At 45.6% G+C, this 123806-nt stretch overlaps 3 protein-coding genes across 21 annotated transcripts; 2 read left to right on the forward strand and 1 right to left on the reverse strand.

Annotated features, from left to right (window-relative positions):
- The first annotated feature begins 5076 nt into the window (after window positions 1-5076).
- On the forward strand, window positions 5077-38067 carry ARCN1 (archain 1). 2 transcript variants are annotated; one of them, XM_037147216.2, is made up of 10 exons: window positions 5077-5238; window positions 14557-14820; window positions 17712-17891; window positions 18028-18233; window positions 18371-18535; window positions 23991-24156; window positions 27820-27967; window positions 28256-28364; window positions 31945-32149; window positions 36093-38067. In XM_037147216.2, the coding sequence occupies exons 1-10, from the start codon at window positions 5236-5238 to the stop codon at window positions 36180-36182; spliced, it is 1536 nt and encodes a 511-aa protein (XP_037003111.2). In that variant the 5' UTR covers window positions 5077-5235; the 3' UTR covers window positions 36183-38067. The 2 variants fall into 2 exon arrangements, with proteins under 2 accessions (XP_037003111.2, XP_053528702.1); XM_053672727.1 differs by lacking the exon at window positions 31945-32149 and having other exon boundaries at window positions 36093-36239.
- Window positions 38068-42856: 4789 nt separating this feature from the next.
- PHLDB1 (pleckstrin homology like domain family B member 1) lies at window positions 42857-94174 on the forward strand. Of its 18 annotated transcripts, none has more exons than XM_053672771.1 (24): window positions 42857-42963; window positions 48357-48437; window positions 49077-49200; window positions 50175-50345; window positions 57764-57889; window positions 59807-61152; window positions 63510-63791; window positions 64460-64600; window positions 64697-64834; window positions 67308-67436; window positions 67796-67951; window positions 71473-71583; window positions 71711-71800; window positions 74706-74846; window positions 76069-76197; window positions 76325-76465; window positions 76617-76719; window positions 78087-78381; window positions 78507-78597; window positions 82037-82183; window positions 83745-83861; window positions 84154-84256; window positions 91603-91688; window positions 92615-94174. In XM_053672771.1, exons 2-24 carry the CDS (start codon window positions 48378-48380, stop codon window positions 92753-92755), a joined length of 4368 nt encoding a protein of 1455 aa, XP_053528746.1. In that variant the 5' UTR covers window positions 42857-42963; window positions 48357-48377; the 3' UTR covers window positions 92756-94174. The 18 variants fall into 18 exon arrangements, with proteins under 18 accessions (XP_053528746.1, XP_053528754.1, XP_053528752.1 ...); XM_053672779.1 differs by having other exon boundaries at window positions 82043-82183; XM_053672777.1 differs by having other exon boundaries at window positions 59810-61152.
- Window positions 94175-94490: 316 nt separating this feature from the next.
- TREH (trehalase) lies at window positions 94491-97740 on the reverse strand. The gene is given in 8 exon segments (XM_053672594.1): window positions 94491-94601; window positions 94862-94916; window positions 95159-95279; window positions 95632-95659; window positions 95661-95743; window positions 96003-96141; window positions 96143-96252; window positions 97527-97740. Coding segments are annotated over 8 exon segments (861 nt in total).
- Between the last annotated feature and the right edge of the window lie 26066 nt (window positions 97741-123806).

Raw genomic sequence — 123806 nt, forward strand, 5'->3', positions numbered from 1 at the left:
CTTTAGGGAAGAGTCTGTGTCTCATCAATTTTTAAGATTTTCAGGCCCTGGCTGGTGTAGGTCAGTGGATTGAGCTCAGGCTACAAACCAAAGGGTTGCCATTTTGATTCCCAGTTAGGACACATGCCTGGGTTGTGGTCCAGGTCTCCAGTATTGAGGGAGTACGCGAGGCAATCACACATTGGTATTTCTCTTCCTTTCTTTCTCTTTCTCTTCCCCTGTCTCTAAAAATGAATAAATAAAATATTTTTAACATAAAATAAATCTTATGTACATTAAAAAAAGATCATAGTGTCAATGCGTTGCATAAATTAGGTGCTTTAAAAATACTCATTGGATAGTTGAATAACTGAAGAAGTGAATAAAGATGTAAGGAACAAATATATTTTTAAAACATACAGATATAGTTGCTTTTGGAAGTCAGAGAGAGGGAGAGAAACAAAGACAAGAATATTGGGGATTTGACCCTGAAAACCTGCCAGAGGAAAGCGGCAAAGTGTCTTTAAAAAGGAAGATGAGAAACACATCTTGTGAGACACTTCTGGTTGAAAATGGAACTGCAAACATACAAATTTTTTGTCACCCCTACTGGTGTGGCTCAGTGGATTGAGCTTGTGACCCAAGGGGTCCCCAGTTAGATTCCCAGTCAGGTTACATGCCTGGGTTGTGGGCCAGGTCCCCAGTAGGGGGTGTGCAAGAGGCAACCAAACATTGATGTTTCTCTCCTTTCTCCCTCCCTTCCCCTCTGTCTAAAAATAAATTAATAAAATCTTTAAAAATTTTTAATTTTTGCCCTCTATTATTTCTTATAATAATGACTATGTATTACCCTGACTGGTATAGTTCTGTTGGGTGGGTGTCTTTCCACAAAGGGAAAGGTTGGTTGGAATCCTGGTAAGGATGTATGCCTGAGTTGTGGGTTCTGTCCCTGATTGTAGGAGAGGCAACAGATCACATCAACATTTCTCTCCCTTTCTTTCTCCCTCCCTCCCCTATCTCTAAAAATAAATAAAGTTAACAAAAATAATGAATATGTATTATTGAGCACTTTCTATGTAGGAGCACTTATATTACATAAATCTTATCTATTAATATATTACTTATTTCACAACTTGATGAGACTGATGTTGCTGCCAATTTACAGATTAGTTAATTGAGGCTTAGGAGAATTAAAGGAACTTGCCTAAAGTCACTCAGAGAGTAAGTGCTAAAAGTGGGAGTCAAACACAGATCAGCCTAATTCCCAACTATATGCTTTTAATAATTATGATATACTGCCTCTAAGGTACTTACAAAGCAGGCCTGCAGGGGTGCCTTTCTTATACAATTTAATTCAGTTAATGTCATATTTCCAATGAATCCGTATCAACTGGACTTTGAAATCTTTTGGTCCACATTGAAGGCCCTGGAAGCCTTCAAAATAAAACAATAATTTCAGGCATAATTTTTACTTTTAAAAAAAATTAAGAACTTGTTTGTCCTTTTAAAAAATGTGTATTTTTATAACAAAAGTAAATAATGCAGTTTGACATATGAGTGTACCCTTTCAGACATGCAGCCTTTTACAATATGGAAGCTTTGTAATGATTCTACTAGAAAGCCACTGGAGATTCGAAATGAGTAGGAGTGAGAATTCTATACTGCAGTGCTTAAGAGTATAGATTCTGAAGTTGAACCGCCTTTGTTTCAATCCTAGCTTTGTTGCTCTCTTGCCCTGAGACCTGTGGTAGACTAGTTTTCCTCTTTATACCTTATAAAATAAAAATATTAATGTTTCCTTTTTATCTCAGAGAATTCTTGTGAGGATTAAATGAGATAATCTGTATGAAGTAATTAGAGTAATGCCGGGTATATTGTTCTTTTTTTAAAAAAAGATTTTCTCTATTTAGTTTTGGAGGGGAAAGGAGGGAGAAAGAGAGGGAGAAACATCAGTGTGTGGTTGCCTCTCATGCACCCCATACTGAGGACCTGGCCCAGAACCCAGGCATGTGCCCTGACTGAGAATTGATCCAGTGACCCCTTGCTTTGCAGGTGGGCACTCAGTCCACTGAGCCACAGCAGCCAGGGCTTTTTCTTTTTAAAAATTTATTTATTTATTTATTTATTTGTTTTAAGAGAGGGGAAGGTAGATGGAAGTGGGGAGAGGGGGGAGGGAAACATCAATGTGTGGTTGCCTCTCATGCACCTTCATCTGGAGACCTTGCCCAGAACCCAGGCTTGTACCCTAACTGGGAATCCAACCAGTGACCCTTTAATTTGCAGGCTGGCACTCAATTCATGGAACCACACCAGCCAGAGCATTTTCTTTTCTTTTTTTTTCAAATTTTTATTTATTTATTTTTAGAGAGCGGGGAGGGAGGGAGAAAGAGAATGAGAGTAGAATAAGGCCTGGTATACTGTAAATGCTCAGTAAACATTATGGAACACACAGGAGATATAGAGAAGCAGGTGTGTCAAAATGAGAAAAGCTGGGTTTGAATCCTGGTTCTCTATCCCTTACTAGTTTTGTTGAGTCTGGGCAAGTGCTTAACTTTCTTGATCCTCAGTATTTTGATCGAGATTATTGTAAAGGATAAGAGATAATATGTATAAAGTACCTTACACAAAATAAGCACTCAATAAAAGTTTGCTGTTTACCCACTATTGTAGCAGGGGGCAAATGGTATAGAGTTAGCCATGATAAAATTATATAGGGAAGTAATATAGCGAAGAACTGCTGAATCATGTATGCTCTAAACCTGATATTTTCCATGGGAGAATTACTGTTACCAACAAAGTCAGAAGACTGGATTTGACACTTGTCTCCTTCATATACTGGTCTAGAACTTTGGGCAAATTTTTTAAAATATTTTATTTATTTATTTATTTTTAGAGAGAGGGGAAGGGAAGGAGAAAGAGTGGGAGAGAAACATCAATGTGTGATTGCCTCTTGTGAGTCCCCTGCTGGGAACTGGCCTGCAACCCAGGCATGTGCCCTGACTGGGAATCGAACCGCGATACTCTGGTTCACAGGCCCGCGCTCAATCCACTGAGCTACGCCAGCCAGGGCTTGGGCAAATTTTTTAAACTCGTCATCACTTTAAAAAAATTTTTACCTGCGGACATGTTAATTTATTTGAGAAAGAGGGGAATGTAGAGTGAGAGAAAAATATCAGCACTGGCTGGCGTAGCTCAGTGGAATGAGCATGGGCTGCAAATTAAAGGGTTGCCAGTTCTATTCCCAGTCAGGGCACATGCCTGGGTTGTGTGCCAGGTTCCCGGTAGGGAGTGCAAGAGAGGCAACCACACACTGATATTTCTGTCCCTTTCTTTCTTCTTTTCCTTCCCTTCTCTCTAAAATTAAATAAATAAAATCTTAAAAAGAAAAGAAACACCGATAGGCTGCCGTCGAAGCCACTGGTTCAGACACTGACTGGGGATGGAACCCACAATCTAGGTATGTTCCATGACCAGTATTGAACTTCCAAACTTTTGGTGTATGGGATGATACTCCAACCAACGGAGCCACCTGGCCAGGGTTTGTCATCATTTTCTTCACCTACAAAATGAACTGTAGCACAGTAACTGCCCTGATTCCTGCACACTTAAAAAAAAAAAAAAAAAGATGTAACCAACTCCAGAACGCTTCTATCACTCCAAAAACAAACTACATTCCCCATTCCTCTCCTCTCCCACTTTCTTACAGCCTTCTAGCTCCATGAATTCACCTATTCTGGACATTTCATGTAATGGAATCATACAAGATGTGGTTATTTTTGTGACTGACTTATTTCGCTTAACATAATATTTTCAAGGTTTATCTATGTGTATAATGAATCAGTATGTTATATCTTTTTATGATTCATCATTTAAAAAATTTTTTTCCTTCCCACACACCAGAGAGCTTGTCCAATGCTGAATTACAACACCAGGAGCCACAGACAGATTGAAGAATGATCCAGGGCCTGCAAAATGACCCAGCCTCCAACCTCCTGGGACCCTGCCATTAAGATCGAGGATCCCACTGTTAACATTCACTGGATCCTTGTGGTGGCTGAGGTTAAACTGCTTTGTAACTGCTTGGGCCTCCACACATATTTCTGAAATGTGCCTTGCATTTATAGCTTACCTCCCATTATCATTGTGGGAAACCTCATGTCCTCAGTATAATTTTGTTTTCTATTCACTTATTATGGGCATCTGGATTGTTTCTACTTTTTGGCTATTATGAATAATACTTGTATAAACAATTGTGCACACTGTTTTGTATAGACATTTTTTAAATAATTTTATTTATTTTTTAGAGAGAGGAAGAGATGGAGGACAAGAGGAAGAGAAACATCAGTGTGTGGTTGCTGATAGTGCGCCCCCTACTGGGGACATGGCCTGCAACCTAAGCATGTGCCCTAGACTTGGAATCCAACTAGCCACCCTTTGATTTGCAGGCAGGTACTCAATCCACTGAGCCACATCAGCCTGGGCTGGTCATGTTTTTAATATTCTTGGGTATATACATACCAAGGAGTGGAATTGCTGGGTCATATGTTTTAACTTTTTGAGGAGCTACCAGATTATTTCTGAAGTAGCTGAATTATTTTACATTTGCCCCAGCTGTGTATGAGGGTTATATTTTCTCTATATTCTCACCAATATTATTATTGTATCCATCTTACTGGGGATAAAGTGGTATTTCATTGTGGTTTTGATTTGCACTTTTCTTTGGATGTTGATCATATTTTCTGAGCTTACTGGCTACACGTATAAACTGTGGAGAAATGTCTACTTTGCCCATTTTAAACTTGGAGTGTCTTCATTGTTGAGTTGTAAGGGGTCTTTACATACTCTGATACTAGTCCTTTAAGCACAGTGGGTTATTTCGTATATTAAATTATATAGTGGCTGAGAGCATTATAAACTGTAACAGGTGTCACAAATTAAAAAATAGCGCTGCCAAAAGCGAAGAGCCCTCAGCCTGAGCTTCTTGTGCTACTAAAGTTCCCTGGCCTCCTAGGCCAGGTCTCCACCCAACTACGCACAATTTCCCCTACCCATATCGCCCCGCCCCCCGCCCTTTGACCCACGCCGTTTCCGGTTGCAGACGTGGCTCAGGGCCGCCATTTTGGCAAGAGGTGAAGCGGCAGCGGTTTCTGTCAAGGGGGACAGCAGGTCGAGAGTGGCTGTTGCTCCCTTTCCCCTGGTCCCAGCCCTAGCCCCACTGGAACGCGAGCACGAGTGCGCCCCACCACCGTCCTCACCATGGTAAGATTTGAGCCAAGCCGAATTCCGGGTCGGGTCTCGCTCGCCAGCTTTGCCTTCCTGACGGCCCTGTGCTCAGGCCAGAGGAGCCCTTCCCGGAGGGCCAGGTATCGGCACTTCCCTCGCAGCTCCGGGAGCAGCCCTGTGCCCGACCTCCCGGGAGATCCGAGGGACCTGACTCCTGTTCCTCTGTCGTAGTACCCACATCCCTCACCCCCACAGTTGGGCACCCTCCTCTGCTGAGGTCCGGGTTCTGCTCTGAGACCGGAGTTTGGGCTCTGCGAAAATCTCATAATGGTGTTGCCTGGACCCGACGCTGCGGTCCTCGGCGCAAAAGTCCAGCTTGTTCTATGGGCGCCTAGGCTCAGCAGGCTGGACCTCTCTCCAGGCATTCCCTTACTTCTGTAATCAGCTTGCCTCCCATCATCGGTGTTCGGCAGGCCATTAATGTTCGAAATCCATACCCATAGGTGCAAAAAATTGGCGTACCCAATTTTTTTTGTTTGTTCGAGAGGGGGAGATACAGGAAAGTTAGAAAGGAGGCATGGAACAGAAAGAAGTAACTCCTAACACTACTTTGTAGATCCAGGTGTCCCTGCGACCTTCCACTACTTCCGCAGAACTTAAGTGTGTCCATTTGTCATTGAGATTGAGAAAATGTAGTGTATAGAGTATTGAAAAAATGTGAACGAGTTGTAAAGAACTCAGGCTTTTGGTTTTCGAGAAAATGATTGTTTAGGTGAAGTAAATGTGTATGTGGCATATCTCAGTAAGAAGGGGTTATACTTTAGGACCTGTTCCCCAGATAACGTTATCTTTGTGTTCTCAATTATTGTAGAGATGGGAAAAATTAATATGGGTGAGGATGGGACAAAACAGTGCTTACTCCACTAAATCTTACTTTATCACTACAGTAAGTTTTTTCTTTTTCTTTTATTGTTAGTAGATTAATAATTTGATTTAAAGCATCTTCCTACACACTGGAGAGATGATAATATAATCTGGTGCCAATCATACTAAGTTCTGTTGATAATCTTTTTTTTTAATAAAGATTTTATTTATTTATCTTTAGAGGGGAAGGGAAGGAGAGAGGGAGGAAAACATCAATGTATGGTTGCCTTTCCTGCGTCTCCTGCTGGGAGCTGGCCTGCAGGGAACCGGCCTGCAACCCAGGCATGTGCCCTGACTGGGAATCAAACCCCAATTGTCTGGTTCGAAGGCCCGCGCTCAATCCACTGAGCTCAATCCACTGAGCTACACCAGCCAGGGAGGGCTATTGACAACCTTTTAGATGAGAACTGGGATTCATGTTTGGGCTCTCAGAACACTAAAAAGGGTTTTTTCAGCTTCAGACATGTAAATTACATCAAGCAGGTTGGCCTCAAAACTTCAGGGTTGGACATAAAATTTCCAGGATCCCTTTTTTTTTTTTGTTTCCACCATAATGCTTGGTATTTGGCTAGTGATTTTAAACTTATTTTCCTTTTACATCCTGGATGTATTCGTAGTGCATTTTAGAGCATATTATAAGTTTAATAGCAAAATTAAAGCCTTGTTTTATGTAAATCAAATATAGATAATCTTTACAAAAAGATGTTGGAAAGTTCTTGGAACTTAGTACAGCAACTCCTCACTTAATATCTTCAGTAGGTTCTGGGACTTTAATTGAAATGACATAACAAAACCAGTTTTACCATAGGCTGATTGATTTAAACAAGAGTTCTCATGTCATCAACATTTTAATTAAATAATCTTGAAAGAACGTTATATGGGGACCTGGTATATATATATATTTTAAAGATTTTTATATTATTGATCAAGAGGGTGGAAGGAAGAGAAAAAGAGGAGGGAAACATCAGTGTAAGAGAGAGACATCAGTCAGTTGCCTATCATAAGCACTCTGAGCCCCCCTGACTGGCAGCTCAATCTGCAACCCAGGCATGTGCCCTAACTGGGAATGGAACAGGTGACCCCTTGCTTTGCTGGACAATGCCCAACCAACTCAGCCACACCAGTCAGGGCTTGGGGACCTGCATTGACTGATAACCAAGGGATGGTAGAGTTCTAGGTGTTGAGTGATAAAATATAGAATCTGCAAGTTATTTGGACATGTACAGTTGTATCGTGTAACTATGCATCTATTTCTGAATTATTTTAGGATTTGGTATGATCTAGAAACCCACAGATTTTTGTATTCTGAAGAACAACACCTCAGTACACTGCTCTGTTGGCTCCTAAGATGTTAAGTGTTATTTCTGTGTAATGTTTTTGGGTCCCATAGATATCCCCACACAGTAAAAATGTCCAAATAAAGTGACATTTTAGAAGATTTTTGTGGATCTAAAATTTGTTTCAAAACTTCTGAAAGTAGATTTCTTTATCTTAACATTTTATTTATAATCTGGTAAGGATCATTGGATTGAGTGGAGCACCAGCCTGTGAACCAAAGGTCACAGATTTGATGGCCAGTCAGGGCCCGAGTTGTGGGCCAGGTCCCCTGGTTTGGGGTGTGCAATAGGCAACTGGTTAATGTTTCTCAAGCATATTGATGTTTCTTTCCTTCTCTTTTTTTCCCTCACTTTCTCTCTCTTTAAAAAATAAATGAAATCTTAAAAAAGATTTTTTTAAGCATCTAGAAAAGTTGCACTTTGTAGTGAATACCCGTATAACCACCAGCTAGGTTCTGTAACATTTCACTGTACTTAATCATTCATCCATTGTTCTATACATCTTTTTATGAGAAATAGGTTTCCTTTGGCATTAGTCACTGAAATCAGTACAAAATATCCTACGCTGTGAATAATCCTAGTAGAGAAATAAGTGAACAAATGTAAAACAGATGGCTCATGATGAACTTCTTGTAAAATGAAGTATATTAAAAGGAAAAAAAAGAAATATAAAGAGGGCATCTTTTTAATTTTTTTTTTTTTTAGTTTTCTACAAATCAGAACATGTTCTTATTTTCTTAACATTCTTAACATTTATCAAGTATCATTGTTACTTTTTCTTAATTAACCTGGTCCTAAGTCTCATGGTAATATCAATTTGTAAAATCTTTGCTTTTCTACAGTGCTGTTCTTTTCTTAATAAGTATAGGCAATGAGTAAACTTAATATAGTGTCCACATTAAATATAAATGATCACATTAAGTTCAGTTCCCAAAAGTTGTTGGTTATTAGAAAGCTAGATTTGGGTTTGTATCGCTGACCTACACATGATGGAGGAGAAACAAATCCTGCACAGTAATAACTTCCCAATTAGGGTATTATTGCTTTCCCCCCTCTTTTTCATACACAATACAACAGTTGCACAGCTATTGTATTTTTTGTTTTTTAAGAGGGAGCAAGAAGGAGAAACATAGGTTTGTTGTTCTGCTTATTTATGTATTCATTGGTTGATTCCTGTATGTGCCCTGATTGGGGATTGAACTTGTACTTGGCGTATTGGGATGATGGTCTAAACTGGCCTTGTTTGTTTGTTTGTTTGTTTGTTTAAAGATTTTATGTATTGCTATGGCTGATGTGGCTCAGTGGATTGAGCACTGGCCTGTGAACCAAAGGGTTGCTGGTTTGATTCCCAATCAGGGCACATACCTAGGTTGCAGGCTAGGTCTCTAGTAGGGGTCACAGGAGAGGCAACCACACATTAATGTTTCCCCGTCTTTCTTCCTCCCTTCACCTCTCTCTAAAAATAAATACATAAAATCTTTTGTATGGAAGGGAAACATCCATGTGAGAGATATCAAAAACTGAAAATGGTTGTCTTGAGTTTCCACTGATTTGCCATTTATTTATTCTTCAAATAGGATGTTCACTGCAGAAGCTGAAAATGATGCCCTTTTATTTTTATTGTCTATAAGCTTTTGTTTTAGAAGAGAAACTTGTGATCAGCTTAAAACTCACACTGAGTAGCTTTCTAGGTTTTAGATTTTATATATGGTCTGGATTTTAATCTTCCCTCTGATTTTATCTGTAATTACGTTATGCAAACAGGAAAACATTATAGAAACTATCCTTAACATGATCATGAATATGAAGGAGAAAGTGACTGCATAATTCTGGAAGTGATTAATACTGAAGTATTTAGGGGTTGGAGGATGTCCTTGACTTTTCTTTGGGGAACTGTGCACATATTTATGCTGACCTGTTATTCTTGGAGCTCTATCAAACACTAGTAGGGATGAAGGATGTTAGGCAGCTATCTCTATCTCTCACACATGCACTATACAAACATAATTTGTTTTGGTTAGGCAGTTTGCCTTCCAGAAGCTTGATGTTCATGTAAAATATGTTTCCAACATAGTTTCTACTAGAGCAGTGGGTGTGAAATGAAGGTATTGTACATTTTCTGTTGCTGTGAAGTTTTTAAATACTTAGATTTACAGAATGTTAGGGGTGAAAAGATACTATAGATTTCATATAAGCTAACCTCTAATTTAGGGACATTTCAAGAAGTAGTTAAGTGACTTATTCAAGGTCATATAATTAGTGGTAGAAGCAAAACAGAAACCTAATTTTCCAGGTTTCTTGACTCAAGAAACCTTCTTACCCATGTAGTTAAATCTGGATAGGAAAGAGTTGTCATTTAATTCAAAAACAAAAAACAATATACACAAACAATTGTAAATATTATTAAGAGAAAAGTTGTTTAACAAAGCTTAACTTAATGGGTGATTTATTTTTTTAAACAGTCCTGAAGAAATCATTTAACTTCTGGACCCTAGTGTTCTACATCTGTAAAACAACCAAGGGTTCTTGAAAGTTCCTTTTAAATGTAAATGTTCTTTTCCAAAAATATAAATAATAAATAAAACAATTCTATGAGAATCATACTTAGTCTTCCTAAAAGAAAATCAGATCAAATTACAATAGGAAAAATCAGTTTGCCTTTTAGTATGGGCTGTATATTTTTATACTGTATACTATATATTTAATCATTGCTTTTTAAAATATATTTTATTGGCTATGCTATTGCAATTGTCCCATTTTCTCCCCTTCACTCCTGTCCACCCTGCACATCCCCTCCTACCCACATCCCCCCCCCTTTAGTTCATGTCCATGTGTCATACATACAAGTTCTTTGGCTTCTACATTTCCCATACTATTCTTACCCTCCCCCTGTCTGTTTTCTACTTACCATCTATGCTATTTATTCTCTGTACCTTTTCCCCCTCTCTCTTCCTCCCACTCCCCTGTTGATAACCCTCCATGTGATCTCCATTTCTATGGTTCTGTTCCTGTTCTAGTTGTTTGCTTAGTTTGTTTTTGTGTTTGTTTTAGGTGTGGTTGTGAATAATTGTGAATTTGCTGTCATTTTCCTGCACATATTTTTTATCTTCTTTTTCTTAGATAAGACCCTTTAACATTTCACTTAATTAGGGCTTGGTGATGATGAAATCCTTTAACTTGACCTTATCTGAGAAGCAGTTTATCTGCCCTTCCATTCTTAATGAAAGCTTTACCAGGTAGAACAATCTTGGGTATAGGTCCTTGCCTTTCATGACTTGGAATACCTCTTTGCAGCCCCTTCTTGCCTGTAAGGTCTCTTTTGAGAAATCAGCTGAAAGTCTGATGGGAGCTCCTTTGTAGGTTACTGTCTCCTTATCTCTTGCTGTTTCTAGAATTCTCTCCTTAATTTTAATCTTGGCTAATGTAATTATGATGTGCCTTGGTGTGTTCCTCCTGGGGTCCAACTTCTTTGGGACTCTGTAAGCTTCCTGGACTTCCTGGAAGTTTGTTGTCTTTGCAAGATTGGGGAAGTTCTCCTTTATTATTTGTTCACATGACTTTTCCACTTGTTGCTCTTTCTCTTCTCCTTCTGGTACCCCTATAATCCAGATGTTGGTACGTTTAAAGATGTCCTGGAGGTTCCTAAGCCTCTCCTCATTTTTTTGAATTCTTATTTCTTCATTTTTTTCTGATTGGCTATTTCTTCCTTCTGGCCCACTCCATTGATTTGAGTCCCAGTTTCCTTCCCATCAGTGTTGGTTCCCTGTGCATTTTGCTTCATTTCACTTAGTGTAGCCTTCATTTTTTCATCTAATTTGTGACCAAATTCAACCAATTCTGTGAGCATCCTGATTACCAGTGTTTTGAATTGTGCGTAGGTTGGCTACCTCTTTGTTGCTTAGTTGTATTGTTTCTGGGGCTATGACCTGTTCTTTCCTTTGAGCCTTTTTTTTTTTTTTTGTCTTGACTCTCATGTTACGTAGGGAGGGGCAGAGCCTTTGGTGTTGACCCGGGTGGGGTAACCCAAGTGGCTAGGTTTTGATGCTGTATGTGGGGAAGGGGTCCGAGAGGTAACAGTGACGCTTGCACCACTCTCTGCCAGATTTCAGTCACTTCCCCCAGTTCCCACAAGCAAATTGGGATCTTCTGGTGCTGATTCCTGTGTGGGTGGGTTTGTGTATGTTCTAGGACCCTGTGGGTCTCCCCACAGGTGTTTTCAATCAGTGGTTTGAGGCTTTATTTCCCAGTGCTGGGACCCTGGGTTGTGAGGTCCATCCCACTCCCCCTTTGTTTTGCCTGCTTTATCTGCACGAGAATGTGGGACCGCCTGTCTGCCAGCCACTGCCTTGTGCACCCAGTTCTACAATCTGCTGCCTTGCCAGGTCTGCCAGCTGCCACCCTGCTGAAAGTCCTCTCTTTCCTGGCTGCCTGTTTCTGCTCCTCCTACTGGTCTGGATGAATGTGTCTTGCATAACTCCTTGGTTGTCAGGCTTCCATACAGTTTGATTTTCTGTCAGTTGTGGTTGTTTTTTGTTTTTAAATTGTTGTCCTTCTTTTAGGTTGTGTGAGGAGGCACAGCGCGTCTGTCTATGCCTCCATCTTCACCAGAAGTCTCTATTTAATCATTGTTAAATATCAGTAAACATTTATGCGAAGAGGGCCTCTATTACTTCAAAGCATTTAAGAAGATGAATATTATTTTCAGATAGTTTAAATTTATCATGTTTAGAGGTAACCATACCTTCCAACTATACCTTCCAGCCTTGTTAACATGTGTGTCCATTAATGTGTATAACACAGTGAATAGAAAACTGTGTCAGCTTTGTGGAACCTGTAATTGTGGTGTGTGGTGTCTTAGGTGTTTAAATCCACGCTTAGTGTGAGGCACTTTGGTTCTACTTTGGGAACCTTACTTTGCATGTATAGTTAACATTTGTCACCATACATAATTATAAAAATGACATTTATTTTAGAGAGGGGAAGGGAGGGAGGGAGAAAGAGAGAAACATCAATGTGTGCTTGCCTCTCATGTGCCCCCACTGGGGACCTGGCCCACAACTCATGCATGTTCCCTGACTAGGAATCAAACCAGCAATGCTTTGGTTCTCAGGCCCATGCTCAATTCACTGAGCTGCACCAGCCAGGAAAAGACACATTTCTTAAGTACAAAACTGTGTAGTTTATACAACTATAAGTATTTGGGGAAAATAACTGTTTTTGGACTTTAAGCTAGCCTTTTGCCATTTCTAGTCAACTGGTAACTCTGATGCTGTATTTCTCTGTGTATGTCTGGAATATTTTCTAGCTTTCTAATATACAAAACAAGATTCTTCCTAAAAATATTTCATGTGATTTAGGACTACTTTTTTTACTTTTTAATTTGATACAACATAAAATGAACTTTAAGATGGGAAATTAAGTTTCAAGGTAGCATTGATAGAATTGGAAACATAAACAAAATTGCATATTACTTCCTTAAATCTACTTCTTTCTAAACTTTACAGTTGTTATTTGGGAAATAGAGCATTTGATAGCAGTATCTCTTTTTCACCTGAGAAAATCTGCCCCTTGTTTTTTGGAGGTAAGCCAACAAAAATAAAAATTTGCCCTGGCTCGTGTGGATTGAGCTTAGGCCTGTGAACCAGAGGATCACAGTTTGATTTCCAGTCAGGGCACATGCCTGAGTTGTGGGCCAGTTCCCAGGAAGGGATGCCCGAGAGGCAACCATACATTGATATTTCTCTCCCTCTCTCCTTCCCCTTCTCTCTAAAGATAAATAAATTTTTTTATTTAAAGCTCTTTAAAAAATCTGTGCAGTAGAGGGAAATTATTTGTACAAGATATAAATAACACTTTTCCAGTGTAAATTGTTTTTACCTAGTTGCTTGGAAATACGCATGATGGTAATTATTTCCCAGATACCCTAATTGATGGATAAGTACATTGTGTTCTCCTTTGATTATTATAAAACTATATTGATGTGTTGAAATTATAAGAATATTTATTTGAGTAACTAACTTGTTTTTTCTTCAGGCTCCTCACCTGTGTGAGGCAGGTTTCTGTAAAGCCGAAAGGCCTCACCAGTAGTATGTTAATATTTCAGTGGGTATATCCTAGCCTTGAGGCTTCTTATAAAATGTGTTAATTCTTGAGGATTCTTGAGTTCCCTCACTGAAAAGACTGTTAAGGTCGTATTTCATTTTCTCACTCCACTATAATGGCATTAGAAGTCTCCTCATCTTCCTTTGGTGCTTTGTCTCTTTTATTGAAATGCCAGGCTCAAAAAAGGCTATTGACCATTGCCCGGTGTCAAAACCTGTGTTGACACTGAGTCATTTAGTTTTTCATTTTACAGATTATTTGCATATGTGGAGGGTAAGCTACAGTGGGATGGGAAAGTTAATCAAAGAGGAGAGGATAAATTTAACCTCTCAAATTGGTTCCATGTTCTAGGTAAAAATGAAAGCGAAGGTCAGTGTTTTACACACATTTAATCTGTGTGATCAGACTTCAGTTTTGGCTGTAGAAATCTCTGTTCTTAGGAAAAGTTAGAACTCGTCTTTATGAGCCCACCAAAGCACAGAGCAACCCAGTTCTAAGTCACAGGAGGCCCATTAGTAATGCATTTAGAAATTTGGAAACAATTATTTCTTTACTAAGTTTTCTTTAGGTATGTTATTGAAACAGGAATAGTAGCTTCATTTTCCGCTACTTTAGCTTTGTCTTATGAATTATATAGTATATAATTAACAGAAGCATGAAATAGAGTTTGCAAGTCATTTTCACTTGGTCGGAGTGTCCTGTGCACCAAAAAGGTAACCAGTTCAATTCCCAGTCTGGGCACATACTTAGGTTGCAGGTTTGGTCCTGGGTGAATTGTGTACGGGAGGCAACTGTTTGCTTTTTTCTCTCACAACAGTGTCTCTGTCTCTTCCTCTCTCTCTCTTTCAAGTCATTAAATGGATCCTCACACAAGGATTTCTTTTTTGATTCTAAAAAATATATATGTCATTCTATGGTAGATCTGAGAATGTTGAGAAAACGTATGATGAAATAATTAATTTGTACTTATTTACATATATGTTCCTGGCAGGTGCTGTTGGCAGCAGCAGTCTGCACGAAAGCAGGAAAGGCTATTGTTTCTCGACAGTTTGTGGAGATGACCCGAACTCGAATTGAGGGCTTGTTAGCAGCTTTTCCAAAGCTCATGAACACTGGAAAACAACATACATTTGTTGAAACAGAGAGTGTAAGATATGTCTACCAGCCTATGGAGAAATTGTACATGGTACTGATCACTACCAAAAACAGCAACATCTTAGAAGATCTGGAGACCCTAAGGCTTTTCTCAAGAGTGGTAAGAGTCCTTCTGTAATAGTAGGTTACCGTCTTTTGCTTTAAATTTTGTGTGAAACTATTTTTACCCAAAATAGCTAATGCTTACCAGTTTGTGTGCTCCATGCTTCCTCACCCCCATAGCAGCAAATTGCTGCTACAGCTCTTTATTAATTTTTTAAAGTTTTTAAAAAGGGTTTAAAATTTATTTTTAGAGAGAGGGGGAGGGAGGGAGAAAGAGGGGGAGAAAAATTGATGTGAGAGAGAAACATCGATTGATCCGTTGATTGGTTGCCTCTCACATGCCCCTTCACAGGTGACCTGGCCTGTAACCCAGGCATGTGCCCTGATTGGGAATTGAATCGGCGACCTTTCTGTTTACAGGCTGGTACTCATCTATTGAGCCACACTAGCCAGGGCATTCTTTTTTAATTAAAAAAAAATGTTTGCTGGGTGTCCTCTTAGGCTATGAGTTTCCCAAAAGGGAATATGGGAACTGCCCTTTTCTTTCCTAGTTCTTAAGTGGTTACTTTAATCTGCCTTTGTGGTTCTGACACTTGTTTAGCTGCATTCTTGGATCATGTACTTTAGACCCAAAGATTTAAGGTCTAAAGATTTAAGGCAGCAGCCAGGCAGCCCAGATTCAGCTAAGGAGCTCCACTTAGGGGTTGGTGAAGGAAGAACCTGAGATGATCAGCGAGGTTGTCAGCTAAACTTGATCCTGCAAAACTGGAAGTGAGCCAAAAAGGCAGCAGGGTAGGATAAATCTGCAGACAAAAAAAGTGCAAACATCCCTGGCCGATGTGACTCAGTGGAGTGAGCGCCAGCCTGGGGAATCAAAGGGTCACTGGTTCGATTCCCAGTCAGGCACATGCTTGGGTTGTGGATCCAGGTCCCCAGTAGGGGGCACATGAGAGGCAATCATACATTGAAGTTTCCCTCTCTTTCTCCCTCCCTTCCCCCCTCTAAAAATAAATAAAATCTTTAGGAAAAAATGCAGGTGAAAAGGGAAGGGAGAGCAAAGGGAAAATAGGCTGAAGCAGCTAAATCTAAAGAAGATCTACTTGCAGAAAACAGAAACTGAGAATGAAGAGAGCTCAGCCTCCAATGAAGTGGCAAAGAAAGAAGCCAAGTCTGATTAATGTCACATATTATGTCTTATCAGTGGTCCCTATCTCCCTTGTTATACAAAACGGAGGAATAGTTACAATGTATCGACTGTTTGTAGTCCTGGCTGGTGTAGCTCAGTGGTTTGAGCGCAGGCTGCAAGCCAAAGGTTGCCAGTTCGATTCCCAGTCAGGGTACGTTGCCTGGGTTGCAGGCCAGGTCCCCAAAGGGGAGCTTGTGAGAAGCAACCACACGTTGATGTTTCTCTCCCTTTCTTTCTTCCCTTCTCCCTTCTCTAAAAATAAATAAATAAAATATTTTTTAAAAATGTTTTGTAAATGCAAGTTTTTTAGTGGCTGTAGAAGCCTTTTTTAAAAGATTTTAATTATTTACTTTTAGAGAGTGGGGAAGGGAAGAAGAAAGGGAGAGAAACATCAGTGTGTGGTTGCCTTGAATATGCCCCCTACTGGGGACCTGGCCTGCAACCCAGGCATGTGCCCTGACTGGGAATCAAACTGGTGACTGTTTGGTTGACAGGCTGGTACTCAATCCACTGAGCCACACCAGCCAGGGCTGCCTTTTCTTTTTTTTAAGAGGTGAAATTATTTGCTGGTTGTTTATTTTTTGAGATAACCAGAGGATAGTGGGATGTTGAATATGGGAGACTGTCTTGGATCTTAGCCTAACATTCCATAGATAGAAGGTAGTTTTTATAATATTGAGTATACTAAATGACAGTTTGGAGTTAGTCATACATTTAATATATCTTGAACATTTTAAGTTCTAATTTTTTTAAAGATTATATTTATTTTTCAGAGAGGAGAAGGGAGAGAGAAAGAGAGGGAGGAAAACATCAATGTGTGGTTGCCTCTCACATGCCCCTCACTGGGGGCCTGGCCTGCAACCCAGGCATGTGCCCTACTGAGAGTTCAACCAGCAACATTTTGATTCTCAGACTAACACTCAACCACTGAGCCATACCACCAGCCAATGCTGCTCTCATGTTTTTGGTAGAATTGTTTCCTAAAGAAAACCACTCCTTGATCTTGGCTCTCTCTGTGAGAATTTTGTGCACTCTGTAAGTCTTTGGTGTGGTAGTCTAGTTTTTCTAGTAAATTTGTTAATGTGCTGTGAAATACTGGAAATTTGATTATGGAAGTATGTATGATATTGAATTACAAATTAGTAGGACTTTGATGTTACAATATATCAATATTCGAAGATACATGTACTTGCTACTCTCTTAAGAAAAATTAGCCTCCAAATTTTAAGCTGGAAAGTCACTGGAATAACTAGAAAAAATCATAACCACATGACTTTTCAGTTTTTTGGTATGTATGGTAAGAATTATGTACAAATTGACATGTCTGTATTCTAAAAAATCAATAAAACCTCAATTATAAAAGAATTTTAAAAAACATTTATATTTAGAGGGGAAGGGAAGGAGAGAGGGAGAGAAACATCAATGTGTGGTTGCCTCTCACACACCCCCTACTGGGGACCTGGCCCGCAACCCAGGCATGTGTCCTGACTGGGAATTGAACTGGCGACCCTTTGGTTGACAGGCTGGCACTCAATCCACTGAGCCACACCAGCCAGGGCTGAAAGAACTTTTTGAAGCACAAAAGAAAAGGTTTATTGATATAGACATACAACAAAGATTTTACACCAGAGTCTTGCTTAACATAGAGTAAAAGGAGCTAATAAAGGGATTCAGGTTTGTTGAAATTTGTGTACTTTAAAGGATAAGATTTGAAAAACATAACTGCTGATGAATCTTCCTTTTCCATTGCTGTCCATGATTAGATCCCTGAATATTGCCGAGCCTTAGAAGAGAATGAAATATCTGATCACTGTTTTGATTTGATTTTTGCTTTTGATGAAATTGTTGCCCTGGGATACCGGGAGAATGTTAATCTGGCACAGATCAGAACCTTCACAGAAATGGACTCTCATGAGGAGAAGGTGTTCAGAGCAGTCAGAGAGGTAAATAGTTTCTTCTCTGGGACTACTGGTTTGTACATCTTTCTTTTAGGTGTCACTTATCTGATTATCCTGTTTTTATTTGCTAGTGTAGACTGTACTCAAAGCCACATTTATAAATGTATGTCTCCTTTCATAGACTCAAGAACGTGAAGCCAAGGCCGAAATGCGGCGTAAAGCAAAGGAATTACAACAGGCCCGAAGAGATGCAGAGAGACAGGGCAAAAAAGCACCAGGATTTGGAGGATTTGGAAGTTCCGCAGTCTCCGGAGGCAGCACAGCTGCCATGATTACAGAGACCATCATTGAAACTGATAAACCAAAAGTGGCACCTGCGCCAGCCAGGTATAACCCAGTGTATTACCAGCAACCCTAGAATGGCAGATGAAGGCTATACGTGTCTTTTTGGAGTGATGTATGTGTGTTTAGGTTTTATTTTTAAATCATGTGTTTTTTTTCCTGTTTTGTATTCTTCCACTTAGACCTTCAGGCCCCAGCAAGGCTTTGAAACTTGGAGCCAAAGGAAAGGAAGTAGATAATTTTGTAGACAAATTGAAATCTGAAGGTGAAACTATTATGTCCTCCAATATGGGTAAGCGTATGTCTGAAGCAACCAAAGTGCATGTTCCACCCATTAACATGGAAAGGTAAGTGGTAACCTTTTCTGTAAGGACAGACCACATAATGCTTAAAAATTTTATTTCATTCTACTATAAATTCTTTTTGTGTATTTTAATTTTTACAGATTTAAAAGACTTAGGATATATTCTAGGTCATTAACATGAGGTCTTTTTTACTTTAAAAATAATTAGGGGCTCTTAGCCATGTATTTTCAGTGAAGTTTAGGACTTACCTTTTATCAACTCTGTTTTAATAAATTAAAAAAATAACCTTATCTGCAGGCCTAGTGTGTGCCTTGTCTCTTAAAATGGACTTGAATTAAGAGGGCTAATGCCGTGATGACCTTATACTGTATTTTGGCATGTCTTTTTCTGATTACAGTTTTTGGAGAACCTATCTTTAATGCAAAATTTATAAATATCTTTAACAGCAAATTTACATATTATCTTTTGCCTTTTAAGTAGTTGAACCCATTGTAGAATATTTTGATTTCTTAAGACTATAGTACTTGTTGATAACATTTTTAAGTGATAGGTATCAAGTTCACATAGATGACTCAGATTTCTTGTCTTGAAACCCAGACTTAACTTTTGCTGATGGTTTTGAGGGCAAATGAAAAATGAGTCTTGGAGGATACCTCTATCAGGTGTACATAAAAGTATTTTGTATGTTCTGTTCTATATGAAATGGGCATGGTTACGTAGGGATAAATCTTCTCAATCACTAAAGCTCCTAATGTTTGCTTTGAGTGAAACAGAGGCTTGACACTATTTTAAAAAGATGTCAGAGCCCTGGCTGGTGTGCTCAGTGGATTGAGCACGGGACTGTGAAGCAAAGAGTTGCCTGTTCAATTCCCAGTCAGGGAACATGCCTGGGTTGCAGGCCAGGTCCCCAGTAGGGGGTGTGTGAGAGGCCACCACACACTGATGTTTCTCTCCCTCTCTCTCTCTCTCTCTCATTTCTCTTCTCTCTAAAAATAATAAGATTTAAAAAAAAAAAGATGTTAGAGACCATCACATTTTAGGGAGAAAGACTTGAGACTCTTTCTAAATCATGAAATACTTCTTTGGCATGGAGCAAACACTTGTGAAGGTAAATAAGACTCTGTTGTATTTTTTTTTTTAAGATTTTATTTATTTATCTTTAGAGGGGAAGGGAAGGAGAAAGGGAGAGAAACATCAATGTATGGTTGCCTCTCATGTGTCCCCTGCTGGGAACTGGCCTGCAACCCAGGCATGTGCCCTAACTGGGAATGTGTTGTCTTAAGATACGCTCTTTTTTAAAAAAAAAAAAAAAAGATACGCTCTTTTGTGGTCTTGAGTCTCTTGCTTCTTTTTCTGGGAACAGAGGTGAGAACAGAACAAAGCTGGATACCAGAATATTCTTTTTAGCCTTGGCAGTTCACCCACCTAAAAATAGTTTTAAAGATTATACTTATTTATTTTTAGAGAGAGGGGAAGGGAGGGAGAAAGAAAGGGAGAGAAACGTCAGTGTGAGTGAGAAACATCAATTGGTTGCCTCTCAAAGTCCCCAAGTGGAGACCTGGTCTGCAACCAGGTGTGTGTCCTGACCGGGAATCAAATGGGCAACCCTTTGCTTTGCAGGATGATACTCAACCAACTGAGCCACGCCAGACAGGGCTAAAAATAGTTTTAGTAAAAAATTTGAAAAAGAAGAATATGGATAAACTGTACTTAATAATTGCCCATAGCAGCACTTTTTATTTTACTTAATTTTTTTCTATTAGGTTATACGTTTATACAGTTTAAAATTCAAAAGGTATTACAGTAAGTTTTCCTTCCACCTAGCCAGGCCAATTTCTCTTTTTGGAGGCAACTAGTGTTAACTAGTTTCTTTCTCTTTTTTTTTTTTTTTTTTCTTTTCTGGGGGTAGATATATCTTTCTGAGGGGGATAGTCTGTATATAGATGAATAAAAATGTTATATGTAGTCTGTTTTTCCCCTTTTTATACATAAATGGTAACATACTAGACACATTTTTTAGTTCCTTTTTTCACTTGATTATTTTGGAGACAAGAATTTCCTTAATTTGAAGCTATAGATACATGACATCTAAATGCAATGCCTTACCCTAGACTGAATCTTGCATTACTACTCAAAAGACAGGTCACCTGTCAAGATTGGCATATGGATGGTTGATTAGATAACAGTATTGTACCAATATAAATTTCTGAAGTTAATAACAGTAGTATGGTTATGTAAGAGAATATCCATATTCTTACAAAATGTACTCTGCCATATTTTAGGGGGAAAGGCCATGATGTACATTTTCTGCTTCTAAATGGTTCGTGGCAAAAAAAATCAAATATATACTATTGATAGAGAGTATGCAAATGATAAACAAATGGGATAAAATGATAAAAAGGTTAGACATGACCTGGCTGGGTGCTCAGTTGGTTGGATCATCTTCCTGTACACCAAAAAAAGGGTCGCAGGTTTGGTCTCCAATCAGGACATGTAAGGAAGGCAACTGATCAATATTTCTTTTTCACGTTGATGTTCTCTCTGTCCCTCTTTCTCTTCCTCTACCCTTTCCCTCACCCCCTCTCCCTCCCTTCCCCCCTACCCCCCCCCTCTCAAATCAGTAAGAAACCCTGACTTCTGTGGGTCAGTGGGTTGGGCGCAGTGCTGCAAACCAAAAGATCTCTTTGATTCCCTTTTTGGCCACATGCCTGGGTTGCAGGCCTGGCCGTTGTTTGGGGGCATGCAAGAGGCAATCAATTGCCATAGCTGGTATGCTGAGTGGATTGACTGCCAGCCTGTGAACTGAAGGGTCATAGGTTCCATTCCCTGTCAGGGCGCACATGCCTGGGTTGGGGAGTGCGAGAGGTAGCCCACTGATGTTTCTCTCACACTTTGATGCTTTCTCTCCTACTCTTTCTCCCTCCCCTCCCTCTAAATAAATAAAACATTTTATTAAAAATCAGTAGGCATGTCCTTGGTTGAGAATTTTTTTAAAAGCCCTCTACATGTATTATAAGTATAATTTTAATTTTTTAAAATATATTTTGTTGATTATGCCATTACAGTTGTCCTATTCGCCTCCCTTCATTCCCTTCCACCCTGCACACCCCCTCCCACCCACATTCCCCCTCTGTAGTTCATGTCTATGTGTCACAAGTTCTTTAGGTTCTACATTACACACACTATTCTTGCCCTCCCTGTCTATTTCCTCCCCACCATCTATGCTACTTATTCTCTGTACCTTCTCCCCCCTTCTCCTCCTCCCACTCCCCTGTTGATAACCCTCCATGTGATCTCCATTTCTGTGGCTCCACTCCTATTTTAGATGTCCACTTAGTTTGCTTTTGTTTTAGGTGCAGTTGTTAATAACTGTGAGTTTGCTGTCCTTTCACTGTTCATATTTTTTATCTTCTTTTTTTTTTTGGATAAGTCCCTTTAACATTATATACAATAAGGGCTTGGTGATGATGAACTCCTTCAACTTGACCTTATCTGAGAAGCACTTTATCTGCCCTTCCATTCTAAATGAAAGCTTTGCTGGATAGAGTAATCTTGGATGTAGGTCCTTGCATTCCATGACTTGGAATACTTCTTTCCAGTCCTTTCTTGCCTATAAGGTCTCTTTTGAGAAATCAGCTGACAGTCTGATGGGAAGTCCTTTGTAGGTGACTGTCCCCTTATCTGTTGCTGCTTCTAGAATTCTCTCCTTCATTTTAATCTTGGCTAATGTAATTATGATGTGCCTTGGTGTAATTATGATGTGCCTTGGTGTGTTCCTTCTTGGGTCCACCTTCTTTGGGACTCTTGAGCTTCCTGGATTTCCTGGAAGTCTATTTCCTTTGCCAGATTGGGGAAATTCTCCTTTATTATTTGTTCAAATAATAAGTTTTCCAGTCATGGCTGTTCTTCTTCCCCTTCTGGGACCCCTATAATTTGGGATGTTGGAACGTTTAAAGATCTCCTGGAGATTCCTAAGCCTCTCCTCATTTTTTTTGAATTCTTGTTTCTTCATTCTTTTCTGTTTGGTCATTTTTTTATTCCTTCTGGTCCACTCCTTTGATTTGAGTCCCAGTTTCCTTTCCATCACTATTGGTTTCCTGTGCATTTCCCTTCATTTCAGTTAGTTTAGCCTTCACATGTTCCTCTAATTTGTGACTAAAATCAACCAATTCCATGAGCATCCTGATCACTAGTGTTTTGAACTGTGCATCTGAAAGGTTGGCTATCTCTTGGTCGCTTAGAATTATTGGCTCTGGGGCTTTGAGCTGTTCTTGAGCCATAATGTTTTAGTCTGTTCGCACCTGTTGTGTATGAGGGGTGGAGCCTTAGGTGTTCACCAGGGTGGGGTGACCCAGGTTGCTGGGTTGTGATGCTGTATGTGGGGGCGGGGTCAGAGAGGGGCAGTGGCATTTGTTCTGCTCTCTCTCAGATTTCTGTCCCCTCTGCTGCTTCCCACAAGCAAATTGGGCCTTTCTGGTGCTGGTTCCTGGGTGTGTGGGCTTGTGTACCCTCCAGGACCCTGTGGGTCTCTCCAACGAACTCTCTGGGCACCTCAACTCTGAAAGTCCTTCCAATTGGTGCTGTCGGGCTCTAATTCCTGTCCTGGGGCCCTAGCCTGAGCAGTCTGTCTCACTGCTCATTCCTTTGCTTGGTTTATCTGCGGGCGAATGTGTGACTGTGGTCAGCCAGCCTTCCTGTGCCCCCACTGGGTCTGCCTGTTGCTACCCCACTCCTGGGATCCGCCAACTGCTGCTTGCGCTCCTGCGTCAGTTGGGCAGATCTTTCCTGCCTGACCCTGCTCCACCGCTGACTCCACCCCTCTTACCAGTCTGGCTGAATGGTTCATTGTTGTTGTCGGACTTCCGTACAGTTCAATTTTTTACATTTTGGCTGCGTTTTTGTTACTAAAACTTTGTTATCTTTAAACTTGGTTGTGCGAGGAGGTACAGTGTTTCCACCTATGCCTCCATCTTCGCCAGAAGTTAATTTTAATTTTTTAATACTTGAAGTTATTTTTAAATAAAAGTTTTTAAACTTGTCATTCACTTTTTTCACAACTGCCTGATATTCATTTTTGTGGATATAGTACCTTTATCATTTAATTGCTGCTCTATTGATGAACATTTAAATTGTTTCCAAACTTTTGCTATTATAAACAGTGTTTTAGTGATTAACTTACTACATTCTTTGCATGAGTAAGAATTTATATATAGGATGAAATTTGCTGAATTAAAGGGTATAATGCTTTAAATTTTGTTACAGAGTGGGACAAAAGTAAGTTCATAGTTTATATGCAAAATAATATAGTAATTAATAAATGATAATACAAGAATAAACTTTCACACTCTCAGAACTATAAACATACTTTTGCCAACCCTGTATAACAGCAGCATCTTAAAGTTAGTTGTAGATGGGTAATCACCTCCACTTCTCACCTAGAGAAGTAGAGTTCTGGTTTCTATCTTTCTAAACAAATGTATTATCTTTTTCTTTACAGCGTGCATATGAAGGTTGAGGAGAAAATTACACTGACCTGTGGCCGAGATGGGGGTCTACAGAATATGGAGTTGCATGGTATGATCATGCTGAGGATCTCAGATGAAAAATTTGGTCGCATTCGTCTTCACGTGGAAAACGAAGATAAGAAAGGGGTGCAGCTGCAGGTGTGTAAAGACTTTTGTTTGTGCTCTCTCCCTCCTGGGAGCACACCCATGTCTTTCTTTCCCCTCAGGTGTGAATCTCCTAAGCTCTAAGGATCTCCACAAGACTTGTGACCAGGGGAGCAGTGGGCAAAGGCAACTCATCCTGGGCTTACCCCCTGATCCTGTCCCCAAGGCCCCCTTTTTCTCAGACTTTTTTTTTTTTTTAGATTTAATTATTTTTAGAGGGGAAGAGAGGGAGAGAAACATTGATGTGTGAGGGAAACATTGATCAGTTGCCTCTCACACACTCCCAAATGGGGACCTGGCCTGAATCAGGCATGTACCCTGACTAGGAATAGAACCCGTGATCTTTTGATTCGTGCTCAGTCCACTGAACCACACTAGCCAGGGCTTCTCTGACTTTTCAGTGAGCCAAAGCAGCCCCGCCTAGGCTCTCTTCTGTTGCTTCTTCTATCCTGAGCTCTTGTTTCACTGTCCCCAGCTTTAATAAATGTACTCTTACAATGAAAGAGAGGGAGGGAGGAAAAAACTTTTTGTTTGTCTACCTAACAGTCCTCCCAACTGGAGTTCCTCATATAAACCACAGAACACAGAAAATTATTAAAGTTTTATAACAAGTGCTATTCTAGATGCATAGAAAATAAGTCAATTTATTGCATGTAGTGGATGTCTTGAGGCATTAAATCTCTCCTCAAGCCATGTGAGAGGGTTTGATAGCAGCTGTGTAAAATAGCCCTTTTTTTTTTCCCCAGAGAAAGAGAGGGAGAGACATACCAGTGTGTGGTTGCCTCTTGTGCAGCCCCCACTGGCGACCTGGCCTACAACCCACACATATGCTCTGACTGGGAATTGAACTGGTGACCTTTTGGTTCACAGGCCAGGGGCTCAGTCCACTGAGCCATACCAGCCAGGGCTAAAATATGGGAATTGAATGAAAAGTCATTTAAAAATCTAATAAATGATTTTGTACTCATAAAGGTGCAGAGAGAACCTATCTGTTGTTATGTAAAGATTAAAAAGAATTTATTTAGGAATCCATTGCTGGAAATACAGTTTTTAAAAAAACAAAGATTGTAAGGTTAATAAGGAAGTATTTTATTTTTGTTTTTAGTTTTTTAAATTATTTTATTTATTTATTTTTAGATAGAGGGGAAAGGAAGGAGAGAGGAAGGGAGAGAAAACATTGATGTGCCAGAAAAACATCAATTGGTTGCCTCTCACACAACCCCAAGTAGAGACCTGGACTGGAACCCCGACTGTGCCCTAACTGGGTGTTGAACTGGCGACTCTTTGGTTTCTGGTATGACACCCCATCTCATTAAGCCACACCAGCCAGGGCAGAAAGTATTTTATTTTATTAAAACAGATTATGGCCCTGGCTGGTATGGCTCAGCTGGTAGGGCATCATCCTGTGGAACTGAAAGGTCACTGGTTCAGTTCCTAGTCACCTACCTGGGTTGCATTTGAGGTCCCCGGGGGCATGTACAGAAGGCAGCCAAGCAGTGTTTGTCACCCTCTCTTTTTCCCTCCTCTCCCTCTCTAAAAATCATAAGATAGTTTTTAAAAGCTGATTACAAAACCAAATTTACTCTTACTGCCAATGTATAAACTACCAGTGCTTGTTTTGTTATCTGAAGGGCAGTATCTAATGGTATATTTGGAAAGCACATAAAATCCTTACAAAATATAAGTGTGTGTGTGTTTTACCTCCCTGAGTATGTATGAGATGTACTTTATTTATTATAGTTCTTATCACATATTCAGACAATTGATTTCATATCTCTTATAAGAATGAAGCCTTTTCAGGGAAGAATGTGCTTTTGTCTACTTTGTTTTCCTCCCATAATCAGTGCAAATTGTCTTTTAGAAGTAGTGCTTCTATTATTTGACACCAGCTTTGCTGACTGTTAAAGTATATGATGTCTGTCCAGAAGATATCCAGCCATGTAATATGAAAAATTGAGACATTTATTGAACAAGATATAAGATACAAGAAACGTTGTACATAGGAAAATGACACCTCAATCCCCTTCAAAGTAGGCACCTTGGGACCTCACACTGATCTCCCAATGGCTATCAGCTTACCCCATTCTGTTTTCCTGAATTTTATTGATGGTCTGAAATTTCTTTCCTTTCAAAGATGATTTTAGTTTTAGGAAAAGCCGGAGGTTGCAGGGCGCCAAATCAGGGTTGTTAGGGGGGCTGGGTTACCTGGATAAGTTGATGTTTTGCCATAAAAAAAACTCTACACAAGACATGATACATGAGCATGTGCTTGTGATATAGCTGCCACCAGTTCACCATAGCTGTGGCCTTCTGAATCATCTAAATAGCTTCCACGTAGGAATGTTCAGATTTAATGCAAAATTTGATGCATATTCGTTGCTTACTCACTCAATCATTTTGAATGCAATGGTCACACAATACGCGTGCTCATTCAAGGGTGTCTACCACCCCCACTGACTAGTACAGTGAAGTCGTCATTGTTCACATGTGCACATTCTAATCCATTCTCCATGGCTGCCAGATGACATTGATGTCATGCAACTTGTTCTCATTATGTTAACAATGGCTAGACTTTTTCCAGGCAGGCCTTATATGTAGGTTGTTATCCAAAAGCTAGTTCTTTTTCTTCTTTTCTCCCAATATAACTTTTTAAAAGATTAGGGCCTTAAACAACAATAAGGGGGGGGGGGAGGTGATCAGTAGGAAAACTTGTATTCATATTTGAGATGAAATATTAATTCATCTTTTCATAGAATTAGTATATAATAATAAAACATTTTAACCCATTTAAAAAAATAAATAAAAGATTAGGGCCCTGACTTGGTAGCTCAGTTGGCTAGAGAATTATCTGGAAACTCCAAGGTCATGGGTTCAATCCCTAGTCGGAGCACACATAATAATCAACCATCCCTGGCTGGTGTGGTTCAGTGGATTGAGTGCTGCCTTGTGAACCAAAGGGTTACTGGTTTGATTCCCAGTAAGGTCACATGCCTAGGTCGTTGGCCAATTCGGGTCCCTAGTAAGGGGCGCATGAGAGGCAAGCACACATTGATGTCTCTCTCCCTCTTCTTTCCTCCTCCCTTCCCCTCTGTCTAAAATAAATAAATAAAATCTTTTAAAAAATCAACCAAAGAATGCATAAGTGGATGAAACAACAAATCACTGTTTCTGTCTGTCTCTGTCTCTAGAAATCAATTTAAAAAAAAAAAGATTAGCTCATCTTACTTGGCCTAAGTTTGAACAACTTTAGAACTGCCATCTGACCTAGATAGCTGATCAGTGTGTGACCCTAGTCCTTTAGTTGTCGAGCTTGACTTCACCATGAGGCTGTTCCCTGTGAAGTATTTTTGGAAAGGACTTGGTTAAGGTCTTTTAAAACTTTCTTAATTACAAAATTAACTTGTTCAATTACACATAAAATGACTTAGAGTTGAAATCACTTTTTTAACTTATTTTTAAATAGTTTAAAATTTAAAAGTCTTCTAAAGAAGTAAAATCTTTCCTCAAAATAAAGAATTGGATTTTTTTAGGTACCCTACTTGAGATGTTTTGATTATGGGCCATGGAAGTCCAGAGGGAATTTATTTCCTGTCTTATACTAAGCCTCAGAAGCTTTCTTTCTTTTTTTTTTTTTTTGTTTGTTTGTTTGTTTTTCAGACCCATCCAAATGTAGATAAAAAACTTTTTACTGCAGAATCTCTGATTGGCTTGAAGAATCCAGAGAAGTCATTTCCAGTCAACAGTGACGTAGGGGTGCTAAAGTGGAGACTACAGACTACAGAGGAATCTTTTATTCCACTGACAAGTAAGTGCTTCTGGTCAGTCCCACTAAGGTAGTCTGCTGAGAACTAGAAATAGCCCTGGCTTATACACTCTTGTCTTCATTGCCATAACAGAATTCTTTTTGAGAAAATGACCTGCATTTTTGTATTTTAATCATTAGCTTTATTTTTTAGTAGTTTTAATGTTGAAATTGTTATTTATGATAGTTTACATTAGGATGTTTAAGGTGCACAGCTGTCAGCTTTGATTTGCCATCTTAACTTTACTCTTTTTCTAATGTTCTAGTATGCTTGCTTTGCTTTCTCCTCAGTTAATTGCTGGCCCTCAGAAAGTGGAAATGGCTGTGATGTCAACATAGAATACGAACTACAAGAAGATAATTTAGAACTGAATGATGTGGTTATTACCATCCCACTCCCGTAAGTAGTGTTCCCCATGTAATCATTTTTATATATTGGGTTTAGAGACCTAGCTTTTTGGAACTTGTTTTGGAGGCAGCAGTTAACTGGCTATTCATTCTAAGATACTTCTTAAAAAGACCAGTTGTGAAAGAAGCCAGTTACAAAAGGCTACATGCTATGTGATTTCACTTATATAACATTCAGGAACAGTAATACTCTTAATACTCTTGGGATAGAAATCAGGAGGCTTTTGTTTTGTTTTAGAAGAAGGCATTTGGGGGGTGGGCTGAGATTGGGAGTAAAAGACAGAAAACTGTACTTGAACAACAATTATATAAAAAAGAAAGAAAGAAAGTCACAGAGCTAGAAGTGAGCTGTGAAAGAACTAGGCTCAGGAAACAAGTTTCAGAGGCAAAAGAAGGGCTCTTAGAGCTCAGGAGAGAAAGATGAAGGTACCATGCCTGGGTTAGCGAGGGGTACAGGGGACAACTCAGAGGTGCTCCTGGGAGAACAAGGAGGTCTTCTGTCCTAAGGGCTTTTAAGGTGGAAATTTTAGAAGAGGTTTCAGGGCAGGCTCTTAAAGAAGAAAAAGAAGGCATTTGACTGCAAAGTGCAAAGGGGCACAAGGGAACTTTTGGGGATGATAGAAATGTTCTATGACTTGATTGTGATGGTGCTTATAAGATTACATACATTTTTCAAAATGCATTGAGCTTTACTTCAAAAGGAGTATGGAGTTTACTGACTTAAAAACCAAACAGGTTCTAGAGCTATTTTCAGATGTTGGTCCTCAGTTTCTTCATGTAGTAGTGAAGGTTTCCAGAAGGAGGAACCAGTGCTCACTTTCTGTTTTGTTTTGAACTCTTTTAAGAAATTGAGTCTGTTGGAATGAATTTTTCATTTCGCTCTCTAAACTTTCAGCTAAAGATGAGAATGTTTTCAAGGGAATTACTGATTCTTTCTGACAAAGGATATCTGTATTAGTTTCAATAAATTTTCTAACAGCTTTATTGAGGTATGATTAACATGCAGTACAGTACACATTTAAGTTTACAATTTTTTCCCTGACTGATGTGACTCAGTTGGTTGGGCGATGTCCTGGTTTGATTCTGGTGAGGGCACATGCCTGGGTTGCAGGTTTGGTCCCCAGTAGGAGCACCTGTGAGAGGCAACTGATTGGTGTTTCTCACACATCAATGTTTCTCTCCCTTTCTTTCTCCCTCCCTTCCCCTCTCTCTAAAAATAAATAAGCAAAATCTTTTAAATTGTACATTTTGTAGAGTTTTGATATGTATACATATGTGAAACCATCACCACAATTAAGCTAACAAAAGTGTCTGTTGCCCACAAAAAGTATTCTCGAGTGTTTAGATTTTATTTATTTATTTTTAGAGAGAGGGGAAGGAGGAGAGAAAGAGAGGGAGAGAAACATCGATGTGTGAGAGATACATCTACTGGTTGCTTCCCACACACCCCTAACCAGGGACCAGGGACCTGGCCCACAACCTAGGTATGGTTGGGGATCCAATGTGTACTGTACTGCATGTTAATCATACCTCAATAAAGCTGTTAGAAAATTTATTGAAACTAATACAGATATCCTTTGTCAGAAAGAATCAGTAATTCCCTTGAAAACATTCTCATCTTTAGCTGAAAGTTTAGAGAGCGAAATGAAAAATTCATTCCAACAGACTCAATTTCTTAAAAGAGTTCAAAACAAAACAGAAAGTGAGCACTGGTTCCTCCTTCTGGAAACCTTCATTACTACATGAAGAAACTGAGGACCAACATCTGAAAATAGCCCTGACTTTGCCCTGACTGGGAATCCAACTGGCAACCCTTTGGTTCATAGGCTGGTGCTGAAGCCACTGGGCCACATCAGCCGGGCCTTGTGTGTTTAAATGGTCTGCTTTCTAGGTTCATCTGGAAATACTCTCTACCTTAAGTTTATCTCCTCACTGTCATTTCCAGTGAGTATACACTATTATTGCTTTACCAAGGAATCGCATCTCCTCTCCTTTACCTCTTAGCCTCCCATACCCCATGAACACCCAGTAAGTGTATTTATGGTGTACCTTTACTGTTAATAATTGCTTTGTTATTGTTGCAGAGAAAATGTAACTAATTTAATTTTAAATGTGTTTTCTTTTTGATAATTTAGGCCTTTACATGACGAAGTCTGGTTTTAATCATTCTTATTTCCATTTTTTAAAATAGGCTTTATTACCAATATCCTCTTTAACTGGGAACCATCTTATTCTTCACAACTGGTTCTTCTTTCAGAACAGTAGGCCTTGAACCATTGTAGGTCTTGGGCACTGGTAGCAGGTGTGGGTTTGTCAGGACTTATTTTATTAGACTATGTTTAGGCCTGTCTATCTACCCTATAATTGTGGCAGTGGTGGTTTCCTGTGTCTTAGTTTAATTTTTCAATAGTCTCCAGACTGTTGAATATTTAGACAGCATTTTATCCTACTGTCTAAAACTGATAGAATCAGATTTTGAAGAAGGCAAAAAGAACATATATACAACTGGGACCATAAAATTGATAGGGAAGAGTTCATTGTGTTCTATCACCCTTAAAGTTTTCTTTGACTCCATTATTTACCCTATCCCTGTTATAAGCATTGCATGTCACTGGTGAGTTAAAAGGTGGTAAGAGATGGTAAGTTTAGAATGATTAGGAGTAGGTCACACTGCCTGTCAGTGTGCAAAGTACATTCTAACTAGTCCTTTTGCAGATTACAGATAACTGTGTGTCCCTTTCTTCCATCATGTTTACATTTTGTCAAGGTGTAATTGTGCTTTCACTTTTCAACCCAAGTTCACTTATGGGTTGTAAATCAAATAAATCCACTGGCTTCAGCTATAGTAAGTGCCAAAACATTCGCTGAAAGGCCTAAATTCATTCCATTCTAAATAACTATATAATGTTGTTTAAAGTTTCCCCCTGGTATTAATTTGTTTTATTACCTACTGTCACCTATAAAGAGAGCTACATTATATTAAAATTCCTTCTTGACACAGCAACAAACTATTAGTGCAGATTTTTAGAAATATATCCCATTTCAAGCCCTGGCTGGTGTAGCTCAGTGGATTGAGCGTGGGCCTGCGAACCAGTGTACCGTGGTTCGGTTCCCAGTCAGGGCACATGCCTGGGTTGCAGGCCAGTTCCCAGCAGGGGACACATGAGAGGCAACCATACATTGATGTTTCTCTCCCTCTCTCCTTCCCTTCCCCTCTAAAGATAAATAAAATCTTAAAAAAAATTTTTTTTGAAAAAAAAAAAGAAATATATTCCATTTTACACATTTGTCAGTCTCAGTCCCCAGCTAGCTCCACATGTTAGAACAGCTCACAGACATATTTGCCAATTCTTTATGGTTGTGTATATCTGCATCTACAAAGGGAATGAGTGAGACCCTTAGCCAAGGTGCTGGGACTGTGATCCTTGAAATTAATAGGGAGCCTAATTTTTTCTTGGACTATATAAAAGTGGGCAGAATTTGAGGAACATAATCAAATTGTAGGCTGGTTTTTTTTGGCAGAGTTTTCCAGCTCTGGACAACTAACTTGACATGGGTGTTTCTTATAACAGATCTGGTGTTGGTGCACCAGTGATTGGTGAGATTGATGGTGAATATCGACATGACAGTCGACGAAATACGTTGGAGTGGTGCCTGCCAGTGATTGATGCCAAAAATAAGAGTGGCAGCCTCGAGTTCAGCATTGCCGGGCAGCCCAATGATTTCTTTCCTGTTCAAGTTTCCTTCATCTCCAAAAAAAATTACTGTAACATACAGGTACACCATTTTAATATAGAGCCTAAATGGGGAAAGTGGTGGGACAGATAGGTAGCATGGCTTCATGGTCAGAGCAAATGACCGGAAAAGCTGGCGTCCCCTGCCCGTTCCATTGCTGGCTCATTGTTTGATCTTGGTCACATTTTTTACCTGCTTTACCTCAGTTTTCCTCTCTAGATCAGACACAGTAAAGATATTGAATATAAATACATACTAAGACTTAGGTATTGTGCAAGATGTATGTATATCTCTTACTAGTTGCCTGTTTTGGGGTTTTTTTTTAAATAATCTCATATATTTTGAAATCCATTTGCCAAAACACCCAACACATAGTTTTATAATGCCTTTTGTAATGTCACTTGGTTTAACCCAAGGAATGAAAAAAAAAAGTTTTGTTTAGAAGATAAAATTACTGCCCCCCAAAAGTTATTTTAGTACAAATGGATACATTCTTTTAGATTGTTTATGTCACAGATATAAATATAATCAGCCCTGGCTGCTGTGGCTCAGTGGGTTGTATGCCAGCCTGAGAACCTAAAGTTCACTAGTTTTCTGCTTAGGGCACAGGCCTGCGTTGCAGGCCAGGTCCCTACCTGGGGGCATGTGAAAGTCAGGCAGCCAATTGATGATGTTCCTCTGTGACACTGATGTTTCTTTCTCTTCCCCTCTCTCTAAAAAATAAATTTTAAAAATCTGTTTTAAAAAAAGATATAAGCACAGATAATCATGAGCCAGTTCTGTTGCAAATCTTGTTCTTTAGGTAGGCAATACAATAGAAATTTGTGAACTCTTCCTTGGTTTTAACTCCTTGTTCCTCCGCTTTTTAATTTGCTTTACAAGGACCCAGTTTATATAGTCTTGTTCCCCTCTGACTCATTGATTTGCTTATTATTCTGGCACTATCTTACCTTCCTAGATGATCTCTGCCCTCCTGTAAGAGCTTGGAAAATTATAATTTCCTCTGTTGGATGCTTCCAAAGAGCAATTCTCTTTCTTACCTTTGGGTTATTGGCATAACCCCATCAGTATTGGAGCACACATTGTTGAACCCAAGACATAAGATAGAAATGGGTACATTTGAAGAGTGTTTCAAATGGTAGTATAATTTGAAACACTCTTCAATTTGAAGAAGTAGTATAATTGCTGTCTCAAAACTTCATTAGAGCCCTGTCTAGTGTGGCTCAGTGGATTCAGTGTTAACCTATGAACCAAAAGGTCACTGGGTCTATTTCCAGTCAGGGCACATGCCTGAGTTGTGGGCCAGGTCCCCAGTGGGTCTTTCAAAAAAGAGAGAGAAAGAGAAAACTCATTAGAAAATGCGAATCAGGAGACTTCTGGCCAAGATGGAGGCATAGGTAGACACATACTGTGCCTCCTCACACAACAAAAAGGACAACAACAAATTTAAAAACAAAAAAGAACCAGAACTGACAGAAAATCTAACTATATGGAAGTCCGACAACCAAGGAGTTAAAGAAGACACATTCATCCAGACCAGTAAGAGGAGTGGAGACAGGTAGCCCGGGAGAGAAGACTTTCAGAAACGCAGAGTCTGGAGGACCAGGGTAGGCAAGGTGGTGGCTGGCAGACGGGCGGTCCCATATTTGCGTGCAGATAAACCGGAGGAACAGCTGGGGAGCAAGGCAGACCTTGCAACCCAGAGTTCCAGCACAGGGAAATAAAACCTCAAGGCCTCTCACTGAAAACACCTGTGGAAGTTGAGGCAGCATTGGGAGACAGTTTCACCCTGGCAGGAAAGTCTGTTTGGAGATACCCACAGGGTCCTATAACATACACAAACCCACCCACCAGGGAATCGGTGTCACAAGGGCCCAATTTTATTGTGGGTAGCAGGGAAAGTGACTGAAAACCAGCAGAGAGTAGAGCAAGCAGCACTGTTCCCTTTCAGACCCCTCCCCCACATACAGTCACAATGCAGTGAAGTGGGTTGCCCTGCCCTGGTGAACACCTAAGGCTCCACCCCTTACTGTGTAACAGGTGTGCTAAGACCAAAAAAAAAAAAAAAAAAGCCCAAATGAAAGAAGAGATCAAAGCTCCAGAAAAAATACAACTAAGCAATGAAGAGACAGCCAACCTATCAGATACACAGTTCAAAACACTGGTAGTCAGGATGCTCACAGAATTGGTTGAATATGGTCACAAATTAGAGGGAAAAAATGAAGGCTATGCTAAGGAAAACAGTGACAGGAAGGAAACTGGGACTCAAATAAACGGTGTGTGGACCAGAAGGAAGAAAAACATTCAACAAGAACAGAATGAAGAAACAAGAATTCAAAAAAATGAGAGGCTTAGAAATCTCCAGGACATCTTTAAACATTCCAGCATCTGAATCATAGGGGTGCCAGAAGGAAAAGAGGAAGAGCAAGAAATTGAAAACATAATGAAGGAGAACTTACCCAATTTGGCAAAGGAAATCCAGGAAGCTCAGAGAGTCCCATTGAAGCTAGACTCAAGAAGGAACACAGCAAGGCACATCATAATTACATTACTTAAGAGTAAAGATAAGGAGAGAATCTTAGAAGCAGCAGGAGAAAAGGAGACCATTACCTCCAAAGGAGCGCCCATCAGACTTGTCAGCTGATTTCTCAAAAGAAACCTTGCAGGCAAGAAGGTCCTGGAAAGAAGTATTCCAAGTCATGAAAGGCAAGGACCTAAATCCAAAATTACTCTGTCCAGCAAAGCTATCATTTAGAATGGAAGGGCAGATAAAGTGCTTCCCAGATAGGGTCAAGTTAAAAGGAGTTCATTATCACCAAGCCCTTATTACATGAAATGTTAAAGGGTCTTATCTAAGAAAAAGAAGATAAAAAATATGAATTGTAAAATGACAACAAATTCACAGTTATTAACAACTGAACCTAAAACACAAACAAACTAGAACAGGAACAGAATCACAGGTCACATGGTGGGGTCACATGAAAGGTTATCAGTGGGAGAGTGAGAGGGGAAAAGGTACAGAGAATAATAAGCAGCACAAATAGTAGGTAGAAAATAGACGGGGAGGTTAAGAATATAGGAAATGTAGAAGCAAAAGAATTTACACATATGACCCATGGACATGAACTAAAGTCGGGGAATGTGAGTGGGAGGGTATGCTGGGTGGAGAGGAATGGGTGGGGACAACTGTAATAGCATAACCAATAAAATATTTTAAAAAGAAAAATTAAAAATGAATCAATGGTTTAAGTATTGTGTTGGTGCCATTATAGTCGTCATTGTTATAGGAAATTCATTGAACTATACGTTTTTATTATTAAAAAGAAGAGACGAGATATCTTTAGAAGGACCCAGGTAGATCTAAAAAATAAATATGCTAGAGAAGCTTAGTAAGACTTTGAAAACAAATCAGACAAATAATTTTGAAGTGTTAGAATACTGCATTTTAGGTCAAAATGTTAATTTATCATCCTGGTAGAATGTCTATGAACTTCATAGGTTTTATATGGTAAGGCCTGGGCAGGGGCCACTCATTCTGGATCTTGTACTTAATACCACTCTGTATGTCATTTCAACAGTTGTCTTTTCTATCTAGAAAGCTGATTGATTATGTTGATGGGAAAGAGTGATACTATTAGCTGCATTTGTTGTGAATTGACCTTCTTTTTTAAAAGATTCTATTTATTTTTTGAGAGATGACAAGGGAGGAAGAGAGGGAAACATCGAAGTGAGGGAAATATCAATTGGTTGCTTCTTGTGTGCTCCCCGACCAGGGGAATCTGAACTAGTGACCTTTTGCTTTGTGAAATGACACCCAACCAACTGAGCACACTGGTCAGGGCGTGAATTGAACTGTTTCAGCATTTCTGACTTACTTTTAATACTGCTTTTAGGAAATCTGATCTGCTTTTTACTGAGAATGTAGTCAGCACCTTGCAGGCTCACTCTCCTTTTGCTTTAACTTACTCTTTGTTTGTTTTTCTAGGTAACCAAAGTGACCCAAGTAGATGGGAATAGCCCAGTAAGGTTTTCCACAGAGACCACTTTCCTAGTGGATAAGTATGAAATCCTGTAATACGAAGAGGAAAAACCGAAAAGGAAAACTTTCAAATTAATAAAGAGGAAGCCAGCAGTGGCTGAAGAATTGTTTTTTTTTTTTTCCCCCAAATCTACAAGCCATTGGAGACCCTTTTTTTTCCCTAGTGTAATGCACGATTCTCAGCGCGCAAGGACCCTCAACTCATTCTCAGCGTTTCAAGTCACAGGAACACTCTTTGGTAAAGAAATGACACAAACATAAAGGGAAAGGCTGCTGATTTCTTTGGCATTTTGTACTGGCCAGCAGGAAAGTGAGCTCTCCAGAGAATGCCCCAGTTAAACACATTCTCAGCCTTTGCCTAAGTTGCTCCTTTATTTTGATCCCTAAATATAGTTATATTTCATACTTAACTTTGTGTTTTAAAAGTTTTCTCTGCAGAAGAGTTTAATGTTTCATACTCCTTTACCTTCCTTTTTTTTCTTTCTATATATCCAAGCACTGGGGTTATCTGTATATAGGTGTTGTATTTATTTGGTACTCCTAGAACAAGTTGATCTAATCCGAGTTGATTTTCAGATTATACAAGTGAATTGCTTGAGGTATTTGGAGTTCTAGAAGTTAAAAGATAAGGGTGTCTCATATCCTTTTCCAATATCCATTCATTCCTCCACTCCTGTGCCAGGTCGTTTTCCTTTTAGGCTGGTCTCTAGTTTAAAACAGTATAGTGAATATTAGACAGCCAAGTAACAGCTTTCAGTGGCACAGCCCCCACTTCACTATCTAGGAGGAGAATGATTATGTCCAGTTATGGATTTCACATCCACAGGTAATTGTGTCTACCCATGGTGCTACCTAGGCTTCCATTGCTCCACATTTTGAGTACTTTAGTGAAAATAATAGTTCATGGTCTTTGTAATCCATTCACATTCCTCAGATTCACCACCTCTCCCTCTTTCTGGCTGTGGTCTATGTCATCAGTCCTTTTCTAGCAAGAGATGAGGTTATGATTTCGGAGGCTATGGGTTCAGTGAATCCCTGTGCCAATCCCGTTGGCTCTAAACTATCAAGGAGACTTTATTTCCACCACCAGGTTTGTAGGATTTCAAGAGGCAGCTGATTATATTGGTATGTATTAGACTGCTGGTGTGTACTCCCATTTCCTTGTAGTCTGCCCAGCATTTTTTTCACCAGGTTAACTTTCCCTGTTTCTGAAATCCTTCCCTTTTCATCTTACAAGACTTTTCTATTGAGTGTTATCATGTAGTAGTTATTTCTTAGCCCCACCCCATTCATTTTTTTAATTGAAAAAACTGCATCAGCCATCGCATCGCTGGCTTTTAACCCAGTATTGCACTCAAAGGTTGGGGGAGTTGTCAGGCTGCAACCACAGGCAGAGGAAGAGGCAGATAACCATAAATGTCTTATGCACTGTCAGCTGGTTGGAGAGTACCACTCCCATTCTGAACAGCATTGGTCTTCTCTGTGAAAAGTATACTTTACTTGAAGCAAAACAGTCACATAAATGGTCATGGATGGAATTGTTTGGCAAAGAAATTTTTGGCCTTTTCCTTAATTGCATCAGGGAAGAATCCTTATTTCTAGCTTGGTTTCCAAGTGAGGGTTTTGTGTGTGTGTGTGTAGGAGTGTGTGTTTTTTAGGAGGGGGACTGGGACAAGAAATCTGTCATGTAGTCACATAGACAAGAAATCTTATTAATCCAGTTTTGTTTGCGGGTTGCTTGTCTGTATCATTTTTTTAAAGTTTAGTTTTACAAAAAAACTTTTTTTCTGAAATTACTTTTGGGGTAATATTTAAAATGAGAGATGTTTTATAGCCCTGTAAAATATATAGGGGATATAACATTCCAGTGTATACAAAGAAGGCAAATTCTTTAATTGAATAAAGAATATTATAAAATGAATGTTAAGTGGATTGTTGTCTCACTTTGGTGTCTGCTTGCTGATTTAGGATAATGGGATCTAAGTTTAAAATTAATGATATTTTTAAGAGAAAATCTCTATCTTACAGTATTCATTGCCTTTACAGGTAGTGTGGCCTTGTCTATTTTTCATTTGAGCATATACATATGCTTTGACAGTAGCTTTTGAATTTAATGCTACTCATATGAACTTTGGGTCTTAATTTTGTCAGGGGCAGTTGTAAAGTCAGAAAACTAAGGCTTCGTTTTTAAAGAATAATGAAGGTTTGTAATATGTTGAAGCATTCTCTTCCCCATTAAACAAACAGTGGTAAAAAGTAAGTTACTCATGCATGCCTTGGGAATTGTTAATTCCCTCAGAAAAACTTTTTTAATTAAAAAAACTATTAAACAAGTTGGGAGGCAAATTATTCTCTCATGAACAGTAAAGTAAGTAGGGATGAAAAGTTTTTATTTTACTGGTAAAAGCCAAAATTTTGAATTTTTCTCCCTTAGAAAGTGGTCTGATGTTGCTGAAATGTGGCTTAGCTTACTTTAATCCAGTGAAATGAATTGGACAAAAGCCACGCCATTCCCTGATTGGCAGCTAATTCCTCCACAGCATATGTCGATTTTCTGTTGGCCTCCTATAAGGGATAGTAACAAAATAATTGGATCTGACCGAGCAGTCTGTTAATGTAATAGGCTGGTGATTCCTCCTCTGGTTTAATTAATTCCATATAGAGGAGATAGGGAGCACACCTCTTCTGTGATCAGGAGTTCCTTTTTTTCTTTTTTTTTTTTTATTAAGATTTTATTTATTTTTAGAGAAGGGAAGGGAGGGAGAACGAAACATCAATGTGTGGTTGCTTCTCCAGTGGCCCCCACCGGGGACTTGGCCAGCAACTCAGGCATGTGCCCTGAGTGGGAATCGAACCTGCGACCCTGTGGTTGGCAGTCTGTGCTCAGTCGACTGAGCTACACCAGCCAGGAGAGTTTCCTTTTTTTAAAGATCTGTCCATTCAACTACTCACAATAGTTTGAAACCCAGAATCTATTGACCTGTGCATCTCGTGGGAAACTGTCCTCTAATAATTTTCACATTGGATAGGACCTCAGAGATTTCCAGAGTTGAAATAGAGTAGTCTTTTTTAAAGGTTCACATCTTGCAGAGCTCATTGCAGGAAGATAGGAGAAAAATAGGAAAAGCCCCCATCCTGAAGGAAATTCAGAAGTCTTAACTAGAAGCAATGGCTGTAGCTATTTACAAAGCCTTTTTTTTCTAAACAGACAAATGTTAATTATAACTAGTGATACTCAACATGGGTCTCAATGAGGATGAGGAATAGGGCTTATGTCTTGGAGGGGTATCCAACATTTGGCCCATGGGCCTCATGCAATCCAGGATGGCTATGAGTGCAGCCTAACAAAATTCTAAAAACATGACCTTTTTTTTTTGTGATGATTGTATTTAATGTGTGGCCCAAGACAACTTCCCGTGTGGTACAGAGACACCAAAAGTTTGGGGGAAAAGGTGGGCTTTAAAGGAAAGCAAAAACTCAGCATTGATTTCCCTTTTTTATGCACATCAATTATTGCAACCATTCTCTCCATTTCCTGTTGCCCATTCTGTAAATATATTTGCAGCTGTAGAGCTTTTAATGTCCTAGAAGATGCATGAGTACATCGATTGCTATGTGTTGCACTCACCCAAGGGCAAACAACATCTCTATAAGTGTTAATTTCATTTTACGTGGGGAGTTGGTGATTTATGTGGAAGCAAGCCTTTAGGAAGACTACATTTCAAAGCTGTTGCCCCTCTCTCAAACAGATAAAGCATCCAGGCAGTTTTAGAAGCTTTGGGTTACTTCTCACCCCACCCCTCACCAAAAAGGAAAAGTTTTTTGCCTTGTTCTTCATAGACAGGGGCTAAGTGGTTATTCAGGTCTTAGTCTAATTCTGGAAAGCTTCCATAGGTACACTCAGTACGATAAAGTTAATTACCAAAGAGGGCTATTTGAAAAAGGCATTACAAATTCAAGGCAACGAGAGAAATGGAAATAGGTCTTGTTTCACATTCTTTTACCCAAATGAATGCTTGTTCTTTTCAGCTTATAGGAAGGTCCTGAGCTGGAAATAGAAGACCAGTCTTCTGTCATACCCAGATTTCCCACTTGGTTTGGATATTTCTTCTTTGGATGGAAGTGTGGGTTGTATAGTTTTGAAGACAAACTGAGAGCTTCTGCTCCTTTGCAGCTACTAATGGTTTGAATTTTTTTCCCCAAGTTGGATGCAACAAGGAGTTTACTGGTATTATTGCTGCCACCACACCTATGCTAATGATGCCTTAGTTCAGAATTCAAGTAGGCCAGAAAAAAAGTTTTCTGGATCAGGTGTATCTATAGGATTATTTGCTGTAATGAGGAATCATCACCTTTCTGGAGCTGGAAGGAGTATAATTTTGAGAAGGACAGAGGTGGGAAATGTGCCTAGGCAAAGGCAGGAGCAGTGTAGAAATCCACTGCTGACGTTCATAGCCAAGTCCAGAAGGCCTAAAAAAAATTCCTTCTTCCTTCCACACCCAGCCTTTGCCCTCTCCCCCTGTTTCCTCTTTGGAAAATCTGAAGCATACTGGAAAGCTTTTCTTCTTCCCCCTTTCCTGAACTCCCAACTGCTGGATCTCTTGCATAACCGAGAGCACTGAGTTTTTTATGTACTCCAGATGTGGAGCAGGGTGGGGGCACACTGAGGGTGGTAGAGCTATAATCCCCTGAGTGCTCTAACTGGGAACACAGGGCCTTGACACAGCAGAAGCTAGGACACACTGCAAAAAACCTTTAGCATGGGGTCAGTCATCTGGTACCTGGGCTGGGAGGACAGAGAAAAGCTGAGTACTATTTCAGTTCCTTGCCCCAGCATTCATTACCTCTGTGACAGGCTTAATTCCTGGAAATTCCTCCTGACCAAGACTGTTAAAAAAAAACAAAAACAAAAAAAACCCTGAGAGTTGTGAGTTAAAGTGAAAAGTCTCTGAGGTACCCCAATCTGAGCTCCCTTAAATGCTGGGTCTTGGCATATAGGATACAAGAGTTTTGTTTTTCCTTTTTCTTTCACCAGAATAGCTTGAAAATTGCAGATGTGATCTGCCTCATGCAGGGTGTCCAGAGTCAAAATACATTCACGAAGCTCAAATAGTATGAAGACAGGAAGAATAAGAGGCTCTCCACCACCCCCTCATAGCCTAGGGCTTTCTGGTACATCAAGTGCTGGAGCCAGTTCTGTTGGCCACAGCAGGTAGCTTGGAAGATCATCCTTCCCTGCCCCCTTTGTGACCATTGCCTGGCTCTGGTGAGCTCCAGCCTGTAGTGAGGGAGTGACCCTGCTAATGCTGTCAATAAGTGACCAAAGTTTCCTGCAGTTCAGCCTCCTTCTGCTCCTGGATTAGGGAGAGAGGGCTCAAACTAAAGGTACGGATTCCGAACAAGATTTGTCCATCCCAAAGAGGAGGAGTTATTTTCTGCCATCTGCGCCAGCTTGGGGTTTTTCTGCTCCTTGCAGTGTGGTAGAATCTCTGGAATCCCTCTAGTGTGCGTTAAAGAGGTTTTCAGTCTAGCTGAATTCAGCTCCCTAGGGCCTTTCAGCCAGTCTCCTGGGGCAAGAGCTGGCTTTGCAAGGTAGGGGTCTACTGTCAGTGTAGGATTTTGGGATGCGTGTTGAGATGAAGAATGACTTCAACCAGGTTATTTTTAGGCTCCTTTTAGTCCCCTCCCCCTTTTCTTTCTTATTAACTCCCTACTCCTACAGAAGCCTCAACTGGTATAGGATAGTGTGCTCAACTGTTTATACTGCTTGCTCCCAGACTATACTGCTTATACTCCCAGATTACAACTGGGTTGTCTCCCAGTTGTAATCTGGCAGATTAGGGTTGGGGTGGAGCTACATGGAGCTTTCTTGTGCTTTACAATTTGCATGGCACGTTAATGTCTTTTTACACCTATCCTTAGAAAAATTCGTGAAGCCTGATGTGCAGGGCTTTCAACCCCATTTGCAGCTCTTTGTGGTGGGGTTTGGAAGAGGGTGAGAAGGGGCGACGGGCCGACCTGGGTACCCGCAGCTAATATTCTGGAAGGAATATTGCGTATGTTGGAGGGCTGTGACTATGAGTTTCACTGGGGACCAACGGAGGATTCAGGAGTCTAAGATTAAAAGGTGGGGGTGGGGGGCGCTGGGAGAGAGACACAAAAAAATGGCAAAACCACCTCAAAAGAGCCTGACCGGTGTTACTCTGTTGGTTGGGCGGGGTCGGGCAAAGTGAAGTGTTGCTTGTTGGATTCCGGGTTAGGGCACATGCCTGAGTTGCAGGTTCGGTACCTGGACTGGCGCGCACAAGAGGCAACAAATAGGTGTTTCTTTCTCCCTCCTTTCCCCTTTCTAAAAATAAAATAAAAGGAGGAGGGGTAGGAGGAGGACAGCCTTAAAGTCTAGGAGTAGAGGGTGGTTTAAGACTCCGAAGGGGAGCAGGAGGGGGAGGGGAGGAAGAGGGGGAGGGGGGAGGGTGTGTGTGTGGTGGCGGCAGTGAAGAGTCCAGCTACAGAAACAAAGCCGTCACTGTGCTGGCTGGGTGTGTATGTGTGTGGGGTGGGGTGGAATGGGGGGGTGCTGCTATGGAAAAGCTGGGGTGGGGAGTGGACCTTGGGCTCCAGCCCCACAACGGCGTCTTCTCTGGCTGGTCCGGAAGACCCAATGCGGGGCAGGAGACCAGGGCGGGGACTGACCTGGGCGGGACCCACTCTCTCTCCACCTACTCAGCAGACTCCCAGGGAAAAACAACAGTATCCTGAATCTGAGGCTGCGGCAGCCAAGCCAGACTAAGGGACCGGTGTCCCCTGCTTCCCCAAGGTAATAATTCTTCCCTCTACGCCTTAGGGTCCTGTTTGCTGCGCAGCTAGGACTGGATAAGGGGAAGTTCTAGGCTTGACGAGAGCCCTCAGTTAAGCTCTGGGTTAGAGACCCCGGAAGAAACCCTTGGGGGAGGAGGAGGTGCCCTAGGTGAGGGCACGGGGACGAAAGGGACTTGTGGAGAGTGGGCTCAGCCACTCTCCTGAAAGTTGCATGCTTTTGCCGTCCAGCGCTACCGCTAGAGGGAGCCCTCTCACTCTCCCCCGGGGGTGGGGGTCGACGCTGATACTACCCCATCAAGACTCTCCCGAGGGCACACAAATGAACTGCTGGACATTCGCGGGGTCCCTTCTGTCTGAACCCCGAGCTCCCCATCTCTTGCAGACCGCAGGGCTGAGAACTGTGCACCCGGTGTGCCGGTGGCGGGGTAGAGGTTGGGAAGCCCTGGGACATCCTGCTTCCGCCTGGGCCCGGCAGCCTTCAGGGACCGGGAAGGGATGAGGAGCTGGGCTCGGAGGCATGGATGTCCGGGAGTGGCTCTTGGGCGTATCTGGCACCTCCAAGGCCCTCCGAAGCCCCCTGTCTTTCCGCTTTCGGGAAGCCGGAGGGGTTGCGGGAATAGTGAGTCCCAGCCCCTTTCTCTGCGTGCTTGGTCCGTATTGGAATCCCTTGAGTTGTTCCCTGGAGCACGGCCTGAGCCAGGTCTTCCGGGCTTCTCCCGCAGGGGGTATTGCGGGCGGTTGGTAGAACACGGAGACTGGGTGCTGGGAGGGGCCTCCAGGTCCCGGGTCGCCTGGCACCGGCCGGTGTTTCGGCCTTGGTGGTCATGAGCTGGGGCTTGGCGAGCAGACCGCAGGGATAGCGGATACCCGGGGCGCCGGGGCGGGGCTGCATTCTGGACCCGTTAGCTCAGCCATCCCGGAGACTGACTCATGGCAATGGTCACAAACAGCTCCCCACCACGTCAGATGTCCCACACGGCAGAGAGGCACAGCGCCAGGCCTGCATCACCCACGCACATGCCACCGGCCCCCAGTCTCATCGCCCTGACTTGTGAGGAACCCTTCCTCACACACACCCAGAACTCAGCACACGTTCCACACACCCTGTACCCAGCACAGCCCACAGCACCTGCTGCTCTTTGTGCCCACGCACTTCCCGCGCACACGCAGCCCCTACGCCACTTAGTCACACCAGCAGCACCCTTTCACACGCCGTTCCTCATACACGCACACCTCCCTCACACCCCCTTCGAGACACACACACACACACACACACACACACACACACACACTGCCGCTACTCCCACAGGCTTCTGCCCACAGCTGCTCCACAGGGAGCGGGCGGTGTCTGTGGGGCCACCCGTTTATCCCGCGGCACAAACAAGCGGCTCCTTCTCCTTGCTCCGCCAAAGAAAGGCCGCTTGTCCCGCGGCAGCGGCGGGCGGGGCGGCCCAACACTGCGGCCTTGTCCCACCTGGCAAATAAATACCCCGCTGGGTCTGCGACTGCCAGACAGGCACTTTCCCCGCCCCGCCTCCACTCCCACCCCCACCAGAATAAAAATCGGAGTCCTAACTACGCTCACGTCTCCGTCTCCGGTTCCGCGTTCTCTCAGCTGCGCTCGCTCGCCCACTGCGGGGACGCGGGCTGCCCTCAGCCTCCTCAGCCTTCAGCACCCTGGGCCCCGCCCCAGGTCCCCGCCACTGCCTTCGGTGCGCTCCGGTAGTTCCCAGATCCTTTATGACCCCTGACCTCAGTCGCCCCTTTTCTTTCCCCTCCCCAGCTTTCTTCTTACCTCATCCTTCAGTCTCCCGCTTCCATTTTCCCTCCAGATATCTTCTCTCCTCCCGGTCCCGTCTTTCCCGCAGACCTCTCACTTTCCTCACTCATCAGGTCTCTCCGCCCCAGCCTTTCCTCACCCACTCTGGGCCCCCGCCCTGCTCGGAGGACCTGTCCCCTGAACTTCTAGCCTGTTTCCTTCCATTCCCTACTCCTTCTGTTGACCGCCCTTCCCTGAGGGTGAATGTGTGCTTGGAGGGTGGAGAAGGCAGCAGGCCACAGTCTTTTGACGCCCAGGGCGATACTTCGGCGGTCCTGTGAGCCACAGGCGAGGGCGGAATGGTTCCGCGGTGGCCCGGGACGTGCCCTGGCTGGGGCGCCTGGGAGGACCTCACGACTGCCGCCTGGTTTGGAGCCTGAACCTTCTCCAGTGCCTGTTTGTTCCTGACCTTTTCGGTCTTTTCCTGGGCCTCCTTCCACCCTCATTCGGGTGCGGAGACCCTCGAGCGGTGACTCTGGACGCCCCAGTCGGCGGAGACGGCTGGGGACCCGGTAGGGCTATTCTTTACGCGGGACGAGGAGGCAGGAGTGGCCAGGCAGGAGCGGGTTCCCCTGCGGGCGCCCCGGCGTCGCCCCGCGCGTCAGTCATTTCCAGACACCCAGGCCTCTGCCACGCTACCCGGAGACTGGCGGTGCTTCTCTCCCGCCTGTCTTCTGAAGAGGTGGACTCAAACCGCGAGGGCCTTTTTTGGGCAGGGGTGGGGCAAGGTTTCCCAGAAAGGCCGTGGAGATCGCGGGGGTGTGCAGGGTGAGTAAATCCAGCGGGATGATGGGTAGCGACCTCCGACAGAGGCTAGGCAACCACAGGGGAACGCCCCGGGGGCAACAAGGCTTCGTCCTGCAGGCGAAGGGTGGGGTCCGGGGACAGAGCGCCCCCAGGTGGTGGCTCTCTAACCGCTTTGTCGAGGCACCGCGTAAGTAGGTTCTGGTGTATCTTTTCCACCCTACCTAGATTAGGTTTCCGAGCTGGGGCCACAGCCTTGCACCTTCCAATCTGTACATCTTTTCTTATCTTCTCTGTACATCTTTTCTTATCTTCTCTGTCTCTCCCTACACCTCTCCCCATATCTGTCCCTTTCATCTCTATTACCTTCTCTACTCTTCTCTAATCACTCTGGTTCCCCTCAGCATTATCTCTTTAAAGTCTCTATCTTCTCTTGAAAATTTTTTGGTGTAAATGAATGAACACACCCACAGATGCCTCGCAGGGTGATAGTGACCTTTGACAGATGAAGAAACTCGGGCTCTCGAAGGTGAAGTGACTCGTTCAAGGTCACAAAGCTCATAGTAATAACTGGCAGTTTCATTGAGGTATAATGTATATACCATAAGATTCACTTAATTTAAGTGTACATTCAGTTATTTTCAGTATATTTACAGAGTTGTACAGCCATCATCACAATCTAGTTTTAGAACATTCCTGTCAGGCAAGAAAAAAGAAAGGAAGAAAGAAATTTTGTGCCCATTTATTTGTCACTTTTCATTCCAGGTAAGTTCTAAATCCACACAATCTTATTTTAAATCATTATTCCAGTTTTATAGAGAATGACATGGCAGAGATAGGTTAAGTAACTTGTCCAAGATCTCAAAACTAATAAATAATAAAGAACAGGGTTAGACACTAAATGATGATGGCTTTCCTTCACCATTTTTGTTTTGTTTTTCTTACCCCTTCTGGTATATACACTCCTAATTTTCAACCTATTGTCTCTTGCTTCTCCTCCATCACAGAATGCTGAGGGATTTCCCTGAGTGGAAGGAAGCAATACATCAGTCTTGGTCCCTGGAAAATTTTTCCTGTTGCCTCCTCCTAAGGAGGTACCAGGGCAGCTTGGTTCTTGGTATAGGTTAATGGCCTTTGCCTTCTATCTTCCCAAGCAGACTTGGGATGGGCCCCAGGCCCTGTTCTTGCCTGGCCTCTCTTCTGCCAGCTTGGGTGGTGATGGTGATGGAGGTGATGTACATCACCAGGTCTGTAGACCTGGAAAGGTGGAAGCTGGGTGGGTAAAATTATTAATTCTATGGCTAAGTCCCTTGGGCCCCACTGCTAGGGTCAGACACTCCCTGGAATGCTGGCTCTTGCCTCGACTTCCTCTCAAAGTCAGCTGGTAGCTGGCTGGAAGAGAGAGTAGAGGGAAATCTTGCCTTCAGCCATATTTTTCTCAACTTTCTCCAGTAACATTTCAGCAGCAAATTAGAAGTTCTCACATTAGGAAGTTGATCAAGAGATGGAAATGTAGGCACACATTAGTACACAGAGGTCCTTCTTCTTGTTTCTCAGGGACTAAAAATGTGAGCCAGGGAGAAAGAGATGGGTGTGAAAGAGTTCAAGTTCTGGGTCTGGAATCTATTTTACCCTTTGTTCTAAGGACCCGCGTGCTTCCTATAGCACCAAATCAGGTTAGGATCCAAAAGTCCTATATTTCCAGTATTAGTCACCCCAGTAGTTTGTCTGTCCATCCGTCCTTGCCTCCTTCCTTTCTTTCTTGTTCCTGATTGTGTGGGGACAAGACTGCTTTCTGAAGAAGAGACAGTGCAGAAGTTGAGCCCTGTAGAGATAGCAGAAATGGCTGCATTTCTCTTTTATTTTTCCCCAGCAAATGTTTTTTAATGTTCTGGTTGAGTTTTTCTTTGGTCTCTTTTAAGAAAAGACTGTGGCCCTGGCCAGGAAGCTCAGCTGATTAGATGATTGTCCTGATACACCAAGGTTGGATTCTCTGGTCAAGGCACATTACAAGAATCAACCAATGAATGCATAAATAAATGGAATAAAATAAATCGATGTTTTCTCTTTCTCTCTAAAATCAATAAATAGCCCTAGGTAGTGTGGCTCAGTGGATTGAGTGCTGGCCTGAGAATTGGGCTGGTTTGATTCCCAGTCAGGGCACATGCCTGGGTTGCCGGCTCTGTCTCCAGCTGTGGGCATGTGAGAGGCAACTGATCGATGTGTCTTTCACACATTGATGTTTCTGTCTGTCTCTTTCTCCCTCCCTCCCCCTCCTCTCTAAAAATAAAACCTTTAAAAATAAAATCAATAAATAAAAATTTAAAAAAAGAAGAAAAGATCCTACTGAGACCCCCTGGGAAAAGAGACAAAGGGAGAAGAGGAAGAAAGGGAAAGGTTGGGGGCTTCTATCTCCGCCCTGCTACCCACCTGGCAGCCCTCTGGCTACTCATGTCCTTGGAGAGAGGTGCCCTGGATTCATCTCTCCCCACTAAGGTAAATTTTTCCCACCCTGCTTACAGCTCCAGATGTCTGAGGGTCCTCACTAGGTTTTGGGTATCAGAGGCAAGAAAGCACAGGTGTATAGGTTGGGCCTTATAGGGCTTTTTGTGGTTACAGTGGCAAGGGCCATGACAGGTAATGTGTGGTGTCCACGCTGTGCCTGAAGATGTGTTAGCACCTTCCCCCAGAAAACTCCTGAGCCTAAGCATGCTGGAAATGATGATGACTGGTGCTGTCCCTGCCATGACAGCCCTACCACAGAGCCTACTCCCTTCCCTTTTTTGCCCTGGCCTCCCCACCTCACCTGCTTTCCACTATGTCCCCAGGAGCTCTAGAGACACCTGACCATGGACACTCTGAATAGGAACCAGATAGGCCTTGGATGCAAGACCCAAGCAATGTTGCAAGTGAGTTGGGTTGGGGCCATGAGGCAAGAGGGCTGTTGGTGATGTTGAATTCGGTTCCTCTATCCACCTGTGATCCTGGTTGGAGAATGAGAGCAGCAGTTCTTCTCTGCCCTTCCCTAGGTCCCAAGCCTATTAACCGCTAAGTCTTTATCTGAATTAGGTGAATTGGTTTACTCAGAAAATACCCTTTGAAAGTCAGAAAGGGTTTATAGATTAACCCTGCACTGTATTTCTGTCCTCAATCCATGCCTCTGCCCTCCCTTGTGATTTAGTTTAACAGGACATAGACAAGTCTACAGGACAAGTCTTGATTGGCCCTCCTCTACAGTACCCCCTTCTCTTACCCAGTGCTTCCCCACTTTACTTACTTTCTCCTTGTTCTGTCTTAATAGACAAAAGGGGTAGTTAAGCCAGGAGTTGAGATAAATCTAGTGGGATGAGTTAGTGGCCTAGTTTCAGATCTAATTACACTTTAGTGGAATAATGCTCTGTGCAAGATTTGTGCTAAGCCTTTCAACATCCTAAGAGCCCTTTGGAGAGGGCAAGTGCTGGAGAGAGTGCTGGTGTGACTGGGACTAGAGTGTAAAGTGCTGGTCTGGAGTCTCTAACTCTCTCATCTCCTACCCCCACTGACTGCAGAAAGGACCCTTGGACCTGATTGAGACGGGCAAAGGACTTAAAGTGCAAACAGACAAACCCCACCTAGTGAGCCTGGGAAGTGGACGACTCAGTACAGCTATCACCCTTCTGCCACTGGAGGAAGGTAGGTTGAGGAGCGGTCCACCTGCCACCCCTCCATCCGTATAGACTTTCCTGCCCTGGAGTCCAGGTATGTGTTGGAGCCCTTCTACTATCTGCTGGCAATGTTCACCTCCCCCAACTGAGAGGTGATGCCACCACCAGTTTGCTTCCCTTGTCTATGCCTCTCCAGACTGCCTGCCCTCTTTGGTAGATAATTTGGCTCCATGACTAGGATTAAAGGTCAGTGTAGAAACAAGGAGGAGAGCACTGAAACAGGAGAGCATATTGCTCATAACAACCAGTATGGCCAAGAAGAGAGGAGGCCCAAGTCCAGGGCAAAGCCTGGCATGGGAGAATGTACCAGTGAAAAATGGACAGATGGAAATAGGGGACAGACCTCCCAAGCAAGATAAGTCCCTGGCACAGCCCCTTCACTTTGCAGCTTCTGCCCTTCCTTTCTTCTGTCCTGGTTGCACTTGTCTCGTTCATACTACATTCTTCACATTCTCCAAATACCAGTCCTAGGGGCTCTGCCAGGGGAGGGTCAGAAGCAGTGAGGGAAGAGGCTGCACTGAAGGGAGAGGGAGTGAGGTAAAGCAAGGGTTATAAGTGGCAAAAGGGAAAGAAAGAAGAGAGAGGGCAGAGTACTGTGAAGGAGACAAAGGACTTAGGGAGGGAGAGTTAGAGGGAATCAGGGAAGGTTCGCAGAAAAGAAGTCCCCATTCTTTACTCTGTGGAGCCTTCTGTGCCCTCTGGGCCTTTCCATCTTAGGTCCAGAGTTTTCTCTGCCTGAGAAGAGCTTCCTCTGCCAGAGAAGAGCTTCTACCACCTACTGTTTCCATCAGGCTCAGGGTCCCAAAAGGGGTGGCCGGTGGTGGGAAATGATTCTCCCTGGAGCTGGAGGCAGAAGTATATGTCCATTGTGGCTCTCCTTGCCCTGTTCCTGCCTCCTCAGGCTGGACAAACCCTCTAACTCAGTCTGCCTCCTGTCTTTAGGGAGAACAATGATTGGCTCTGCGGCCAAGGACATCACACTGCAGGGTCCAGGCCTGGCTCCTGAGCACTGCTACATTGAGAATCTGCGGGGCAACCTTACCCTCTACCCTTGTGGCAATGCCTGTGCTATTGATGGGCTCCCTGTCCAGCATCCCACTCGGCTCATTCAGGGTAAGGTTTGATACCTCCAAACAGAGGGGGCCTCTGTTTAAAAGTTTGTGCATGATAGGTGCAGGGTAAGACTGCTTTGGTGGTTGCTGTGGTAACTACCTCAGTGGCCATATTGGAGGTGGGGTGTTTAAGTGCATCTGATGTACCTAAACATCCCCAAACCCTCTGGCATCTAGACTTGTCTTCATCCTAATTTTCTTCTCTGATCACTTCCATCCGTCTTTTCTACACCATAGGGGAAAAAAGAGATTCCAGTTCCTGGTATCAAAGGGCATGGAGGGTGGTGTAGTGGTCATTAGTAGTTGCTAGGGGAGAGGAATTAGAGCACTGGTGAGGGGAACAATGGCATCGTACTGTGATGCCAAGAGGGAGTTGTGATCTGAAAAGCTGTAGAGATGGGGAGATGAGGACAATACCTTCTGGTGGGGATAGGGAAAGGCAAAACCTGATGGCAAAATCTCAGGATATACCCACTCCTACTAAAAAACTGTTAACAGTAGTTTTGGGGTCATGAATATGGTTATTACCCTGTTTCCCAAAGCAGTTGGTCATTTCGTTGTAAGGGAGCTTTAAAAACTGGGCCCCTTGTTATTATGGTGACCAGGCAGGTAAGGGGTTGGCCCAACTGGTACTTTGACAGAGCAAGTGTGTTTGCCCTGGGCATCAATTTGTATGGTGGGAAATGAGAAAAGCAGATTTGGGTGGGGGGGGTGTAGAGGTGGGATTAACATGAGGATGGAAGCTTTGGGCTAAGCCTGACTCTGAGCAGGAGGACTGGTATTCTGGAATTATTTTCTGGGACTCTTATCTCTTACTAGCTGGGAGCTCCTGTGCATTGGAAATCCCACTCACTGCACTGTTTCCCGCTCCTTCTGTTCACACCCCTTGGAGTTTCTTTATTTTTATTTTTCTTAATCCTCAGTTGAGGATAAGTTTATTGATTTTAGAGGGAGAGGAAGACAGAAGAGAAACATCTATGTGAGAAAGAAACATCGATCAGTTGCCCCCCATACACACTCTGACTGGGAATTAAAGCCACAAACTTTTGGTGTATGGAATGATGCTCCAACCAACTGAGCTACCCAACCAGGGCCCCTTGGAGTCTCTATATACCACTCCCTTCACACATAACTCAGGAGACCCAGCCTTTTTTCCTGCCCTTGGGAGTGTCCTGGGGGTGGGAGGGACAACTGATTTCAGGGAGTCAGGCCCACCAGCAGCAGCAGGCAAGCCCTTGTTTCCTTCAGGGTTTCAAGGTCTCTGACTCTGAATGAGAGGAGGAACCCTCATATGTCCCCTTGGGACATTGGCTGTGATGCCGCCTGGTTGCTGATAGTCTTCTTCAATCTCAAAGAAAGCATCTTCTCCAAGATTTGGGTGCGAGGAAGTGAGACAGAGCATCAATGAGAGGTAGGGGCAGAGTTCAAAGAAAGCTAGAGAAAGCTCAGCCCTTACTCGCCCAGCCCCAAATCCCTCACATTCATGGGCAAGAACATTCTTCCCCTATATTGTGAGCAGAGTGGAGGAACCAATGTTCTGTGACTTCTCTTGACCAGTCTTCCCAGTGCATCATTTAGCTTCCTGAGAAGAGGAACAGCCTGGGCCAAGATGGAATCCTTAGACATTTCCTGTGATACCCCCTGCCCTGACTCCCAATTCTTCCACAGCCAAAAGCCCACCCTGCCAAGTATGTACCCTCCTACTCTCTTCTGACCCTAACCCTTTTTCCCTTCCTCACCTTCCCATCCCTGTAGCCTTCTTGTCTAGGTTAACCTGTCCTAGAGCCTTGGCAGCATGGGGAGGGATAGGCAGAAGTACAAAGGAATGGGTGTTTTTCTCCCCAGCATTCCTCCTCCCCTGGGCTCCAGGAGCTGAGGGTGTCCTTGTCTCATCTCTGGAGCAAGGCATCAAGCCCAGCCCTGCCTGGCCCCACTCTGGACATTCCTGGGAGTGCGTTTCCCTGGAAACTGAATGACTCTGGGGTGTATATGCTATCTCTGCATCTGTGTAACTGGAGTGTGTTTATGTATCTCCGGATGTGTTTGTGACTTTGCACTTGTGTATCTTTGTGTCTTTCCTTGTGTTCAGAGTGTTCCTATAGATCAGAGTGTTCAAGTAGGGGCAGGAATGAATCAGGACTGATGGTACCAAAGTCTCCGTGTGTGTATTCTTATGTGTATATGAGTACTTGGCCACATGCCTGTCTTTGGGCATATGTACAAGAGAATCATTTTCCCTGTCTTGTTCCCCTAATCCAGCCTTGTAGAGGGGACCCTCATCTTGGAAAAACATAGAAATAATAATGAGCCTACTCTGGCTGGGCCAGGTCCGGCTAACCTAGAAATAATAATGAGCCTACTGTGGCTGGGCCAGGTCTTAGATAGATCGTTCTGGGCACTGTGCTCAGCCCTTGGCAACTTAGTGAGGCACAGAACATGACTGGCAGACAGTGACAGCCTCTTCCAGCATGGGTCATGGGTGGGGGGAGATAGGCAGAAAGCAGATGCCAGCCTTTAGCTAGAGCTATGGACGTGGGAGCCTGAAGTGAGAGAGCCAGGAAGCTCTTGATTCCGCTCCTGTACCTGGGTATTTTGGCACATCCTGTGCTGCCTTCTCTACAGAGCAAGAGGTGGAGCTGGGAATAGGACCAAGGAAGTGAGGAGGAACTTCAGTCTGCCCTAGGCTGCCCTACCCTGGGACCACAGGGCCAGGCCACATGAAAGATCTGGGAGGGGACCAAGTAGGGGAGGGCCCAGAAAGCCACACATTCAGGGCCCAGGCTCTATAGACAGTAGGTCCTGATCTACCACCAGCATTTGATGCCAGCCCTTGTTTCCATGTTTCCTCCACTCCCTAAGCCTCTCATTGGCGGGTAGAGGCTTGTGTGAGGGCCATCATGGGAAGCTCCCTGGAACATGGCTGGGGAGCCAGAATTCCTGGGTTATCTAGCTGCCTCCCTCTGGGATCCAGGACCCTGAACCTTTTCCCCTCCCACCCACAGTTATTTCTTCTGTAAAATGGGAGCGAAGTCTCCAACTGTTCTCTAACACTGATAAAGATCTTGACTAAAAAGCTCAAAGGAAGGAGAAAAAAAAAGCAAAAGCTCTTAGCTTCCTACTTCTTGTACCCGCCCTCCTGCCCTGTACCTCACTGGTGGGCATCCTCTGTGTCTGTCTGGGCCATCACAGTTTGTAGACTGATGAATCACCCTTCCTGAGGAGATTTTCTTTTTAAAGGGTTCACCTGTTTTGCATTTGACCATATATGGTCCTTCTTTTTTCCTTCGAAAGGGGAATAAGATGCACATGCACATGTGAGTGTGTGAGCACATGTATAGCAGTGTGGGTAGGTGTTCAGTAAGGGTGGAAATACCACTTGATCATTCCTCTAAGGAGGCTGACTTTTTATTTCAACCTGAAGTCTCTTCAGGGACTGAGTGAAAAGGATATCTGTGCCTGAGTGAGTGTGTAATAAGAGGGGTCTTGGTGCCCGTGGGGTTGTTGGTGTGAGAATAAATGTGTGTGAGAGAGCATGTATAACTGGAATGTTTGTGTGACTCAGAGTGTGTGTAGCTTAAGTGGTGCCTGTGTGAGCAATTGTTGATGTATATCTAAGAGCAAGAATGTGGGGCTGTGTGAGCTCTGAGCATATCAAGTGTGTCTGAGATGTCTGAGAAAGCATAGTGTGTCCCTTAAGGTTCTGTTGTCCAGAGGCCAGGTCCCTGGAACAAGAGGTACTCTGGGCCCAGGCTGGGTGGTAGGTGCTTGCCTGGCCCAGAGCCTCAGCCTGCCCCCAGGGGTTCCAGAGGCAGGTGGCACTGTATTTCCTAGATGGAAAGGGCGGGCTATGGACATGGGAGCCTGAAGTGAGAGAGCCAGGGAGAACTCTGCTGGGGCTAGCATAACTGGTGGCTGTGGTTGGGAGGACCCAGGGAAGGCTGGCTTAGAAGGGGCAGTGTCTTGATATCACTTGGGTTGTGGAGATTGGTGAGCTGCTGGGAATATGGGGAGCTGGGATGGCAGAAGCGTTTAGGATGGACAGGAGCTGGACTCAGTGCTGTCACATTGCCCAGAGCACTGCCTTGGCCTGAACTCCCAGCCCAGGAAGGACCTTGTCACACGGCAGACAGGGCCAGAGCTAGACCTTGTGACTTAACTGATCCCTAGGAGTTCCCTTCTTCTTCTCTCTGATATATGGAGCCATGGAATGTCAGAGCTTATAAATTATGCAGTTATGGCAGCCAATCTCCTCATTCTGTAGATGAGGTCAGAGGGTGTGACTGGCTCAAGGTGACCAGCCAGGCAGGGGCTGATCTGGCCCCATCCCAGGCCTCTGGGGACTTCTTATCACAGAGGGCTCTCAGTGAAACCCCGTTTATTCTCACTCTTGCCTCCTGGCTCTTTACCCTCTGGTTTCTGTACCTACCTCTCACCCTTTCTTCTGTCGCCTCCCTGGAACCTTTCCACCCTGCCCCACTTCTGCTCTTGCCCCTGGCGCCAGAATCTGGAGCCCACACCCTCCCTGCATCCTCCCACCCCGCCCTCTCCATCCTACTCCCCTCTCTTCTCCTCCATCACTTCCTCTTCCCTCCTCCGCTTCTTTGTCCCTCCCCCTAGCTCCCTTCCCCCAACACTGGTGGCCGGTCCACTCCTCGGGCATTGTTGGCGGCTCGCTGCCTGGCTGCTAACTGCTTTGATCCTGGAGCTGCTGGCGTGGGAGGTCCGCACCCCCTCTCAAAGGCCCCGATCGGGCTGGGACTTGGAGGATTCCAACTAGTGGGAGCCAGCGGTCCGGAGGGCCTGCTTCGGCGGTGAGTCCTCAGCCTGGGGCCGGCGGCAGACAGGCTTGGAATAGCTCGGGCTGGGAGGGGTCGAGCAGGGGGAGTGGGCCCTTAGGGCCCCCTCTTTGGGAGCTTGATTGAGCCCTGGCATTTCTCAGTGGGAGGTCTGGGTGTGGGGCCACTCCTCAGTGGGGCAGACTTTATCTTCCCTAGCACTGGGTATATGGGACCTGCCTCTGGATGGGGTTGAAGGGGTCCGATGGGGTTAGGATGAGGGTAACCTGTGTTATAGGCTAAGAGGGGTCTCTGATGGAAAGGGCTAAGACCCTTCCTGCCATATTCTCTTTATCCCAGTCTCCCTTTGGCCAGTCCATTTCTATTTATGCAGCCAGCAGGGCAGTGATTGTGGCTCTGTGAGTGTGTGAGCATGTCTGCCTGTGCCTGTGTGAGTCTATTTCTGTGAGTGTGTGTGAGCCTGTGTGAGAGTGTGTTTGTGTGTGGTGTTTCCCCTCTGCATCTCAAGAGAGAGGATACACCCTCTCCTTTGCCCTGTCCCCTCCCCCCAGATGTGCAGCCATACCACCCATCAGCACAACATTGGGCCCTGAGACCTTTCGGGGATGGGAGGCACTGACCAAACTTTGCCTGGATGAGAAGGGATTCTTGGGTTTCCTGAATGGGCTGACTTTTGGAGATGTAGGGCAGGAGAGAGTTGAAAGGAGGGTTTTTCCCAGAAGTAGGCTGGCCAAGCTCCTGAGGGCATAGGACTAGAGTTGGGGCAGTTACCAGGGCCCCTGAGTGCAAATAGAAAGTTAATTTGGGAAGGAGCTGGGCTGCTCTCAGTCCTGCTGCCCTCCTGCCCCCTCTATTAATACAGATCCAGTTTTGCTGCCTGGCATCACCTATTTATAGTCTAGAGGCAGCATAGCCACACCCCCTGTATGGAGGAGGGTGAGGGGCAGAGAAAGAAGCAGGGAACTCACAGCTGTAGGAGCCACAGCTGAGGGTCCCTAGGTGCCCACAGCTTCTTTGAGTGGGCCTGGCACTGATGGGCTGGAATCTGCTCAGACTTGCCACCTTCTTCCCAGGTTGGACTGTGTGGTCAGGCTCCTGATTCCCCTCCTTGGGTCTCCCCCTCAACCTCCTGATTCCCCAATCAATCTAGGATTGAGTAGGTATATGTAGACCCTGCAAACTGGTCGAAAGGAGGGGGAAGGGCCTGGCAGGGCTCTTTTTGAAACAGCTGTGGTTGTAATTAGGTGGATGGATGGTTGGCTATTATTTATTCTGGTTATGATTACTCTGGGGTCAGCTCCTCTGATTGGTGGCTTGTCAAGGAAGGCTCTCCCTCTCCTAACCAGCCATTAGCCCTTAGAATTGCTGTTGGTGCCCGCCTGCCTGGGAGGGCCTGTGGGTGTGCCAAAGAAGTAGGTGGCTTTGTCCACTGTGGTTATCTGCTATGGGCTTCTCAGTCTGCTAGGTTTCCTCACCCCCATGGTAATGCCTTGGATTCCAGCAACAGGCTTCTCAGTAGAGGCCCTGCTAGGGTACCCAAGTGGCCTGGGATGCCCCTTGTGGCCTGAACTGTCTCAGCGTCCAGGAATGTAGATTTCCCTGCCAATCTTAGCTTAGACTGACATGAAGCTTGGGGTGCCAGGTGGCACCAGACTGGGCAGATAGGAGGAGGCTGGGGCCAGGGGATGGAGGTGTGAACAAATTGGAAGGGTGGGTTGTAGGGGTGTCTGTCTTCTCCAAACCTAGTGTCTTTCGAAGGAGTCCCCTAGCACCTGTGTGGCCAGGAGGAGGAGCTCTGCTAGCTATGCTTAGGTGTCTGTGGGCACACTTGCTGCTGTGCACGCTCCTGGTGCCCCTGGCTACATTTTCTGGCTCCCGCATACCCTCCCCCTTCCATGCGCTCCCACTTGCTGGGCAGGACTGGACTTGTGTCTATTGCCTGGGAATGTGCTTGGCTGAGGCTGGGCCTACATTCCAGGGGAGAACGTAGGAGCAGGAGGATGTCAAGCCAGAGGGTACATTGTCAGAGTGAAAGGGTGGTAGCCGTTCCCACTGTTGGAGTCAGGAAGCAAATTTCGTACCCTGAGGGGCACCATGGTTTTTCTCTGTGGTCTCAGAGTCTTGTCCTGTCTCAGAGTCTTTTTGTGATCCTAGAAATTACTGCCTCTCAAGCTTACCCTTCCATCCAAGAGTCATGAGTACATGTTGGGTTGGGGGACAAGAGTGTCTGTGTTCTCTGAAGAATTTTCTCCACTTGTAGAAGAGCACTTTCACAGGCACTGTCTTAGTTGCAATGTCAGTGGTATTGTCCTCATTTCTCTAAAGAGAAAACTAGACTTAGGGAGTGCAGTGACTTCACCTGAAGGCACCTTCTCACAGTTAGTAAGAAGAGTTAGGACTGGTACTTAGATCTTGGGACTCCTGGACCAGTGCCCTTTCCACTCTGGTCTGTGTTCTTGAGCCCTGCCAGTTCCTTTCTTAACCACAGGTATGGTCAGGTGTGGATGGTGTGGACACTGAGTACAGGTGGGGATGGCTCTTTGGAACCTGGGGTGAACCTGCTGGTGGAATGAGGGTTGCTTTAGCCCTGCCTGTCCTTCCAAGTGTTTTTCTTTCTCTGAAGGCTGCATGTTGTGCCTGGGTCAGTCCACCTTCCTCCGCTTTAATCACCCGGCCGAAGCCAAGTGGATGAAAAGCATGATTCCAGCAGGGGGCCAGGCTCCCAGGCCCCCCTACAGTTTTGGCCCAGGTAGGTACCCAATTTGGGCAGGAGGCTGGGTTGTTGGTACCCCCTCAATAGTCTTCCTCCTTGCCCACTTCAGCCATACTTGTAGTGTCAGGGCAGGACAACACTCATGATCTAGGCTTTCTGCCACCTGCCATGGGCCACTGGTGGAGAATGCCAGGCACTTTGGCCACTGAGAGAGATCTAAGAAGTGCTGCTCAGCTAGATTTGGGGAATCACGATTCTTGAGAGATGGAGAACTCTGCCAGCTTGTGTCCCACTGCTCTGGAAGATGCCGCCTCAGTGTCTGGGACCTTGGTCCTCATGTGTCACCACAATGGAGCTTTGCTCTTGCATGTGGCCTGAGGTGGGCAGAAGGAAGAATTAGGTTGAATCTGGGTAAGCTCTGGTGGTTTCTACTTGTTGGTGATCATGTCCTTGGGCCCTGACCCACCCGCTGCCCTGCTATGCCAGTTGATGACTCAGTGGAGCAGCCTCAGTTCAGGTTTGAATTATGGACCCCCGGAGGAGAGTTGGTGATTATTCCAAGGAACCAGCACAGTTCCCCTCAGCCCAGCTGCATAGAATTTGGGATGCAGACCAGGAGGCTGCCAGTAGGTCTACCATCTCAGACTTTGCATGGGCATTCAGATGGCTGTGGGATGACAGGTGTCAACATGGTATTGGAATAGGTGGACATGTGTGGCAGTACACCTAGCAGGATGATGTCAGTGGCTTAATTGGATGGTCTGGGGATCAGAGGAAAGATGGGTAGTCATTGGGATCACCAGTGTCCATGGTAACCCCTCTGACTATGATCCTACGTAGTCCTCATAATTTTGGACGCAAACTCAGTCTTGTAAAGGTTTTTCTGTCTCTTTCTCTACCTCCCAGTTATCTCCCCTGGGGGCTCTGATGCCTGAGTTCCCAGTCCATTCCCTGGTTAGCTTTACCCTGCCCCACCTTATCCTTGTCATGCCAACCCCTCATCTGTTTGGGCAGTGGTTCTAGCTACTCTGTTGGTTGACCAGGGCTGGGGCAGGGCACAGGGAGGCTCTTGCTGGTGTGGCTGAATAGATTAGTTGGAGGCACTGAGCTGCACCTAGCTGCTGGTCATCAGCCTGGCTTTTAGGAACTAGCCATCAGTGCCAGTCCCCTCACTTTGCCTCTGATTAAACAAAGTGGTGCAACACACACCCCTCATTCATTTGTTCAGCCTTGGAGGCTTTGTGTGTGTTTTTTCATGGGTCTTGGCTACTGTGTTGGTAGCCCCTAATGTCCTATTAGACTAGGACCCCTCCTGGGACTTAAAAAAAAAAAGATTTTATATATTTATTTTTAGAGAGGGGAAAGAAGGGAGAAAGAGAGGGAGAGAAAAAACATCAATGTGTGGTTTCCTCTTGCACACCTCCTACTGGGGACCTAGCCCACAACCCAGGTATGTGCCCTGACTGGGAATTGAACCAGTGACCCTTTGGTTCACAGGCCAGCACTCAATCCACTGAGCTACACCATCCAGGGTCCCTCCTGGAACTTGACAGCTCCATAGCATGCCCCCCTCCCTTTTGTAAAAGGTTCACCTGCTCTTCCTGAAGGAGAGAATAGGATGTTGGGGAAACCAAGGCAGGGAAGAACCTAGTCTTGGGGTGAGTACCTGGCATTATTGCTAATTTTGTCTTAAGTGATAAAATGTTAGAGCCAGAAGATTCCTACCCATCCTTTTCCTTTACATAAGGGAAAATTGAGGGCAAGTGACTTGGATAAATTTGCACAGCAGGTCAGTGGCAGAGTTGGCACTGGAACCCAGGTCTCCTGGCTTCTCTAGAGCCTTTGCTACCCAACTCTGCTAAGAAAAGGTGGGGTAGGGCCTTTGCTCTTATGTATATGGACCTCCCCAAAGTCAAAGACCAGGACTCGAGGCATCTTTGCATTTTCTTTTAGCAGAATCAGAAAGTCTGGTGAATGGGAACCACACCCCACAGCCTGCAAACCAGGGGCCCTTGGCCTGTGCCAGCCACAGTTCCCTGGTGAGCTCTATTGAGAAGGACCTGCAGGAAATCATGGATTCACTGGTGCTAGAGGAACCTGGAGCTACTAGCAAGAAGCCTGCTGTAACTTCCCCACTCTTGCCAGTGGCTAATGGTGGTCGTTACCTGCTGTCCCCTGCAACCAGCCCTGGTGCCATGTCTGTGGGCTCCAGCTACGAGAACACCTCTCCAGCCTTCTCTCCACTCTCCTCACCAGCCAGCAGTGGAAGCTGTGCCAGCCACTCACCCAGTGGCCATGAGCCAGTACCTTCCATACCTCCGCTGGTACCTGCTCGTTCCTCGAGCTACCATCTGGTTCTGCAGCCCCTACAGTCCCGACCTAGTGGTGGCCACTCCTCTGAGAGCCCTCGGCTGGGCAGAAAGGCAGGTAATGAGAGGCCTCTGAGCCCTGGCCTCCGGGGTCTGCTGACAGATAGCCCTGCAGCTACTATCTTGGCAGAGGCCCGCAGAACCACTGAGAAGCCCTGGCTCGGTGGGCAGCTGCCTGCGGTCGCTATCAGCCTGAGTGAATACCTAGCTTCCAGTGCCCACAGCCAATCCCCAAGCATTCCTGGCAGCTCTAAGTTCCAGCCTCCAGCCCTTGTTCCTCAAAACAAAATTGGCACACTTCAAGACTGCCCTCCCAGCCCTCTACATGAGCTGCCAGGCACTGAGCGGGTGTTGACAACTAGCCCCTCACACCATTTGGTGGGCCGAACATTTTCAGATGGGTCAGCCACCCGCACCTTACAGCCTCCTGAGAGTCCCCGTCTGAGCCGGCGGGGCCTGGACAGTATGCGAGAACTCCCTCCCTTGAGCCCATCTCTGTCCAGGCGGGCTGTCTCTCCCATGCCCTCTCGTACCACCCCAGATCCCAAACGAACCCAAGTGGCAGAGAGTCCCCGGCCCCGGCGCTGGGCAGCCCATGGGGCTTCACCAGAGGACTTCTCACTGACACTGGGGACATGGGGCCATAGGACACGGAGCCCCTCGCCCACACTCGGGGAGTCCCTGGCACCTCGCAAGGGCAGCTTCAGTGGCAGGCTGAGCCCAGCCTACAGTCTGGGCTCTTTGACTGGGGCTTTGCCCCAGCAGAGCCCCCGTGCCCGGAGGAAGCTCTCCAGTGGAGACTTACAGGTGCCTGTCACTCGAGAGCGGAAAAATAGCATCACGGAGATCAGCGACAATGAGGATGACCTTCTGGAGTACCACCGGCGGCAGCGCCAAGAGCGGCTTCGGGAGCAGGAGATGGAGAGGCTGGTGAGTGGGTGCCAAGGGAGGTCGTTGACCTCTAGTGCAAGGTCTCTACCGGCATGTGGGCAGCCAGCTGGCAGAATGGGAGGGGCCCAGGGACAGGCCTGGGCTTCTCAAGCTTCCCCCAGGATACACCGTAGTGACTGGTATCTCAATGTTCTGATGCCCTGAAGAGCTTTCTTTGAAGTTTCTAAGGCTTTAATTTTAAGTTCATACTAATTATGCATTTAGTCTATAACACAGCTTTTGTTTTCATGTGTATACTTTCATGTTATTTACCTGAATACATTGAAGCTGTAGGGTGAAGCATTCACACCACATATATGGTTGAGGCCTTGCACTTTCAGTTTGAGAAGCAGGTCTGAGGCCCAGAGAGCAGAATGGGTTTTTCCTAGGCCACACAGCAAATTGCACTGCTGGGATTGGAACCCGAGTCTCCTATCTTTCCAAGTTTTGTTCTTTGGAAAATCCCCTGGTCCTTTCTTGCTTCACTTTGGCATCTATAAATGGATAGAAGCTGCTTACCTTGGCCTGTGCAGGATCATCTGGGAATGTAGGTGGCAGGAAAGAGGAAGAGAACAGGATGGGCAGCCCCTTGCCTGATCTGGGCAGCCTGTGATTGTATGTGTTGGGCAGCCTGTGTGATTGTATGTGTTGTGGCATTTGCGGGGCAGGTGTGGCTCTGTCCTAGAGATAGCATCTGAGCTGGGTGGGGGTTAGATTCCCAGAGAGCACAGGGAACTCAAGGGGCTCTGCTGGTGTGTCCACACTTGAGTACATATACAACAGAATGAATTCTGCCCATTCTCTCTTGTGAGCAGAAGAATGGGGTTCCTGGGCAGGGCTCAGGGGCCCTGAGATTGGTTAGAGGAGGAGAATGAGAATTGAGGAGGTTTGTCTGGAGACCCTTTTTGAAGAGGTTGGGACAGCTTCTAGTGAGGTAAAAATGTCAGGCAGTGTGTTTGTTTTGGGTGGGGAGAGATGAGGCAGGATCCCCAGTTTTCTCTTACTACATCTTCTCTTCACTGCCCAGATGATAAGGCTTGGCCCACTGTGGGGGCTCATTCTGGAGAGGGGCCAGTGAGCCTGGCACAGGCAGAGTGGTGGTTCAGCCTCTTCCAACTCCTCCATTCAGTTTCCCTACCCCTCACATGAGCACATACCTCATCACTAGCCCTGACCTGCCCCACCTGCCACTTTAAACCTTGGAGGCTGCCTGCCTTGCCCCTCCCACCTCAACCAGGCTGCTTATCTGGGTACTGAGTTAGGGATGGAGGCACTGGCCCAGACTCCTGGGTGCTGAGGGTGTTCCTGCTTTTAATTTTTATTTTTGCCATGGAATTGGGCAAGCAACAGCAGGGAAGCTGGGTAAGTGTCTAGGGGGTCATGGCCAAACTGTACATGGTGGGATACAGCTGAGGTTGAGGGACCCTGGAGAGCCATGGGGGAGGCTGGGGTGTTATGAATGGGAAAGGGGGACACAGACCCGGAATATGATTTTACCTTCCTTCCTTTACCTGAGAGATACCTCGGGTGGGCTGTGTGTGGGGAGGGGCCAGACTAAGTGCCAGGGCCATGGAGCACTCACATGGGCCAGAACATTTAAGCAGTTCACCCTGCTGGGAAGGAGCCAAGAGTTGAGGGCTGCCTGAGTGACTTGGAGTGAAGGTGGAGATGAGGAGGACCATGTCCCAGATCTGTCTGGCAGGTGTATGCATGCTGAGTATTTCTTTGTATGAACTGTGTGAGGTCCCTGTGGGCTCAGGGGTCTGTTTTCCAGCTCTGTGTCAGTGCCCACCTGTCTTTATGCTGGGCTGTGTTTATCTGTGTAAGTGTGAATTGGTGTGCATTTGTGCATGTCAGGGCTGATGTTTTTGTGTTTACCTGCCTGTTAACGCAGGCCCTGGACACGTTTTGTCCTCTGTCAGTGGTGTGTTGGAGTGTCTCTGTATCTCCTTATGTCATGGATCGTCATGTATTTGTGTCAGCATGAATGCTTGAGTGTTTATCTTTGTCTCCTTGTGGTCTTAAATCTGCTTTGCTTAGTGTGTGTTCCCAGGTGTGTCTGGGTGTGTCCCACCCTGGGATGAGAAGGGAAAGGAAAAAGGAAGACAGGAAGGGCTAGCCATATGAGCTGGTGACACAATAGCCTGGTATCTCCTGCTCATTTCTGGGCAGTCTCATTCCCTCTGCCTCCTTAGACCTTGTGTGGAGTGGGGGGTAACTTTCATGGCCTGATTCTGAGCCTCATGCCCCTAGTATCCTAGTTCTCTCTCCTGGCAGGACACTGTGCTTGGCTCTAGCACCACCAGGACCCTGCCTCCTCCCCTTCATGCCCTGCTCTGTCTGTCTACAATTCCCAGGAACGGCAGCGCCTAGAGACCATCCTCAACCTGTGTGCAGAGTACACCCGGGCTGATGGGGGACCTGAGGCTGGGGAGCTGCCCAGCATCGGGGAGGCCACTGTAGCATTGGCATTGGCAGACCAGAGGCCCTCACAAGGCCTTTCGGGGGCCATTGGAACCTGTGGGCGGAGCAATGAGGAGCCTGGAGGTGCCACCCAACGCCTGTGGGAGAGTATGGAACGCTCAGATGAGGAAAATCTCAAGGAAGAGTGCAGTAGCACTGAGAGCACTCAGCAGGAGGTAGGATGTTAGGGGCTGGGCTGGGTGAGGGCTGTGGTTGGACCTTTCCAGGAGGCAGAGCAGGCAGGCATCTGTGGTGGTGTTAAGCCCAGTGATGGAAAGTGATCGAAGGATTCAGTTTGGAATGGGATCGGGTATAAGAAGTGTAGAAATGCAGCAAGGAAGTGAGGGAGGTATTGATGAGTTTGCCAAGCTATAAGTATGATTTATGACTTGCCTTTCCTTGGACCGCACCCAGGTCTGGCACTCAGTGGTAAATGTTTTTTTAATCCTCACTTGGAGGATATATTTATCTATATGAGAGAGAGAGGAAGGGGGCAGGGGCTGGGGGAGAGAGAAACATGGATGTGAGAAACATTGATCAGTTGCCTCTCGTTTGTGCACCGACCAGGGATTGAACCCCCAACCTAGGTATGTGCCCTGACCCAGAATCGAACCTGTGACCTTTTGGTATAAGGGATGGTGCTCCAACCAACGGAGCCACTTGGCTTAGTGGTAAATCTTTATGCCATTTAAATGAGTATTGCTCTCCATGCAGGGAGGGGAATTTGCTTTCTATCTCAGTCCAGCTGACCCTTCCAAGTGCCCTGAGTAATGGGGATCCATTCTCTTAGTCTCATCCTGGAAGGCTCTAGACTTCTCCAATTGATGGCTTTCCTCCCTTCCAGCATGAAGATGCGCCTAGCACCAAGCTCCAAGGAGAGGTGCTGGCCCTGGAGGAGGAGCGGGCTCAGGTGCTGGGGCGAGTGGAGCAGCTCAAGGTCCGTGTGAAGGAGCTGGAGCAGCAACTACAGGAGTCAGCCCGAGAGGTAAGCCTCAGGACTTTGACAGAGTGAAGGCCTCGGGAGTGGTGTGAGTCCAGCTGCCTTGACTGGCCTTGATGTGGACCCTGGTATTGCTCCCAGGCAGAAATGGAGCGGGCGCTGCTGCAGGGGGAGAGGGAGGCAGAATGGGCCCTGCTGCAGAAGGAACAGAAGGCAGTGGACCAGCTGCAGGAGAAGCTGGTGACCTTGGAGACGGGCGTCCAAAAGGAGAGGGATAAGGTAACCAACACATGGCCTCATTCATGCTGGGGACCAGTGGCCTAGGAGAGAAGGAGAAGTGTCTTCTCTGGGGCCCCTTACCTCTCCCCTCATCATCCAGCCTACACACCAGGTGGTCTCTGTGCCACTTCAGGGGTAGGGACTTTGTCCTCTGTGGAAGGTACCAGCTTGGACATCACTGTGGGCTGGGTTGGTGTCTGGGGTCTCCTCTGTCTGGGTCTCTGCTACCTCTGTGTTCCTGGGTGCCTGCCATTCTGGATCCTTCATGGCCCTTCTAGAAAGTACCAAAACCTCTTTTTGGGCAGTAATCACAGAGCTGAGGGACTGGTGTTGGGAAGTGATTGAGGTTTGGGTCTCTCCATCTGGAGAATCTCTCTAAGCATGCTTTATGTGCTCAGGAAGTGGTATTTGGAAGGTGGCCCTTGGGACAGTGCTTCCTCTGAGCCTTCATAATCTGCAGTCTCCTATTCCAGATGGTCCTAGCTCCTGCGCCTGCCCCTTTCAGATTTCATGCCAGCCTGCAGGGGCTACTCCATCCCACAGGGGCTGTGCCAGCCATGCCCGCAATGCCCTACAATGTGCCAAAAAACTCTGAAGTGGAGAGGGGCCATCTATTTTTGGACTTGACAGTATTTTTCTAAGAATAATTTTCCTCCTGCATTTTTTGAGAGTATCTTTCTCCTTCCCTCAGTTTTGAGGCTCTTCAAAATTCTTTGACAGTCCTGTTTTTTTGAGTTTTGGCTTTGGCCCCCCAAAACCACACTCCCAAATTCTGTGCCAAATTAACTCCGTGCTTACCAAACTGGCCTGCACTAACGTCCCCCACTTTCCCCCAGTCACTGCCCTGGGCTCTCCGCATGCCCCTAACTGCCAGTGCCACCCAAGCGGGGCTGAGCCATGCCTGCTTTTGCACTAACTCCATGGGCTCTTGGCCTCTCCCCTCTAATGGTGCCTTCTTCCTTGGTGTGGGGCCCCAAGGTTTTGATCAGAGAGGAATAGGCAAGGGGCACAACTCAACTTTACTCAGTGGGGAATTAGCAGGGTGTGTACAAGGTTGGGGAAATGCTTGGCTGAGGAGCTTCTCAATCTGAAGAGCTCCTCCAGGTGTTGCCTCCACAGACTGTTGTCCTCCAGCCATCTACTCACCTTCCTTCCAGAGCAGGAGGGTAAGGAGGTATAGTTGTGTCATGACTTGTAGAGTGCTGGGACAGGGACTCTCTGCCATGCCATACTCTCTTCCCCTTGGGGCTTCCCAAATTCAGATACATCAAGAAGAGGTGGAAATGGGTAGCCTCTCCTCCTGTCCTGCCCCTAAGGCATCTAGAACATAGGTTATTATAAAGGCTGAGTCCAAGGATGGGGAAGTACTTAGATTCCAGGACTGAACTGATCAGGTCCTCTTCTCCAGGGATGGGGTGGAATGTAGGGGTGGGTGGGGGCAGGGTTCGGCACAGGGTCTTACTTCCAGGTGAAGCCTGTGGTTTCAGAAGGAACCTCATTTCTCATTTACCTGGCATTTCAGAGTCCTGGACTTTATCTCTTCTCTGGGCCCAGTTATTCGAAGTGGTGGTGGTAGTGGTCTCAGTCAGCTTTCCTCTCCAGCCCCTATCCCATAGCCCCACTCTGGCTTTGGAATCAGTAGTCATAATTTCTCCTCTGCCTGTCCTTAAGAGGGGTGACTCATCAGCTCCTCCCCTCCCTGCCCTGCCCTCAGAGGTGTCATCTTGGCCCAGACAGAGCCATCCACCTCCACTCTGTACCCATCCCTAGGCACCTGTTACCATGGTAACGCCTGAACTAATTGCAGCCCTCATCTGCTGAAGTTCAGCCTGCTGTGCCAGCACCCTACCCCCACCCTGGGCAGAGGGAGGGAGGCCAAGGGTGTTGGGCTTGGGTCCCCTCACTGCACTGCTGTAGCTTTATATTCTCAGCTCCTGATTCACACACATCCCCTGGATTTAACCCTCACCATCTCCATCCTTTTTTCCCCAGGGTGAAATTTTGGTCTCTGGGCAGTGGAAGAGGGGGAGGAACAGGAGCTAGAAGCTCCATATTTGTGATGTGGAACCACCTTTATAGCCCTGAAGAGAGAAAACAGAAGGCCTTTTCTTACGACCTACCCAAATGTTTCTAGTTTAAGGGACTCCAAGAGACCAAAGTTTCTGCCTGTGGTACACCATCCTCTGTATTTCCAAGGCCTTATATATACTTCAGCTCCTTGCTTCTCCCACTCTTTACCTCTTCCCCCTTATTTCCCCTTTCTCTTCTTTTCTTTCTCCTTTCCTGGTTATTATTCTCTTCTATTCCTCGTCTTTTTTTCTCTTCTCTCCCACCCCATTTCCCGCTCTCTGTTTTTCTCTCCTACCCTCCCTGCCCCCTCCCCATGGCCCCTGCTGCCTGCCAGGACCGGAGTTGAGGAGTGTGTGTTCTGTTTCTCCCCCTGTGCCCGCCCTCTCCCCCTCCCGCCAACCAGGAGAGGGCAGAGCTGGCCACAGGACGGAGGCACCTGGAGGCCCACCAGGCTCTCTACGCCAAGCTCCAGATGCAACTCGATAACTGCCCCGAGTCAGTGCGGGAACAGTTACAGGAGCAGCTGAGAAGGGTCAGTTTCACCAGCCCCCTTTCCCTGGCCCTGAGGGCCACCTGCCTGGATGAGAGGAGAGCAGTGGGACAGGACCACCTGGGCCCTGAAGTACCTGCCAGGACACCAGGGTCGGTGCTTTGGTTTGGAGGGGACAGGGAAGGATTGGGAGGATCTGTTTTCTCCTTTCTCCTGCTCCAGGCAGTGATGCCTGTGGAAGGGGCAAAGCCAAGCAGAGGAAAGGGGGTTGGATGGGCACAGGTCATTCCCGGTTTTCCCAGGTCTAGCCCCCCAAACTAACACTTCTGTGGCCTGGCCTTCCAGGCTCAGAGTGGTATTTTGAGCACAACCCAACTCCCTCTTTGTCATTATCTTTCAAGGAGGCAGAGGCCCTGGAGACAGAGACAAAGCTGTTTGAGGACTTGGAGTTCCAGCAGCTGGAGCGGGAGAGCCATGTGGAGGAGGAGCGGGAGTTGGCCAGCCAGGGCCTTCTCCTGAGCAAGGCTGAGCTGCTCCGCAGCATCACCAAAAGGAAGGTGTGTCCCACCCCATTCCTTGGGTGGGGTTGAAGGCCAGTGACCTGGGTTTGAATCCCAGTTGATGATCTCATGAATATTAACTTCCTGTCTCTGAGCCTCGGTTTCCTCATCATAAAATGAGAACAATAACAGGCTGTTGTGAGAATTATACCAGGATAATGTTAAGACAGTAGAGGATATAATCATAGTAAGCACTCAGCAAACTGTGGCTATTGTTATTAAGCCCTGACTCCTTGAGTCTTTGGTGGAAAGTGATTTGGGCTCACATTCTGAACTGGGCACTAGCTGGGAAGTGAAAGATGGAGATGGAGGAGGAGGAGGCTGAACAGTAGGCTTGTTCCTGACATTGCAGGGCTCTCTGTCTGGGATGTGTCCAGAGACCTAAGATCTGGATATTAGAGTCAGCCAGGGGTCTGAGGGAGGGCATCATCTGGTTTTCAGCCTTGGCTCTGCCCTGGGTCAGCTGAGCCATAAATCAAGGGGACTGGCTTTTGTGTCCTGGCCAGCTCCAGATGCTATGATTGCTTCTGATTTCAGCCAGAGCAGGACAGGGTGATGGGGGCAGAAACATGTGTGCCTGAGTGTGGGGAGTAAAGTTGGGAGGAGGCATATGTCAAGCAAGGGTTAGGAAGGTGTTGAGAAGGAGACTGGAGGAGCTACCAGGCAGCTCACATGCTTGTGGCTGAGATGTGTGTATACATGCACACATGCATGCCTGTGCAGTTTGCCTGGCTGGAGTGAGTGGTGGGAGGTGAGGGCAGTGAGATCAGGGAGGGATGTCAAAAAGTAGTGAGTCGGGGGCTTGAAGACTAGCCTGGGTTTGGCGGGAAGTAGGGAGCCACTGGACCACCCCATGAATTCAGATCACTTGCTTCTCTTTCTGAGTTGCCCTGCCTTACAAATGCATCTACTTCTGATGTGATAAGAGGAAGAAAACTAGCATTTCCCAAGCACATGGGTATGTGGTCTTCCTTGTATTATCTCATGCTGACTTTAGGATGGTTTCCTAAGCCCAGTACTCATACCTTATTTTAAAGAAATACCAGTTTGTCATTCCACTTATTTATTCATTCATTGGTTGATTCTTGTATGTGCCCTAACTGGGGGTCAAACCTGCAACCTTGGTGTATGGAGATGATGCTCTAACCAACTGAGCTACCTGGGCAGGGCTCTTTCCTCATTTTATATACAGGATTGGGCAAAAGTAGGTTTACAGTTGTTCATATGGAAAATATTACAATAATAATAATGCAAAAATAAGCTGTGTTTTGCATCACAACTGTAAACCTACTTTTGTCCCCCCCCCTTACAATGAATGCAGAGATTCTCTAGAATTGCCCAAAACTTCCCAATTTATAAGCTTCAGACCCAGAATGGGAACCCAGGACTACCTGGTCTCAAAGCCCTTGTTCCTTCTATATTATACTATACTGGGGTTGGGAGTTGGCACTTCTCCGGCCTCTTTCTCTTTCCTTCTAGAGAGATTGCATCAGGGAGCCTTAGATCATCTAATGCCGTCACTTCCAGGTCTCAGTGGGTATAAGCTCCAGGGAATTTGGGAGGGGTCAGCAGTATGAGACTCCTGATCTCTTGTCTTCCATGCCCACCCAGGCCCCTAGAAAACTGATGTTCAGTTACTGGGACTCAGGGGTCATATTCTTCCCTGTGCTTCTCCTCATGAGCCTTGCTCCTCTTTAATTCTTGGCTTGCAGCATCCCACCCACCCCAGTTTCTATCTGCCCTGGTGCCCTGTGCGTCCCTGTCCTCTCCAGTCTGGTTCAGAGTAGTTTGGAGTATGTCTTTGGTGTCCAGCAGATCTGGTTCTACTCCTAGCTCTGCCACTTACCAGCTAAGATATCTTACCTCCTAAATATGTCAGTGTTCTGATTAGTAAAATGGACATAAAGGCACCTGCCTCATAATAGGGTAAAAGGAGGTAACAAATACAAAGCATTTAGCAGAGTTCTTGGGTCCTAATAGGTTCTCACTAAACTGTAAAGAGCAGATCTTGCTGTGAGGCTTACTGCCTCCTCTGCTTCAGTCTTTTCTTGGGCTGACCCCAGATTTGGGTCAACTTCCTCCTTTCTTCCCTCTTTACCATGTCTTGCTCTTAACAGTGGTAATTTAAGGCCATCTCTTTCAGAAAATTCTCTTGGAACTAACCCAGCCCATTTTTCCCAGCCTTCATCCTTTTCTCTCACTTATTAACTCTTTTTTTTTTTTTTTAAGAACATGAATTTTGAGCCAGGCATTGGCTAAAGCCCTATTGGGGATGTGGAGATAGAAAAGACACTGGCCCTGCTCTTGGATCTGACAACCTGGGTGGGGTGGTGTTGATGGAGACATATATTCACAAGTAAGAGTAATATAAGGCAAATGGTGATACAAAATAATCTGAGCACAGAAGGAGGAACAAAGAAATAGTGGTGATCAAGGAAGATGTTAGAGAAAAGATAGCATTTCATCTGGTCTTGGAGGATAAGTAAGCTCTTGATGGGTGAAGAAGACAGGGATAGCTCTTCTGGGGTAAGGGAGCAGTTTAAGAAAGGCCTGAGAGTACACATCTTCGCAGCTGAGTGTACAACATGGCAGGACTCAGAACACAGAGGGCTCAGGGCAGGAGGGAGCTGAAAGGTATAGAGCCAGTTCTGGGAGCCTTGAATTCTGGTTTAGGAGTTTGTACTTTATCCCAGGAGTAATGAGGAATCATTGGAGGATTTTTAGGAGTAATCTAACTTTACTTGTGGGTTTTTTTAAAAATATTTTATTTATTTATCTTCAGAGGGGAGGGGAAGGAGAGAGGGAGAGAAATGTCAATGTATGGTTGCCTCTCATGTATCCCCTGCCGGAAACTGGCCTGCAACCCAGGCATGTGCCCTGACTGGGAATCGAACCACGATAGTCTGGTTTGCAGGCCCGCGCTCAATCCACTGAGCTACACCAGCCAGGGCTACTTGTGGATTTTTAAAAAATTATTTAAGTAATGTATATTGTCCTTAGAGAGATTAGAAAATTCAGATAAGCAAACAAACAAAAACAAACCTCAAAGACCATTTCAGAAAGGTGTTTGTGGCAGTGTGGACTGGATCACAAAGCTGAGACAGTTGGAAGCAGGAGGCTGGTGACAAAGTTCAGGCTGGGAAACCTAGGGGCCTGGATTTGGGTGGTGGCAGTGGAGGTGGGATGGGGGCAAAGACAAAGTTGGAGACTGTTCAGTATCTGCAGGATTCTGGATTTGTTGACTGTGGGGTTAGAGGGGAGGGAGGTTTAGGGACTTGGGTTCTGGGTGGTATGCCTGGTGAAACAGGGGTCACTGGTCAAGGCAGGGATAGGGGATGGGGCTGACCATAGCAGCAACCTGGCTTTTCCTGGGATAAGTTGAGGCCAAGCAGAAGAGCTGGTTGATTGCCTTCACCCAAGGCTAGGGTCTCTCAAAGTGACAGGAGAGACAGTCAAGCCTCACCTTGTGCTCAGCCCTGTCTCCCCAGGGTCTGACTGACCAACCCCTTGTCCTCCAGGAGCACCTGGCAATCCTGGACAGTCAGGCTGGGCAGATCCGGGCTCAGGCCGTGCAGGAGTCGGAGCGGTTGGCCCGGGACAAGAATGCCTCCCTGCAGCTGCTGCAGAAGGTAGCTCAGCTGGGTAGGGCGGGCGGGTGGGGGAGGAGGAGGGTAGTACAGGATTCCCCCCTTGCTTGGGCTTCTTCCTTGCTGTCACTCTACTCCTTTTTTATTCTCTGACATTTTGGACTTGTAGGAGAAGGAGAAAGTGACTATGTTGGAAAGAAGATACCACTCACTCACAGGAGGCAGGCCTTTCCCAAAGACCACATCGACCCTCAAAGAGGTAATATGGTTGGGTCAGCCCAGCTTCAGGCCCAAGGGTTCTCCTGGGAGGCTGTGGAGCAACATGTGGTACTTGCACCCTAATGGCTGAGATTGAGTATGGGGACATTTTCCTGAATCAGAGAGATGCAATTGGGAATGGTCCTGAGGTCTGGGATGCTCTATGGCTACCAGCTACTTCTGTTTAGTTTTCTTTCTGGCTTCCAGGAGCCCACTGATCTTACTCTTTTTGGTGACTGAATACATTGTGAAGAAGATGGGGTATTCAGAGGTTTGGAAAAGGCCAGGGCTGGGCAGACTTACCTTCATGGGGAGCATAGGCTCCTGATCTTGTAGTCCCTGGGCCTTGGTCTAGAACTAGGCTCTTAGTTCAGAAGTGGGCATTTAGGCCCCTTAAGCCATTCTTTCCTGAGTCTTTTCATCCTTGGTGTGTAAGGTCCAAAGAGGGCATGCCTAGTTTTCTGTACCCTTTCCCGTCCTCCCTGCCTCACTGCATGAGCAATTTAGGCCTGGGATGGGGTGGCTGGGCTGAGTATGAGAGCTAAGAGCCCTTACCACATACCCTTTCTGTAGGCTGAACTGCTCATCTCCGAGTCCTCGGAGAAGGAGCTGGGGACTGCAGCTCTGGGCCCATTCCCAGGGTCATCTAAGGCTGGTGCCTCCTCTGTCCCCTTAACCCCACCTGCTTTCAGTCAGCTCTGCCCCAAAGCACAAGAGGTAATCACAGCTAACTGCTTGCTCTGCTGTGTTCAGACTGCCTGTCTGCCTGCTTGCTGAGATCTTGTCTACAGCTTCTCCCAAGGACCCAGCTGAAGGGTGTGTAGCAATAATCCTTTGGCCAGAGTTTTGTAAGTTTCAATGAATGCCCATGTGTCTGCACAGCCAATAAAAAAATCAGAGTATCAGTTTGCATATTAATTTGTGTGTATTGTGCATGCCATTTCTCAGTTTTCACAAACACTGGACCCTCTAGCTTGTTTTCATTTTCTGTGACCTCAGAGGACAATTAACCTCTGGAGCTAGTCCAGAATGGGCTCCCCCTGGATAGGGCCATTGTGCTTTGATTCAGCATGCATTTTGGACAAGATTGGGTACGTTCAGGGTGGTATGGCCACAGACTTAGCATGTATCTTGGATGCCTGCTGTGCTCCCAACACCTAGTTAAGCTCAGGGTTCTAAGGATATGCTCCGGAAATATGACAGTTCCTGGCCTTCCAGCCCCCAGTGTAATGTGCTAGCATCTTTCCAAGTCCTAACCCTTGCTTGGGCAGTGGCCCATTTTGCTTTTCGCTGCTTCCTGCCAAGGCCTCTTTCTCAGAGCCCATCTTGCTCAAGCCCTAGAGGTGTTTCTACCCCCACTTCTTAGAGCCATCCACTGCTCCAGCAGATGGAGTGCAAGGGGACCCTCTGGAATGGTGTGACTGGTATTTGATGCTATGTGTGTGTGCCCCACTGGGGGTGCTCAAGGTGTTGTGTCCTGGTGGGTTCTTGGAAGGCCCTTCCTAGGCTTCTTCGCCTGCTCCTAGCCCAGGCCAAACCCAGGGATGGGCCTTCAGGGTCTGCTTGGAGCAGGCCCTAGGTGCCAAGGCAGCCTCAGAAGTGAATGTCGAGAAGAGCCTACACACACTAGCTCTGCCTGCCCTTTTTTGGTCCCTTGCTGCCCCCACAGCCATCTATGGTTACAGTGGATAGTTGAGTTCCCCACCCCTGCTCTAGATTTTGTATGAAATGAATGATGGCTCTAAGATGTGAATTTTGGGTGTCTGGTACCTGGTTGAACCTGTTAACTTATCCTCTGCCTCCCCTCCCTACCCACTGGGCACCCTGGGAGTATGAGTCTGGCAGAGGTTCTCTAGCTGTTCTCTGCTTGGACCCCCTAGGCTTCTGCCCCTCCACACCCACCCCAGTCTCTCCCCTGCCCCCAACCTCCCCCATGCTCACCCAGCCCCTGCCTAACAGGGAGGTATCAGCTTGTGCCCAGGGACCTCTTCATGGATGCCCTCAATTGCTCCTCAGGTCTGGGTTGGGGGACAGTGAAGGAGAAGGGCAGCTGGCATAAAGGAGGCTGGGAATGGTTCTCTCTCTTCCCTAGGGCTCAGGGGTTTCCTCCCACTCCTGATGGCTCACATAGGAGCAGACCTTCTGCTGTACCATGAGGGCATCATGTTTAGAGGCCTCTGGCTTCCCTGGGTTATGCAAGCCTCCTCTGCTCTGTGCTTCCTACACTTGCTTTTCCCTTGCCCATGGACAGGACCATCTCTTGTGTTCCAGTCCCATGAACCTCTCGTATTCTCTCCTGTGTTCTGGCCTTCCTCCAAGTATGGGATGCTTGAGTATCCAAAGGCGTTGTGGGGCACCTCACCTGTGCCCACAGCCCCTGGGCCAGTCCCGTCTCTCTGAGCCTCTGCCTCCCAGGACCTGGCTCCCACCACCTGCCTTCCTCCCATTCTGCTATCTTCTTCCTCCTTTGCTTCTCTCACACCTTCACCCAAGGTTGGTGGTCTGTGTGTTTCGGCCACCCCCAGCCCATTACTGGTGTGGGTCTGTTTGTGTGTTTTGCCCCTGCTCTCCTATCTTCCCAGCTCTAGGCCAGCCCCAGGGGATTGGTCAGTGCCTGTGGGCTCTGATTGGCATAGCACTTGTCTGTGTTTTGGGAGTTATGCCCTGACTCTTTCTCTTTGGCCTTAGCACATTCACAACTGTTTTCTCTTCCTTCTCTTTCTGTTCTTTCTCCCTTCCTTGCCTGCTTCCCTCACCTTCCTGTCATTTTTTCTGATAATTGCTTTCCTTTAACCTTCCTCCAATCTTTTGCTTTCTTCTCCCTTTTTCTTTCCCCTCATTTCCTGATTTTTCCTCTCCATCCTTCCCCTCTTGTATCCTGTTGCTCTCCCCATGCTCTCCTCTAGATGGAGAAGCTGCTGTTCCCTGCTGTAGACTTAGAGCAGTGGTACCAGGAGCTGATGGCCGGGCTGGGGACTGGCCCTGCTGCAGCCTCCCCTCGCTCCTCTCCCCTGCCTCTGCCCACCAAAGCTTTTCGTCAACTGCAGGTAACCCCCTTCTTTACTGCCCACCCCTCCCCCATCCCTGCTCCTTGCCTCTCTGGGTACCTTCTGCCAATCCATTAGTCACACAGACCACCTTAGATTGTGGGGGTTAAGTCCAGCCAGGGCAACGTGGGGTCTCTGGACCCTGAGATGGCAGTGAGAGTTTCCTCATGGGCAACCATCCTGGCATTTTGGGTAGCTGGAGAGCCAGCTTCACAAGTCCCAAGGTGACATGGTTGACTGTCCAGTAGGGAGGGTTTGGGAGCACTGGTCAGGTTGAGATCTGTTTGGTGCCCTGTGTGGGTTAGACTACAGCTGCCCTGTCCTTGGCAGCCCTCAACCTCAGAGCTTCTTACTCAGTCTGGGGACCTAACACACTCTTAAGCCTGTTGCAGCCTGTGAGAACTGCCAGCATCCTGCTCTCCTGGTATTTCCAGGGATGACACTTGAAGGCAGGACAGAAAGACTATGAAGTGATAGCCCTGAGGACATGCCTAACCCTGAGTCTGAGAGTCTGAGACTCTCAGACCTAATGCCTGAGTCTGAGAGTTGGTATGGAGGCCCTGGGTCTACCTGAGCCTGCAGAAAGCTGCTGACCAGAGGGTTCGGAAGGAGTATTTGGATAGTCTTTTCCCCCAGGTTTCACTCCACTGACCTGCTGTAGTACCTAAGACTGTATCATTCAAGATTCATTCCTTGAGTGAAGGCATTGTGCCTCTAAGACTGATCTGAGCTGAAATTCCATATTCCCTTTGGGAGGAGTTCAGTTTATGTAATGTGGGGCACCTCTCCTTGTGCCCAGCTGGTTGTAGATTTTTATGTTTTGATTCATTTAATCACCATAGGACTTTGAACTAGATATTGTTAACATTTTACAGATCAAACACTTTGGCTCAGAGAAGATAAGTAATCTACCCAAGGCCACACAACTAGGCAGTAGCAGAGCCTATGCTGAGAATTAGGGTTCTTAACTCCAAAGAGCATATTCACCAAATAGTAATGCCGTGAGTGAGCTTGGCAGTTACTCAGTCTAGACATTCCCACTCCTTTTCCAAGGAAGGAATCCAAGGCCCAGACTGGGGAGATGCATTGCCCAGGGTCACACAGCACGTTAGTGGTAGAGCTGGGACCAGAGGGAACCCTGGCCTCCAGTTGGTCTTCTGTGCAACTCTGCCCAGGCAATGTTAACTCCTTGCATGGGTTCATTTACAAAGTTCTCTCTAAGATGCAGGGTTGGACCAGGGATTGTCCCAAGAAAGAACAGTCTGAAAAGGAGGCTCGGCAGCTGCCAATGTCTGCCTATTGGGCTGGCCCAGGAGGCTCAGTGTTGTTGTCAACTGGAGACAGAAGCCTGGTACCTGAACAGTAACTTGGATCCCAGCCTAGGAGACCGGGGGCAAGGGGTGGGGCACGGGGAGGGGGGGTCACTGTGGTAACGGTGGGAGAGCTGGGGTTCACCAGGCAGTATTTTTTCCCTCTAGGTTTACCGCTCCAAGACGGATGGGGAAGCAACCAGCCCTCTGCTCCGTAACCGTAGTGGCCCCCTTTCCTCTTCCTCTGGCTCTTCCTCCTCCTCCTCCCAGCTCAGTGTGGCTACCCTGGGTCGTAGCTCCTCCCCAAAGGTCTGAGGACAGTGGGTGGGCTGTGTGCATAGGAGGATGGTGGTGGTAGGGTAATGGAGACTCCTACAATGGGGAGAGGCCAAAGTCACCCACAAAAGCCTTGGTGGGGGTTCTTTTGAGCCTCATGTTCCATCGTTCCACCTCCCTCCAGGGTGCTCTACTTGCCCAGAATGGCACAGGAAGCCTTCCTCGAAACCTGGCAGCCACCCTGCAGGACATTGAGACCAAGCGCCAGTTGGCCCTGCAGCAGAAGGGTGAGTGGCTGTAATGCTGACCCATCTACTTTCCTGGGGGCCTTGGATATCTGCCTCCCTGCCTTCTCCCATTCTCATTCATGCCCATACCGTCCACGGTTTTTCTTTAATTAGGATCTAGGCAAGAGCAGAAAGGATTTAGATTGTATGCCTAAAGGAGACTATAGAGTTTTGAGGCCAGGAGGCTGTGAGATCTTACCTAGAGAGCCCAGCAAATAAAAGGAAATGGCTTTTGACCTGAGTGGGCATATGCATTGCCCTGTCTGGAGGCAGGGGAATGGACTTGACCTCCAGAAATGGTTCCCTAAGACATTGGCTCTGGAGACCCAGGAGACCTTGTTGCTGGAGTGTATTTTGGTTGTTTTGAAAGCCCATGTCTGTGCCTCTCTTTCCTGTCATCCCCTCTGTGCCTCTCTACTCCGCCCTCTGCTGGGGTCCCCTCTACCAGTCGAGTTGTTTCCTGCCAAACCCCTCTTAACTGATGACCCAGCAGGTAGACTGTTGGTCATTGAGGACATTGCTTTGGCCAGGCAGCCTTTGCCCAGGCATCTGCATGATGTATTCTGTCCAGGCTCCCACTGCCCATAGGCAGGCTCCCAGGCTGAGCTGGGGTAGGGTGTCTGGCTACCTCACTCCCCGAAGTGAGCGCTCTGCTGCCTCAGCTGTGCTCCACCTGTTTCCCCTTCCTTCTTTCCTGCTGCTGTTGCTCTTGCTTCTGCATTGCTGCTGATTCTGCATTGACATCCTGGGTGTTCATGGGGCTCCCACCATTTCTTCCTTTTCCCTTCCCAGGGGGCAGGGTGGGTTTATGTGTCCCCACTTATTCATGACTTTGTTGTGAGCTGGAGGCCGCTGGCCATCATGCTGCCTAGACACCACGTAGCCAGGATCAGTGCCTGTGTGGACTCAGGATGTAGAAGGGGTGTGCTAAAGCCAGACTGTGCCACTGTGGCCGAATGGCAGGGCAGCTGACCCTGGAACTGGGGGGGGGGGGTTCAGGGAAGCTAGTGGGGCTGATGTGGGTGCCCTGTGTTAGCCTCTTCCTGTTCACTTTTTAAAAAATATTTTATTTCTTTTTTTAAAAAAATTTTATAGAGAGAGGGGAAGGAAAGGAGAAAGAGAGGGAGAGAAACATCAATGTGTGGTTGCCTCTCACATGGTCCCCACTGGGGACCTGGCCTGCAACCCAGGCATGGGCCCTGACTGGGAATTGAACTGTGATCCTCTGGTCTGCGGGCCTGTGCTTAATCCACTGAGCTACACCAGCCAGGGCTCCTGTTCACTTCTTGTCTCTGTCTGTGATGCTGCCAGTGTCCTCCCCACACAGCTGGGTTGTCTCCTGTGACTCCCACCTGTTCTTCTTTTAGGGCAGCAGGTAATTGAAGAGCAGCGGCGGAGATTGGCTGAGCTGAAGCAGAAAGCAGCAGCCGAGGCTCAGTGCCAGTGGGATGCCCTGCACGGGACATCCCCCTTCTTGGCAGGCCCCTCGGGCATCCCCCCACTCATGCACCACTCCATCCTGCACCACCTGCCAGCTGGGCGGGAGCGTGGGGAGGAGGGTGAACACGCCTACGACACACTGAGCCTGGAGAGCTCTGACAGCATGGAGACCAGCATCTCCACAGGAGGAAACTCAGCCTGCTCCCCTGACAATGTGTCCAGGTACCTAACCTCCACCCCATCCTGCCTGAAGTGTCAACTCTGCACTCCCCCACAATGGACCTACTGCCTCTGCCAGATGCCTTCTCAGCTCCTTGATGCACCCACTCTTTTTCTTCCTCCTCTAGTACAAGTGGCCTGGATGTCGGCAAGATTGAGGAGATGGAGAAGATGCTGAAGGAAGCTCACTTGAAGAAGAGTCGGCTCATGGAGTCGAAGGTAAGGCAGATCTGGGCTTCAGAGGCAAAGGCGGTGAGGCCCCAGTGCTGCTTTCTACTTGCCAAGGGCCTGCATTTTATCCCAAGCCATTTTACCCACATTATCATTGCAATATTCCCTTGAGGAAAAAAGGTGGGGATGTGGAGGCTAGGTGAAATTCATTTTTCATACCTTGTAGGAAAAGAGGAGGCAGCGCAGTAACCGTTGTCCAACCATGAAGTTCCTGAATGGGAACATCTAGTCTTTGTGTGTTTATTTCTGTGGATGTTTTCGTCACCATGGGAATTTTGATTCCTGTCTACCTGACTGGCTGGTCATTCCTCTTGGGGATGGTTAGAAAAAGCAGCAACTGAGGGTTCAGTAATAGGGACAGAAGAGAGAAGGCATCTGCCAGATGTCCAAGCCAGAGCAGAAGTGCTAGCTTGGGGGACCTCAGGGAGCAAGTGGGGGCTGAGGGAAGTCATGTCTCTTTCAATGACCTGGAGCTGGGACACACCAATGAAACCAGTAGTTTATCCTGGACACAGCCAGTCTGAGGAAACCCAGGCCTTGGGAGGAAGTTAGATAAGGGATCTGTGGAAGCTGTTCTTTCTCCACCATCTGGTTATTCTGCATCTTTTGAGATGAGAGAGTAGAACCTGGAGAGCAGGAGTCAGCAGCTCCAAACACCAGGAAAAAAAGGCTTTTAGTTGTAGTCGTATTAGAGAAATACAAATGTATAAGCATCTATTGGCAAATGGGGAGAAAGGAGATTTTGCTAAGTTTTAAGCTGGGAAGACATGCCAAATGGAAGTTAATGGTATAAAGGTCATTATCATTGATTAAGACACAAAACATCACTGAAGTGCTCTGTATTTAATGATTTGTTTTAACAACTTTTAAGATGTTTTAATAATGGCTTTCATAAGTTCATTTTTTCCCCATAAAATTTGTAGTTTAAGTACCAGTGTTTCTAGTTTGGACTTTCAAAGGGCCTTAGTGATTAGGGAAGGACCACTGAATATATTCACTGTCAAAAAAAGTTTCTTAGATAATCAATGTTTTAGGAATTCAGATAACAATTACAAGAGACCCATTTATTTATTGAGTGTTTCTCCCTGCTGGAGTCAGTGATGGGCACAGAGATCTTATTTAATTTTTATTATGATAATAGGAATATGCATTCTTGGCCCCATTTTACAGGTGAGGCAGCTGAGGCTTGTGGAATTTAAATGATTTTGTCAGGGTTCCACAGTTCACATTGGTGGCTGAGCCAGAATTTGAAGGCAGGGCCATCTGACTTTAAAACATTGACCCAGCAAGGTCCTTGGAGATAGAATTTTTTTTTAATTTTTATTTATTTATTTATTTATAAATATATTTTATTGATTATGTCATTACAGTTATTCTATTTCCCCCCTTCATTCCCCTCCACCCAGCACACCCCTCCCTCACCATTCCCCCCTTTAAGTTTATGACCACGTGTCTCAAGTTCTTCAGATTCTATATTTCCCCTACTATTCTTGCCCTCCCCCTATCTATTTTCTACCTACCGTCTGTGCTACTTATTTTCTGTACCTTCTCCCTCCTTCTCCTTCTCCCACTCCTCTGTTGCTAATCCTCCATGTGATCTTCATTTCTATGGTTCTGCTCCTGATCTAGCTGTCCTCTTAGTTTGCTTTTGTTTTAGGTGTGGTTCTTAATAACTGTGAGTTTGCTGTCCTTTCACTGTTCATCTTTTTTATCTTCTTTTTCTTAGGTAAGTCCCTTTAACATTTCATATAATAAGGGCTTGGTGATGATGAACTCCTTGAATGTGATCTTATCTGAGAAACGCTTTATCTGCCCTTCCATTCTAAAGGAAAGCTTTGCCGGATAGATCAATCTTGCATGTAGGTCTTTGGATTTCATGACTTGGAATACTTCTTTCCAGCCCCTTCTTGCCTGTAAGGTCTCTTTTGAGAAATCAGCTGAAAGTCTGATGGGAGCTCCTTTGTAGGTTACTGTCTCCTTATCTCTTGCTGTTTCCAGAATTCTCTCCTTAATTTTAATCTTGGCTAATGTAATTATGATGTGCCTTGGTGTGTTCCTTCTTGGGTCCAACTTCTTTGGGACTCTCTGAACCTCCTGGACTTCCTGGAAGTCTATTTCCTTTACCAGATTGGGTAAGTTCTCCTTTATTACTTGTTCAGATAAGTTTTCCACTTGTTGCTCTTCCCCTTCCCCTTCTGGTACCCCTCTAATTTGGATGTTGGAACATTTAAAGATGTCCTGGAGGTTTGTAAGCTTCTCCTCATTTTTTTGAATTCTTGTTTCTTCATCCTTTTCTGTTTGGTCATTTTTTTCCTCCTTCTAGTCCACTCCTTTGATTTGAGTCCCAGTTTCCTTTCCATCACTATTGGTTTCCTGTGCTTTTCCCTTCATTTCAATTAGTTTCGCCTTCATATGTTCCTCTAATTTGTGACTAAAATCAACCAGTTCTGTGAGCATCCTGATCACCAGTGTTTTTGAACTGTGCATCTGAAAGTTTGGCTATTTCTTCATCGCTTAGATTTATGGGCTCTGGGGCTCTGAGTTGTTCTTGAGCCATGTTTTGATCTGTTCGTGCCTGTTACATATGAGGAGTGGAGCCTTAAGTGTTCACCAGGGCGGGGCCACCCAGGTTGCTGGTTTATGACGCTCTATGTTGGGGGGGGTTAGAGAGGGACAATGGAGGTCCCCTCTGCTGCTTTCCGCCGCTGCGGCCTGCGAGGTCGGTCTCACTGCTCACTCCTTCACCGGTTTATCTGCGCCACAAATGTGTGACCACGGTCAGCCCTCAATGGGTCCACCTGCTACTCCACACCTGGGATCCCCTCACGGCTGCCAGTGCGCCTGGGTCGTGAGCCCGGGTCTGTCTGGTGGATCTTTCCTGCCCGACCCTGCTCTGCTGCTGGCTCTGCCCCTCTTACCGGTTTGGCTGAAGGGTTTGTTGTTGTCAGACTTCTGTATAGTTCAATTTTTTTGTAGTTTGGCTGTGTTTTGTTGCTAAAACTTTGTTGTTTTTAAACTTGGTTGTGTAAGAAGGCACAGTGTTTCCACCTACGCCTCCATCTTGGCGGAAGTCCTCGAGAGTTTTTTTTTTTTAATGCTCAACTGAGGACATGCTTAGAGGGGGAGGTAGAGAGGGGGTAGGGGGAGAAACATCAATTGGTTCCCTCTCCCATGACTGAACCTGCAACTCAAGCATGTGCCCTGACCAGGAATTGGACCCACAACCTCTCAGTTTACTGGATGATGTTCCAACCAACTGAGTCACACCAGCCAGGGCGAGAGGGTGCGTTTTGAGGATGATGCCTCTGAATGCCAGGCTGCCCACTGAGAGGGGCATCTTCTGTGGCTCTGCCCTCTTCTGAGAAGGGAAAACTGGGGATGGAGGAAGAGGGCAGCTGTGGGCACTGATCCCTGGCTTTGGTGGAAGGAGCAGGAGATGGAGCTACGGCGTCAAGCCCTGGAGGAGGAGCGGAGGCAGCGGGAGCAGGTGGAACGGAGGCTTCAGAGTGAGAGCACCAGGAGGCAGCAGCTGGTGGAGAAGGAGGTCAAGATGCGGGAGAAACAGTTTTCTCAGGTGAGTGGGCAGTGGGGTATGGTGGGTGCTGGCTTGAGGGTGAGGCTGTGGAGGGGTAGAGACATTCTAGGGCAACTCTTCTAGGTTGTAAAAGCTGCTCTACTCAAAAAAAGATTACTGTTGGCTCAGCACAAGCAAAATTCTACCAGAGACTCATTCAGTCCCAAGGAATAGGGGCTTGTTAAGCTAGTGTGTTTCTATATGTGTGTATGTGTATGTTGTGAGTGGGTGGGTTGTGGGGATATGACAGACCACCTTGCTGACATCTGGGGTCAGAGAAGATGGTCTGGATGGGCCTCTCAGAGATGGGAGCCAAGGTCAAGTATCAGGGTGGCTCCCCTTGGCCTCTTTCAAGGGCCTCATCTCTGCTTCATGAGTCTCTGCTGTGCCTCCCCTCACTTCTCTGATGGCCTCCTGTACTTGGTGCTTCATGGAAGTCCTGACCCTCACTCCACCACACCTTTTGGCTCTAGGCCCTACCGCCAGCAGATGACCTGGCTATGACTGTTGGTTATATCTTCAAGAGAAAATTATACTAGTTTCTCCTTGGGACAGGAATCCTTCCCTGTACAAAAGACAACTCTGGACTCTTTCCTTACATAGGACACTTGAGCAGAACATTTAAAGGTAGGAAGAGAACATAGGTTGGGTAGGGAAATGTACCCATGTCTCTTGTCTCAGATCCTAGCCCTTGTGAGAGCCTGAGGGACTCAGACAGGCTGTTCCTTGTATTCAGTTTCCATTGACCTCCCCAGGGTAGGGGTCCCTTGGGATCTACTCCCGGTAGTCACCAGCTATCACAGGTCCCTGACTTCCTGTGATGCAACAACATAAATTCCTAGGAATAGGCTGCCTTGATTAGGTTTGAGAATTAAAAAAATTAATCAGATACTGTGAGTTTTACCTCTGTGCTTAGAATCTTTGTCAAATGCCTAATTCCCTTCTCTGTCTGTGGCCACTTTGGAACTCTCTAGCCCCATCTCATGGAACTGAGGCATTGCTGCAGGGACCAACAGTGTGCTATGGGAAGTGGGTAGAGTCAGCCCATTTTGGGGGTACCCCCTGAAAGTTGTTCATTTTGTAGTATAAGAATTTTTGAGGTGGAACAAACCTTAGTGATTTTATAGTTCAAAGCCCTTGTTTTACATATAAGGAAACTGAGGTCCAGAGAAGGGATATGACCCAGACAAAGTCCTCAGGAAGTCAGAGACCAGATTTCCTATTAGGTTTTTCTTCCCAGAGCCTGTTCATGTGTGGCCTCTGGCTTTATTCCTTTCAGACCAGGAGGGAGGAGAGAGGCAGGGACAAGACAAGTATGGCTGTATCTTGGTCATAGGTGGGGAAACGTGGGCATAGAGTCACTCAGCAGTTTGCCCAAGCCTAGTCTGCCCAACACAGACATGCTAGGTCTCTGCTTTTGCCACAGGCCCTGTGAAACCAGAATGGCAGCATGGGGGTGGGGAGGGAATAATGGCAGGAGTGAGGACTGAAGCCTAGGGGCCTAGACAAGGAAATGATGGGGAAGAGAGGAGATTCTGCTGACCCTTCCCTCTACTCCCAGGCACGACCCTTGACCCGCTATCTGCCAGTCCGGAAAGAGGACTTTGATCTGAAGACCCACATCGAGTCCTCAGGCCATGGTGTTGATACCTGCCTGCACGTGGTACTCAGCAGCAAGGTACTGGTGTGCATGGCCCTGGGGTGCTGGGGAGAGGCTCCTGTGGTTAGAGACCCCTCCTCAGTCCTCAGAATAGTGGCCTCAGTTCCTGACCTAACACCAGAGGTCTCTGTCCCAGGAGCTGGTATGGTATTCTGGCTTGAAGAAATGTTGAGGATAGCGCCCTGCCACCCCCGTACCCCCCCACCCCCAATGAATATAGGCACAAGTGATGGGACTTATGTTGCTGCTCAGGGAAGAAAGGTTTAGGGGCTGTGCTTTTGGGTCCTTCCTTACTTCTGCTTCCCACCAGGTCTGCCGAGGCTACTTGGTCAAGATGGGCGGCAAAATTAAATCATGGAAGAAGCGCTGGTTTGTCTTCGACCGGCTCAAGCGTACCCTTTCCTATTATGTGGGTGAGTTCCCACCTAGCTTCCCTAAATCCAGACCCCTGGGCTCTGTCACCAAGGACAGCTGGTCTGGAAGGACACCAGGCTTGCAAGTTGGGGGACCGAAGGCTTGGCTTATTCTTCCTCCCATCCTCCAGAAAATGTACAGAGTATACCTGGTTTACCTCCATTTATTTGTTTATCCATTGATTAACTTGGCAATTACTAAGTATCTAATAAGGTCTGGGCATGGTTCTAGGTTCTAGTGATAAGCAAGATGGCTGCAGCATTCTCCCTTGGAACTTACTGTCAGGGAGGCAGCTGATGAACATGAACTGAGTGGATAAGCTGTAGGGATGCCCAGACACTGTGACTGCACAGAATCCTGTGAATTCCCCATTCAGCAAATTCCCTCAAAGACTCCAAGACAGGCAGTTGAGCAGTGCCAAGGTGTGCTCAGGACAACCTTGGGTTCAGGCCCACTGGCCCATATTTCTCCCTTCACTCTTCCAGCTTAGTTTCCCATGCCTGGAATTCTCTCTGGACTTAGAATGTGGAGTACTCTATCACCCCCTAGTCAGGAGAGGTTGGGGTGTGCTGTGGAAACAGCCAGTCCTAAGATCCCTGTGGCTCAAAACCACAGAGTTTCCCTTTTTCCTCCTGATGTATGTTGTGTGTTTTGTAGGTGGTGGGGGATCTGCTCTGCAGCAGTGTTCTCTTTGCTTTAGCACATGCCTTTCTGGAACATTCCTGGCCACCATGGCAGAGAATAAAGAGAAGCCTAATTGGGCCTTACATTGTTATCAGATGCCTCAGCTGGGTTTGTCCAGCCAGTCACCCAGACCCACACAACCACAAAGCCAGGAAGAACAGTCTGGCTGGGAGCCTGAAAGGAAAGGGCTGGAGTGTTTGGTGCTGGGGAGGCCCAGGCCTGGAGAGCCCTGCTTTCTCTCCCTGGTCCTCAAACCAGGTGCCACTCCCTCCAAGAAGTCTTCCATGAACACATGGGCCCTCTGTGTGGGGAGGCAGGAGAGGTAGAGGTACAAGTGTCCCCATGTTTACACCTGGGCTGGGAACAGACTTTGTTGGGATTGAGAGGAACAGGACTAGGGAAAAGAGCTTCATTTTAGGCATGTTGAGGTTGAAGCACCCCAAGGACATCTAGGCTTAAGATAAAGGTCAGGATTAGAGGCAGAGTGAAAGTTGAACCTGTTGGAATAATAATAGTAATAATAATAAAATAGCAGATCATCCTTATTGACCACTTATATGAATCATGCTATGCTGAGCACTCTACATGAATCATTTCATTCACTCTTCATAATAATCTTTGGGAGAAGCACTCTTTCCATACCTACTTCACAGATAAAGAAAATAAAGCTTAGAGACTTCCAGATAAGATGCCATAGGTAAACAGCTCATCTTCTCACACAACCACAACAAAATTACAACTAAAATATAGAGCAGTTGTCACTCAGAGACATCAAAAATGAAGTTGAATGGAAGTGTGAATCTGAGAACTGCAGAATTAAAGAAACCACATCCATCCAGTCTGGTAGGAAGGACAGAAACACAGAATGATCTGGTCCCTCACCCACGTGTGATGGATAAAAATTTGGGAGGGTTATCTCAGAAGTGAGGAGTCCCAGCCCCATACCAGGCCCCCCAGCCCAGGGTTCCAGTGCCAGGAAGATAAGTCCCCATAACTTCTGGCTGCAACCACCAGTGGGGATTGAGTTGATGGAAGAAACTTCTGGAGTCCCATGCAGTTCCCCTTAGAGAACCCACATGCAGATTTAGATTCATTCCCTCTGAGCTCCAGCACCAGGGTAGCAGCTTGCAAGGCATGAGTGACCTATAGGGAGGAACTGAAGTGTCGACATCAAGGCAAGAGCTGGGGTACAGCTTTTTGCCAGACCGGAACAGGGGCAGGGGCCATTGTCCCTTTTGTGAACCCTCCTCCAACAATATAGCAGGCAGATGCTATTCTGAAGACTCCATGAACCTGGCTAACACTGTTTACCCCACCCTGGAGATCCCCTGAGACTGTGCCACCCAATTTATGGACCCACCCAAGCTACTTTTCTATATGAATGGCTGGTCTTGGCTTATGCTTCACAGCATCCTAAATCCTGTCAACAAGCAACAACTGGCTTCAGCCCCCAGCCCCTATACCTCTTGATGAGTGGTCCCAGGTCTGGCACTAGCCGCAGCCAGCCTAGATTCCCAGCTAGGCTTTGCCTGGGAATCTCTAAGCCCAGCACAAGTAGCAGCCATCTCAGATTGCATTATAGCTCAGGCAGGGTGGCTCTGGGCAGAACACAAGTAGGCTGACATTGGCCTGCACCACCCAGGAAACCCCAGAGCCTATGTTTCCAGTGGACAACTTCAGATCACAGCAGAGCACCACCACCCTGCCCCTGCACAGCTGATCCTCCACGGAGGGTGGAGGTTGGTGTCAGTGGTCCCTACTGGTACTTGCAGCTGACTGGTCTGGGTAAATTCTTCCTACTGATCTGCCAACAGTAATCAAGGCTCAACTACAAGAGGGAGTTGTATTCAGCTCACACAAAGGGCACACCTTGAGTACCCAGCTTGGGTGATAGGGGAGGCAGTGCCACTGGACCCTACAGGGCACCTATTACATTAGGCCACATTACCAAGACAGGGAGTCGCAGCTCTACCTAATACACAGAAACAAACATGGGGAAGCTGCCAAAATGAGGAGACAGAGAAACAGGGCCCAAATGAAAAAAAAAAAGAAGAAAACTCCAAAAAAATAGCTAAACAAAATGGAGATAAGCAATCTGTCAGCTGTAGAGTTCCAAACACTGGTTGTAAGGATGCTCAAGAAACTTAGTGAGGACTTCAACAGCATAAAAGAGGTCCAGTCAGAAATGGAGGATACACTAATTGAAATAAGTTATAGGGAAACAACAGTAGAGTGGATTAAGCTGAGAATCAAAACAATGACTTGGAACATAAGGAAACAAAAAACAATCGAGAAGAAAAAAGAATCCACCTGGCTGGTGTAGCTCAGTGGATTGAGCATGCGGGCCTTGGAACCAAACAACCATGGTTCGATCCCAGTCAGGGCACATGCCTGGGTTGCAGGCCATTTCCAAGCAGGGGACGCACAAGGGACAACCGTACATTGATATTTCTTTCCCTCTTCTCCTTCCCTTTCCCTCTAAAGAAAAATAAATAAAATCTAAAAAAAAAAAAAAAGAATCCAAAAAAAGAAGGATAGTGTAAGCAGCCTCTGGGACAACTTCAAGCATTCCAACATTCACATAATAGGAGTAACAGAAGGAGAAGAGAAAGAGCAAGATATCAGAAATCTATTTGTAAAAATATTGAAAGAAAACTTGCCTAATTCGGTGAAGGAAATAGACTTGCAAGTCCAGGAAGCACAGAGAGTCCCAAACAAGATGGATACAAAGAGGCCCAGCCCAAGACACATCATAATTAAAATGTCAAAAGTTAAAGAGAATCTTAAAAGCAGCAAAAGAAAAGCAGTTACTTATCTACAGGGGAGCTCCTCTAAGACTTTCAGCTGGTTTCTCAAAAGACACTGTAGACTGGAAGGGATTGGCAGGAAGTATTCAAAGAAATAAAAAGCAGGGATCTACAGACAAGATTGCTCTATCCAGCAAATTTATTATTTAGAATCAAAGGGCAGATAAAGAGCTTCTCAGACAGAAAAAAACCAAAGGAGTTTATTATCACCACTAAACCATTATTACATGAGATGTTAAAGGGACTTATTTAAGAAAAAGATCAAAACTATGAATACTAAAGTGGCAATAAATACATATCTATTAACAATTAAAAAAACTAAGCAAAGAAGAAAAACAGAATCATGGATACAGACAGCGTTTTTGATAACTGCTAGATGGGAGAGGAGTGTGGGGGAATGGGTGAAGAGGTGAGGGGATTAAGAAATACAAATGGGCCCTGGCTGGTGTAGCTGAGTGGATTGAGCACGGGCCTGTGAACCAAAAGATCACGGTTCGATTCCCCGTCAGGGCACATACTTAGGTTGCAGGCCAGTTCCCAGCAGGGGATGCACCAGAAGCGATCATACATTGATATTTCTCTCCTCTCCTTCCCTTCCCTTCCCTTCCCTTCTAAAGATAAATAAATAAAATTAAAAAAAATATTTTTTAAAAAACCTTCAAAAACGGGATCTCCAGATGGCCAATAAAGATATGAAAGTTCATAAAAAAAAAAAGAAATACAAATAGGTAGTTATAGAGTAGCCATGAGGATGTAAAATACAGTGTAGGAAATGGTGTAGCCAAAGAACTTACATGCATGACCTGTGGATTTGAACAATTGCCTGAGGGAATATGGGGTGCTGGGTCGGGATGGGGGCAAAGGGAATAATCAGGATAACTGTAGTAGCATAATCAATAAAATATCATTAATAGGCTCAGAGAAGTTAAGTAAATTGTTCATGGTCTCACAGCTGCTAAAAGGCAGAGCTAAGATTGACCTGGGCAATTAGAAAAGAAAAGGCAGAGAGAGAGGGCTGCACTATTGTGAGGAAGGAGGAAGAAGAGGGACCAGCAAAGGTAGAAGGGGCAGGAGGCAGGAATCTACATGCCAGGTGCTGAGTTGGTGCTTGGCATATGTGACCTTCCTTTTATGAAACAAAAAGACCAAGTTTAGACAGGGGTGGCCATGGAAGGAAGCCAGCCAAAGGGGTAGACATTTGTAAGCAGGCGTGTCTCTAGTGGTGATGGGTGCTGTAGGAAGGCCAAGAATAATTTGGAACTAAAGGCCATTCAATTCAGGCATCGGAGCCTGACAAGAGAAAGGCTTCTGCTGTATACAAGGGTGGGAGCCAAATTGCATAAGATTGTGGAGAGGTAGGTGGTTAGGAAGCACAGGAAGGATTGAGTTGTTATTTACAATGAAGCAAGGGAATGGAGAGAATGGCAGGGGGCAGGGTGGGGCTGGGTCCTTATCTTGAAGAAGAAGTGTTGGATGGAGATTGGGCCTGTAATAGGATCAGGGCCCTGGATTAGTGTTCCTTGCCTGCTCCTACCTTGAACTTGCCATTCTCCCTGCCTTTGCCTGGACTTTCCTTGCACCTACTTGATGGAATTCCCCCTTCCATTCTGTAGAGTCCAGATCAGATATTACCTTCATGAAGCCTTTCCTGGCCCCATCTTACTGAGACTGGTTCCTTCCTTCAATGTGTAACTCCCGTGTTATACAGGGTCTGTCTGCCATGTGACATCAGCCAAGGGGCATATTGATGTAATGACAGATGCTGCATGGTATGTGGCAGACACTGCCGCACACTTTGAATGTATTCATTCAATACTCACAACCACCTGTAACACATAGCTGCTCTCTTGGACACCCAAGTCACGCAGTTAGTAGTAAATGCATTCTTTCCCACTAAATTGTAAGTGCCTAAGAGAAGGGTCTCTGACTTTTCCCTGGATCCCAGTGCCTGGGTCTCATTCATTCAACTCATTGAGCACCTACTGTGTGCTAGGCACATAGTTGTTGATGTTGGAGGAGGTAGATCTATGAATTGCAAGGAGGGTTCAGACTCAGCCTGAGTTCTGTAGAGGAGTGTGGCTGCTGTTGGAACACAGTGAACACAGCCGTATACTAGAGTGGTGACATTTGCAATGGGTCTTAAACATTACTTAGCAGTTTGCCAAGGGAGTGCGCTGGAGACCATTTCAGTATATGCAGAGCACACTGTTCAGGGAATGTGAGAAGCTCAACATGGCCAGACAGAACCTGGGGTTTGTGGGGGGCAGGGGGTGAGACAAGGCCAGAGGAACATGTTAGCACCAGCCTGTAAATAGCCTTGGCCAAACCAAGGAGGCAGCAGGTTTCCAGTGAAGGAACCAGCAGTGAAGCTTGTGAGCTGAGGCAGCAGGATTAGATTTGCTTTAGGAAGCTGACCCCCTCGGCATTAGGGTGGTCCAGGGGCATGTCAGGAGGCTGCGGCAATGGCCCAGCATTGATGACTAGGGCTTGAAATGACACATGGGATGGGAGAAGGTGCATACTGCCAGCCACCAACCATCTGAGCTTAGTGATTGTATATTTGTCCTTCATGCCTCAGGCTTGAGTCCAGGATGCCAGTTGTAGTGCCTGGGCAGTTTGCCTTTGACAGTGCCCTGTCCCTCCCAACCAGAAGTCATCCTGCTGGTAGTTTACGCACCTTCTTCCTGCCACCCCTGCCTTCACATGCTAAATACTTCTTTTTTAAAAATATTAGACTTCAATACATGAATGCATTCATATACTTGAAAGTCAAAATACATAGAAAGGTTTAAATTGAGAATTATGCTCCCACTCACTGTAGATAACCACTTTTTAAATTTTAATTTATTTTTTTTAATTTTCTTTATTTATCTTTAGAAGGAAAGGGAAGAAGAGAAATACCAATGTATGGTTGCTTCTGGTGCATCCCCTGCTGGGAACTGGCCCCTGCTGGGAACTGGCCTGCAACCCAGGCATGTGCCCTGACGGAATCAAACCACGATCTTTTGGTTTGCAGGCCCATGCTCAATCCACTGAGCTACACCAGCCAGGGCCCTATAGATAATCACTTTTATTGCTCTTTTGTGTATCTTTCTAGTGCTTCTTTAGGGGCATATAAACAAATGCAAACTTGTATTCTTACTCCTTTTCTTACACAAAAAGTAGCCTGTAATACATCCCTTGTTTTCCTGCTAATTTTCTACATAAAATATATCTATGTCTAGATATTTATATCTGGATATATTTTATAGATTTGTTTCTGAATTTATATATCAGATATTTGTACATTATTCCATATAATAGCTATCTAGTATCCCATCATGTGGTACACTATAATTTGTCAACCAGTCTCCATCTGGTGGATACTTGGGTTGTTTCTGATCTTTTGTGACTACAAATGTTGCTGCCAGAAATGTTCTTTTTTTTCTTTTTTAGAAATGATGTTTAAATTTGTTATTTTGCACATGTGTAAGGTAAATTTTCCTAAGTGTAATCACTGGCTTAGTGATTGGGACAAACAGCAATTTTGGTAGGTATGGCCACATCATCTATACAGTTTGCCAGTTTATATACTCCCACCTGCCATTTATTAGACAGCCTTTTCTCCTCACACTTGACAAAAGTGTGCTATATATCTTTTGTATGTTTTTGACATTCTGATAGGTGAGAAGCAGTATCTCAGTGGAGTTCTAATTTGTGTTCTCTGTAATTCTGTGTGAGCCGGAGCACTGATGTGTGTTCTCTTTGGGAGCCCTGGGTGTCATCCCATTCCCCAGGTGGAAAAACTCCATGGCAGTGAAGCCCGTCCTGAAGTGTGACAGGCCTCCTCAACCTGGTCCTTATTTCCTTTGCAGACAAGCATGAGACAAAATTGAAGGGGGTCATCTATTTCCAGGCCATTGAAGAGGTATACTACGATCACCTACGCAGTGCAGCCAAGGTGAAGGGGCAGAAGGGACCAGTCATGGGGAATGGGTGGGCTCTATGGCAAAGGCCTCCAGCCTGCTCTCTTCAGCATCTCAGACCCATCCCTTCCTCTCTTTGTAAACTTTTCCTTCCTCTCTTCTCCCCTTCCTAGAACAGGTTTTTCAGCTTCACTATGGACAGAGGTATCCCTCCCTATGTATAGTAACCAGAACTACTGCATATTAACACCTTCATACCCTAGTTGCCTCTGACCCTTTCCTTTCCCTTGTTTCCTCAGGCCTGAGGGAGGAGTGAAGGTGGGTTGCAGAAAACAGGATGCCCCCATGGGCTTGAATTTGGCTGGCTTGCCTCCCTCTCCTAAGATGACAGCATGTTTCCCAAATAAGGGTGGGCAGTGTGGAAAGGATGACTAAAAGGGGGCCCTTGAAGACTAGATTTGGTAGAGAGGCTTGGTAAATAGAAGATATTTGAGGGTGGTCATATGCCTCACTGCAGTATAAGTCAGCCTCCCTTTCACCAAGCCTCAGATGCCCACTCTCTGTGATCTCTGGGGTCCTAGAGCTCAGCATCCCACTTGTAGCTTTTTCCATCTGTCTCTCTTTTGCAGAGAGGAGAACTCTGATCCTCACTGGAACAGCCATTTGTGTCTGATTTCTTTTGACATTCTTTTCTGTCTGGGGGTATAAAGGAACAGTGCCCCTACCTGGCATAATATGACCTTGCCAGGGTCTGAGGATTGCCAGGTGTAAGGAGGGGAACATCTGTGCCTGAGGCCCACTTGACTGGTTGTGACTAGGTTTCAGGCCTATGTAGACTCAGCCCTTAGCTTCAGGTTATCTTGGACAAAGAGGAGACAGTACCGACCAGGAGGCTGGGCAGGAGAATGCTTGTGGATGTCAGGGGTAAGCCCTGTTTAGACTCTTCTCTTTCCCTCTGCAGAGCCCAAACCCAGCCCTGACCTTCTGTGTGAAGACCCATGACCGGCTGTACTACATGGTAGCCCCATCTGCGGAGGCCATGCGCATCTGGATGGATGTCATTGTCACCGGGGCTGAGGGCTACACTCAGTTCATGAACTGACTGTTGTGGGCCTCCTGGACTCATGCCTGACCACCTGCTGCTCTGCTTGCCCCTGGAGACAGAGTAACAAACACCCTGGCCCTAGGCCTCACTGGGCGCTTCCAGAGGCCCTGGGATAGTAGAACATAACTGGTGCTTTTGTATAAGAAGACTTTGCAATGTTGTCTAAGGAGCTCATTCTGGGAGTTTCTGAGCTTGGGCCTCCTGAAGAACCAGTCAGGAGATCAAAGGTAGGGAGGGAGCTTTGTAGCCTCCTGGGAGCTCAGCACTTGCAATAACCCTTCAGGGTCCTGCGCTCCTTGGCCTGTGTTCTCTTTTGTAAAGGACAGTTATGGTACCGGAATTGGCCAAAGATTCCCTCTTGCCTCAGCCCCCTTTGCAGGAGCATTGGGGGCTGAGCAAGACCACATCCAGAGTAGGGCAACAGCTCAGGCAGTGTACCTCTCAAACCCTGCTCTTACCCCTTTGTTTTCCCACATCCATATTTTTAAAAAAGATTTCATTTGTTCATTTCCAGAGAGAGGGGAAGAAGAGGAGAAAGAGAGGGAGAGAAACTTCAGTGTGCGATTGCCCCTTGCATGCCTCCCACTGGGGACCTGGCCCACAACCCAGGCATGTGCCAACTGGGAAGTTGGTGACCCTTTGGTTTGCAGGCTGGCACTCAATTCACTGAGCCGCACCAGCCAGGGCCCGAATTCATATTTTTTATTACCTTGCTCAAGGGCCAGAGACCTCAAGTTTTATCCTTGGTGGTCTCCTGCCCCATCCCCTTTTTGCAGACCTATTGACATGGTCACCATAGTAACTGCTTCATTGCCATGGTTACATACTAATTACCTTGGCTCCATGGTTCAGCAGCTCAGCCCACTGCTTAAGCTGTGGGCCCATCTGAGGGTATATGTGCCATCATCTCTCCAGCCCAGGCCCTTGGGCATATCATGCTGGAGGGACGGAACCAGAAACCTCCCTGTACCAGCCTGTGTCTCTAGGCCCTGAAGCACAGCCTGCTGGCCCCCTGGCCAGCCCTCTCCCTTCCACTTGTGCCTTCCTTAGAGCCAGAAGGGATGAAGCCAGGGTACCTAGCTCCAGAGAAGTAATGTGGATGATTGAGAAAGCTAGAAGGGCTGAGTTTCTGACAGGGACAGAGGGCTACTCCATGAGAAAATCTGAGCAGGAGAGGAGCAGCAGAGAGGAAGGCCTTGTAGCCCAGCTGCCCTCCTCCAGCCACAGAAGGGTGATGAAAATGGAGAGCAGAGGACTAGGCCTCAGCAGTCTGGCCTCAGTCCTTCCCGCCTTAACACTAATCCCAACTCCTTGCTCCCTTCTCCAGCACTGGGCCATGGTTGCTGGGTCCAGGCTGGGTAATTTGCAATATTTGTAAACATCCCAGCAGAACAATAAAGCATTTGGAGTATGTTTCTGGAAGGCCAAGTTGTGTGGGGCACTGGGCTGGGGTACATGGGATAGGAGGGCTAGGTCCTCCCCACAGAGTAGAATTTCCTTCCATTTTATTAAAATGTTCCAGGAGGGACCCAGGGCCTAACCCACAACCTCCAGTTTCCTACTCTGTCCCCATCTACTATGACCGAGGATGGGCAGGACACATAGGAGGGCATGGGGTCTCCAGCGATGGAGAATGAAGAGGCAGGAGAAGGTAGGGACTCATGCATAGGTTTAATGAGGCAGGAGCTGGAGCCAGGGGAGCACCTGAAGGCAGATGGGGCAGTGAAGCCCATCACTGTGGCAGCAGGCTAAGCAGAAGGGCTACTCTGAGGCACTGGGCCTCCAGGAAAGCTGTTTGGGTTCCTGAACTCAGGACCACTCCACTGGTCCAGTCAAACCCCTCCTGGAGAGAGGCATGGCCAGTGGGGAAAGACACCTGGGGAAGGCCCCAAGTGCTTTTAGGTGTGTGTGTGTGGGGGGGGGGATCTCTACCCAGAGGCTCTGGCCCTGCCTAGCTAGTCCCAGGGGGTAACAAGGAGTACCAGTCAGGCCCCTCCCTGTGGACACACATGGGAGGAAACTGAGGCTTAAAGGGAAAGGTCATGGTCAGTTTGTGGGAACAGCAGAGCCCCATAAATCCCTGTAGGATGTTGGCCCACTCACCTGAACTTCATACTCCCCTCCGCCACCGGGTTGTCCATCATTGCTGATGTCATACCTGGGACAAGAGGACAAGCTCTAAGGTCAGTCAGCACTATCCCTAGTCCCCCATCCAGCCCTCTAGGAGGAGCGGGAAATGGGAGCCCTTTGGGAGAAGGGGCTGTGGTCTGGGGCTTACCCCCTGCAGTGCCCAGGAGTAGCCACTGGGTGCCGCCACTGCCCCGGGGCCTGGGCTTTGCAAAGCCTGAGAATTCCCTGCCTCACCACTGGCAGGAGCACTGCTAGGACTGGGCTCAGGACCCGCTCACCTTCTTGTACATGGCTGCCTTTTGGGAGTAGACATCAAAGTTGGTTCGGATCCAATTCTGCATCAGCTGGAAAGCTACTTCCTGGGTCCACGGTGAAGGAGACTTGGTCAGACCTGGACCCGGCCCCGAGGCGGGACCCTGAATCTCCAGAGTCCCTGCCCTAAGGGGCTCAGATGCCTGAGTCTCTCTCTCAAGGAGGAAAAGAGGCCCAGGCCCTACAACGTCCTTTTTGGAACCACAGGCAAACCTGCTCTAATTCAGGGCCTGGATTTGGAGGGAGAGGAGGGCTGATACCCCTGACAGGTGGAAGTGGACATAAATGTTTGCTGACTGGGAGGCTGAGAGAGCGCGGGAGTCAGAGAAAGACCCCCGCATCCTTTGCTCACAACTCCCCAGTACCAGGAAGGCTGACCCTCTACACCCAGGCGGTAAGGTCCTGGGGTATGCCCCATCCCTGCCTCCTACCTCTGATGACCAGGTCCTGGAGGGGGGGGCCAGGCATTGGGGAAGTCCCACCGCTGGCCCGTTTTCCGGAGAGATGTTGGGATCCCGTATTGATAGGTCAATATCTGGCTGTCTTGCAATGTTCCGGACATCACTGTGACAGTGGGTGGGGGCTGGGCGGGGAGCCAGGAGGCTGGGCTTTCCTGAAACCAGAGGTCACTTTCCTGGGCCTTCTCTTCTTGGCTCACACCTGCCCCCTGGTGGCTACAGTGGGGCTGTCAGGCACAGGAGGGATGTGCTTGCCACTTGCCCTCCTTTGCCTCTTGCCAGAGGTCACACTGCTCAGAGTCAGGGAGAGAGCAAGTGGTGCTGCCCCCAGTGTAACAACGTACCCTGCTGCCCCCTCACCTCCAGCTATTTCAGAGCCTTGTCCACGACACCTGGGTCAGAGAAGCAGCCCGCCCAGAGAGGGGCAAGGTTGGATGGGTAAAACTCTTGCTTCTTTCCGTTTTCAAGGTCATAGTCAAACCAGAAAGGTCACACCTTTCTCCTCATCCCAAAGGATGGACTTCAGGGTGGCCAAGCGCTGTTCCCGCAAGTTTCTGTACTTCGTGGCTTGAGAGTCATTCCCTGCAGTGGCACCTGGTTTAGATGGAGTAACGAAAGTCCCTAAAGTTAGCCTTTATAGAAGCACTCTAGAGCTATGAGAATTTTATAAACAATTTCTGAGAGGGATCAGGAGAACATCTACTTGTAACTCCTCACCCCCTCCCAGAAGCCCTCCCAGCCTCTCCCTAGGCACACGTAGCCTGCTCTGCCATCTCCTCACTGCCCAGTAACAAACTGTTCACTCTCCTGCTGAACTCTCTCTTTCCTGAGCTCCTCTGGCCACACCTCTGCTCAGGAATGATCATTGCTACTGTGGATTGTGGCTCAGCCCTGCGATCAGCACAGTCCTCTGTTGGCACTTTCTCTGCTCTATCTGAGGCTCAGAGAGAGCAGTGATTTGCCCAAGGCTGCACAGCACTGGTCCTCTCACCCAGGCCTCAGGGCCCTGACACAGGCTCCTTTGCTAGTGTGGGCTGCTTCCTCAGCTAGCCCCCAAGGAAACCTGAGCCTTGTTCCACTGCTCCCCTCAAAACCTCTCTCCTGCTTAAGCCATACTCACTCATACAGAACTAGTAGGGAAGGAACAGGGAAATACCTGACACAGACACACAGCAAGCCCCACTCTGGTCCTACCTTGCTCTCTCCCTCAGCCATGTTCACCCACATCCACCCCACTGGGGAAAGGGACCTGGGCCAGAGAATGGGGGGTCCCAAGTCTCTGGGCCTGGCTTGATGGTGGTAGCAGAGACTTGGGGAGCTGGAGGAAATGGTCCCCAACCTGGGTCCTAGTAGTGGCCACTGCTTGGTGAGTATGTGCTGGTGCCAGGCTGAGTGGTAGGGGCTCCTGCACACCATGGAACACAGCAGGGACTCAGAGGCCTGCCCGTGGGGGCAAGCAGTCCAGGCTCCCAGCGCCAGTCCTTGACTGAGCCCACAGGGCTGAGCAGCAGCAAAGCCCAAGCTTCCTGGCTCCAAAGCCCACAGCTGCCAGTGCCTCCACTGGGCCAGTCTCCTCTGGTCTCCAGGCTCTGGGAAAGCAAGGTGGGGTCTAGGCTCCCTGTGCCTTGTCTCCTGACTTCAGGTGAAGCCAGAGGTCTACTACCACCCAGAGCGGTTCTCTTCGACCTACTCTCAGCACCCCTTCATTGTGCCTGGTGGGCGCTTTCTGGACTTGTACTATTGGTGAGCAGCCAGCAGCTGCAGGGATGAGAGTGGTGGGGATCCCAGAACCAGTGAGTGGGGTCGCCTGATTGGGCCTGGGTATGCAGGGCAGAGGGTGGGGAGTGGGGTGCCTGGCTGTGGGATACCTGAGCTGTCCCTTTCGCCAGGGACTCCTACTGGGTGATGGAGGGTCTGCTCCTTTCTGAGATGCCCGAGATGGTGAAGGGCATGCTGCAGAACTTCCCAGACCTGGTGCAGATGTAAGTGGGCACCTGGCACCTCCAGGCCGGGTGGAGGAGAGGCAGATGCCATGTGCTTGGAGCTGGGTTTGCCTTGGCTATGATGGTTGGGCAGGGGCATGTCAGCAAGTCTCATTCTCAGCAGCTATGGACATGTCCCCAATGGGGCCCACGTGTACTACCTGCAGCGCAGCCAGCCCCCACTCCTGACCCTCACGACGGGCCGCTATGTGACTGACACCAATGACACCCCCGTCCTACGGTGGGCACCCTCTCCTCGTGCTGCGCTGCAGGCTCCCCATACCTAAGGCCTCCCAGGGTGGGAACAGAGAGGTGTGCCTAGACTGAGGTGGTGCCGGCTCCCCACAAGGGACAACATTGGGACCCTTGCCTTGGAATTGGACTTCTGGACTAAGAACAGGAACATTTCTATGAGCCTGGGGGGAAAGAGCTACATCCTGAATCACTATTACATCCCTTACGGGGGACCCAGGTGAGGAACTGTGGGGAAAGCCTCTCAATATTTTGTTTATTCACTCTTGTTCAGTTGTCACCAGGTCCCTGGGCAGGAGGGCAACTGACCTAGGTCTCTTCTTCAATGGCGAGACAGTGCTGGGGACTTGTGTTCTTAGGAAATGGGTTCTGATCTGTGCTCTGAGGGTGACATGGCTGGTACTACCTTCTCCCAACGCTATGTCACTTGGCCAGGCCTTATAAAGACTCTCTAAAGTCTGCATCAGTGACTGCCCAAAGTGGGAGAGGTAGTAACGAGTTGGGCAAAATGCCCTCAGTTGCATCCCTGCTCTCTTAGAGGTTTAGGGGCAGGTGAGACTGCAAAGGACAAAGGAACCTAGCAGGACACTACCAAGACCTGGGGACTAGGGCCTACAGGGAGGGGAGCAGGAGAACTCTGTCCTGGCAAGGGAGAGGGGGACACCCCTATGGGAGGACTCAGAGGAGTGCAATTATGTTGGCTCTTGCTTCCTGCAGCTTGACCACAAGACTGTGCCCTGCAGCACCTCCCTTGCATCCAAGGGCCCTCCTTGGCCAGGGCCTGGAGCTAGAAAAGGGCACCTCACGTCCCCTCCCCACTACTCCTCTGCGCAAACCACATTCACATGTGGATCAAACACACTTGTTTTTAAAACTTCAGTTGCCTGAAAGATGAGCCTGGCTGAGCTGGTCCTAAGGTCCACATGCATACACACAAGGGCTTCTGAGCACTTACTCTCAGAACCTGCACATTTGTGCATATGACAGCAATTTCTGCAGAAAGGGTTTAGCAGGTACATCTCGGCCTGGCACCAGCCTGTTGCTGTGTCTGTGGTTGCCTCTTCCCACCCAGGCTACCCAACCTCTTGTTCTCACCTCAACCACTGTGACTACCTCTCCTTGTGGGACCAAAGCACAGGGCCAGGGGCTCCTGCTATGCATCTCCCTGGTAGGCTAAGGGTTCCACTGCTGCGGCCAGTATCAGCCAAATCCAGATACTCCCTGGCGACCCTCTCAAGTCACGCACTTTCTCCTGCACAGGCCCATCATCAATGGGATTATCAATGTTTGTAAATCACCCGGAGAGACTTTTAAAATAGAGCTGGATTCCAGGAGACCCCACTATGGGGACTGAGGTGGATTGGAAGCTATTTCTGTGTGAAGGAGTTCTCTGCTGCAGAAGGTGGTTGTCCTAAGGTAATGTGGGTTCCTTTTTGCTAGATCATCCAATTATTTAAAGTAAGGTAGAAATACATGTTTTAATCTATAATATCCCAATTTCTAAGTGTTGCAGTGTCCTAAATTCTGACTGTAAATCTCAGAGCGATTCCTGTGTGCATGTGTGGAGTGGTGCGGAGCAGACTTGACTCCACTATAGGGCCTCCCCTTCTCCCTGAAGTGTTCAGGGCCCCACCCTTGATTGAAGCTTCAGCCTGGGTGGAATGTGGACTCTCAATTATTTGGTGCCCCTCTCCATTAAGATCCTCTGTACATATTGATATCCTTAATATGTAGAAATCTCTTACAAATCCGAAAGTCAGAAAACACTGGCACACTTGGAAGACATCTATAGAATAACTATGGATGATTGATAAACATAATCTTTGTTTATTTTTCTCTGGATCTGGATCAGGCCTCAGCCCATAAGGATGCAGCCTGGCTGTCCCTGGCGTTAGTTCTCTGACCTTCTTGGATGTCCTCTCCCAAGTGTTATCACTCAGCTTGTCTGCCCAGACTTTCTAAAGAATTTTTATTTATTTATTTTTAGAGGAAGGAAATGGAGGGAGAAAGAGAGGGAGCGAAACAGCAATGTGTGAGAGAAACATCAATTGGTTGCCTCTCATATGTACCCCCACCAAGGACCAAATCCACAACCCAGGCATAAGTCCTAACCAGGAATTGAACCAGTAACCTTTCACTTTGTGGGCGGCAGCCCAACCAACTGAGCTCCGCTAGTCAGGGCTGCCCAGACTTTCTTAACACGTGTTTGAGTAATTCAGCTCTGGGCCTCGAATTATGTCCTCACTCAGCAAAAGCCCTGCAACTTGCTAGACTATCCTTGGAGGGCAGCTTGTGGTAGTGTGGTTCTCATCGCCTTCGCCCAAAGTATTTCTTTGAGGAGGAAGTACTAGTTTCCTTCTCAGTGTACATTCTCAGGGTAGCAATGTGGCCATCATTAGAAAAAAAAAGTTGATTTCCCAGGCTCCCCTGCAGTTAGAGGTAGCCAGGAAACCAATTTTGACAAGTGAAATATAAATGGAAGTCTCTGGAATAGTCCCCTGGGAAAGTTTCTTAAAAGGGAAAAGACTTAGCTGGCTTTGCACTTTGTCCTTTGCCCTTTGACCTCCCCACTCCTGCCTGCACTGAGCACGGGAGAAGTGCTTGAAACTGTAGAGGACACCTTGCAATTGCAAGGCAATGAACCCAAGGCTAAAGACCACAAGCTTAAGAGGGCAGAGCAGAAAAGGGAACCCTCGTGCACTGTTGGTGGCAATGCAGAGACATCGAAATAAAGAACAAACTGACAGTAACCGGAGGAGAGGGGGAGGAGATAAGGGGCCATGGGGGGGGGGGACGAACGGGAAGGGTCATCAAGGAACATGTATAAATGGCACATGGACAAAGCCAAAGGGGCGGGTAGGATCGAGGGTGGGAGGTGACAGGGGGAGTGGTGGGGGGAAAGTGGAGACAACTGCACTTGAAGAACAATAAAAAAATAAATAAAAGAGCAGAAAGATGGAGAGACTGTGTCCTCCATGGCACCTTAGAATCACAACAGCCCTGGGCTCTCATTATTTGAGAAAAATAAACCCCTAAGGCACTGGTTTTCAGATCTCTGTCACTTTTTTTTAAAATTTTTTTATTGATTATGCTGTTACAGTTGTTCTATTCCCCCTTTCATTCCCCTCCACCCTACCCCCCATCCCCACCATTACTCCCCCTTTAGTTTATGACCATGTGTCTCAAGTCCTTTAGATTCTATATTTCCCATGCTATTCTTGCCCCCCCTTCTATTTTCTATCTACTGTCTATGCTACTTATTTTCTGTACCTTCTCCCCCCTTCTCCTCCTCCCACTCCCCTGTTGCTAACCCTCCTTGAGATCTTCATTTCTATGTTTCCACTCCTGATCTAGCTGTCCTCTTACTTTGCTTTTGTTTTAGGTGTGGTTGTTAATAACTGTGAGTTTGTTGTCCTTTCACTGTTCATGTTTCTTTAACTTCTTTTTCTTAGGTAAGTCCCTTTAACATTTCATATAATAAGGGCTTGGTGATGATGAACTCCTTGAATTTGATCTTATCTGAGAAGCACCTTATCTGTCCTTCCATTCTAAATGAAAGTTTTGCTGGATAGAGCAATCTTGGTTGTAGGTCTTTGGATTTCATGACTTGGAATACCTCTTTCCAGCCCCTTCTTGCCTGTAAGGTCTCTTTTGAGAAATCCGCTGACAGTCTGATGGGGAGTCCTTTGTAGGTGACTGTCCCCTTAGCTCTTGCTGCTTCTAGGATTCTCTCCTTCATTTTAATTTTGGCTAATATAATTATGATGTGCCTTGGTGTGTTCCTTCTTGGGTCCAACTTCTTTGGTACTCTCTGAGCTTCCTGGATTTCCTGGAAGTCTATTTCCTTTGCCAGATTGGGGAAATTCTCCTTTATTATTTGTTCAAATAAGTTTTCCACTGGTGGCTGTGCCTTTCCCCTTTCTGGTACCCCTATAATTCAGATGTTGGAGCATTTAAAGATGTCCTGGAGGTTCCTAAGACTCTCCTCATTTCTTTGAATTCTTGCTTCTTGACTCTTTTTTGTTTGGCCATTATTTGCTTTCTTCTGGTCCAGTCCATTGATTTGAGTCCCAGTTTCCTTTTCATTGCTATTGGTGTCCTGTGCAATTCCATTCATTTCAATTAGTTTCGCCTTCATATATTTGTCTAATTTGTGGCTATAATCAACCAGTTCTGTGAGGATCCTGATGACCAGTGTTTTAAACTGTGCGTCTGAGAGTTTTGCTATTTGTTCATCGCTTAGATCTATGGGCTCTGGGGCTTTGAGTTCTTGCGACATTTTTGGACTGTTCTGGCCCTTTAAGTGTGAGAAGCGGCGCCTTGGACTCCCAGGTCGCTGGGTTCTGACGCTGTATGTGGGGCCGTGGTCAGAGCGGGGAAATGGCGACCCCCTCTGCTGTTTCTCACAGCTGGGTGAGGAGCAGCGCCTTAGGTGGTTCACCTGGGCCAGGCCACTCAGAGTCACTGGGTTATGACACTGTATATGGAGGTGGGGTCAGAGCAGGGAAATGGCGGCGCCCTCCACTGCCGCTTGCCGTGGGGACCCGCCCGGCCTGGTCCAACCGCCCACTCCCTCGCCTGTCTGCCCGCGCACAAATGCGCGACCACAGTCAACACGCAGCACCACTCCCCCGCTGTCTCCCCCGCAGTCGCTGGCCTGGTGGCTCGCTCGATCGCTCACTAGGTCCAACCCTGCACCCGGATTCCGCGCGTCTGGATTCCGCGCGCCTGCGTCCATCTGACCAAGTTTTCCTGTGCAACCCCGCTTCACCAGCCACTGGTTTCGCCCCTTACCGGTCAGGCTGAAGAATTTGTTGTTAACAGACTTCCGAAAAGTTCAATTTTCCGTGTTCTGGCTGTGTTTTCTGTTGCTAATATTTAGTTGTCTCTAAACTTGGTTGCGTGAGAAGGCACGGCACATCCACCTATGCCTCCATCTTGGCGGAAGTCAGATTTCTGTCACTTTTGACTGAAGGGCTCTAACAGTTTCTTCTTCTGAGGCCTTCTAGTCAGTACATTGTCCTTCATTCCCATTACATGTCCAGCAATGTTCTAATGACCCAGTAACAGGGTTACTCCTGCCTGCCTGACTTGACCTCAGTACAGCTCTAGGTATAAAGGGAAGACCTATTATCTATCTATTATCTATCTATCTATCTATCTATCTATCTATCATCTAAATTTGTTGCCATGTGTAGCCATTTGTTGCCACTTATCAGATAGTGCTAGGCACTCTGACCACCCTTCTCAGAGCCTTGCCCCTGTGGAAATCAACTCCAGATCTTAGACTTCTTGTCAGTGGTGGTGTAAACAGCTCCTGAAATCTCCTCTGGAAGTGAGTCCAGGATGGTGCGTGACTGCTGAATGGAAAGTCACACTTCCAGCTTCTGGGGTGCTGGTGACCCTCTATTTCATGACCTGATTATAAGGTGTCTGCTTTACAATAATCTCTTAAACTGCTATACAACTTCCCTGTATTGTGCTATAGTTCATAATAAAACCTATTTGAAATCTAAGAAACAGCCCATTAGCCTGCGTGGTTTGACTCATTTGGACAGGAAGGGCTTAGGGGCTGTGATGACTATAAGCAGGACTGTGGCAGCAGCCTGAAGATCCAGCACGTGATGGATGCATGTCCTTAGGGAAGGCAGGCAGGCAGGCTCCGTCAGACCCATGGAACTCTAACTCAAAGCTGTGTGTCATTCCTTCTCTTAGAATAGCTGCACACCTGCACATAAGCAGTTTCTGTTGTGGTTCAACAAAACGGCAGCAAGGAACAAGCTCGTCTTTAACATGACAGCCCTTTACTGCTCTGAAACTCCTGCTGCACTTCCCACTCACTTTCCTCAACCAGAGTTGCATACAAGTGTGGGAACCCAGGGCCTCAGGGGCTTCTGTGTCCAACGGAAGGGCCATGGACCTATGATCCCCACCCTACCCACTTGGACCCACTGCTGAGGCCAATGCTGCCCCTCAGTGGGGTTTCAAACACTAATGCTAGTTCTGCCACATTTGGTCTCCATGAGTGCAGGCAAGTCATGTGATCACTTTGAACCTCAGTTTCCTCATTTGAGAAGTGGGGCTGATAATATCTCTTTTAGAGGGTTATAAGAATGAGATGATATATTTTAGGTACACAGATAGTTAGCCAAGGGTAGCACCTGTTTTGTTAATGAGCAGAGATGTCTCAGGTAACTCCATTCCAGCAATGAAGGGTCCAGCAGAAGACTATTCATTCCACTCCACTGTGCAGACCTCCAATTGTGACAGAATAGCAAGAAGCTAGGAAAAGTCTTGGGCAAATAGAATGGGGAACCTGAGACAAGAAAATTGAACAAGGCCTAACAATTTGAACAACCTACAGCCAGCAAGTGTGAATCACAAGACCTCATCTCCTCAACTAAGAATACTTGAGAACAAATGGTTCACACCTCTCCTCCCTAACCAAAGATACATAGCATAAATCACCCTGGTCAGGGGCATAGGTAACAAAGACCCAATTAATGTCATTTTGCCAGCCAAACCCAAGGACAGATGAAGTCAGGGGAACAAATAATAAACGTTTCATTAAAGCCAGATAGACCTGAAATGAAAATAAAACAGTAAAGCAGACCAAAGTATAATCTCAAACTCCTTTAAATGCTCATTTTTATGCATTAGCATATTAAAAATACACCTGAAAAGCTGACATTCTACTGAAATCCTCCCCTAAGATTCTTACCCTTAGAAGAGAGAGAAAACTGCCAAAACAAAGGACATCAATGCAGGCTTGCTCTAGAGCGCACCCATGACCCTTCTCAAGCATGAACATATTACTTCCTCCTAAATGTTAAGTGTCCACATAAGACTTGCAACCAGGAGGGCAGTAGACAGTGGCAGCTTGTCCTGGGCTTTTCCTTGGTCTTGTCTCAAAAGTCCCCCCTTTTTTCTGACTTTCCAGTGAGTTAACAACAGCCACACCTTGGCTCACTCCTTTCCTGTAATGTTTCTAAGGAGTCAAAGCAGAGCACTGTCTAGGTTCTCTCTTGTTGCTTCTTCTACCATAAGTTCTTTCTTTGTTTCACTGTCCCCAGTGTTGTTTTTTTTTTTGAGGATAGGTTTTATTGATTTTGAGAGAGACAGAGAGTGAGAGAGAAAGAGAGAGAAACATCAGTGTGAGAGAGAAACATCTGTTGGTTGCCCCCCATATGCACTCCAGTGGGAATAGAAATCACAACCTAGGTATGTGCCCTGACTGGGAATTGAACCTACATTTTGGTGTATAGGACGATGCTCCAACCAACCAAGCCAACCGGCCAGGGCTCACTGTCCCTGGTTTTAATAAATATACCCTCAAAATCACCTGGACTGACCCTGCCTGGGTGGTCGAGTTGGTTAGAATGTTGTCCCATACACCAAAATTTGTGGGTTCCATTCCCAGTTATGGAACAAACCTAGGTTGCAAGCTTAATCCCCAGTTGGGGTGCATACAGGAGGCAACCGATCAACGATGTTTCTCTCTCTCCCTCCTTTTTTCTCTCTCTAAAATCAGTAAACATATCCTCAGGTGAAGATTTTTTTAAAAAAAATCACCTGGACTCTTGTGCTTTTAAATCTCTCCTACACTAGGTTAAGAACCCACATACTACCAGCTGGCTCCAGGCCAGTTCTTGTCCAATAACAATATCACATAGCTAGCTGACAAACTTTCCCAAGGGATTGACAGAAGGTATATTTAAGGTACCATCAGGCATAGGGAGGACCTCCTTGTCAGTCAATCACCACAGGGCTGCTTCTTCAGGGCTGCTTCCTCAGGACTGCTCATGCTCTGAACCTTGTATGACACAAATTGGTGACCTGAAGTAGGGTAGCAAGTACCCATCTGAGCATTGCTTCCAAAAATAACTGAAGTTCAGACAAGCAAAGATCAGCCTCAAGACAACAGAATAAGATTGTCCTGCGGTGTCTTGCCACATTCTGATTTGAGTCCAGAAGAGCCTCTTGCTTGGCTCAGCCAATTTCGTGAGTAAGAAGATGGGAAAGAGGGGCCCACTCAAAAAAGCACACCCGAAGGTCTTCAGTCAGCACAGGGGAATGAAGACTCTTGTCAGAAACCTGGGGACTTCATCATAGCAAACATGTCTCAGATGAGGGTAGAAAGAGGGATTCTTATCATTCCTCACAGGAAAGGATGGGCCTTTGGCAGGTGACGCTAAGCATGAACATTGATCACATTCCTCACAGCCTTTACAGTGTGGAAATCAATTCCAAACTCCAGAGGGGCTTAAGCAAATGCTCCCTGCAACTGCTCACACAGTCAGGCCAGCATGGTGTGAGACCACCCAGGGAAAGTAATGCTCCACATCTTCCCATAGAGGGCAGCCTGTAACACCCATATCTTCTGTAGGTGGCTAGAATGCCTCCAACAGCAGCCTCTCTGCCCTTCCACTTTTGTGGATTCTTGCAAGAAAGATGTAGTTTGGTCAGCCTGAAGATGGTGGGCCTGGAAGTATCTTCTGATGTGGCAACTTCCAGGCTCTGCTCCAGACTTGGCGAATAAATGAAGGCTGCTCAGGCCACATGAGGGTGGAGGAGCTTATTCTTAGGGTGGAGACTTATTGATATAAGACAGACAGGCCTACAGCACAACTATTACTTGACAAGCATACAAAATATCTTGTTCCTTTATACTATGAAAAACTCAAAGCATATTGAAAAGTTTAGAGTATAAATATAAGGAACATAATTATGCCTACCACCTAGCTTTGTCCCACTTTCTTCAGATTTTGTTTTTAGAATTGAAACACAATAGGTCCAACCAACACATCCTGTCCACCCTTTTCTGCTTTCACTCCTTCCCCTCAGGTGAAATTTCCCTCCTAAATTTGCAGTTGACCATTCCCATGCATGTCTTCATAATTTTACCATACATATTTACAAATTATGTATAGCATTGCTTTGCATGTTCTTTTTTTTGTCGTGAACATACATAACATAAAATGTACCATTTTCACCATTTTTAAGTGTATTGTTCAGTGGTATTAAATACATTCATGTTGTTGTGCAACAATCACCACTATCCATTTCCAGAAACTTTTCATCTTCTAAAACTGAAACTCTGTGACCATTAAGCAATGACCCTTTTATTCCTCACTCCACAGCCCCTGGCAACCACCATTCTATTTTCTATGAATTTATGGTACTTCATATAAATGGAATTATATAACAATAATCCTTTTCAGTCTGGTTTATTTCACTAAGCATAGTGTCTTCAAGATTTATCTATGTTGTAGGATTTGTACTTCCTTTTAAAGGCTGAATAATATTCTCCTATATATATGCCACATTTTGTTTACCAACTTATCGTTTTCTTTTTAAAAATATATTTTATTGATTATGCTATTACAGTTGTCCCATTCCCCTCCACCCTGCACATCCCCTCCCACCCACATTCCCTTTTGTTCATGTCCATGTGTCACAAGTTCTTTAGCTTCTACATTTCCCACACTATTGCCCTCCCCCTGTCAATTTTCTCCCCACCACCTATGCTACTTATTCCCTGTACCTTCTCCCACACTCTCCTCCTCCCACTCCCCTGTTGCTAACCCTCCATGTGATCTCCATTTCTGTGTTTCTGTTCCTGTTCTAGCTGTCCGCTTAGTTTGTTTTTGTTTTAGGTGTGGTTGTTAATAACTGTGAGTTTGCTGTCCTTTCACTGTTCATCTTTTTTATCTTCTTTTTCTTAGGTAAGTCCCTTTAACATTTCATATAATAAGGGCTTGGTGATGATGAACTCCTTCAACTTGATCTTATCTGAGAAGCACTTTATCTGCCCTTCCATTCTAAATGAAAGCTTTGCTGGATAGAGCAATCTTGGATGAAGGTCTTTGGATTTCATGACTTGAAATACTTCTTTCCAGCCCCTTCTTGCCTGTAAGGTCTCTTCTGAGAAATCAGCTGACAGTCTGATGGGAAGTCCTTTGTAGGGGACTGTCCCCTTATCTCTTGCTGCTTCTAGGATTCTCTCCTTCATTTTAATCTTGGCTAATATAATTATGATGTGCCTTGGTGTGCTCCTTGCCACCTTCTTTGGGACTCTCTGAGCTTCCTGGACTTTCTGGAAGTCTGTTTCCTGTGCTAGATTGGGGAAATTCTCCTTTATTTTTTGTTCAAATAAGTTTTCCACTTGTTGCTGTTCCTCTCCCCCTTCTGGTACTCCTACAATTCGGGTGTTGGAATGTTTAAAGATGTCCTTGAGGTTCCTAAGTCTCCTCATTCTTTTTAATTCTTGTTTCTTTATTCTATTCTGTTTGTTTCTTCCTTCCTCTGGCCACTCCGTTGATCTGAGTCCCAGTTTTGTTTCCATCACTATTGGTTCCCTGTGCATTTCCCTTCATTTCACTTAGTGTAGCCTTCATTTTTAAATCTAATTTTTTACTAAAATCAACCAGTTCTGTGAGCATCCTGATCACCAGTGTTTTGAACTGTGCATCTGATAGGTTGGCTATCTCTTGGTCACTTAGAAGTATTGGCTCTGGGGCTTTGAGCTGTTCTTCTTCTTGAGCCATAATGTTTTGGTCTGTTTGTGCCTGTTACATAAGAGGGGCAGAGCCTTAGGTGTTCACCAGGGTGGGGCAACCCAGGTTGCTGGGTTGTGATGCTATATTGGGGACGGGGTCAGAGAGGGGCAATGGCGTTTCTTCTGCTCTCTCTCGAATTTCAGTCACCTCTGCCTCTTTCCACAAGCAAATTGGGCCTTTCTGGTGCTGGTTCCTGTATGTGTGGGCTTGTGCACCCTCCAGGACCCTGTGGGTCTCTCCAATGAACTCTCTATGAGCCTGGGAGTCTCTCCTGGCACCTTGAGCCCCGAAAGTTTTTCCAGTTGGTGTTTTAGGCTTTAATTTCTGTCTCAGGGGCCCTGGTTTGTGTTGTCTGCCTCACTGATCGCTCCTTTGCCTGGTTTAGCTGCGTGTGAATGTGTGACCATGGTCAGCCAGCCCCCTGTGCCCTTACTGGGTCTGCCCGTTGCCGCCCCATTCCTGGGATCTGCCAACTGCTGCCTGTGTGCCTGGGTCAGTCTGGCTGCTTTTTTCTGCCACGACCCCTCTCCGCCAGCCAACAACTCTGCCCCTCTTACCAGTCTGGTTGAATAGTTCATTATTGTCAGACTTCAGTACAGTTCAATTTTCTGTCTGTTTTGGTTTCATTATTGTTACTAAATCTTTGCTGTCTTTAAACTTGGTTGTGCGAGGAGGTACAGTGCTTCTACCTACACCTCCATCTTGGCTGGAAGTCCCTGTAAATTGTTCTTTATTTCAATCAGTATACACTTTATTTCTGACTAGATCTTTTTTATGCTCCTGAGGTCTTCACTATGTTCCTTGAGCATCCTTATAACCAGTGTTTGGAACTGCATCTGACAGATTGCTTATGTCCATTTCACTTAGCTCTTTTTTTTGAGTTTTGATCTGTTCCTTCATTTGGGCCATGAAGGAACCTGGGCTGGGGGGCCTGCTTTGTCTCCTCATTTTGGCAGCATCCTTGTGGTTGTTTCTATATATTAGGTAGAGCTGCTTTGACTCCATGTCTTGGTAGTGTGGACTATTGTAGTAGGTGTGTTCTGTAGGGCAGTGGCACAGTCTTCCCTAGCACCCAAGCTTCGTACCCAAGGTACACCCTTCATGTGGGCTGAGTACACCCTTCCCTTGTAGTTGAGCCTTGATTGCTGTTGGCAGATCAGTGGGAGGGATTTACCCAGGCCAGTCAATTTTAAGGACTGGCTGTGACTACTTACCACTAACCTCCACACTCCATGGATGATCATCTGTGCGGGAGAAGCATGGTGGTGCTATGATGTGGTCTGTAGCTGTCCAGTGGGTGTGCTGGCCCTGGGGTTTCCCAGGTAATTCAGGCCAAGATCAGACACTACCTCTGTTTTTCTTGGGACCACCCTTCCTGAGTTATACAGCAGCCTGAGATTGCTGCTACTTACTTTAGGCTTGGAGATTTCTAGCCGAAGCCAAGTTGTGAATCTATGCTGCTAGTTCCAGGCCTGGGGCTCACTGAGGTCAGCTGTTGCTTATTTGAGAGAATTTAGAAAGTTGTGAGGCATGAACAAAGACCAGCCATTTATATGGAAAAGCACCTTCATAGGCCTGTAAGTTGGTTGGGGCAGAGTCTCTGGGGATTTCCAAGTCTGGTCAAATAGTGTTAGCCTGGTTGATGGAATCTTAGATAAGGCACCAGTCCGCTGGAAATGTAGAAAGAGGGCCCAGAAAAGGGACAATGGCCTCTCCTCACCTTGATATTAGATACCTCAGCCTCCCTCTACATGCTACTGGTGGCCCTCGAGGTGCCACATGGTGCCAGAGCCCAGAGGGAGTGAGTCTAAGTAGATGAGTCCATGTGTGGGTTCTTTAGGAGGAACTTCTTGGGGTTCCAGGAGTTTCTTCCACTAATTCAATCCCTGATGGTTTTTGCAGCCAAAAGTTATGAGGACTTATCTTCCTGGCACTGGAACCCTGGGCTGGGGGGCCTGCTGTGGGACTGGAACTCCTTACTCCCAAGATATCCCTCCCAAATTTTTATACATCACACATGGATGCAGCAGCCTGTTTGCATCTGTGCCCCTCCTACAAGTCTGGATGGTTTCTCTAATTCTGTAGTTGTCAGACTTCCATTCAACCCGATTTCTGTCTGTTTTGAATGATGGTTGTTCTATATATCTTAGTTGTAATTTTGTTGTGGTTGTGCTAAGAGGTGAGCCATGTATCTGGTCTTTATTATCTTCAGGTTTTACTGACTTTCATGGACAGGTTTTACTGGCTTTCAGTGTCCAGTGTCTTCAAAACTGGTGCTTTAAATATTATACATGGTTGATTGTTTCAGGAAAGGGAGTAGATCAGGTCACCATTGCTCCATACTGGCAGAAAATGAAAGTCTGAAGTCCTCTTCTCCATCCACTACACTGGAATGTTCCTAATTGCATGTTTATAGCCCTTAATTTATTTTCTCCTCCTACAGTGGATATTATATAACAGGAATTTGTTATAGGAGGTAGACTTACTCCAGTGGTTCTCAAAGTGTGGTCCCTACACCAACAGCATCAAGCATCAGCATTATGTGGGAGTTTGTTACAAATGCAAATATCTAGGCTCAAATACAGACCTATTGAATAAGCAGCTATAGAGATAAGACTCAGCAAATTTGTTTTAATAAGCTCTCCAGGTGATTCATGTGCATGCTTAAGTTTGAGAGCCACTATTTTACATAATTGGAGGAGAGATGGGGGGAAGTAATGGTCCAAATTGGGGTGTTAGAAATCTAGGAGATAATTACTAATTGGCCTTCTTAAATACTAGCCTAAGTGAATAAGTTAGTGTTTTCAGAGAAATCTGAAAGTGAGACACATCAGTTGCTGGGATGGGATGACACAGGAGACTAGGTTAGAAGACTGTTGACATTCACTGCTATGCTCTGTGAATTCACAGCAAGTGGTCTGGGGTTGCTGTGGGTCAGCCAAGCCAGAAATAAGGAAGTGAGGTGGACATGATGCATGAAAAGTACAGCAAGGTAAAAGAGCGAGGGGAAACTGGTATATTCTGGTAACTCCCTCTGTGTCTCTCATTGCCTCTGACCATAATTACCTTCAGATTATAATGTCTGTTGCTGCAGTTCTACCTCCCAAATCTTCTGCAAATTTTCTTTTGGCCAACTCAGATTCTAAGCCACACAGGGAAGGGGATTTGGGAAAGTTTAGTTTTAGTTTAGCCAATTTAATATTACAAATCCACCAAAGTAGAACTTTGCAAAACAGAAGGTTCTAGGAATTGTAGTTCTAGATTAGGTAAGTGGACAAATTACGAAACCCCAACATTCCATCCATGTTAATATGACATTTAGCCACATCTTTAAAAAACATATTTAACTTCTAAATCAAGAAAAATAGTAAACATCATGCTTCTGATTAACATACAGAACTGGCTGTCAAAAACAAAAACAAAGAGAAAACAGAAACATGCTAACCGCCCTTTACAAGAGGATACAAATTTCTTTATGCATTTCATCTGAAGGTGATACTCAAGCCTTTTCTAGTGGGTCAAATCCACCTTTGATCTGTATTAATACATCTTATCTTAGATCATAGGAGAATGAGAGAAGAAGGAAAAAAAGAAGAACTTGTTAATATATACCCACCCACCTAGGAATTATCACCAGAAGGGCCCAATAAATTTATAATTAAAAAAAGAAAGAAAGAAATGCTCAGACCTATTATAGTTCTCATTTCTATAGCTGGTCATATGGTCATAAATGGTATCTATAACTTTCTCCTTTTCTCACTACCCATTCCATATTTCCTTTGCCCTCTACTAGTACTTTGGGTAGTTTTGATTGCTTGCCTGGTAAAATGATCCAAACATTTATTCTGGAAATGTCTGGGCTATTACTAGTCCAGCTCACACTAAGTTGTTATAGCTTTTTTTTTAAAGATTTTATTTATTTATCTTTAGAGGGGAAGGAGAGAGGGAGAGAAACATCAATGTATGGTTGCCTTTTGTGCAGGCTGGGAACTGGCCTGCAGGGTACCAGCCTTCAACCCAGGCATGTGCCCTGACTGGGAATCAAACCGTGATTTTCTGGTTCGCAGGCCTGTGCTCAATCCACTGAGCTACACCAGCCAGGGTTGTTATAGCTTTGCATTAACTTTGATCACATTCTATGGTAGTATTAAGTACCAGCCCCACAAGATCTACTGCATTCCAGACATATTCTTTTTGTGTAATCATAACACAATTTCACCTTTCAAATCAGAATCAATTACCACAAAGAGGCCTGTTGGTTCATTAGTACAAGAAGCCCAAAAAGTAGATTATTTGGACTTCAGGCCAAGATGGAGGCATAGATGGATACACTTGGCTTGCTTGCACAACCAAAAGAAAGACAACAAAAAATTTAAAAAGAAAACAATCAGAACTGCCAGAAAATTGAACTGTATGGATGTCTGACAATTAAGAAATTAAAGAAGAAATATTCATGCAGACAGTTAGGAGGGGCAAAGACAGGCAGCTTGAGTAGAGAAGACTTGTTGAAATGCAATGGCTGATGGTAAAGGGGGCAGTCCCACGTTGCATGTGGATTAACCAGGAGGAACAACTGGGGAGCAAGACAGACTGTGTAACCCAGGGCTCTAGAGCAGGGAAACAAAGCCTCAGAGCCTCTGATTGAAAAACCTGTGGGGATTGTGGCAGTGGGAGAAATTCCCAGCCTCACAGGAGAGTTCCTGCAGAGACCCACAGGATCCTAGAACATACACAAACACACCCATCCAGAAATCAACACCAGAAGGGCCCAATTTGCTTGTGAGTAGTGAAGGAAGTGATTGAAATCTGGCAGAGAGAGGAGCAAGCACCACTGTTCCCTCTTGGACCCCTCTGCCACATATAGCATCACAGCACTGGATGTGGGATGCCCCACCCTGGTAAATACCTAAGGATCCACCCATTACTATGTAACAGATGCACTGCAACAACAACAAAAAATATGGCACAAATGAAAGAACAGATCAAAGCTCCAGAAAAATACAACTAAGCAATGAAGAGATAGCCAACCTATCACGGTTCAAAACATAGTGATCAGGATGCTCACAAAAATGGTTGAGTAAGGTCACAAAATTGAGGGGAAAATGAAAGCTATATAAAATGAAATAAAGCAAAATGTACAGGGAGGAAACCAGGACTTAAATCAATGGTTTGGAGCAGAAAGAAGAAATAAGCATTCAACCAGAAAAGAATGAAGAAACAAAAGTTCAGAAAAATGAAGAGAGGCTCAGAAACCTCCAGGACAACTTTAAATGTTCCAACATCCAAATCATAGGGGTGTGAGAAGGAGAAGACGAAGAGCAAGAAATTGAAAACCTATTTGAAAACATAATGAAGGAGATCTTCCTCAATCTGGCAAAAGAAATAGACTTCCAGGAAGTCCAGGAAGCTCAGAGTCCCAAAGAAGTTGGACCCAAGGAAGCACACACCGAAGCACATCATAATTACATTACCCAAGATTAAAGATAAGTAGAGAATCTTAAATGCAGCAAGAGAAAAGGAGACAGTTACCTACAAAGGAGTTCCCATAAAACTATCAGCTGACTTCTCAAAAGAAAACTTACAGTCAAGAGGGGCAGGAAATTAGTATTCAAAGTCATGAAATGCAAGGACCTACATCCAAGATTACTCTATCCAGCAAAGCTATCATTTAGAATGCAAGGGCAGATAAAGTGCTTCCAAGATGAGGTAAAGTTAAATGAATTCATCATCACCAAGCCCTTATTATATGAAATGTTAAAGGGACTTATCTAAGAAAAAGAAGAAAATGAAAAATATGAACAGTTAAAATGACAACATTATCACTTCTCAGCCTTTCGGCTAAGATCAAATGCAGTAAAATGACAACAGACTCACAGCTATCAGTAACCAAACCTAAAAAGCAAAAACAAAACAAACTAAGCAAACAACTAGAACAGGAACAGATTCACAGAAATGGGCATCACATGGATGGTTATCAGCAGGGAGGGGGAGGAGGGAGAATGGGGGACAGTTATAGGGAATAAGATGCATAAATGGCAGGCACAAAATAGACAGGGGGAGGTAAATAATAGTAAAGGAAATGGAGAAGCCAAAGAACTTATATGTTTGACCAATGGACATGCACTAAAGTGGGTAAATGCTGATGGAAGGGGTGATGTAGGGCAGAGGGGAATTAAGGGGAGAAAAACATTTGACAACTGTGACAGCGTAATCAAAAAATATACTTTTAAAAATGAAAAACACATTAGAAGAATGAATCAACAACTTGGAAGACAAACTAGTAGAAATCAAATAATCAGAGAAGCTGTAAGAAAAAAGAATTTTAAAAAAAGGTTAGTTATAAAGTACTCTGGGATAACCTCAAGATCTCAAACATTCACATTATAGGGATCCCAGAAGAAGAAGCAAGGAACAGAAATTTTATTTAAAGAAATGAGGGCTGAAACCTTTCCTGATCTGGTAAAAGAAATGGACATCCAGGGCCAAGAAACAGAGTCCCAAACAAGATGAATTGACAGAGATCCACACCAAGATATACTGTATTTGAAACAGCAAGAGTTAAAGGTTAAAAAAAAAAAAGAGATAACTAAAGGTAAAGAAACAAGCTTGAAGGAAACATGAGAAAAACTAGTTACATATAAAGGAAATCCTATAAGGCTGTCAGCTGATTCCTCATTAGCAATTTTACAGGCCAAAAGGGAGTGGCAGGACATTTTTAAAGTGCTGAAAGAAAGGACCTAAAACTTAGAATAATTTATCCAGAAAGTTTATCATTCAGAATCAAAGGAGAGGTGGCGGAGGGGGGGGGGTTGGGATGGGAGAAATTGACAAAAGAAAACTGTACTTGAAAAATAACTCAATAAATTTAAAAAAAAAAGAAAAAAAAAGAATCAAAGGAAAGATAAAGAGATTCCCAGAAAAGTAAAAACTGAAGGACTTCATCTCATTTATCCAGCTTTACAAAAAAATGTTAAAAGATCATCTTTAACTAGAAAAAGAAATAAGAAGATATGGAATTCCAGTAGCAGAGTAGGTAAACTGTACTTTCCTCATCCCAGGACCACATCAAAATTACAAATAAATTGTACAGCAACCATCATTGAAAACCACCTGAAGACTAAACTGAACAGAATTCCTGTAACTGAGGATATAAAGAAGAAGCCACATTGAGACAGAGGGCAGGGTGGCTGTGCAGGATTTGCAAGTACCATACCCACAGTGTGACAACTAAGAATCAAGAGGAGCCATGGCTGGGTGGCTCACTTGGTTGGAGTGTTGTCCTGTGCTCCAAAACATTGCAGGTTTGATTCCCAGTCAGGGAACATACCTGGGTTGCAGGTTTGGTCCCAGGTTGGGGGGGTGTGTGAGGCCGCCAATTGATGTTTCTTTCTCACATTGATGATTCTCTCCTCCCCTTTCCTCTCCCTCTCTCAAGTCAATAAAAACATATCCTTTGGTGAGGATGAAAAAAAGAATCAGGAAAAACATCTTGGCTGAAGAGAGGTCCCTCCTGATGAGTGAGACGTAATCCCACACCAGACCCCCCAACCTGGGTATCACTTCCAGGAAAAGGAGTTCCCATAATATCTGGTTGTGAAAACTAGTGAGGGTTATATTTCAGAGAAACAATGGACTACATGAGTGTGCTGCAGGTCTTAAAGGACAGCAGTTTGCAAAGTGTCAAGGGCATATGAGGAAGAACTAAATTGACTAACTTCAGGTCAAGAGCCGTAAGGGCAGGGTCAGAACAATTCTCTTTGGGGCTAGAAATGCTGGCAGGTGTCATTGTTCCTTTATTGAACCCTGCCTCCACCCACCCAGCTGGCTGGAGCCTCTTCAGGGCTCTTCTGCATAAGTGACTTGCCTCAACCCATGCTGCAGACTTTTCCGAAGTCTCTCAAAGGCCACAAACTTCAAATAAGCAGGAGCTGGCCTTGATGTGCCTTGTAGATCTTTCTAAGTAGCACCAGGCCCAGCACAAGTGTCAATGAGTCGCAACTGCATTGTAACTCCCATCAGATGGCCCCAGGCAGGACATAAGTGGCAGGAGGTCTTGACCTGGAATGTAGCTTCAACTAAGGGGTCACAAGTCAGTCATAAGTGGTATCTCTCCTTATCACATATCATGGTGCCCACAAAAGGATCCCAAGCCTGGCACAAGTGGCAGCTGTCCTAGGTTCACAGTTTAGCTTCTCCCAGGCATGTCCAAGCTTAGAGTGAATGGCAGCTAGCTGCAGATATTTTGTAGCTTTTACCAAGAGGCCCCAACCTCAGCACAAGTGGTAGTTGACTTTGGCCTGCACTAGAACTGCTCCCGGTGTGTTCAACCGGGTGGCCAGCATTAAACCACACCAGAGAACCACTCAATCAGATCTATAATAACATACCCAACAGGTGGACTTGGTTGACACAAGAACCCCACTAAATTGACTCCTGCTTCATGAAGTCAGCCCCACACACTCCTGTTTGTCAACTGTGTCATGGCCAGCCCTAACAGTTAGTTTGAGGGTCAAACCAACAAACTGATGTGCCAATAGCAATCAAGGCCCAACTATGGCAGGAGGGCACACACAATACACCACCCAGTTCAGGAGACCAGGGAAACAGTACCACTTGGTCCCACAGGACACCTTATACCTAAAACTACTCTGTTGAGTGGTTATATCTAATACATAGATATATCTAATACACAGAAACAAACATAGGCAGGAAGCCAAAATATGGAGACAGAGAAACATCCCAAATGAAAGAACAGGAAAAAAAATAAACCAGAAAAAGGACTATACAAATGGAGACAAGAAATCTATTAGATGCAGAGTTCAAAATATTGGTTATTAGGATGTTTAATAAACAGGGAAAGAGTAGATGAACTTAGAGAGAACTTCAACAAAGAGAGAGAAACATAAGAAAAGATGGTCAGAAATGAAGAATACAATAACTGAAATAAAGAATGCTAGAGAGAATGGCCCTGGCTAGTGTAGCTCAGTGGATTGAGCACGGGCCTGCAAACCAAAGGATCTCAGTTCAATTCCCAGTCAGGGCACATGCCTAGGTTGCAGGACAGTTCCCAGTAGGGGATGCATGAGAGGCAACCATACACTGATATTTCTCTCCCTCTCTCCTTCCCTTCCCCTCTAAAGATAAATAAATAAAATCTTAAAAAAAAAAGAATGCTAGAGAGAATGAACAGGAGATTTGATGAAGTAGGCAATTGAATCTGTGATCTGAAAGACGAAATGGTGGAAAACACTCAAACAGAACAGCAAAAAGAAAAAAAATCAATGGGGATAGTTTAAAGAACCTCCAAGACAACATCAAGTGTATCAAGAGTCACATCACAAGGATACCAGAAGGAGAAGGGAGAGAACAGGGGGTTGAAAACGTATTTGAAGAAATAATGACAGAAACTTTCACTAACTTGATGAAGGAAATGGATATACAGTACAGAGAGTCCCAAACAAGATATACCCAAAGAAGTCAACACCAAAACAATCATAATTAAAATGGCAAAGATTATAGACAACAAGAGTATCTTAAAAGTAGCAAGAGGGAAGAAATCTCCCATAAGACTATCAGTTGATATTTTCAACAGAAACTTTGCAGGCCAGAGTGAGTAAAGGCAAATACCTACAACCAAGATTGCTCTACTCAGCAAGACTATTGTTTAGAACTGAATGAGAGATAAAGCATTTCTTAGACAAGAAAAAGCTAAAGGAGTTAACTACCACCAAACTAGTATGACAAGAAATGTAAAGGGATTTAAGAAGAAATAATAAAAAATATAAATAGAAGAATATAGGAAAGAAATAATTTCTTACTGACAAAGGCAAACAGTAAAAGCAGTGGCTCAACTAACTATAAAGCTACAACAAAGATTAAAAGATGAAAATAGGTGATGTACAATTACAACAATAAATTAAGGGATACACACAATCACACATACACACACAAAAGAAGTAAACAATAGTGAGAAAAACATAAATGTGAAAAGGGTGAGTAAAAATTGTAGTTATTTTAGAATATGTGCAAACTTCAGCAACCATCAACTCAGGATGAACTGCTGTAATCATGGCTTGATATATACGAAATATATGGTAACCATAAGCCAAAAATCTACAAGATGTACAAGAAACAAAGATAAATGAATCCCTATAATATTTCTATATTGTCATCAATATACAAAAGAAGAGAGCAAGAGAATAAAAGAAGGAACAGAGAAGATCTATAAAAACAATTAGCACTTCTAGTCAAGATGTCAGCATAAGTGAATGTGGTACTCTTGCTTCCTCCCACAGCCACATCAAAATTACTACTAAATTTCAGAACAACCATCACTGAGAACTGCCTGAAATCTAGCTGAACAGAAGTCTTATAATTAAGGATATAAAGAAGAAGTCTGTGAAACTGGAAGAAGGTACAGAGACTCAGAACATCCACATGTGGTAGCTAAAAATTTGGAGAGATATCTCTGCTGCAGTGGTTCCATCTGAGAAACAAGGAGTCTCAGCTCTACACAAGGTGCCCCAGCCCAGGGTTCCAGTGCTGACAAAGAGAAGTCTCTATAACTTCTTGCTGTAAAAACCAGTAGGGATTGTGGCTGAGGGAGACAAGAGGGCTTCTGGAGTCTCTGGCAATTTCTCTTAAAGGGCCTGCACACAGACATACATGGACACATAGGCTGTGAGCTCCAGTGTGGGGTCAGCTGCTTAAAAGATGCATCAGGGATTTATGAGAAAGAAATGAATCGTCTGGCATCAGGATAAGGGGTGAAGATTCAGCTTTCTACCAGGCAAAAGTACTGGCAAATGCAATTGTTCCTTTGCTGAGCTGTCCCTCCAAAAAGCTGGCACAATATCTGAGATACCATCAACCTGGCTAACACCATTTTCTCTGCCCTGAGCCCATTTCCCATTCAATTTTCAGAACCACACGAGCTATTTCTAGTTCCTTTTTTATGCAAGCAGCCAGTCTTGACTTAAGCTGCAAGTTCTTTTAAAATCTCTCAAACAAGCACCATCTGGCCTTAACATGCCCCACACCTCTTGCTAAGTGACCCCTGGCTTGGCAGTAGCAGCAGCAGGCCTTGGTTAACAGGTTGGGTTATTTTGGGCATCTCCAAACTCAGCACGAATGGCAACCATTTACAGGTTACTATGCTGGTTGCCTCAGGCAGGGAACGGGTGCCAGATGATTTTGGCCTAAATCTCCCAGGAGGCCCCAGAGAAAGTGCACCCACTCTCCAGCTATGGATCACACCAGAGTACCAAGAATGACGCAATCTAGGGGTGAAGTCATCAGGCATCATAGTCTGGTGGGGTAGGTCCCAGAATAGCAGCTCCTCCACTATGGTGATAGCCAGTCCTTTAAGCCAATCAACCTGGGGGCAAATTACTCCTATTGATGTACCAACAACAATCAAGGCTCAACTACAACAGAAGGGAGCTACATGAGGTGGTCCCAAATTGGGTGATTTGAAAGATTGTGTTTTCGGGCCCTATAGGACACCTACTTTTTAGGTCACTCTACCAAGACAGGAGACATAGTTTCCACCTAATTAACAGAAACAACACAGGAAAGCAGCCAAAATGAGGAGTCAAAGGAGCATGTCCTAAATGAAAGAACAGAAGAAAACTCCAAAAAGAAGAATTAAACAAAGTGCAGACAAGCAATCTACCAGATGTGGAGTTCAAAACACTGGTTATAAGTATGCTGAGTGATCTCAGTGAGAACTTTAACAAAAAGACAGAAAGCATAAAAATGGAGATAGAACACACAAAAAAGAACAAATCAGAAATGAACTGGGGGTGGAGGTGGGCTGGGATGGGAGTAAAAGGCAGAAAACTGTACTTGAACAACAATTAAAATAAAATTAAATTAAAAAAAGAAATGAAAAATAAACTAACTGAAATGAAGAGTAAGAGTACATTACAAGGATTCAACAACAGAATAGGTGAAGCAGAGGATCAAATGAGCAATTTGCAATAGAAGAAATCAGAAAATACCCTATCAAAATGGCAAAGAGAAAAAAGAATCAAAAAAATGAGGATAGTTTAAGGAACCTCTAGGACAACTTCAAGTCTCATAACATACAAATCACGGGGGTGCCAGAAGATGGAGAGAGAGAGAAGGGATTGAAAATCTATTAAAAATTAACAACAGAAAATTCCCCTAACCCAGTGGAGGAAGTAGACATACAAGTCCGGGAGGTGCAGAGAGTCTTAAACAAAATGAACCTAAAAAACTCATACCAAGAGACATCATAATTAAAATGCCAAAGGTTAAAGACAAAGAGAGAATCTTTAAAGCAGAAAGAGAAAGACATTTAGTTACCTACAAGAAAGCTCCCATAAGATGGGCAGCTGATTTCTTAACAGAAACTGCAGGCCAGAAGGGATTGATTGTCACAAAGTATTCAAAGTGATGCAAAGTAAAAACCTATAGCCAAGATTACTCTACCCAGCAAAGCTATCATTTAAAATCAAAGGTCAGATAAAGAGCTCTCAAGATAAGAAAAAGCTAAAGGAGTTCATCGCCACAAAGTAGGATTGCAAGAAACTTTTGAATCTTCTTTAAGAAGAAAAAGAAGAAAAGTTTTATGTATATGAATAATAAAATGGCAATAAATACATCTCTATCAACAATTCCTTAAGTGCAAATGAATTAAATGCTCCAATAAAAAGGCATAGGGTAGCTGAATGGATAACTAAATAAGAACCACACATACGCTGTCTACAAGAGATTCACGTCAGATTGAAAGACACACACACATACTGAAAGAAAAGGCATGGAAAAAGATATTTCATAAAAATGGGATCAAACAAAGAAAAAAAAATCTGGGATAGCAATATTTATACCAGACACAACAGACTTTAGAATGAAGTCTATAACAAGACACAAAGAAGGAGCCAGAAATTTCACTTCTGGGTATTTATCTGAGGAAACTCAAAGCGCTAAATTGAAAAGATACAATTGGAAGATGGCAGTGAGGTAGGTGGGAGTGGAGCCCAGTTCTCACTCTGCCCAGCTGGAACACATAGCCGATCTTCTGAAGAACAGAGTGAACAGCCAACAATATCCCAGCATGTATGAAGTTTGGAGGCAAAAAATTGCAGAGGACATTGAAAAACCTATGGTGAGGAGATTACTGTGGGATGGTAAGGTCCCTGGGATCTGTGCTGGGGCCCAGGATGCTGCTGCGATCCCTGGCATGGTACCTGCCACAGGATATGGGAGGAGAGTTAGATCATCAGCTTTCTCCCCTACCAGAGCAGGGAGGGCAAACTGACACCAGGAGAGACCTGGATGCTGGAAGTTGCTGGGGGGAATAGAGATGAAGTGGGAGACACACAGAGGTGGTACACACCCACTGGGACTGTGGATGTCAGCACCAGAGAAATTGGGATGCCAGGCAACACCTGTAGAAGGGAGGAGTTGGGCTGTGTCACACCCTGACTCAGTCTCCAGACTGGCTGGAAAGTGGGGCTGTGTGAAAAGCCATGCTCTTGTTGGGAACTGCAGGCAGCTGCTTTGTAAGGAACTCTCCAGCAGCGGCTGGTGCACTGAGGGAGATTTCATCTGTGCATGCTGAGTGAGTGGCTGAGCAGAACGATGCACCCCACTTGTCTGTCACTGTGCACCCAGAGACAGTAGCTGAGCTAAACCCTGAACCCTGCCTGTCTCACACTGAGCGCCCAGAGTGAGTGGCTAGGCAGAACCATGTGCCCTGCTTGTCTTGGGCTCGTGCTGGAGATTGACTGATACTGTGAGCAGCTGAGTGGCTGGTTTGAGCCTGGCAGCTCACCGAAGACCTGGGCTGGAGGCCAGGAAACTGTGAATATTGCAACCCAGACCTGGTCCCCATCCTCTCAGAACAAAAGGAAGGGAGAAAAGTGAAGCCCAGCCCCATTCTTCCTGTGGCATCTAGGAAGACCAGCAGAACTTGCTGAACAGATTTAAAGTAGCAGAAGGCTTATTATTTGTTTTTCTTTTTGGATCCTCTCTTTTTCTTTTCCTTTAATTTTTCTTCCCCCAAGTAAGACAATAATACTCAGTTGCAAAAGGTCTAGAGACAAATTGAAAAGGGGAGCACAAGTATAACACCCCAAACTGAGAAACTGAGACAAATGTCACTTTGCAATCCCACAAAGCAGGCATTTTATTGTCTATGTGTATTATTATTATCTTGACATTATTTTTACTTTTGTTTTATTGGTATTTTTAAATTTATCTTCCTTATGTTTAATTTTCCTTGTTTTATTTCCCTGTTTAATTGCATGTTTGATTGGTTTTCCTTATTCTCTCTTTATAGTATTTTAATTTTTCTTCTTTCACTTCACTCACGTTCCAATAACATACAACTCTCGAGTGGGTGCTTTCTATTCTAGTTATCCAAATCACATATTTCTTGTCATAATATTGTTGTTCCAGTACTACTGTAAATAATTTTTGTTCCATACAATTATACATAATACGAAACAACCCTTTTTGATCTTAGCCCACTTCACTTTAATCCTGAGCATTATTATTGTTGTGCTTAACTCTGTTCTCTCTCACACTACACCTATTTTCTATCCTCTACTCTCACTATATCTCATCATCTAACCTTGCAGAAATGCTGTTTTCTGGACTCAGCTCACAATCCCCCTCCCTATCTAACAAGAGTCTTATCTCTCTTTTATAAAAAGTGGCTATTTGGGTGAAGTACAACAGTTAACGCTATCCTTACCCAAAGAATCTCCTATCTGTTCTTTACTTGCTGGTACTTTAAATCCCACAAAACACTCTCCTGCTGTCTTAATCCATTTTGCCTACAGCCTGCCATTGATCACATGCAAGAATAGGTGGGAGCTGCACACATCAGTATACCTGCTGGAGGAGAAAAGCCTCCAACAAAGGAACCACCAAAAGGTAATAACCCAAGTACAACAAGAAAGCCCACACAAACAAAAGAAAGGGCAAACGTAGAGCATCCAGACAAGGTGATCAGAGACCACACCCCTGAATGCCATAGAATTCCTACCATAGAACCTTACCTGACAAAGACAACTAGCAAAGCAAAACATCAGGAAGCACAGAAACAAATAAAAAGACTTACCTAAAATGGGGAGACAAAAAAAGAACATGCAAACAAAAGGAATGGAAGACTCCCCACTAAAAGAGCTAAATGAATTGGAGGTAACTAAACTATCAGATATAGAATTCAAATTAATGGTTATAAAGATGCTGAAGTAACTCACAGACAACTACAAGGAACTGAGTGAGAACTACATCAGCATGAAAAAGGAAATAGAAAGAATAAACAAAACCCAGAAAATAAAGGAATAATAAAATCTCAGAAATAAAAAACACATTAGAA

The sequence above is a fragment of the Artibeus jamaicensis genome, unplaced genomic scaffold (assembly GCF_021234435.1).
Source record: "Artibeus jamaicensis isolate MK-2021 breed Jamaican fruit bat unplaced genomic scaffold, CSHL_Jam_final contig_196, whole genome shotgun sequence".
Classification (NCBI taxonomy): domain Eukaryota; kingdom Metazoa; phylum Chordata; class Mammalia; order Chiroptera; family Phyllostomidae; genus Artibeus; species Artibeus jamaicensis.

Coding starts and splice junctions, on each gene's coding strand:
- ARCN1 (XM_037147216.2), top strand. Junction 18,234..18,370: donor GTGGCACCTGCGCCAGCCAG/GTATAACCCAGT, acceptor TCTTCCACTTAG/ACCTTCAGGCCCCAGCAAGG. Junction 28,365..31,944: donor GTTATTACCATCCCACTCCC/GTAAGTAGTGTT, acceptor TTCTTATAACAG/ATCTGGTGTTGGTGCACCAG.
- PHLDB1 (XM_053672771.1), top strand. CDS start 48,378: ATGGACACTCTGAATAGGAACCAGATAGGCCTTGGATGCAAGACCCAA. Junction 67,437..67,795: donor TACAGGAGCAGCTGAGAAGG/GTCAGTTTCACC, acceptor TTATCTTTCAAG/GAGGCAGAGGCCCTGGAGAC. Junction 78,382..78,506: donor TCCCCTGACAATGTGTCCAG/GTACCTAACCTC, acceptor TTCCTCCTCTAG/TACAAGTGGCCTGGATGTCG.